Source organism: Anastrepha obliqua, chromosome 1 (genome assembly GCF_027943255.1).
Source record: "Anastrepha obliqua isolate idAnaObli1 chromosome 1, idAnaObli1_1.0, whole genome shotgun sequence".
NCBI classification, from domain to species: domain Eukaryota; kingdom Metazoa; phylum Arthropoda; class Insecta; order Diptera; family Tephritidae; genus Anastrepha; species Anastrepha obliqua.
Window position 1 is genome coordinate 4817115 of NC_072892.1, and position 122636 is coordinate 4939750.

Genomic DNA, 122636 nt, shown 5'->3' on the forward strand with positions numbered 1-122636 from the left:
TTTATGCTTTTTTCACTTTGCCACTTTTTGATGTTCAAAATTTTGTACAGAGGGATTCAATAAGGCTGCATGTTTTCTTTTATAATAAAGCACAACAAAAATAGTTCTTTAGCCTATGGCATTTACATGAAGGCCAATACCTGTGAAATGCCCACTATGCCTTTTCTGGCTACACAGGATGCGCATATCAAAATTTTCCAAGGCTTTTTGCAAAGCTCGGGATCTGCATTTTTATAACAGGACACTCCAAATGAAGCCAAATCTGATCTTTCCAACGAAAATGAGGCCTTTCTCTTCCTCTGCTAACGCTAGCTGGTACCGCATCGAGTACTTTCAGAGCCGAGCGTTTGTTTACATTCTGACGACGTCACCCAGCTAACGGAGCCGCTGGATCTTATATCGTCGTAAAGCTCATTCAGTTTCATCGGATGTTGTCATCGTCAAAGTTTCTGTGCCATACGTTAGGACAGACATGATAAGAGACTTGTATAGTGTTAGTTTCTATCGTCGAGAGAGGACTTTGTTACTAAATAGTGTTGGTCCAGAGTAGCATCTGTTGACAAGAGAGATTCTCCGTTGGATTTCAAGGCATTGTTATCGGTGTAAATGCTCGTTCCCAGATAAACGAAATCTTTTACAACCTCGAAGTCATAACTGTCAACGGTGACGTGGGTGCCGATACGACAGTGCGTTGATTGTTTGTTTGATGGCGCGAGGTACTTTATTTTGTTCTCGTTTACCACCAGACCCATTCGCTTTGCTTCTTTATCCAGTAGATTCCTCCATTTGTGGAAAAACATCAAGGCGCACACCACAAATAGGAGAAGGAACTCGGCCAAACGCCCGAAAAAGGGTGAGAGTCAATTACATGTATGTATTTAACATTTCGTTCTTCAGCTCTGGAATCATCTGGGGCTTACTTTTCACGTATATAGCTTCGGAAAAAGAAGTAAATTGGTGTCAAATTGCAAGATCTCGTCGGCCATTTGACCTCATTGTTTGGTGTCGAAGTTCATGTTGTCTAATTTAACCGTATGTCACAGTAACATTCTCCGTTCACTATAACAGCGGTACAATATTTTCGCAGGAGAACACCCGGAGTTATCGGCTAACTCAACCGATGCCAGCCAACACAAAATCCGCACCGCACAGTGACACGTTGTGGGTGTATACATAGTGTTCTCTTGAATGAAATATAAAATTTGAACCCATTGTCAGAGGAAAAAAAAGAGATTGTCTGTAAAGACGGTTTACTGACGATAGTTAAACGTGACAACGTTTTCAAAACAAAATTTTAATTTTATTTGTTTGATAGATATTTTGTAGGGATATAGAGAAGGAGGTAAATGGAATCGCAATGGAGTAAATCAAGTTACATTTACACAAACGTGAAAAATTCCGAAACGTTTATCAAATTCATCATCGATTTGCCTTTTTCAAGACACATTACACTCGAAACATCCCCTTTCATTTCTTATCATCTCCTATTCTCAACAGAGAAATGGTTCATTACCATGCACACAGGAAGAAGACATATGCAAATACAAATATGTGAATTTATATACATATGCGCATATAATATAAGCTCACTCAAGTAGAAGAGAGCCAGATGTCGAATGTTGCCGAACGGGGGGCGCCGATTGTACTCTTTGTCGTTCGTTCCGCGCTCTCGCTTGCAGTTCAAGCAAGGTAACGACGCATGAGCAAGATAACGACGATTGAGCAAGATAACGACGAATGAGCAAGATAACGACGATTGTGCAAGATAACGACACATTTTTTCGTGCGTGCAGCCGGCTAAATTGAATTATAAGATGTTATCACGTCAAAAAAATTATTTATGTTCAAATCGCTTTATTTAGGTAACTGACTTGCTGAGTTTGCAAAGAGAAAATGACATGTCAAATTTAAGACAATATGAATTTGTATACATATATGTTCACAAACAATTTGTATTCTCTTTTACTACAGAGTCGCATTGGAATCGGATTTATTTTCAACAATTTATTATTATACAAATGTTTTAAAATAAAAATAAAAACATTCACATTTTACAACTACCATAACCATAACCAGCGTGCATTTTAAGTTACATTTCAAATTTTTTGTTGAATAGCTCGGAATTTCTTTTTCATTTAAAGTTCAGTAGGGGCGAACAAGATCTACGAAAATATCAAAACTCCATATTATATGTTATCCGTATATATCATTAATAAGTATGATTAAGGCCGATCGTGGGAAGTTTAGGAAATATTTCAATTGCACGGCTGAAACTGAGTAGAAAGTAAAACTAAAAAAAAACCAATTTGATTTTGAAATAGAAGAGATAAAAGTCTTTATTGTCACAAGCTACCTGTGGAATCACCATAAAAATAATAACTCCATAAAGGGATAGACCGTATTTCGGTTTTAGGATATCAAGTTTACTCGATGTCACAATAGCAAATCAATTCTAAGGGGGCGTCCATAAATTACGTGAGATGTTTAAGGGGGGAGGGGGTCGAGTCAAATCTCATCTAATCTTACGTTGGAGAGAGGGGGGGGGGTCTCGGCAAATATCACGCAATTTTTTTCTGATTGAAACAAAAAGAAATTATACTATTTTGGTCCAAATTTTTATGCGTGCCTATTTTATTTTTTTTTTTAGTTTTTTAACGAGCGCGAATGTCAACAATTATTAAGAGTTGCAAAGGGAAATTGTTTTTAATTTTTTTTTAGGTTGTGAAATGCGATGACCAGAAGTGCTGCAGCCCACGCCGGAGTAATCTGCATATGATTCTTCACGACAGTTTTCTGCCACCTCCATACCCTATCACTCAGGTTGATGGACGTTTGACAATTCCGGACTTTAAAGAACATGACGCAAAGTCATTTGCTCCATTTCAAATACGCCTACCGATTCAACCGCTGAATGCCTTCATCAGCACGCCTTATGATCTCTATTGCCCAAGTATACGTGATGATTTAGAGAAAATATGCTGCAGTACATGCGGTATTTACTTCGCATCTATCACAAGAGCTGCGAGCACAGGCGAGCAGCTCACATTGCACCAGCTAAGCAAGCGCGCATGTTCCGCAAAGTGCGACCCTCACGGATTGTCACAAGACGAGCTAATGAGTTACTGTGCGCAACCGTCAACGGCTTAGAATGGCTAGATCAGAACGAAGTTGAAGGAGCAGATGATTTTACTGAAAATCATATGGACATGTTGGTCCCAATAGTCTCTCTGGAAACCGCGCATGATTCTCCATGGACTGAATTAGAGCAGATATTATTTTTTTAATCGCAGTAGTTACGATTTAAGTCTTCTATTGTTGACTTTTTATTACACTTATAACTCTCAGCAATATTGATTAGTAGTCTTAACTAGTCGTAAATAAAAGCAAGAAGCAAATTTTTGCTGAATGAAAACCTCACGACATCTCAACAGGGGGCAAGGGGGGTACAGAAAATTAAAAAAAACACCTCACGTAATTTATGGACGCCCCCTAACTTCGTAGGTTCCATTTATACACTTTCGTCAAAAATGGAAATCTATGTACTATATCGCATTATGTGCCTCCATTTTTTTAGGGTGCATGATAGCGTTGCTGGATAGCATTTTCCTTCTCAAAAACATTAGTTGCAACTCCGTACGAGTTCGAACTTTTGATTCATATTGAGTTATGCACAATCGTAGCGTTAAAATGATGAAGTCTGCCAATGCAATGCAGGTGGTACCTTCAGCGTTTGGTATGAAACGCCCTTGCGAGCATTATGGTACGAAAGCATGCCAGTTGAATCACCTTAACTGCAAATCTTCATTGGAGACTTGGAATAAGCTAAAAAAAGTTGATCAATCACAAAGACCTACGCGAAAAAATTTTGCTATTTAAGAAACTTCTTTATTTTCGTTAGTCGGAAGGTGTGTGCGAAAGAGATTAATTCACTGAAATGGGCGTATTAGTACCTGAAGAATACTTACCATCATTTTATTTTCAAGTTTGCCAAAGTCGTTCAATAATTAATCTTTTAAAGGGTCTTTCAAAAGTGCCGCCCAGATATCAGTAATGAATAATTCCTACATGGCACCTTTTTTTATGTCATCTTTGACATTTGTGGGGTGATATTGTACATACATAGATGCAGAATTTTACACGATAAAACAATGCGTGAAAATAACTGAAGCTCAATATGAAAATGGCCCATATTTAAGAACAATATATCGCAAAACTCGTTTTTTTTTTTTGTGCAAATAATTGTACGAATGAACCGCCAATTCAAAGTTTGGAGGAAAACAAACTCGTTCTGTCGGGGATAGAAAAAATGCTGGTAGACCAAAAACTGCACGTTTTGTTGAGCATATTGAACCTGAACCGACTGTTTGGCTGATTTTACCTGTAGATCTCCCCAATCTAAATACCTCCTCTCCAACGTCTCTCTATCGCTATGCCCTTATTCTTGTCCATGCCTTTATCAACAACGCCAGGGTGGCAATTTTGCTAAACGTTTTCAGAGCGCCTCATCAATCCTTTGTCTATTTTCTGGCCTCAGTATGCTCACATTAGCATATGTCTTCCTTACCCGCTCTCTTCTAGGCCAAACTCTCCACTTTGGAATAAGCTTTTGAACAAGTCTAGCATCTTAACACTGCCATATACATATATATCAACATTTTCCAAATATTTTATTTTAATAATGATTGATGATATGTGAAATGTTTTATGCTGTTACAATAACATTTATCTGTAGTGGCCGGCGATGTAGATAGTGTCAGAATGGAGGTAATATTGAGTATGTAAAGGGCCACGCCAAAAAATTTATGGCTTACGAATACATTTTATATTTGCGCATTGTTCGTTCCTGCCGTAATCCGCGTCGTTTCCGTAACGTAGAACATTCTACAAAATGGGCCTATCAATCAATACAACTTGCGAAGTAAATGCGTTTTAAGAAAGAATGGTAATTTTTATTCATAGTGTATTATTGAAATTGAAATACTAATTGCTATCTTGGCCGCTGCTTTAATTTATTTTCCTAATCCAACTTTATTAAATAGCTTGTCTTTAGCAATTTGCGCCATTAGGCCATGAATTAGTTCAATCGATGCGCGACTACAGTCACGAGTGGCTTTTGAAAGTTTATCTTCAGTCCGTTTCTCGCTACCTTCAGCACCTTTAATAGTAAAGTTAAAAGATATTATTAGAAGCAATTCGACACATTTTTTAATATTTCTACTTCACCTGAAACTACGAATGGTCCTCGCACCAAACTTGACTCACTCTGTTCAAGTTTCTCCGACAAATCAAAAATTTGTCCTGTTGTATAATCGGTATTGGTGAGTAATCCCGAACTACCTAAAGTATTCACCCAATATTTGTTCCATAAAGAGTCCAGTAGCTTTCGATCTAATGCAGACTTGAAATAGGTCACTTCAAGTGGGTAATATTGCTTACAATGTACACCGAAATCATCAATCTTATTCAAAGGTATAGTCTGATATTCAGAAGGTTCTTCATTTGGTGGTTTATAGCCCTTGGGGTACGTGCGGAATGCACCCAAGCATACTTTGCCAGCTGATACAGTACGTACTGGATCCACAACAATGGCAACAAATGGTTCCTGATAGTTCTGATTAAGCATTTGCGTTGACACATCAATGCCCGATAACCAACAACCGTAGCCGGGATGACTGTGATACCACCCAATAGCATTCTCCAAACGTCCCACTTCTTTGGCTGCTTCAATATAGGCAGACATATACTCATAGGCTTGAGATTGAGCATTTACACGCGTCTCAGTACCTTCCACGGGTAATGCAAATGCGTCCATGACAATCATGGTGTTGTCTTCAACTTTGCCAAGCAACAGACCCATAATCTCAAGAGTGCCTCCCGAACGTGCATGCATTACCATCTTTAGCAGTGATAATGCTGATATTTTGATATCTTTAAAATAATGTGGATCTTTTTCCCATGGCTTGGCGTCAAGAATTTGACGTTGCTGCTCACCATCATAGCGAAAAATTTCATCACAAGCCGGCAGTGTTTTCACATTATTCTCTAACTCCCAGGTTTTACGTGAAGTTTCAGCATCCATTTTAACTGTTTTAATTGCTATTGCTATTATAATTCACTATTTTCCTTGTAAAAATGCCAATTCCCAAACAAAACTTCTGGTAAATCAGCTGTAAATCAAACAATATTGCTGTGTAATTGGTTCGGCATACAATGTAATAACAATACATAACAGATATCGCCTAAAGACGGCGCTGCTGATTAAGGGTGTCTTTGCTGTTTTTGCGCGTTCAAAAATTGTTTTTTAAATTCGTTCTTTAAATTTTGGTGATTTCGTATCTCATATCCCACTCGTTTATTGCTCATAAACCTTAAATGGTAATACTGCTGTTTCCGTGGCGCCGCAATTTAATGGCGGATTCTTATAGAACTCCACAAAAGAAAACGAAATGAAGAAGTACAATTTTTTGATATCTCGCTTAGTTTTCAAGTACCTTAATGTTAAAGTTCTCTAATTTAGCGAAAAGTTGGTGTTGCTATACACCTGAAATAAAAACGAAGCTCGTATGCAGAGATGTTCAGTAGAAGGTTCATTGTAAAACTGCACTATTTTTTGCTGTAATTTTAATTTGAGAAATAATTTTGAAAATAAAAACATACAACTCATTCAAACTTAAAAACAATGATATTAAGCGTATCTCAAAAAATAATAAAGTTATTAAAGGGTAAGACTCCGTCAGAAAATATGAGATTTGCAAGTGGTCTTTCGATTTCTTTGAAACTTTGGGAAATATTAGTTCTAGGTAAGATACATTCGAGCCTAAAAGGATTTTGAAAAATTTTCAAAATTGAGTCATCTACGCCATGTTGAAAATCGGGGCCGTGTTTTTTTCAAAAATCAATATTTCTTGAACCGTTGGATGGATTTCAATGCAATTTACAGACAATATAGAAACAAATAAGTAGTTTAAATTAGTATTATGTTAAAAAAAAAATTTCGAAATTTTGACCAAAAAAAAGTCAAAAAATTTTTTTGAATCAATTTTTAGTTGATTTGGCCAGTTTTTTAGATTTTCTGTTGTACACGTAACGATTCCTTATGATTTAACCTTTATTTTGAAAAAAAAATTTTATGGTGTCTATAATAGTTCTCGAGATATTGCTATTTTAGTGGAAGCGCTTCAAAAAAATAACCCTCATCAGTCCAACTCCGGCTACGCAATCCACAGTATTTTTGGGTAGAACTTCTTTTCGCGTGGGCGGCCTTCGGCCGCGCTTCAAAAAATAACCCTCATCAATCCAACTCCGGCTACGCAATCCACCGTATTTTTGCGTAGAACTCCTTTCCGCGTGGGCGGCCTTCGGCCGCGCTTCAAAAAAATAATTCTCATCAGTCCAACTCCGGCTACGCAATCCACAGTATTTTTGCGTAGAACTTCTTTCCGTGTTAAAACCATTGAACCCAAAATTAAAACATCATATGCGTGTATGTAGTAAAGAGGCACAATAACCCCCATCCCCAACATTAACACTAAACTTAAATACTTAATTTTTGTTTCATTTGCAGGCATCCGGCAACACCATATTGTTGTCATTCTAATCTTCTTCTTATTCGCGTTTAAAATTGGAAAGTGTTTGTATGGACAAATGCATTTGCATATTATTTTAATAAAAGTAATTCGAATATAAGGATAAAAATATGTAAAAACACGCGTGTGAGTGTATATTTCGTGAATTTTAGTGAAGTGTTAAAAAATATATAGTGTAATGTGGCAAATTATAGTGAAGTTCCAAAGGGCATTTTGAAGGCCATTTTATTCAATATCTCGAAAACTAAGCGAGATATCAAAAAATTTTACTCGTTCATTTCGTTTTCTTTTGTCGAGTTCTATAAGAAACCGCCATAAGATTGCGGCGCCAACAGCCGGAAACAGCAGAATCCCCCAACTTACTTCTGTTTGTTGGATATAGCGGGAGAATTAATTATTCATCATAGGCTCCCATTGCTCGTTCTATGTATTCTTGAATTCGATGCTATTAGTTGTACCGTCTCCTTGACTTTTTTGTTTCAAGGGACGTAATTAAGCAGCCGCTATAGCCGAATGGGTTTGTGCTTGACTACCATTCAGGAGAGAGAGGGAGAATTTGGAGCAAAGATTGGTATAAGCAAAGAGCAATAAAGCAATCTGTAGAACAAAAATAGTGGGTACCTTCGTTATTGTGAAAGGTGTTTTTCATTTAAACAATCATTAAAATGTATGGAAAATAGTTTTCATATTACCAGCAGATTCTTTATGAGAAACTCTTTCGTTAATATTTGGCATTTCGTGCCCCGTGGTTAGTTACATTGCAGCTCTAATTTCTCTTGTTAACCCTGTGTATAGGTATTGCACAGTTACTGACAAATTACTACCTTGGACTTCAATTGAATATTTTGCTTATTAGTTTGTGAGTTCTACCCTTTTTGCTCTATATATTTGACAAAATACAAATCTGTCGTGGAAATGGACGTTCATGATGGTAGTATGAAGGCATGAACGAGTTATTAAAGATCACGACACTCTGCGACCACCATTTGAAAAATAAAAAGTATTCGTATCTTACATTTTTACTTTTGTTTGTGTTCTGTTGAAGGTTGAGCAAACATTAAAAATATGCTTTAAATTAATAAAATATTTATTTATTTATTTGCTTAAGTACATTAAATGTAATTCAATATTCTTTATTTCGATTCCGGCTTAAATCTAAGTGAATAAAAATGGTCTGCTTCCAAGGCACATTCAATATAAATTAAAAAATTATTTCAAATAGAACAAAGAACTTGTTACATACGCGTATTTCAGTGTTTTTTTTTATTTTTTATTTCAATTAATGCCATGTTACAGTTTTTTAGGTTTCCTATTTCGCTTATACACATTGGTTGCAGTTACAATTCGATGAAGACCCTCTTCATTGCTGATTATTTATTAAAATGTATTCTCGATATGGTCACCCCTGTTCTCCTTTTATTTGGGTTGACAAGTCTTTCGTAGCCCTATAGTGGGCATTCAGATAGGTTAAAGAAGATCCATCTTCAACATCGGCGTCAAAAAAAAAAATGTGTACATGTGCAGTCGCTGCAATGGATCCCATTCATCTATCACTTACATAGGTATATAGGAATATATGTAAGTACTGCCATGTAGTATGCATTACAAAGCACACGTTTTCTTATTCCTCGTCAAATCCTCGTGACTGCCCCATATCAATGATACGGCGTCATAACAAAACCAGTTTCCAATAGTCTTCGGAAAGTTCCATCAAAGATGCTAAAACTGGGTACTTAATCGTAGCATGTATTCATCACGTACCCATGACGACCCTTTTTCTCAGAGTCCGTAACACACTAGGATGTCGGCGTATTCCTCAATGGTATACGTTGCTATGTTTACAAGCAGAGATCAAAATCCTGTTCGCCAGCCAAATCACACAGTCCGAAGAAGAAACACGGCATAAGCAGACTAAGTGAAGACTTAAGTGAATATTTAAAACTTTATCAAGCTGCCATTTTTAATTGTCACGGCTCAATTTTGTTTTGATCTTTATTAATTAGCATACTCTTTAATTAATATAAGAAAAAACGTGGGCGATAGCAAAAAATATAGTTTTGAATCAATCTTTGAAATCGAATATCTCGAAAACGGTTAAATACCAGACATCTTGTCATATAACCAAATTAATCAGAAATGGCCTAAATAATAATGTTCTCAAGCATCTAGGACGACTTTTCGCGTACCCCTATATATGAAATTAAAGTTTAGCTGGTAGTTGACCAAGGCGAATTTATTATAGGTGACAACAACCACATATAAGTAAAACCCTACATGTATTTGTTGTTGCCTTTGGTACAAGCATAAAGTCAAAATACAATACAATACGAATGTAAACATACCAATTCATATAAACAAAGCATATCATTTTGACGTAAGCCATACCTACGGCGAAATATTCAGCTGGGTGAATGCTGTCACCTATAATAAATCCACCTTGTAGTTGACCCTCAATTCGTTTAATACTGTTAAAGTAATTGAACAGACCTAATTACAGAGTTGCATTGTAGCACCCAATAGCATCAGTTTAAAAAATTCAAATAAACGTCACATCAAAGCCGATAAGAAGAAGAGGAAGATAGGGCAAAGCAGATACAAAAAGGAAACCGAATAGTGAGCGACCGCGTCCCTTATAAAATCACAGCTATAGAAAAATTCCTATAGAGAAGCCGTGAGTGGTGAAATGAAATAAAATAAATCGTGAAAAAGCTGCAAACTCAATGTAAAACAGTGAGAAGTAAAGATTTTAAATATAAAAGAGTACAGTTGTAAGAAATCGTCTTAAAAATATAAGTGGGCAAGTTCAGCAGTCGCGTAAAAAGTGGTGAAAATTTGCTTTCTATTTTTCTGCTGTTGCTGTCTGCTTCGGCTTGCTTGTATCGTTTTTCGTGTCCTCTGCTAATTTTTGTTTTTTTTTTCTTTTCGTGGCACTGCCATTGGGCAGAGTTCATAACATATTTGATGTAAGAAATTAAAAGAAATAAATTTACAACGCACGGATTACAATGGCGTTGGACGGAGCAAAATTGATTTGCTTGTCGGATGAAGCAGCTGCGGCTGCGGGTGCGAGTGAAGCGACGCCGACCGCATCCACGGGGGATGTTACCGGCGACAGCGCTGATGCGGCTATTGTCGAGAATGCGGTGATCGAGGCGAAAGGACGCAAATTCACTGTGGGGTACTACATGAACTGTGATTATGTGCTCGATGATCCTCGTGCAATTGGAGTACATTGCGAAATACAATGCGATGCTTTCGGCCGGGTAAGTTCCAATGCTATGAAGACTGTTGTGGCTACTTGCAAGCACTTATGTACATGTATATATATATATATATGTATATATGAGTATGGTTCTAATTCTGTTGTATTGTAAAATTGGCGTTATTTTCAATTGCGCATACTTTATAACTTTACTTTCTGTTCGTTTTATTCTAATTGCTTTATTTGTTTGGTTTTACATATTTATTTGTTCCTAGGTGACCATTCACAATATGTCGGAGACGCATCCAATTAGTGTTAATGAACAGATTATTACTATAAAGCGACCTCTGTTGGATGGTAGTCGTATTAAGATTTTGGATAGAACATTTTTGTGGCAGTTTCCCAAATCTGTTGAGGCAACTGCAACCAGCGACAACAAAGAAGATGATGGATATACGGCCAGTGAGAGTAAAGTTTCAACACCACAAAAGTTAGTTGGTGTGGCAGAACAAGCGCCAAACTCTTGTCCCGATCTCAAGGTAAGTTTTTAAAATATATCTAATGTATACCATATTTTAAAATTATGTATTATTTTTTATTTGCAGCCTCATCGAAAAGTGGATAAACGATTTACAGTGCATAAGTAAGTATTTCTTGAACCAATTTTATAAACTTATTATTTAAAATTAGACAACTACATATACAAACGATTGTAGCTCTTTGCCGTTATGTGATATCAAAGCAATTTTTTGTTTGTTTTTGACTGGTATCGTCTTTCATAAGGGTGCGATGGGTTCTCCCTGCCTTAACAGTGTTGCGCCAAGATGTTTCTTCCAAAGTATAAATTTGATACCTAAGGTTAGATCTAGGTATTTGAACTCAGTAACAATTTCAATATTGCATATTCCAGATTCTCACCTCTGGTGAAAGGAATAATGACCGTTCATCATTTAATTTTTTTTTTTTTTTTCTTCAAATTATTCACAATTATATTCTCAAATTTCCTTCATTATAATCACTATTTAGCAGGCACATCCAGGCATTTAGTATGTGTAAAAGATCATCTTCGAGTTGATTCCAACCTTAATTCGTTACGAGTATACTGTTGTCTACAGCAATTTGAACTATTTTTATTTGAAACAAAAATGTTATCAATATATAAATAATGGGTTTTTCAAAAGATGTCAGTAGTTAATAATTTCTAGACGGTACCTTTTTTATGTCATCGTTGACATTCGCCAAGTAGAAAAAATATGTACAAAATTGTGGGTACATTCAAATCCGTTCAGCTCACGTAAATCTTAAAATTTTGTCGGTGGAAAAAACCCAACTTTTTTAGGTGATTCACACTAATTTGCATGTTTGTCTTCTATGGATGCCACAGATTAAATAGCTAATACTTAACAGGTGTGGAGGTCCATGGAAGCAAAATATTTTTTCCGTGTTACAAAAGACAATTTTGGACTTGACTGCTAACTCAAACTATGGTATAAAAACTATCCGAAATTAAAGAAGACACAAATGAAAATACAATAAGAAGAAATATTTCTAGAAGAAATTCCCGCTTGCGAATAATTCGGTCAAGCGCAACCAACCAACACATATAACGCAAAGACGCAAGGCAGAGTTTTTCAAAGAGGGTTAGTGTCTATGATAAGGGTCTAGAAATGTGAAGTGAACACTACAGCAAAGTAAAACATTAATAAAACGAATTAAATCAGTTAATTGAACATTTACGACAAAACCAAGATAGTCTATTAATTGAAACAAAACCACATCATGTGGAAATGAAATGGAACGTCTTAAATTTAAATGGAATGTAACTTAAAGCTGACGAAATGTCAAATTTAAGTTCAAAATTTGAAACTACTTGCTGCCAAAAAAAAGCTTAGGAGTTAATTAAATATTACGTATTGAAAAATGGGTTTTTAGTGCTTCCAATGGATTAATTCCTTTTAATGCATGTATATTTAGAGTACCTCAGCAAGGGCTTGGAAAGCCTGCATCTCTAAACTTCACTTGAATTTTTTATCCCAGCGGCGTATGACAATTGGCACTGTTTGAAATGGATTTTTTAGAATTCTTAATAAATAATTTGGCGGGGTCAGCTGTTAAATCAAATATTAATGAACAATATTGCCATGCTTAGGCTAACAACTCGAAGTATTCATTGCTAATAATAAAATAATGGCTTCTATATAATGTAAAAAGAGTAATGCCACATGTCATTAGAGCACTGACCTTAATTCCATAGATTATATCTGGGTATATATGTATGTAGAAAAAATATACGCGAGTTTAAAGTGAGGAACAAAAAATATTTAAAAAATGCTAAAATGCAAGATATGTGGGAGTATATATGTCAGGATATTATTAATACTAAGTTATAATACGTTCACATATAAGTAGAAGATCTACTTTTTCGCGCTTAACTCCAAATCCGTAATTAAAAAGCGCGATTTCCCATACAAAATTTCTCTCCCAAAATCTGAGATTATAAAATAATCCTAAATAATAACGATACTTTTCGACATAATATACAATCCTGTGTTTTCTGTGTTATCGATAAGTATTATTACGAATGTAAGGAGAAACATCAAAATAAAATGTAAATGAAATAGATGCCGGCAAAGAAAACAGGTCTGTAGACATAATTCTAATACAATTTTTGTTAAATATTATTAATTAGGGATTCTTTTTACAGAATAAAGCGTGTGCCCATAAGCGTTACTGTACTATAAAATGTAATATCGAATTTCGAATGCGTATTACACCGGATTTACACACGGAGACATCTGGAAGGGAGACACTGGAAATTCTCTTTTCATGTCTCATTCGCGGCCACACGGGCAAAATTGTTTTCGGCAACATTTTGACGTTTACTACTTTGCATCTTCTGGTTCGAATATACTTATTCTACAATCCGCTAACATGTAAAGCGGAAAACGTTCGTCAACAATTTCTTAAATATATGAATGAAAAATGCAACTGGTTAAGTAATAAATAATTTGTTGTTTTTTTATTTAAATATATTTATAAATTGTTGTACTTGAATAAAAAAATTAAATTTAAAATACTTCATATATAAATAATTGTTCGTTCGGATGTTTGTCATCGTTGTTATCTTCCGTTTGATTGAAAACCAACACATAACTCACAATCTTCTCCCACAAAATAAGAAAACAAATGAAGCAACTGTCAAAAATTGCTTTAAGATTGGAAATACGAATAAAAAGAGCAAAGCGTGTCGCCAGTACAGGAGACAAATTCCCTTCTCTCTTCCGCGGCCGTCCTTCACCCTCGAACAAAATGTTTCCCTTCCAAATGTTTCCGTGTGTAAATGGGCACTTACTGCCATAATTTTTTGCAACCCCAGTAAACGTCGCATACGGATTTCCTTATTAGCAGCTAATTGCGCAATTAAATTAGCTATTCCTTCTTGTATTTTCTTCATATCATTAATAATAATTAAAGAAACCAAACACACCGAAATGTCACTCCTGCAGCATTCCCCGTATTTAGGTAGGGGGAATGGTTATGCTGCTACAACAACAACAACAACAACCGAAATGTTCCACCAAAATAATTTCTATGAAGAAAAACCTCTGAAAGCAGTATTGACAGCTGATTGTAGATTTTGCAGATAATCTGGCATATGTGAACGGGTAGATTAATTTGGTGGATTTATAGGTGATTAATGTATATGTGAACCTATTATTAGATGGCATTTTTCTTTTTATCTGCATGAGAACTATCGATATCTAGGTTATCAGCTGAGAATGGCGCACTGTGTTGACATTTATGTCCAGTAAGGCTTGGCAAGTCGTCATGAATCGTTTAAGGCCAGAACAACGCTTCCAAATTGTTGGAATTTACTTAAAAAAAATCTTTTCGCGAAGTTCATAGTGCATTGACGGTATCATTGGTCCTTATTTCTTTCGAAATGAATTTTTGTTTTCATAAATTAATCAGCTAAGCAGCAACGACATTTGGGTCCAACAAGACAGCGCAACTTGCCACACAGTATGCTTAACAATCAATTTACTGCAATATTCAAGCCACCATTGACGCCATACGTCCAGATTTATTGCAAAAAGTAATAATAAATATAATATAATAATAAAAAAATTCATTCCAAGAATATATCTGTTTTGTATTTAAAAATAATGAAAACAACTGCTTCGTGCTTTAAACTCAGTTGCAGTTTCGTGTATGATTCAATGCTGATTAAATTTAAGAGGCAATTATTTTCAGCGATTCAATGAAATAAAGAAAATTTTGAAAGAGTTCCCTTATGTAACTGTCATCAACTGTTTAAATTTTATTTTCTGATGATATAAAACATGCGGGTATAATAACATGCGGGCCAACTTTGATTATTCCTGTGATTTTATCGTCATTTTCTTTAACATCAAAAATTCCTGGACAGAATCGGCAAAATCATAGACCATAAACAACATTCACAATTTCAGCGGCCTTTCGCCTTTATCAAAGAAAAACTATAAAATACAGGGTCCGGCACTCGAAGTGTAACCAACTTCAGACAGCTCGCGCAGTCTGTTAGTTAACTAAAGGGCAGTCCAGAGTATTGTTTACAAGCGCGCAGAAGCATTTTGCCGAGAGTAAACGCGAAAAAAGAAAATGTGTAAGGATTTCAAACGTAATAGTGTGATTGCATTATAACTATTTGGCTGGAAAATCACAACCAGCGATTGTTCGTGAGCTCGAGTACCTTAAAGTAAATAAAGTTTTTATTTATCGCACCATTACTCATTACAATGATACCGATAGCTTTGCGAAACGTCATGGACCGTCTCAAGTCCATAGTCAAGGCATAAGGTGGTCATATCGAGCAAGAGTAAATTGATTTTTAATTTTGTATTATTTTCACACATAGTTTACTTTGAATTGAATAAAAGTAATTTTCCAAACTAAATTAATGTCCTTTTTAATTGGTTACACTTCGAGTGCCGGACCCTGTACACATACCGAGTTCTCTCTTTGTTGATTTCCATTGATAACACCCTGTAACTCACGACTGAATGGAATAAACAAAACACCGCAGACAAATTTTTTTTTTTATGTAAAATGTCTTGACAACGAGCATAAACTTTAAATTGTTTGATCGATACTTTACGGGATATCGATCACTACAGCCATCTACCGAAAAAAGTAATGGATTTCTTTTTCCCCAAACTAATGTGGCGGCCGCCGTAGCGGAATGGGTTGGTGCGTGATTACCATTCGGAACTTACAGAGAGATCGTTGGTTCGAATCTCGATGAAAGCAAAATTAATAAAAACATTTTTCTAATAGTGGTCGCTCCTCGGCAGGCAATGGCAAACCTCCGAGTGTATTTCTGCCATGAAAAAGCTCCTCATAAAAATATCTGCCGTTCGGAGTCGGCTTGGAACTGTAGGTCCCTCCATTTGTGAAACAACATCAAGACGCACCCCACAAATAGGAGGAGGAGCTCGGCCAAACACCTAACAGAAGTATACGCGCCAATTATTTATTATTTTTTTTTTAATGTATAATTAAAATTTAGGGCCAGCCGAGGAAGATCTATGTTGTAGTAGCATAAACATTCCCCATACTTACATAACTCTGCTGGAGTGACAGTCCTTGGCCGGATATAAATCCGGGTCGTTTCGGAAGACCTATGTTAATTTGCTGTTGTAATGTCATTAAAATCGTATATGAGTTGTTGTAATGACATAAATCGGCTCGTTTCGGTAACATGAACCACCTGTCGTGGGAACGATCGCACAACAGTCAAATTACTTGATTTTAGATGTACATTTTTATTTTATATATTTTGGAATCGATAGACATCATACAAAATAGTCTAAAATGTGTCAGAATAAGAATCATCCTAATAGTTTTTGAAATATTTATTTTGTTTTAACAAATAGCTTTGCATACTGTATCAACTCTGACGACGAAGGCAACACTTCGTCTGAATTGCCAAGTACCACCGACTCGGAGAGTACTGAGGAAGGTACTAACAGCAGAGAATCTAATAAAGCTAAAGCAACTGCGAACACATCTGTGCAACTTACAAAAATTGAACCTAGTAAACACGGAATGTTGCCGACAAACAACACATCTCAAGACAGCGATAATGGAAAGACAACCGTTGAAACTTTGCATTCCGAACGTCGCAGCGTTACACCAGAACCAGATCCAAGTGCGCCTACCATTGCCAGTACTCCACTAATTAAATTAGAGGATACACCTAAAATGAATTTAATAAACTGTACACAAAATAAGGAGAACAAAAGTACCGAAAAGAAACGACGCCTGCTGTCGTTGTGCCAGCACTCTGATGTGGTGATTACATCGTTTTCACCACGCGAAACCGGAGTACGTATCGAAAAGTCTTTCGCTGCAGTTTTTAAACCAGTTGCTACTTGCACTGCCACTACTCCTAAGAGCGTTTATAGCACACCGAAAAGTATGCTTTCTGGTTATAACGACGAAGGTAGCCGTGATTTTATTGACTTTTCCACGCCAGCCACCTCAAAGAAAGCTTTGGGTGCACGTCTGCTGGCTAAAAATTCCTCCATGCATTTAATCGATTTGACTACACCGAACAAATTTGCACCAGCTCTTCATCGTTCTCGCATAGCATTGAAATGCAATAAAACTCTTCCCAGTGATGTAAAATTGTCAACCACTCCGCTCGCATTTACTAAGGTAAAAGAAAAGTCGGAGGCTGAGCAGGATGTGCGTGGACTCCCAGTTACTCCGCTAATGGCGGCGTCATCTAGCAAATCTTACACTGCAACGCCAAAAACTGCTGAGTCGGTCATAAGTGTGGATGGTTCTACTGACTCATCAACAGTAGTAATAGAGATTTCTACAGAAGACTCGGCAACACCTAGTACTTGTTCACCAACAGTTCAGAAGAGTATTTCTTCGAAGTCATCGCAGTTTACAGCTAACCCGAGACAATTACCCTCTACACCACTGCGTACACCTCAGTCCTTAATGAAACGTGCCATATTGACCAGCGCCAAGAAACGGGACAAAATCCCGTTGCGCACAGCGCCTAACATTGCCACGCCAACTCGGCATCTAACTTCTACACCTGCGCGTAATACCAATTTCGAAAAAAATGAGACTACCATGTCGAAGGTTTCAACTCCCAATAAACGCACAGTTATAGGCTCCCCAAGATACGTCGCCGCAGCACAGCGTCGCAACTTTAGCGTTTCATTAAACCGCAGTTTAGGAGTTGAAGGCAGCACCTCAGTCACTACTCGGGAAAGCCCGATGGAAACTTCGACACCGTTACATTCGCGTGGTACAGAAAGTAGGAATGCTACAACTTCTGCATCACGTCTGAGTGTAACAAAACGTACCTCACCGCTACACGGTGTGTGCAAATCATTCCGCCGAAAAATTCTACCATCGCATATTGCGAAGAGACGTCGTACGATGGTGTCGCCTCGCAGGTATTCGCTATCAACATCCATTGGCGCACAACTTGTGACAAAGGCACGAAAGACACTTTGCACCGCTCGTACCAGCAACAACCGAACAATTTCGCGTTCGTATAGCCTACTAACAGCCGCGGTAAGCGGCCAAAACGACACGACGAATTCAGCAGAGACTAGCAGTGCAGCTAAAAAGAAAGAAAATAAAGAAGCTGTTCCAGATACTGCAGGAAATGAACTAAAAAGCGAGATGTTGTCCGATAATAATAAGAATAAAGTGGATGATTTAAACCGTACCTTTACAGTAGATGACTCGTTGGAGGAGATAGAAGCTACAGAGGAGGTGAAAACTCAAAATGTCACCTTTCCGTCTTTCAGAAAGGATTATGTTGAACAAACGGAGGAATCTATGACGCGCAAGCAAGAACTAAGTAAAATATTTTCGCCAGAGAAAACAGTATCTGCCGGTGATAGTGAGGCTGGTCTTGATATACCTGTAGATGTTGCAGAAACCAATGTTATTGTACAACATGATAAAACGGAAAAAAGTTCGAATGAAAAAATGAAAAATATCACGACTGAGCGCATATCAGAGAGTTTCGCCGAAGTTGTAGAGTCGAATGATAAGTCCGAAGAGGCGAATAAGGAAGGACTTGAGGATCAACATGTTGCTGATGAATCTGCAGAAACGTCTTCTACTATTTCAAAAGCAACAGAACTAACTGATTTCGCTCAAAATCTCTGCAGCAATAAAAAATGTATTTCTAAAACTGACGAACAAGAGAGTACTAAAGTATCCAAAGACCAAGTTATTGAAACCTTGGATGCTGACGAGATAAGTAGTAGTGGTTTGGTGGCTCAGCCAGATAGCAATGCTCCATTATCTACTGAGATCCTTCATCTTGAAGTAACGTCCAAACCTGCTGGAGAATCACAAGGCACTGCAGAGTTGCTGGAGGAGATCGAATATGTACTGAATAAATCAGATGAATTGCAGCAACAGATGGGCAAAGATGTGCACAACACGAGCGCGCCGAATGAGGGCGTCGATGAATTGGAAGCAGCAATTGCTGAGAACTTAGGTGACAAAACCGTAGAGCTTCAAGTTGTAGAATCGATCAAAATTTCCGAAACCTCGGGAGGAGAAAATACTTCAAATATAACAAAATCAAGCGAACATGCAGCGCGATTGGAAGATTATGCAATTGGTGCTCAGTACAACGCAGCAGTTAGTTGTGTTTCTTCATCAGAATTTCCCACTTCAAAGAAAATGGTCTCCAGCGCTAAGACAAGCATGGAAGAAGACATGACTTCCATTGATTCTAATGCACTTCCATCAGTATCGGAGATTGCTTCCAGCGAACTTGATGCCAGTTCAATGGAAACTGAAGCCACATCGATTACATCAGTGACTACGAGAAGTGAGATTGATGTCCCCAGTATTGAAAGTAGTTCTGTAGAAAAACAAGTTCTATCAAGAGAGCAAGAAGCGACAGACAAGCATCCAGTAATCAGTGTTGAAACTAAAGAACCCGCAAATATTACCACTCACCCCAAGGTGGATAAAATCGCGGTAGATATAAAATCGACAACGATAGATGGAGTAACGTCCACAGACTTAGAACTGGTCAAAGCACTTAAAAATACATTAATTGAACCAGATTCTACAATAGGAGTTAAACAAGAGACGCGCATTATGACTATTGAAAACCGTCAGAACAAAAATGCTTCCAATGAAGTTATCTGTGAAACAAAAAACACTTCCAGGGGAGAAAGAGAAGAAGAGGATATTACTTTAAGAAAATTATCAGAATCTCATAAAGACTCGCAAAATACTCCAGTGGAAGAAAACGAGGTAGATGACACAACAACCGTTGATGAAGAAAAAAAGATTGATGAAGAAAGAAAGATTGGTGAAGAAAAACAAAAATTATTGGAAACCGACCAAGGATTACAAATTATAGCTGATGGGTGTGAGCATAAATCTTCAGTAAATGATGTGCGGTCTTCGACTGAATTGGAAGAAGCTTCACATTCTGAAAAAATTTCAGTCGAAATAGCTACTGATAAATCCTTTGTGACGAACCCCAAATCAGAACCATTAGAGTCCAAAGAAACTATTGAAAAAATAACTTTCGAACCTGAAGTGACTAGTACTGAGCTTGAACAGCCTAGAGAAAGCCTACCATCAAACGTGATCGACACCAATGAGGAACGGAAAGCAAATGCACAGCCAGAACAAGCTGCTACGACAACTGTTGAGTCAGAATCAACGTCAAGCGATGCCGAGAAAACCGAATCCAAAGTCGAAGAGCCAGTATCAAAAAGTCGTGACGAAGAAATAGAAACTGGAGATGGAAATCAAAAACTCGAAAATGCATCCAATGACGATGAAGAGAAAGAGAACAAAACCATTATTACCATTACCGGTGAGGATAAAATGCCTACCAGCATTGCTGCTGACATTAGAACCAGTGACCTAGAGCCTAAAACTCCCAATCTACGTGGAGTGCGGGAGATGTTACGCACACCAAAGCACTCTGAAAACTCTACTCCATGTTTTATTGGCTTGCGTAATCTAATACACACACCGCATGCCTCCACCAGCGCTGCAGCTGCGACTGCTGCAATTGAAGAAGACAATGATGAGCTGTCAGGGGTGCAAACACTGCTTAAAACACCACGTCATAACAAAAAAAAGATTGAAACACCACAACACCTTATTGAGAGCCGTTTTACGCCTCGACGCAGCACACGGCGCAGATTTTCAGCAAATGCGGAGCTTACACCCACGCGTTGTGTAACGCCAATGTCGGAGAACATGGATAATGTAGATACACCGCGTCGTACCACTCGTCGTCGGGCATCGGCATCAGCTGAGGTAAACTACACGCCACAGCGGATCACTAGACGACGTTCATCAATAATGTTAGACAATGAGGAAATAGCAGCGGTATTAACACCAAAAAAACGGGTTGGTTTACATGCCAAACGCACAGTCTTATTGGCAGAATGCCCTGTAGCGGAAGACATGGGCGCAATTATTGAAGAAGAACTCAAAGAAGATATGAAAGAATCGAGTGGTAAGGGTGCGGCATTGAATTTATTAAATAAATATGTTTATAACATTTTGGGTTTGCAGATGCTCAGAAACACAGTGCTGAAAGTAAAAAGGATTCCGGATCGGAGACAACTGGTACGTTTAATAAATCAAAAAATAGTATTTTATTGAAAATATATAGTTTGCCGACTAAACTAATTTCGTTTGAATAATCCCTCAGTGCGCAACATTACGGCAGTGATTGAGGAGAGCATTTGTGAGGAAGTAAGCACACAGAAGCAGCAGATCGGTGAACAGAAAGTATCGGAAGAAGAAGTAAATGCGGAAAGTAAAGCAAGTAGGTTAAACTCATGTCTATTCCATTTTATCCAATTACCTAAATTTATACCCAAAAAACTTGCTAATTGCAGTTAAACCTGTCGGACTACCTGAAGAACTGAATCAAAGTGTGAAAAATGCTGAAACGGCTATTGAATGTAATATTATATTTTTACATTTTTGTGAAATCGATTTTATATTAACAATCAATATACTTTAGCTACAACTGAACCCTCATTCACACAACTAAAAAAGAACGAAAAATATGCCGACGACAATTCAACAAATGTGAGAGATGATCTGAAAGGTATTGTTTGGTCTAATAACATCTGTCCGTGTGCGTTCTAATATTTAAGTTATTTTTTTTAGCAATGCCAACTACTGAAATAATTGAAGAGCTCGCACCTGAAACTGAAGGCGCAGCAGCGGAAAAATGTGACAAATCTGCCAAGATTCTTGATGAATCTGACTATGAATATGGCAAGGAAGTCAAAGAAGAAGTCGAGGGTTGGTATTATTGTCTTTTACTATAAACGAAAAGTGATTTTGATAGAAGTAGATCTGATTTTACTGTTGCATCATAATGACTAGATTAGATTAGTTTACTTCGAGGTTTGGTCCCTCGACCTCATGGCCTTTTGTGTCTTCTACTTATCACAGTACCTCATCCAGACCCAGTTCCCTTATTAAACTTAAGATAGAGCTAGGTTGGATTGAACGTATGTGCCTTTTCTCCGGCTGCAGTTAGACGAGGTGTCTCAACCTTCTCCGCGCTATAGCTTCACATTCAAGGAGAAGGTGCATTGGAGTCTGCTGGGATTGGTCGCAGAAACGTCAAGAATCAGTGGACCATATCCCGAGCATAAGACTACACAGTCTTCAATGGTCTGTGAGAATGACCATGAGCATTCAGAGTTTAACCTTGGGCATAGTTATTACTTTTAAACCTTTGTTGTTGTTTAGCAGCAAAGTTTTTTAAACCTCTTTTGGTTTGGTTTTGTGATGTTGTTGGATCCAAAGATTGTTGTACGCATATTAGGGTCTCGCTTGTAGCAGGCTTCTACTGGGATCATCCCTGCTGTATCATTCCCGCAGAAACTAGCTGCGGAGCAATGAGTCCTTAAATCGCCTTATCATGTAGGCGTTATAGCAAGTGTGCGTCGCATAGCACTAGAATACATCTAATCTTTGAACAGGTCTAGCTTCTTCCACTGCGTCCCCTAATAATCGGATACCAAATTAGAGTTGTTTTATTTAAAACTGAAAAATTGCTTTAACAACAGCAGGTTATACATACCGGGATAACTGCTTTTATGCTATTAAGAATAAGCTGTTGTAGCGGAGTGGACATATACAAGATAGCGCAAAATTAATCACCCTATCGGAACATTTATAATTTTTGTAAATGGCGTCGTACGTCAATCATACTTGACATGTGTGAATTAGACAGCTACAGTATACAAACAGACAAGCAATGGGACGCGTAGATCTGAAAATAAATATTTTCATCCCTCGGAATATTTAGTACAAAAGTTGTTCAAAAACAAAAAAGCTTAATTTTGAGCCACTTTGTTTATATCGGTATGTTTTGTCCTGTTTTAATAATTCGAGGTTGTTCATAATGGTTCATGGAAATAATTCAGGTGGTTTTCTGCACCAATAACAACAAATATAACCGAAGGCATATCGGCCGTAAATTAAAACTCGCGGGTTCGATTAAAACATAAAACTACAGTTAAAATCATTTAAACATCGTCAAAGTAGTTCAGTAAGAAATACGAAGAAAAGTGCTAGGCTAATTTTTTTCTTTGCTTGCTTTAACTTTCCAGCAACTGGCGACAACGACCTGTCACCTAAAACTCCACGTAAATCCGTGAGAAGTATTGACGCGTCAACAAAATCGCCCAATACGCCCATAATATGGGGTGAGCGTGAACTGCTAAAAACACCAGAAGCATCCGCTGACACTCCACGGAATTTGGCGCATACACCCAAAGTCAATATCACCTCAGACGCAATACACTTTGATGATGATGAAGAACAACTATTTGGGCTAGTTAATTTAGTTAAGACGCCCAAAGCTGCTTCAATCACTGAGGAAAAAGACGACGAGGAAGTTTGCTGTGCAGCAGAAGAGCCTTCGACTTCAACCGCGGCACGGAATGCATATATTGGAATGCGTGAGTTATTGAAATCACCCAAGCACACTAGCACGCCGCAATATCGTGGCATGCGGGAAATGCTACACACACCAAAAGCGTGTACCACTCTACAATTAGGTGGCATAGAGGAACTTATGCAAACTCCTAAGCGCTCGGAGCTTTTAGCCCAATATGATGATGAAAATGTAGAACTCGATCAGTTCTTTAGAACACCACGTGCTAAAGACGTCATGATACCAGCCGAACCGGCAAGTGCTATTCTGGAACCCAGTTACGACTCGATGGTCGATATTATGACTGCAACAACGGAATATGATCTACATAGCAGTAGCCAGCGACCGCTTGAAGATATCTACAAGACGCCCGTGAGTACGCGTTTGACTGATGTTGATACTATTTCAGATGATGATGAAGAAGGCGAGAAAAAGAAAAGTGAAGAGGTGGATAAAATGCCTTTTACAACAACAAAAAATGATGGTGAAATAATCGTACCAGAGACACCTGCGCCGAATATTGCTACTACCAAAATAAACCTTTCCGCTGAAGAAGCTTTCGAGGAATTAATTGGTGAGCGCACGACGCTCGATTATACAACACCGCAAAAAGTGTATGCACGCAAACGTCTATCAGTAGCAGTTACTGGCACTGTATCTTCGCCCTTCTCTGCAACAGACGTAATTTCCGATTTGCCTAAAACCGATATACAAGAATGGGTAGATCGTTTAGAACAAGGTGCTGAACCGGAGGAAGAAGACGAGCGGGAGTTGACTATTTCGGCTTCATTATTAGAAGCGTCGAAAGTAACACACGATCCGATTGCTGCATCGGTGTGTGGAACAAGTGGCTTTAGTGTGAAAGCAGATACAACGGAGGAGTTGCTCGCAGATATGAGTGCTGTATCCTCAACGGTTGATCCATTATTGCCAAGTGCAGCCAAAAGTACCAAGTCTGTGGTCACAGCAGACGTTGATGATAATGAGACTTTACGTCCAACTACACCCATAGAATCTGAAATTAGTGGTATCAACCTGCTTGATCAAACCAACGAATCTGTGTTTTCTGAGCCATTGGCGGTGAGCGATTCCGATTCGGTACAAGATAAACAAGAAAAAGAAAATTCATGTGTAAACCCAACTGAAACGTGCAGTGAAATAGCAGAAGTTGATGCCAATAAATCTATGGCTGAAGAAGAGTTCCCTACAATGTGTGTTGAGAGCAGTGATTCGGAGCCTGAAGAAGATAAAAATACAATCAAAGCTGCCATGAGTGCGATCAGCGCAAAACCAGGTGGAATCACAAATTCAGCAGGCAGCGCCATTGCAACCGTTGTCGTCGATGAAGGAACTGTTAAGAGTATTAATCATACTCCAGGTACAGAGATCATAGATCTAGACGGTTCTACTACATCCGAATCTATTGAATCCACGGCGATAACCAACCCAAATGCAGAGAAAACTTCTATAACGACAGATATTCTATCTGAGTTCAGCAACTTTCAGGCACATAAGACGATCTCCAGCCAACGAATGCGCGCCTCTACCCCTAATCGTAGCAGTAAGGTTGGGAAGCCCCAATATACACCAGGTAGGCGTCAAAGCATGGGTGCCGAACAGCAACTTGCTAGCGTCTCCATTGATTTGACACTTGAAAAATCTAGATTGACGAGGGAAAAAGAGAGTATTCCCGTGCGGTCAGATAATTGCATAATAGAGGTTGATGAGGAGTACACAGATGAATCTGCTAATGTGGCTGAAGAGACTGCCGAAATTGCTGAAAATGCACCTGAAAAGATAAACAAAATACAAAATAATAAAGCGTCCGCATTGTCAACAACTGAAGACAATCATAACGAATTCAGCAATTTCCAGGAACATAAAACGATTGCTTGTCGAGGAATACGTGCCGCAACACCAGATCAAGTGAACAAAATGCGCACACATAAAATATCTCAAGCTCGTCGTCTAACGTTAGGGGCTGAGCAGCATTTAACAGATGTTAGCATTGATTTCATGGAAGAAAAAACCAAACTAAAGCAATCCAAGCAACAACCAGCTGATGAATGTATACAAGAAATAGAAGACTTTGTTAATGCTTCCAACGTTACCGGCGCGGAAGAAGCGTTAGCAGAGGCACCACGGAATGACGTCGACACATCGGAGAGTACAGTTGTAGTAGCGAAATCGACTGGTGAGCCAAAAGAGGAAACACTGAAATCTTCAAAGGGTGGGGTTAATGTAGAAAATGAAAAGAAGGTTGAAGAAGAGATTATTGAATCCACTCAACTGTTGGAAAAAGCCGAAAATACAGTTGAGCTTGAAGAAGTCGAAGGTGAAAAAGCAATTGGCAAAACCTCAGATGAATCTGCAGAAGACGCAGTACACAATATCGAAGCGGAAATATATTCAACAGGTGTTGCAAATGACGCTAATTATATAAAAACAATTGAGAATGTTGCTGTTCATTCGACTACTGAATCGAATGATGATGCGCGAACAAAACTAGCTGAACAGAAACCAGATGAGCCTGACAGCATAAAAGTGGAAGAGATTGCCACCGAAAAACCAGCAATAGAAGAAGTTTTACTTCTTGAAAATGAAAACAAGTCCGAAATGTCTCCAATTTCCGAATCTTCAATCGGTAAAAGCACATCTGGGCCATGTGATAACATTCCTGTTGTGGCAGAGGAAGCTGGTCCCGAAAAAACTTTAGCGAATAAGTTCAATGAAAGCGATATATTTGATTTAACTGATGAGCCACCACCAGAGACAAGTAATACAACTCAAGGTGTTATATTTGATTTAACTTATGAGCCGCCACCAGAGTCAAGTAATACAACTCAAGGTGCCATATTTGATTTAACTGATGAACCGCCACCAGAGACAAGTAATACAACTCAAGATGTTATATGTGACTTAACCGAAGAAGAAGCATTTATGGAACACCATACAGAAGAAAGCAGCACACAGAACTCCAATTTCCCAGCTGAACAAACTGAAGCAATTAGCGCTGAAAGTGCAACACAAACGAATGTAGGTGAAGTGGCTGAAGTGACGAAGATGCCTCAGGAAAATAATGAAGTGTGTGCTGGTGAAAAAGAAAATATAGACGCCAATGAATCGAAAAGTAGTGAGGTGCCTTTCGAAACATTTGCTGAAAAAACCTCAGGTGCTGTTGTAAGTTCAGATGAAATAGGCGCTGAAAGCCAGCGTCAAGTAGCGAGTGCGTTCGAAAATGGCGCGGCAACACACATAATTGAACTGAATATTGCTGAAAAAGAAAGAGGTGAGCTCGGAAGCACTGCTGCAGAGCAGCAAATATCTGCGAACAAAGAAAACATATCGGTTGATCGAAATGATATAGAAGCCGACGAAAAAACTGAAGAGCAAGACGCAGCAGCAATAGTTGAAACAGAAAAAACTCCTGATGAAATCGTTACTGCTGTACAAACATCGGAGAATGAAACTCTCATTTTGGCCACAACAATCCAGTCTGAAGAAGTTGGCGAAATTCCCGAAAGCAATTCAGAAACGTCACAGGCTGTATTAGAAGTCCCAAAAGAATCATCTGTAGTAGACAGTCTAGAAATGGAGTTGCCAAGTGCATGCAACGTTACTGCCATCAAATTAGAAACAGCTGGTAATATTAGTGATGCTGATGAGATTATAGTTGAAGGTAGTGCAGATGCTAACAGGCCTGAGGGGGAAAGTGAAGTCCTAGATAATGAAGCTGAGTCGGTAATGCAATTAGAAGATTCAGTGATTGAATTGGACAGTGATGTTGAAGAAATTGTAATAGAACCCATAGCAAATACTTCAAGCCAAATTGCGAAGTTTAGTGAGCCTTGTTCTACTATAAATGAGCAAAAATCAACGGAAAGTATCTCTGAAAAGAAGGAAATTGTAATCGGACCAGAAATTTCTGCTACTATAACTGCTGAGAACGAAGAGGAAGCTTCCGAAAAGCCCATTCCGGTAAATATTGGGAGTGGACTTCTTAGAAAGATATCGACCGAACAAGCAACATCACCCCCGGTAGCACCAACATATGTGGCTGCAGCAGTTACCAAACTTGTAATAAGTGAGAAATTAAAAACAGATGAAGAGGAACACAAAGCTATGGAAGAAAGCGATCATTTGTCGACAGAAGATCGTCCCCCAACTGATGCACGAATATCACAAAAGTCACACCAAGGACACACAGAGATAGGGGAAGAAAAAGCAGAAGAGGGCATACAAGGAGAGTTGGATGAAGCAACATCATCTGATGTAAAAAATCACCCAGCTAAGCGTACCAGTCGGGAACCATCGCAATCAAAACAAGCAATCGAAGAAAAAAGTGAAAGAATGTCTGAACCTACTTTTGAGAGAAAAGTTTTAATTGAAGAACCAGCGCCTATTGTAGAGGAGCTACAATCAGATAAAACAATAAATATCGTGCCTGAAAAGGAGACAGAAGTAAAAATCACAGAAGAAGAACCCTGCGATCCTACTGCTTCCGCTACAAAGCGACAACCAAATACACATGATGCTCGCAAACCATCACTTAAGAAGAAAATGGTCAGCGAAGGAAAAAGTGAGAAAATAGAACAAACGACACAAAAAGGCGAATTGGAAATAGAAGAAGCTGATTACGGAGAATCGCCAGTTCTTATCGACCCAGAAGAGAAACCACAATCGGCAATTGAAACAATTCCAGAAGAAAAACAACCAGAAATACCCCCTGAGAGAATACCAGAAGTTTCTACATTGCCAGTATCAGTAGCTGAAGAAAATGTAGAAGTAGCAGACGAAGACCAGACCTCTTCTGGTGCGAAACAACAGACAGTGAAACGAAGAGGTCGAAAGCCATCGCGGTCTAAGCAAACGGCGGAAGAAGATGAAAAACTGATCAGGAAGGCAACTATTGAAAGCGAAACATTGGTTGAGGAACATTTATCAGCTGAAGAAAAACCACATCTAGATTCGGAATTACCCGCAACGGAGTTAAAACAGAAAGAAGTAGAACACGTTGAACAGGTACAAGATTTGAAGATGTCAGAAACACCAACCGAAAATATCTCAAAGATGTTGGCTCAGAAGGAATCAGTGCCGTTGGGAGAAAATGTGGAAGAGGTAGAGCAGCTATACGAAGCAACCTCTTCAGATGGAAAACAACAGCCAGCTAAGCGTAGAGGACGCAAGCCATCACGGTCCAAGCAAACAGCCGAAGAAAAGAAGGAACCGATTTCTAAGGCAATCATTGAGAATACATCACTAATTGAGGAACCTGAGCTAAGGGACAGTGAAGAACCCATATCAGAGTCAAACACTGAGAACAAAACATTGATTGAGAAGTCAGCGGCAATTGGTAAACTGACAACGAAGACAAAAACAGAATCACAATGTCTTATAAAAGCAAACTATGAGATATGTTTATCGACGGCCATTAAAGCGACGAATAGTGCGGCAAACAAGCCTGTAGAAACTGATTTACCAGGCACTAGCGCGAAATCAAAAATTGAAAATACACCAACCTTATTAACAATGGAGGAGACTGAAATTGCATCCGAAGCACACCACAGCACAACCACACAAGAAACAAAAGAGGCATCAGAAGAAAATATAACTTCAACCTTAGGATTTGCCTCAGAAGCAGAACCTATTGTTAGTGCTGATAATCATGAAGAGAAACACACCCAAAGGTCGACACGACGTCCTCGTAAAGGGTCACAATCCAGCCAATGCTCCGCTCAAGATGAAGATCAACTGCCAACAACAACAACGAGACGACGTGGTGGACGTCGACGTGCTGAAACACCGATTGAAGACTGTGTAGATGAAGCCATATCACCTGACGCTCCAACAGGTAAACGGCGACGCGGTCATGGCAAAACGACGGAGGGCGTACACTTGGAAGATATACAAGAATCCCAAATAAATGAATGCGAAACTAAAACCGAGAGTCAGGCACCCGGCACTGAAAGCGAAGAGAACACCATTTTTGCTGTCAATTTTGAAGAGGAGAAAGCACAAAGCAGGCAAGAAGTGGAAGCAAAGACAGACATTGATTCCATCGCCAGGAGATCAAGTGATAATAACGAAGTCGAAAGTCAACAGATGGGAGAAGTCTTGGCTCTAGCTACCACTAAGCTTCAAAGCGAGCTAAAGAGTGAGGAGATAAGTGGCAAGGCTCCCTCTACAGAATTATTGTCCATCGATACACAAATAAAAAGTAGCACAAGTAAACGGCGACGAGGAAGAAGAGCTGCTGAGAAAACGAAAGAGAGCGTGGAGAAGCTTGCAATTCCGAAAAACAACACTGAAAATACAGATGAACATCAAAGTGATGCGGAAGAGCTTGCGGAAGAAACAGCTACTGCAACAATCAGTGCAGTAGATTTAGTCGCCGAAAAAATAATCGATCATAAGCAACCAGAGTTAGCTGTTCCGAAACGTGGTAGACGTAAGAAAACCGTCTCGGAATCAAGTCAAACTTCGAGCACAGTTGAAAATAATGAGCCACATATAATGTCAAGGCGTCGTCGGGGGCGTAGGCCAACTACTGAGGAATCTATTGTTGATACCGTACTTGAAGTAGTCAAAAGTTCTGAGACTAATACTTTGTTAGCAAAGGAAGCTGAACTGAGCAAAGAAGAGGATGTAGCACTTGTAACAGTGCCCGAAGCTGTAAAAGATGATTACATAATCAAAGCAGAAATAGGGAATAAAGAACATCTCGCAGTAGAAGAGACTTCAACACGTGCACTGACACGAAATAAACAAGCATACAAGTCTACAGATATACATGAGGGCAGTGGAGAAACCTCCAAAGTAACAGACGAATTGAAGATAGAGTCGAAGGAGGACACGCCAGTTGTGAAACTGGAGGAGCCAATAATAAAGAAAGCAACCATTACGTGTCGCACGCGCGTTAATCGGCGAAAGAAGGTAGAAGCTGATGAAGAGCATCAAAACAAAACTGAGGAAACTGATGTCTCGCATAAAGTGAACGAAGTTGCTGAAGCGGAATCGGCTGTCGATTCAGTAGGTGGCCGGCGAGGACGTCGAGGAGCTGCAGCAGCCGCTACAGTTGCAATCAACGAAGTTTCATCAGCTCATAAACGTAGTGGACTGCGCGGTAAGAGCCAGCAGAGTAAGCCACAGACGGCACAGCCGCAAGAAAATACCAAAAAAAAACCCGTTGTGGAGCATCATGCTGAAACTGCTACTGAACATGATGAAGAACTATCAGCAGTTGAGGAGAAGAAGCCGTACAAAGTTGTACGTAAACGTCGTGCTTCTACAGCAGAAGCCCAATCAGATCAGATAGAGGAAGCTGTTGAAAAAACTAAAACAGAATCATCGACGAAGACGATGGTCAAACGCGCTCGTAAACGTCGCGAGTCACATCACGAGGAGACTACAACTAGCTCGGTAGCAGCCGAGTCTCCCTCTGCGCCACCAACAAAACAACGCACTAGACGTAAACGAAAGGACTCGTTGCACAACGTTGATGAGGCAGTTTTAAGCGCCGGTGGTGATGAACCGCCAAAGAAACTCCCACAAAGTCGTAAACGCCGCGATTCCTCGCTCGATAGTAGTATACATGAAGGTGCTGGTGTTGATGGGGACACCAATGCAGGGGGTAATACTTCGTCTTCATCAACGACACCGCACCGCTCACGCATTGTACCACGGCGTGCCGCTGCCGCCCAGGAGCGAAACTACGATGAAAGTTCAGACGCGGAAGCACAAGTTGATCTCAAGCGACGCATCGAGAAAGCATCTCTGCCAAAAACAAGTAGCAGCAGCATTGCAACAGTAGTAGCTTCTTCGAAGCACCGAAGTTCAACTGTAGGTGGAACGCCTACAGTGGAGGTACAGCCAGAAGCAGGGGCGGAAATCACTACTAAAACTTCGAGCACGCCTATTTTATCGACGATCATCACCACAAGTCGTGGTCGGCAACGCAAACCCACCGCACGAGTACAGCAGTACCTTGAAGAGGAGCGCGCCAAAGCTGAGACCCCGAAGAAGCGTTTGCTGCTTGGCGGCGAAACACCCACATCACAATCGCGCACCACACCTGCCACACGCACGCGTAAGACTTCCGCTACGGAAACGGAAGTAACTGAAATGGCGAATACGCCGGCGCGTGGGCGAGTGCGTACTGCAAAGGCGTTAGTTGTCACATCAGAGGAATCACGCTCTGAACTAGAACACACGCATTCCGAGTTAGATACCACACATAGTGTTAGTCATGTGAGAGGGCATGTGACAACAACTGCTAAAGTTATGAAACGGCCGACACGTCGTGGCAAACAGATCCCAGCCACTCCCATTCCGGCGGAAACTGAGCTGAGCGAAGCTGAGCAAGTGATTTCTTTTACACCGGTGCAAGTAGACCATACTGGAGGTAGCCGTGGAGGACGTGCTGCAAAAGCTGCGGCGTCAGCGGCATTAATAACAGATGAACCTACTAACTCACACAAAAAAGCGCGTGTTGCGCGTACGCGGCGAGGCGCACAAGTTGTCACAACCGAGGACGAACAACACACAGATGCTGAAACAAAAGAAGTTCGAGCGGAAGTAGGGGCGCCGTCAATTGATATCGAAAAAACAAGCAAGAAGGAAAGAGCAGCAGCGACTGGTGGGCGTGGAGGAGGAGGTCGGCGTCGCAATAAACAGCACGACGACGAGGAAGACACAAATCTACCCACCTCACAGCACGGTTTATTAGAAGATAGCGAAGCGAGCAATAGCGGCGGACCGCAGCAACAACAGCAAACCCTGGCTGTGGACGCCGATGATGAACATGAGGAAGACGAAGAAGCGCTGAGGGTTGAGAAAGAGGAAGAAGAAGAGAATAAGCCACTTGCAATTGTTTTGGGAGAGAAAACAGCAGGTAGGAAGCGTGCCACATCTACACGTAAAGCAGCCACTGCCGCTATCGCTACCGATTCGCCTGCGCCGAAGCGCGGACGTCGTCGTGCAGGCGGCAACAGTGCTGAGAAAAGTGATGCCTCTCATTTAGATACAGCAGCAGGACGTGCGGTTAGCATTCGAAACCGTAAAGTAGTGCGTTTCGATGCCGCCACACCTTCAACCGCCGCCAGTGCAGTGATGCCAGTACAAGTTATTACCGAAAATATCCCAGTAACGACAGAAGCGACGGCCAAACGTGCCACACGTTCACGGCGAAAGTGAGCGATAGGTCGGCAACGGGAATGATAGAATGAATAATGGGAGTAGTCGCGCTTAATAATTTTTGTAAGCATTTACAGATTTTTTTCTCTCATTATTTATATACATCAACAACATAATGATTTTTGTTTAACTGTCACTTAATGTACTTGCAATGTGGATAGCACTGCTTGCAATGAGAATCATACATCAATTTACAACTCACACACAAACGTCTATATATATATGCATAGCTATGGATTATCTTTAAAAAACATATTAGTTCAATGTTGGCCTGACATTTTTTGTTTACTCTTCATTTTTTCTTACTGACTCTTAATTTTTGTTTGTCTTTCTGTTTGATTTTAATATATCTTACATTGCAAACATTTGTTCTTCTTATTACCTTAAAAATTGATTTTATAAACACACACGCATAGGTATACTATATATTTCTTTTTGTATTCGAATTAAAAATAAACATAAAAGACAAAAATTATGTAATAGTGAAATGCGTTTTTGTATTACCTTCGGCGTTTAGCGTAGCAGAGCTATACATATACATACATACATACATATTCTCCCACAAATAAAAACATACAAGTTACGAATAATACCAACAAGCTATATTGTACTTTTATGTCTAACAAAAAAATAAAATAAAATAAAAATAACATTGAATAAAAATCATCGTTTGCGATTTTATATGGGTATCTTATTTTATGTGGATAATGGAAGAAAATGGATAGTTATGGGAAAAATATTGTTCAGCTTGAAACTAAAAAAAAAGCATGTTTTTAAAGTTTTTCGTTTGTTTTTAAGTATTTTTTTCTGTTCTTTTAAATATTTTTTTTTTCTTTTTCAGGTCTTTTTTGTTTTTTAAGTCTTTTTATTGTTGATATGTACTTGTGGTTTGACTGAACTTCTTGTTGGTACTATGTGGAAGCGGATCGGATATTTTTAAAAGAAAAATACACCACACAAGTGGTTTGTCAAACAATGAATAAGTATTTTTTCTTATGAATAAATATTTCTTCTTATTAATTATTGGCAAGAAAATATTTTGTGGCTCTTTAAAAACTTTCAAATTTACAAAATGTAATTTTTGACTCTTCCGACTCAAAAGGTTGCCGACCACTGAGCTAGTGTGACATCGCATGTTCTTTGCTTCTTCTTGGTGCAGAATTTTTGGTTTTGAAAAGTTATTGATGACTGATGATAGCGCTGAGGGAGGATCAGCCTACAGGAGTGGATGAACCATGCCGTTGCCCCTAGGCAATGCAATTCTTTGCTTTCTATAGTACCTTTACCTTTTTCTATAGTAATTTGCAATACATATGACATTATAACAAACAAAAGCTCATAAATAGTCTTAGAGAATACCAATTTTCAAATAAAATTTTTACTCGTTGAAGGTAGCTCAAAAATTGTCAAAATTATTTTCGCATTGAGTGGCACCCTTAATCGAGGTTCTAAGCAGTTGTGTACACGCATGATGGAAATAATAATAAGATGCGGCCCATCGTGGTACCGTTACTTTGCTCTCAGCGAATTTGACAATATCGTCATATTAGCACCAGTATGGCCAGATTACCATTTTCGTAAATTTATTTAGAATTTCTTTGTTATTTAGACTCGGAGTTTTAGTTCTTTCTTCATGACATTTTTCTAGTTCAATAAATGACTCAGTTTTATTTAGATTTACTTTTTTTTACCATCTGGTCGCATTGCCCGCGATTCCAGTGATTGTTGGTGTTCTTCTCCTTTCAGCAGTCAAATCTCCCTTTCGCTACCGCAGTGTTGCCTAGCTTCAGATATAAAAACGCACTAAAATGCCCATTTAAAGAAAATAAAAAAAATGAATTATGCGTGACAAATTGTCTTGGTGATGTACAATTTAATTTATGAGTTTTTTGTTAAGAGAAACTGTTAAGATTTTTTTTGCTATATTTGAGGTTATATAACAAGATAAGGTACTATTTTTGTAAAAATGTCGTTATGGTTCCTTAAGTATTGTATTTTCTGGTAGTTTTTTGCTTAGTTTTACGATGAGTACACCCACGAAGGATTAAGAACCGGGGGAAAAAACGATTACACCTCGCATTCAGTAAATTCAAACTCACACAAAAAATGTGTGAAAAGGCTTTCAATGTTAGGAAAAGTTGAGAGAAGAATATTTAATATTCTTGCATAACCTTAAAAGGAGCAGAAAAGTTTAATAATACAGTTTTTTCACTTACATTGCAAATTTATTTATTCTTACCAGAAGTCTAGTTCATAACGGCAATATTACACAATGAGGATTAATTTTTTGACACTGGTCAATAAAAGTTTTTCTTTTATTATTTAATAGCATCTTGACGTATACATACATACATAGTTAATTAATTACTATCATACGTAAGTACGTATAGACTTATCTACATACAAAGTTTTGGTATAACTAGTCAGACACAAATGAAAAAAATATATGCAACACTTTTTATTGTGACACTTTCGTTATTGTTTTTTTTATAGTTGTGCAACAACATCACTGAAAAAGATTTGGTGGCAAAAAAAGCGCAAAAGACGCAATACTATAATAAAAAATTTAAATAAATATTAAATTTAAAAATTATTAAATAAAAATACTTAGCTAATTTAAATGATTCAACAAAAAAATATACAAATAAACATTTGGTAAAAGATAATACAAAATATATACTTATACAAATGTACATATGTAATAGATTAAAACCTTTAACAGAAACGTATAAGAAGCATTTGATAAATAGTAGAATAGCTGTAAATTTTTAAGAGGGCAACTGCTAATTGATATACTGTTAATAAAACTTTTTTTTTAAACAAAATTGCCATAAATTCTTGTATATACATAAATACATACAAATGGCTGCAACTCATTAACAACGGCAGGCGCCTATGAATTATACCAACCCTGTAAAATACTTAAGGAAAATTTTAAGCTGTTGAAGCGACCTGTTGGTTTTTCAACTTATCATCGTTATTTTTTAGTTGTATAACACGCAATTTTTTTATTTCCGTTACGATATCTACTTTCACATATGAGCGTTGCAAATCGCATATATTAAAGGTGGTAGGTACTAAAAGTACTTTACTAAAAAACGGTTTTGCCAATACTTTGCTTCGACAATCATCTCTAATGAATGCGCCTTGAGTCGTTGTTACATAAGCAATGCCATGTCAAAATACCGATTGGTATCAATGCGCATTAAACAGGTAGCAGCTGCAAAACAGCTGAATTGATTTTTTTCTATTTATTTAGTCTCTAAATTGTCAAATTTTGTTTAAAATACTCTTGGTTTATAGATTTTGGCATTTCTGAGACCAAAAGCAAAAGCAAAAAAGCATTCACTTGGTGTTTTTGTTCTACTGCTAATGCGCCTTGATTGGTATGGAAATTTTCAAAATAAAATACAATAAAAGTAGAATAGCCATTTTACAATTTCTCAAATTGTCAATTTCTAACTTTTTAGAGCTTTCAAATGATTGGCGAAATTAAACACGTAAATTAAAACATGAGGGGTAAATAAAGCGCAGCAATTGATTACATGCGACCCTTCGGCCTGTTGTTGTTTGAACTCTTTTCATTTAAATGTGTATTTTATATGTTATGGTTAAATTACTTTTTGATTTATACATATATATATGTATTACTTTGGAACAGCTTCTTAAATTATGATTTCATGTACGAATACAGAAAAAGAGCAAAGTTAAAAGATCGAGACTTACAACCAACACAAAAATCGCCATCGATTTTGTAAACCTCATTAAAAAAATTAAAACTCGATTTAAATTATTTTATACGAAAGCACCTGCATGTGCCTAAATGCTAAGTGTTAATTTGAGTTTATGCAGAATTTGTGCCACCAGCAAAGTAATTTATAAAAAAAGCATGTTGGTATTTGCGCATTTTTTAAATGCAGTGTACTATGCCTGCAGGAAAAAATATATTTAATGAAAAATATAGGTATCCGTGCAATGTACGTGTAAAAACTATTTTTTTGAACTAAGCCTTCATTAGCAGGTGTGGTTCGGAGCGTAACGAATCGGTTAAATATTGAGTTTTCATTGTTTTTTGAAAATATCGTTTTTCATTGGGCGAATTTACATTATATACCAATGGACGGACGCCCACATTGCGCCAAAGTTCAGCGATGTGACTGTAAAAAATAAAGGAATTAAAATGGAGATTCGTTCGGTCCTAAGTGTTAATAAACTTACAGGTTGAATTCTTCTTTGCTGACAAAGACAACGCTAATTCCAATCACTGGTGCAATAATATTGCGAAAGAATGCGCCGTAAATCGATGTGATCAGTGTTGAGGCCTTCAGAATTGCCAATGAAAGCGATTTTTCTGTCCAAAGGCCGCAAATCAATTCTGGATGTAATTTGCGTAACTAACGAGGAGAAGTTTTAGAATATTTACATGTTTGTTTCTTCTTAATATACATATTTAAGAAAAATCTCATACATCGCGAATCAACTTACAATAATAGCACGCTAGTTTTATAAAAATCTCGCGCCCAACCAAGAAGCTATTGCTTAAAACGCCTTACCTGATAGATGGCATATGGCGAGCGGCTGATGAGTATTGTGCGTGAGGAAAATTGTGAATTAGCTTTTATTATAGCCTTTAACTGTTCCAGCATTCGTACGCTATTGTCCAAAATGTGCAAGAAGACAGTTATTCGTTGTTGTTCCTCCAAGAGTTGTATTAACTCTGTAAGTGTGAGTATGCGCTCAGCCTCAAATTGTGAGCTGAAAAGAATGAAAATACAGCACAAGCAATTGCAATTAAAACCTACGATACTATCGGAGCAACTCGTATTTATATCCGAACAAGAACTGTCCCAGCAAGAGCATGCCCCAAACCAATATGGGGAATGTTTATGCTGTTACAGCAACCTAATAATTTTTAAAGAATAAAGATAAAAGTATATGAATACAAAATCCCTGTTGCATGCATGGCGATAATACTTCATAGCTTTGCTTGCATACAATAGACAACATATATGTGACAGAGGCTCATTGAATCTGAAAATGTCCGTCGCGGCAGAGAGTTTAATATAACTTACTTATATGTACACGTTTTTACTTGTTTTTCTTACCCTAATGGATGCAGCTCGGTTATATTCAATTTGCGCAATTCCTCCAGGGTGTAGCGGGCAATGCCACCCATTAAACCGGCACGTTCCAGCGTTGCCCGATTTACAATAACTACCTCACCACACGCCGTTAATCCGGCTTCCAGTAGCACATTGCGATAGCCGCGTGCCGCGCACTGAAATACAAGCACATGGATGTTTAGCCTATACATATATATATATACATATATATGACAAAGGATACTCGTATAAGCCGGCAAATATTGATTTTTCCGCCACCACTAAAAGATGATTCACAGTTTTACATTTTTGTTATTGCAATTACCTTTTTTATTGCAGCTCTGGAGTTTTCAGGCGCATCATAGCCAGCACCACGATTTGCAATTGGCCAATATGTTAGCTCCTCCGGCGCGCAACCACCCAGCAAACTAAGCAAACGCTTCTCATCCGGACTGCGTAGCTTGGCGAATTTGGAAGCCACACAAGCCACGAGTAGCACCAATGTCAACCATGGTATACACGCCGATGCAAGATTGCAGGCGAACCAGAAAACATTAAAAAGCACTGAGAGTAAGCGCGCCGAACACCATAGCAGTTGGTAGAGCATTTTAAGGAGGGTCCACAGCACGCCCAGAATTCTCATTCAGCTGCGTTCAAAAGCGTTTTAGTTCATTTATAATAATTGTATTTTTTTCTAATTCACCTTCTATATAGAAATTTTCTTCGGACTGCCAAAATCGTCTTAAATGTAGCAGAGTTTACTCGCCACTCCCTTTCACACCACCCGGTCGGTTGATCGTTTGTGCTGCCAACTTCCTATCATTCACCTCCTCTCTCTTTTCTTAATATGCCTTTTCTTTGGTTACGTTGGACAACGCAATTGCATTCTTAATTTCATGAAAATTGTGCAATTTTGAAAGTATAAAAGCTACTGTTATCTTTTCCTTCGCTAGGACACTCTGCCCTTGGCCGGTTTATGTACATTACAAACTCTCATACACAACCCGGTTCTCAAAAGAGTTTAAAGAAATTGTTTGATAGTAACTTTTTTGTTGCTGTTCGAAAGGTGAACTAATAAGAACTGAGTATTTGCCGTAGACAAACCGAAATGGTATAATAAGAATGTATGACGATGCCAAAGCAAATGTGTCGATAAAGCAAAAGAAAGTTTAATATAGAGGAGATCTAAGAATGATACACGGTGCACAGATTACAGAAGGTGGCGCCCTCTGAAAACTGCTACTTTATTTTTTGCGATTTCAACAACCGATGGCGGTAGTGTCTCGCCTTTGTTAACTTTGTTTAAAGATTTTGACATTCTAGGGACCAAAAGTAAAATTCATTGCTTATTTTCTTTTTGGCCTACTACTACTACCTGCTTAATGTGCCTTGGTTTGGCCGGATAAATTTCATCAGCTGTGAGAGCAGTTTATAAATCCCTGCCAGGCACGGTACTAGTCACATCGGTTTCGATTTCATCTAACGGTAGGCCCACGAAGCATGTTGCTTCGACGGGGCGTGCCCAAAGAGAGAGCGATGTTTGGTTAGTGAGTCGACGGGGTCATGTGAATAGGTTGTCAGTGTCGTGCGGGGTACCTTTACATAACGGACATATGTTGAGTATGTCGGAGTCAATTATTGGCAAGAGTTTAACTTACTACAATATGCTGAACGCAAATGGTGAACTCTATCTTGTGGTTGTTGTAGCAGCAATACTGAACTCGGTCAGTGTAGTGTAAATCACCAGTCGTCTTCGTCTAACTCAACTAAAGGTAGGCTCAGGAAACCTACTGTTTTCACAGGTTGGGTCCTGAAGGAGAGGGGCGCTAGATGAGTGATGTAACAAGTGCAACGGGTGGAGCCACCTTGAGATCTGTTCAGGCCTTAAGTCACATAGGGAAAGGTCCACATGGTATGTGGTCACGACGTCTTATGCCTCAACGGCTACCACATTCCCTGTGGGCCTGAACTACCAACCGCCGCCACAAACCATACCTTAACGGTAATAATAAGTTCACATGATCCACTTTTTCGTGCATAACTCAACCCGTAATTAAAAAGCGAAATTTCCCATACAATATCTCTCCCAAAATCTGAGATTATAAAATATTCCTAGATAATAACGATACTTTTCGACATACAAGCCTGTGTTTTCTGTGTAATAGATCATTATTTTTATGAGCGTAAAGAAAAACGTCAGAGTAAAAACTAAATAAAATGGATGCCGGCAAAGAAAACAGGTTTGTATACATAATTTTAATAAAATTTTCGTTAGGTATCATTAACAATGCATTCATATAACAGAAAAAAGCGTGTGTCCATAAATAGATGTCGTCTTATTACTTATAATAAAATATAATATCGAATTTCGAACGCGTATTGCTGCCATAATTTTTTGAAACCTCAGTAAAAGTCGTTTACGGATTTCCTTCAACTGTGTATTATTAGCAGCCAATTGCGCCTGAACGGGTAGATTATTTTTGTGAATTTATTGGTAATAAATGCGTAAGTGAATGTACTTTAAGGAGATTATAAAAAAAGAAAGTCTATCTCTTTTTGTTCGGTGCAACAGCAATGACACGATGCTCGCAATACAAAATTTCAGCATAACCACGTCCTATGTTAAACCTTCTTTAAATAACTTTAATCTGATCACTTTTGCCAAAAATTTAAAAAATAATAACTTGTTTTGATAAAATAAAATAGAAGTATTAGTTAAAGGCGGCCGCCGTAGCCGAATGGGTTGGTGCGTGATTACCATTCGGAATTCACAGAGAGAACGCTGGTTCGAATCTCGGTGAAAGCAAAATTAATAATAAAAAAAAAACATTTTTCTAATAGCGGTCGCCCCTCGGCAGGCAATGGCAAACCACCGAGTGTATTTCTGCCATGAAAAAGCTTCTCATAAAAATATCTGCCGTTCTTCGGAGTCGGCTTGAAACTGTAGGTCCCTCCATTTGTGGAACAAAATCAAGACGCACACTACAAATAGGAGGAGGAGCTCGGCCAAACACCCAAAAAGGGTGTACGCGCCAATTATATATATAGTATATATATATATTAGTTAAAGTTCAAAATTCGCCAGGAATCCATATTTCATCCACTAAATTACTTTCTAAAAATTCCTTTGAAAGCATTATATCTTGGAAAGTTTGTATCTCTAATTTATTTATTTAATATATATAATATCTGAAAACTTTCGCTCCGCACCTATTCATTTGCGGCTGTTAATTTTCGCAGTTTAATTGACATCGACATCTGTCAACCATTAGAAACATATGAAACACTGAATATATAACCAGCTTTGGTTAAAAGTAAAAAACGGCAACACTGATTACAGGTAGTAATACAGTAAGGACCGGAAAGTTTTAGTGTAAAGTACAGTATGCTCGAAAATTTCTATGATACATGCGTGAGTGAGAGCTAAGAGCTTCTCAGCTGTGAAGTTTCTATCGAAGAATTAATAAATGAAAGGCGCCACTATACGTCAACATTCATTTAAATAATTTCAAATTAGTCAAAAAAGTAAAAACAGCTGAAGGGAAGACAAAAAAAAAAAAGAAAAACTAGAAAAGTGGAAGTGCTCACGCAAGGAATAGTGATAAAGCAGAGTTCAAAGTAAATTATCCACAATCGCAGTTGTAAATTTTTTTTGGAGAATTTAACGCGTGAAGCTTTTAATTTATAGGAACGCAATTTATTAAAAAAAAATCTGAATTGAAGCAAATAACAAAACTAAAGGAGTGGTATTTTTAAAGTTTAGAAAAAGAAAAGAGCATATTCAGTAAAATGCCACTAAAGGAACGGAATATCGCCATGATGGGCTACAGCTCAGTTGGTAGGACGTTAGGGTCACTATACTACCATATTTTGTCGGGAGCTTTCATACATAAATAATTCAATAAAATCCAATACGACGCGCATAAAATACATAATTTTATGACGTTCCCAAAAAATGAACTATTATAATTGGAAAAAAAGCGCATGAAGACAATTTGCGAATCTATACATATACATGTGTACATGCATATATACTGCTGAATTAATATGAACTCTGCATATTTTCTTTTTATTGCATTTGTTTCATTGCCTCCTTGGTGCTAATGATCGATGGCTGGCGCTTTTGTTTTTGGCTGCAACTGCACTGGCACAGGGAAATCATCGCTATGCATACAATTTGTTGAGGGTCAATTTGTGGACTCCTACGATCCAACAATTGAGAATAGTAAGTACACACATGTTGAGAATAGTGAACCTGAGACAACAATAAGATAAAGGTTAGAGTTGAAACAAAAAAAAAAAAAAAATTAATTGATGGGTAAAGTGAATGGCGAACACTAATTTGATGCCTATTGCTGATTATATACTGTTGCGCAAATTTTTTGTTAAAGGGAAATGTGATTAATCGTTAGTGTTATCGCTCTGACTGCTGACCTCAGCTAAAAAAAAAAATAATATTCCTTCCAATAAAATTTTTTTTTATTAGTTACAAAGAATTGCTGAAAAGGTAGGGTATGGCCTATATAATCGCTATAGTTCCCATTGTACAAATATATGTGTATATATTTCGTAAATTACATATCGACCATAATGACTTCATCAGTTCATGTAGGTGCTTCCTATCGAAGAATGCTAATATATGAGAGTCTAATAGCAAAGTTGTTTGATGAGTGCCCGCTTCACTCTCTGCGAGAATTCGCCAAAGCCAATTAGCATTTTACCCAGTTTTATGTTATGAAAGATCGCAAATAACTAACTTAACTTTTTATTTATCAATACAATTGACACATCGACCCTCTTTGGATATTCTGTATTATAACGAAACTCAGAATATTAAAGGAAACCACAAATAACTTTTTATATTCGTAACCAAACTTAATTTTCATAGAGCGATAAACTTTCAAATTTTATTTCCCCAACTCTTTCATTTTTACACATTCATGTTTCTTTTTTCAATGTTATATGTAATTTTTTTATAATTCTTTATTTATACACATATGCGATATTCGCCTGATGGCAGTTTTTTGTTTTTATTACGTGTTCTTTATAAGCTTCAAGAACAAAGCTGCGGTATTCTTATTAATAAATATCAGTGTTAATTCGGAGATTTTACCATTTAGAATTTGGAAGATTTTGATTGATATTCGTCTGCAATTCTATAGAGCAACGCATTAAATTTATTAAGAGAACGTACTGCCCTGGCTTTAAGGGCTCACTAGCCCGACCCTTTTTCAAGAATTAATTTTGGTTTTTGTGTGGCGAACAAAGCAACGAGCCCGGCCATGTACTTTGACAGGTTTAGATGTTATTGTTGATGGTAAGTTTGGGTAAACTAACAGGTCCGATGTGAGGTGCACATTCTCTGCCAGTTGATTCCTATTTGAACAGTTTCTGATAGACATTTTTTGAGCCATTTTCTATAATATTAAATTAGTTTGTTCAGAATTTCATAATGACGCTGATAAAACTGGGCGTATGGTATAATGACATATGGCACCTATTGCCGCAAAGAACACCTCTTTCCCAAGTTGCCAGAGGTGGCTTCAGGACAGCCAAGGGATACTTCCTGATGTCTCCGCTGCAACACTTATGCAATGAGACATCCATGCTTCCGGTTGATGCTACCGCAAGAATCACCCCTGCAGGCATTTGCCAGAGACTGAGCCACCTTCTAGGCGAATCAGGAGACATCTCTTCGGCTACAATGACGAGATCCAGGATCAACCACCTCCCATCGCAGACGAAGAGCTTCAACTACCTCGTGAGACCCCGTACCCCGCACGATACTAACCACCTATTCACATGGCCTCTTAAACACACTCATTTAACATCCCTCTCCTCTGCACCCAAACCAACGAAATATCATGTTTTCTGGGCCTATCGTTCGATGAGGTAGACGATGGCGATTGCGACTACACCGCACTGCTTCAACAACCATAATCACCTCTTTTCAAAACCCAGAGTACGGGAGAAGCTTTAACTCGCCCTGGTTTTGTCAAGAACACATGCACATTCGCTATTAGCACGCACCTATTTAGATGTTCCTGGGAAAGTTCAGTTCGAGGTGTACTCCGCGAGTAAACCTCCGTTTTGCGTCGAAAATTAATAAGAAATATAATTGAAATTTATATGCCATCATTGAGTAAAACTATTCGACTAAGTAACGTTTTGTATAAGATATGTTAATTAAATCACAAGGAAGTCATTTTGTCATACTTCTATTAGGGAATATATAAATTTTATTAAAGATTAATTTTAATATTTTGGACATATGTTTTGTATAGCTTTTACGAAAGTAGCGCGTGTCAATTCGCAGGATTACGAAGTGAAAGTAGTTGATACAGCTGGTCAGGATGAATACAGTATATTCCCTGTGCAATATAGCATGGACTTTCACGGCTATGTGCTTGTCTACTCGATAACCAGCCAAAAATCATTTGAAGTCATTAAATTTATCTACGAAAAGTTATTGGAAGTAATGGGGAAAAAATAGTAAGTTAATGATAACAAATATACCTCGTGTAATAAATAAAAATGTTTTTCTTAATAGTGTACCTGTTGTATTAGTTGGCAACAAAACTGATTTACATCAGGAGCGCACAGTGACCACGGAAGAGGGACGAAAATTAGCAGAATCTTGGCGAGCAACATTTTTGGAAACATCAGCTAAGCAAAATGAGGTAGGAAAATTATTCTACTCGAAATCATTTATATTTTTTAATATTAAATAATAGTCTGTTGCCGACATCTTTCATCGACTACTGATATCCATTGAGAGCGAGAATGGCAATCCACAGGAGAAGAGTAATTGCATTATCTCGTGAAAGCACAATGTAGACATAAGTTACCGGCCACGTCAACGAAAACAACACCCTGTACCGATTGCCACTGCAACATCAATACATATTGAAGCAGTAGCAGAAGCTACTGTTGCACCTGAAACAACAACGAATCAGGTCATATTGCAGCTGTTTTATGAGTGCGAATTGGGGAACAGCTGCAGTGCTTAGTAGGCGTGGTCGTGGTGAAAGTAGAACGCGCGCGTATGTGTGAACCAAATGAATGTGTAGATGAGAGTGCTTGTGCGAATTTTTCTTATATCCCCACAGCGTAGTTGCCAAATATTACTTTGGGCTCTACCAAAACTAAACATCATACATACCTATGTATGTAGGTAAATGCGTTAGTCTTACAGCATTGATAAGCTTCGTTGAATTAAATAAAAAAATATACTTTATTTCTTAAAAAAAATGTCAAGTTGGGTAAGGTTAACCATTATAATTCACTTCGTTTAAATTTTGCAGGAGACTTGCATTTTGCTTTTTTTTTAACTTTAATGAGTGCACTTAATTTTAAAAATGTACTGTTCATAATAATCTACCTGAAAATTGCAGTGTTTTTGTTTGTTATTTAAATACGTACACATGCAGGGTTTTGGGTCTCCTGTAAAATTTATTGTGGTTTTCGATGTCCACCAGTGACCGTTACTCAAATGTTTTCTGAGAGTATTTTGATTTTAGTAACAAAGAAAATTTAAATGAAGCGTAGAAATGAATAAGCATTAAAAATGAAATTTAAATGGCAGAAGTAAAACAAATGCGATAGTAAAAATTAATTCTTTGTTTCAACTGCAATATTGTAGCATTAATTGATTAAAATAAAATGAATAAGTTCTTTAGAAATAGATTGTATATACATATGTATGTAAGTTTCGAAACAGTTTCATAAAATACCGTCAGGGTTCGGAAAAGTTTGTTTTCAATGATAGAGAGTTATTTTTTGCATTTTTATAAAACAATGTCCGACCAACATTGGCATAAAATTCAGAATTCTAATTTAGTTTAATTTTTTTTTGCAAGAATACATTTAATGTTTTTTAAACGCATGAGCACAATTTTCTTTCTTGCTAGCTTTTATTCTTAATTTCTTATTCGCTTAAGTTTTAAGGAAATTAGTTTGAATTGCTCATGCTAAAAACACAGAGCTATTTAGAGCGATTGCGATTGCGATTGAAAATTATAAAAATAAAAAGCAACAATGCTGAAAACAATATTTTATTTCGGATCCTTGACACCGTATTCAAACTTTTTTCCAACTGTTTTTCCTTTTAATTTAATATATTAAAATAATTTCGTATATTTACAAAAAATATTTTAATATGTTCAATACCGCCAATAATTTTAAAAAGTTTACTTCTAACAAGAGAAACTGTAAATAAAACAAATAAAAAACGGAATGATATTACTTTGTGTTTATTAAAATAAATTTAAGTTTTTGAATTCTTTAGATTAAAGTTAGTGGACCAAAGTGTTGCTTTAGCGAAAGTAATGCTTTCATAATTATTGTAATCACCACGGTAATAAAAGCGGTCGCCGTGGCTAACTCTCAAAGCGTAATTTCCCATACAAAATTTCTCTCCCAAAATCTGAGATTATAAAATAATCCTAGATAACAACCATACTTCCTGATATACAACCCTGTGCTATCGATAATTAATGTTATGAATGTAAGGACAAACATCAAAATAAAAACTAAAGAAATGGGCGCCGACAAAAAACAGGTTTGTGTACATAATTCTAATAAAATTTTTTGTTAAATATTATTAATTATGGATTCATTTTACAGAAAAAAGCGTGTGTCATTACTTATATATACGTATAATGTAATATCGAATTTCGAATGCGTATTGCTGCCATAATTTTTTGCAACCTCAGTAAACGTCGTTTACGGATTTCCTCCACCTCTTTATTATTAGCAGCCATTTGTGCAATTAAATTAGCTATTCCTTCGTTAATAATAATCACACAAATCAAAAACATCGAATTAATTTCAAGAAACACCTTTCACAACAGTATTGAAAGCTGATTGTCAATTTTGCAGGTAATTTGCCAAATGTGAATGGGTAGATTAATTTTGTGGATTTATTAGTAATTAATGCATACGTGAACGTATTTTAAGGCACGAAGCCACTATTCGCAGATTTAGTTTGCAATGCCATCAATTCATTGAAAAAAAATCTGCTACCTAATTTCGTCTAACTAAATTTGTTAATTGAAGTCTGCTCAAGTGCAACACTGCAGAGCAATTAAAGATGAGAGTGAGAGATCTTTCATTTTTGTTCTTGTTTTACCTGTAACTTGTCTATCAAGTATTTCGCCATGAAGTTTCCTATATGACTATGTGACCAAGAAACCAAGTGAGATGGAGTCTACTTAATAGTTCGATAATTATCCAGCACATGTTAAGAATGAAATATGTTTAAACAATTTGAACTACAAAATGCGAATAACCACCTGAATTTATTTATTAGATATTAAATTCTAGGTCGTTTATTTTCTTCTTTCATTGGCTTGGTAACTCTAATACATGACTCACTCAAATAATTTTTGTTCGTATTGTCTTTTCAACTGTCATTTCGTACAATGAGAATCACTCTATATATTTAACTCTTTTATCCGCATATACTTAAACTTCAGATGAAATATATTTGCACCGCTTACACCACAAACAACTCAAAGAAAAAATAGCGGATAGAAAAACGTCTGAAAAATTTGCAACTTTTAAACGAGATATGAACAATAGTGCTAAAGTGTTAAAGTGCTGGCGAAGCGGAAGTATAAAAATGTTATAGGAACGAATAAAAACATCTATTAAACCTGTAAAATTGGAAATCTCATAAAAATATATATTCGGGTTACTAAGTAGTTAAGCAAAATATAGTTGAAATTGTGAATCGCAATTTACTGTGAAGTTTAGATGTACAATTTGCTCTGCCCTTGTTTTTTATGCAATCCGCATATTTGTGAATCGGAAAGTGTAGTTTTCTATATGCGTTTGGAATTTTCTTAAAAATATACGCGTGATAAAATTTATATGTAGTGCAAGCAGAAGGCGAGAAGTAATTATCATAAAAGTGTAGGAAAAAGAAGAGTTACTCTACATTTGTTGATTTGCATTATTTCCATTACTAAATAAAAACATTCGCGAAAGCTAATTGCAGCGTTTGTACGGAAGCGCCCTTTCAATAAACGTTTTTTGTTTTGCCTGCTGCTGGCGCTATATCTGCTGCAGCTGTTCGCTAAGTGGGTTTAGATAAGAGCGAGCGGGCAAAGGGACGTCAAACAATTGTGTATTTCATGTTCAGTCAGGCTTGACTGTAACAAAGCAGTTAGCAGAACCAAAGCAGGAAAAAAACTTTCAAACAAATATATCTTGACGGACAGATTGCCATTTAGCACATTTTTCCGGGAACGTTTTAAAAGGAATTTTTCGCTCCTGAAGCAACGCATCCATTGCCATTAGCAGCAAAAATATAACAGGTATGTACATATGTATTATGTTGTCCCTAGTTGATCTACAAGTTTTTGTCATAAGTCATTACAAAAACAGTTCTATTGTGTCACGGTGTACATTTTACCATTCTTGCTAATGTGTATTGGTTGGTGTTATTGTTCTTGTAACAACATAAACATTTCCCATAAATGTTTGGGGTGCTGCTGCGACAGACATTGTCCGGACGTAAATTCGAGTAGTTTCGGTAAAGTATGTAGAACCGACTGTCGTGTGAAACGAATGTGTATGTGCTTTTGTAAAGATTTTACACGGAAAATAAATGATTTTTTACCACATTGTGTGGATTCACTGTAGCTACACTCCTAATATCCAAGAATGGTAGAATACATATGTATTCTTTATATTGTTCCTATTATCTAGGCTTGGCGTTTGCTGTAAGAGTGTTAATTGCCATCAAGCCAAATCAAAAGCGTAAGCGAAAACTCTCACCCGAAGAGAAGAAAAAACAAAAGAGTTAACGATCATGCTTGTAGAGAACACAGAAGGTTGCGCCTTCTGAAAACTGCTACTCAATTTTTTGCGATTTTATCAATTGAGTGACCTCAGTACAGAAGCTAAACAAACCTTAGTGTTCAAATATATTGATGCACGATTTATTCTATGTTTTTGTTCTAACCACTTTTGCTTATACATCTTCTTTTTGTTTATTTCTTTTCTGTATTGACGTCATAGCACATGGAAAGGTATCATTCTTAGTTAACGACCGGAAAATTTACCATCACTTGCAAAAACCGATAGAAGAAGACATATCTGCTTAGCTTGTTTGCTTCTTGTGTTTATTTTTAACATAATAATTTCTATAAATACTTTTTATATACTCACGTTCTTTTTATTTTAAATAGCTATAAACAACATTGAGAACCGGCGCAAACCAAATAGCACTAAAAGTGCACAAAAGACCAGATTCCACGAAAAATAAATTTGTTTGTTTACAATAAATAGTTCAATCATATGTTTTCGTGATGGATAATTTTTGCTGGCTAAAATTCTCCAGCACTATATAAATGAAAGTCTCTCTGTAAAGCGTTTTTCAGTAAGAGCGCTTCAACTTTTTTTTTGAATAAAACACAAACGGTTTGACTTTTTTAACTAATTTTTTTTTTATTATCGAGTTTGAACATATATATACATTTAAGTATGAAATTCGATTTCTTTTGCATGACCACCGCGTGCACGTTTTACGAAGTTCAATCGTTGAACCCAATTTTCGACCACTCTTTTGCATAAATCGGCCGAAATTCCAGCAATTTCGCGTTCAATATTGGCTCTGAGCTCACAAATCGTCGCCGGCTTGTTACTGTAGACCAATAACTTCACATGACCCCAAAGAAAATAGTCTAGAGGCGTCAAATCACACGAGCGCGGCGGCCATTCGACCGGTCCATTTCTGGAAATAATGCGCTCATCGAACTTACTCTTCAACAAATCAATTGTAGCGTGTGCTGTGTGGCTTATGGCCCCGTCCTGTTGAAACCACATGTCGTCTAAGTCCATACCAATCAATTGCGGCCAAAAATAATCGTTCATCATGTCGCGGTATCGATTTCCATTCACAGTAACGTGGCGATCGTTCTCGTCAACGAAAAAATATGGGCCAATTACGCCGCCGGCATGTAAACCGCACCAAACAGTGATTTTTACGGGATTCAACGGTGCCTCATGAATGGATTGCTTTCTGCCCAGTAACGCATATTTTGCTTGTTGACAAAGCCATTGAGCCAAAAGTGAGCTTCATCACTGAAGATGATTTTTTGGAAAAAAGTAGTCTTAAAGTAGCAGCAACAGAACGATTATTTTCATAAAAAATTTGCACGATTTGCAATCGTTGCTCAAGTGTGTAGCGTCCCATGATGAAATGTATACTAATGAAGTTTACAAATGACAAGCGGAAAATAAAAAATATTGCGTCGTTCGCCCTCCCTATCGGAAAAAAGTTGAAGCGCACCTATTGAAAAACGCTATATTAGGAATAACTATTATAAATTTGTATCGAAATTGTTATCGAACGCAACTACTACGCATCTTAAAAGATACACTTTTTGGTAGTCTTTTCAGAGCGGTTAAATTTCTGAACGTTTAAAAAGCGTACATAGTAGCCATGCATTTTGACAAGTTTCTTTGCATTCCCATGGCAGCCGGTTCTACGTTACCGGAATGACTCGGGTTTTTATTCCCGACCAAGGGCTGCCGCTCCAGTATACTGCCCTGTCTAGAGTACCGTATTATACCCCAAATTTTACGTCACAGGAGCAAGTCATTGCAGCCAGTTTGCTCCAAATACTTCTCTTCCGGGCTGGCGTCGAACCCAACCCCGGACCTCAGTGCCGGCACATCACACTGCCGCCACTAACAACACCTCAACGGTCAGGAGCCCCCAAGAGCAACACAACTCCCTCTCCAACCCACAACCCTCCTGCTCCTACCCCAGTGCGGGGACAAACCAGCAGCTCTTGGTCCCCCGCACAGTCTGCTGCGTGTGTTAGACCGTAGTTCCTCGGAACTTGACAACTGTTCAATGCAATTCTTACAGTGGCTGGTGTCATTTTCGGAGGTGCTCCGGCCTGCACACCACTCGTGAGTGGACACGCGACTACGTTGCCCCCTGCTGCAGAGCTCTGCACCCGCAACCGTCCCCCGTGGCGCGGCCATCTGACAACATCAGGCCATTCCCCATTTTGCGGAACGCACAGCAGGACCAACGCAGACAACATCACGCAACCCTCACCCCCCGAATTACGACGACACTCCCGCGAAGCTTCAAGCTTCTGCAACTGAACTGCAACGGACTCACGAGCAAGGTTGACGAGATAGTCGACTTCATGAGTCGGTTCAGAATAAAGATAGCTGCGGTCCAGGGACAAAACTGCACACTAGCTCCCCCCTGATTACCAGGGACGGCTACAATGTGCACCGAAAGGACCGCGAGCGAGACAACGGTGGTGGCCTAGCGTTCATAGTACACCATTCAGTGCAGTATCGTCTTATTGATGAAGGCATCGACCGCAGGGACAGCAACTTAGAACGTCAAGGTATAGCTGTCCGGTCAGGCGATGTCGAGCTCGAAATTTATAATATTTACATACCCCCTGTCACCTGCTGCCCGGCAGGATATCTCCCCGATATTGGTGCGCTCATCAGGGGAGAAAACCGCTTGGTAGTAGGTGACTTTAACGCGCATCACGATCTTTGGCATTCAAGCCTGCCAAATGATCGTAGGGGACAGCTATTGGCAGAGCAGATAGACGATTCGACGTTCAGCATTGTAAACGACGACGCCCCCACTAGGGTAGTGGGCAATTGTAGCAGCTCGCCTGATAGAACAATTGCTAGCGCTGGCCTGATAAATAGCATAACCTGGCGACCTATGCTATCGCTTGCATCAGACCACTTGCCCATTATCATCTCAATCGAGAGACTTGCCGACTTTGTTTCCGCGAATCACCGGTCATACATCAACTTCAACAAAGCTGATTGGACCAGATTCGCGGAATTTACTGTGAACATCTTCGCAGCCCTACCCACTCCCACCGATGTGCGCGCAGACGAACGCGCATTCCGCAAGGCGATTACAGCCGCCGCGGCTCGCTTCATACCTTCTGGACGGATCCGGGAATTACGTCCCAATTTCCCAGCCGAAGCAGCCGTTATGGCAAACGAGCGTGACCGCCTACGCCAGGCCGATCCCGGGGATCCTCGTATAAAGGATCTCAATTCGGAGATCCGGCAACTGGTCACCCAACAAAAGCGAACCAAATGGGTAGAGCATCTGAAGTCCTGTAACTTCACCTCTGGTGTGAGCAAGCTCTGGTCCACCGTAAGGTCCCTGTCGAACCCGACGAAGCACAACGACAAAGTGGATATCACCTTAATCACGGTCGTACTTCGTCGGACCCGAAGAGATGCGCGAGCTATTTTAGCCGGCAATTTATATTGCATCCTCCGGTCGACAGATCTAAACGTTGTGCCACCAGACGGCTGCACAAACTGCCATACAACAGTGCACCGCTTGCTTTCTCTAGCGACGAGGTTCAGGGGGCCATCAAACATATGAAACCATCTAAAGCCATTGGCCCTGACGGACTAAACATGCTGATGCTGAAAAAGCTGGGCCCACTGGGAGTAGAATTCCTCACCAAGGTCTTCAACCTGTCCATGGCCACTCTCATCATCCCTGATAAGTGAAAATTAGGGAGAGTGGTCCCACTACTGAAGCCTGGGAAACCCGCCAACCAAGGGGAGTCTTATCGTCCGATAACTCTCCTTTCCCCAGTAATGAAGATGCTTGAATCCCTTCTATTCCCACTCCTCACACAACACCTGACTCCAGCCCCACACCAGCATGGTTTCCGTAGAGTGCACAGTACCACCACTGCACTCACCGTCATAAACACCCAGGTAAACCGCGGACTAAACCAAAACCGCCCCTGCGAGAGAACTGTCCTAGTAGCGTTGGACCTACAAAAGGCTTTCGATACAGTCAGCCACGCCACGCTACTAGATGACATTTTACAGTCGACACTCCCGCCAGGGCTGAAGAGGTGGACCGCGAACTACCTGAGTGGTCGGCACTCGTCGGTAATATTTCGAGACCAAACCTCAAAACAGAGAAAAATAAAGCAAGGGGTACCGCAGGGTGGTGTCCTTTTACCCTTGCTGTTCAATTTCTACATCTCGAAGCTCCCCCAACCACCAGCGGGAGTCTCACTGGTCTCATATGCCGACGACTGCATGATAATGGCGTCGGGCAATGACATTGATGGCCTGTGCTCAAAAGTAAACGACTACCTCGCCCGCCTTTCTCGCTTCTTCACTGCGAGAAACTTAAAACTTTCTCCCACTAAATCCACGGCGACCCTTTTTACCACCTGGACAAAGAAGGTCAAGCTGCCACTTCAGGTGCACGTCGATGATACCCCAATACCGACGGTAAACCACCCCAGAATTTTGGGAGTCACCTTTGACAGCTTGCTCTCCTTCTCAGTGCACACAACCGCTATTGCAACGAGAGTACAGAATCGCAAGAAGGTCCTCAAGTCGCTCGCCGGCAGCACTTGGGGCAAAGACAAAGAAATGTTGCTGTCGACTTTCAAAGCAATAGGCCGACCGGTTCTGAACAATGCCGCGCCTGTCTGGTCGCCTGGAACCAGTGATACACAGTGGACGAAGCTTAAGACCTGCCAGAATACTGCCATCAGGACCGCGACAGGATGTCTCCTGATGTCCCCTATCCAACATTTGCATGACGAGGCGCACATGCTCCCGGTTAAGGAGCACAACAAAATGCTCGGCAAGCAGTTTCTGCTTGGGTGTCACCGTAGGCCTCACCCATTCAGACACCTGCTCGAGCCTGAGCCACCTCCCAGGCACATCAGGAGACACTTCCTCAACTACGTGGACGAGATCCAGGACAAAACGGACAGACCACTCCAGGATCAGACAGTGTACAGACAGGCAATTAACGACATTCATCGGGAGACCCTTACCACCTTCTTATGCTCCCGACCCCCGAATGCCGTTATCGGAGTCCAACCACCACCTATCGCAGACGAAAAGCTCCAGCTTCCCCGAGAGTCCCGCGTAATCTTGGCACAATTACGTTCTGGATACTGTAGCAGGTTAAACTCCTACCTATCCAGAATTGACCCCGACATACTAAACATATGTCTAGCATGTGAAGGTACCCCGCACGACACTAACCACCTCTTCACATGCCCCATCAAACCCACTCATCTAACACCTCTCTCCCTCTGGATCCAACCCGTCGAAACTGCCAGTTTCCTGGGCCTACCGTTAGATGAGCTAGACGAAGACGACCGGTAATTACACTACACTGACAGGGCGAAGATACTGCTACAACAACAACAACAACAACAACAGGTTTCTTTGTTCAGTGCACTGACAGTGTATAGCATATTTGCGTGGCTGGAATTCGTGGTGTTTTATCGCTGCTTCCGTGTTTTTGTTTTATTTGAGTTAAAATGTTGCTTCCAATACATAATGGTTTTCCTATTCTATTTTGAATATAAAATCGTTTTCTTTATCAATAAAATGTGATTACACTAAATAAGAACCGAAAATTGCCCTGGGCAATTTGGTCGCGGTCTGAGAGATTCAACTATATATAAATCTTATTACATTCAATACATAAGCGGCCGCGTAGTTGAATTGGTTGGTGGACTACTATTCGGAATTCTGAGAGAACGTAGGTTTGAATCTCGGTGGAAGATCAATATAAAAAACCAGTTTTTTCTAATAGCGGGCGCCCCTCGGCAGGCAATGGCAAACCTCCGAGTGTATTTCTGTCATGAAAAAGCTCCTCATAAAAAATATCTGCCGTTCGGAGTCGGCTTGAAACTGTAGGTTCCTCCATTTGTGGAACAACATCAAGACGCACACCACAAAAGGAGGAGGAGCTCGGCCGGCCAAACACCCAAAATGGGTGTTATATATATATATACACATAAGGCGTCTACTATTCGCCACTTCTCTGCTCGCTATCTCTCTGCTCGACTAATTTAACGAAAAATCTGCGGAAAAACATCAACACGCACTTAACTATTTTTGTATTCTATATTTTTTCGAGAACAGAATTAGTTAATTTAATTGGAAAGCATAGTTAAACTTGCACTAAAAATCTGGCTCTGGGTCGGCATCGCAACTTTTTAATTGATAAATTTATTTACTTTACTTTCTTTATTTATAATGAAGAAAGGAATATAAAACTATATTCTTACTTACACACTTACATATATAGGTAATCATAATTTTTTATCTTTTGTCAACGCTTGCATCGATTCATCTTACTCACTCATTACTACTCCTCTATTCGTTACTATTTCTTCAAGAATATTTCATATTTTTCTTAGCAAATACATTACAAACTACTATATTTAGTTCTTATTTATTTTGCAGTGTGAATTGCATATAATTGATACTTACATAACTTGGTTTTTAAAAACTTCAGTTAACTATTTTCGGTTTAAAAAATACAGAAGCTAGTATTATTTTATAGTGCCTTCTTTACTTTCTATAAAGACTTTCTTATGATGCGGTGTTAGAATTTTAAAAGAATTAGTATTGTTTTTGTATCGATGTTACTTCCTCGAGTATCTGATTTAACAAGCTTTGTGTCTCGTATAAAACTGGAGCTTTGTGTCTCTTATTTATTAATAATGGCTTTATATTCTATTGGCATAAGTGAATAAAAATAACAAAAAAATTACAAATAAAAGTATATAAAATTAAATTAAATTAAAAGATAGTAGCAACACAACATTTATTCATATACATATGTATATTCAATATACATATATATTTATTTATATAACAATACTTTTTAATAAAAGCATGATAAATAGGAGCAGACAGCACAAGTAAGTCCTCTTTGCGGCCTGCGAATAATTATCAGAAAGTCGTTGAAAAGTTGATGTTTCTTGAGTTTTTAGAACAACCGTGAAGAAAACAACACTTAATGGGAAGTAAACATCTGCAGATATGAACATAAGTACATATATACATATGCGTTTAAATGTACAGATATGTATTGTATACCGACTTGATTTGAAAGACAAAAAAAAAATAAATACATATACACACATATGAATACTTCTGTAGATAAAAACACTTGTTTGCTGAGTGTTAGAAGCAAAGCAGTCACACGAATTGAAAAACAAAATAAATAACTCAAGAAAATGAAAAAATTGGCAAGTTTTGATGAAAAAGCACTACAGAAATAATCGATTGCTTTTTTATAACTGTTTGTACCATTTTTATATATGTAGTTTTGTGTTAATGTTTTTTATTTTAAGGGGGTCCTCTAGTTTCTCGTCTGTTTTTTTCGGGTTTTTCAATAATTTTTAACGGGCAAACGATCAAAATAATAAATCTCATTGTGTTCACATAATCTTTAGTAACATTTAAATGAGCTTTACAAATTTTTTGAAGACAAAATATATAATAGAATAAAAGTTATAGTGGCCGACAAGAAGACATAAAGTAAAAGAGGTGCTTGACGGTGACCAAGATTGCGGCTGTTTGGCTTATCTGAAATCGAAAAACCAAACGACATTTTAATCTTCATATTTAAGACTAGCGATTGAACTAGAATGAATACTTAATTACAAAAATTAATTTTTGTATACACTTTTGAAAATTAAATTCTATTTTTTACTTATTTTTTCTTAATTTTTTCGCTCATAGGAAAAAAACTATCGAAGCAATCATGATAATCCTAGTTCAATCGCTGGCTTATAATATATTAAAGATGAGGTATATATTTGAACAAGATCGGTTCAGTAGTTTTTGAAATATCGTGGTCACTATTTTGAAAAATAGTGTTTCGAGAAAAACGCGTTTCAAAGTTCGCGCAGCGTTGAGCGCGCTAAGTATACCTGCTCCGTTCAAGGCCGTAACTTGTGAGCCACTTCGAATATCGAAAAATCCTTCAGCACATACTTTTAACACATGTTGTAAATGTGATTTATGAAAAAAAAAATTCGATATTTTCGACCCAAGAAACTAGAGGACCCCCTTAATCATTAATTGTCTAAATTTTTGCCAATACTTTTCTCTCACTGCACATACGTTTTTGTTTTAGATTGGTTCGGTTTGGGGAAAAAGAATTCCATTATTTTCTCGGTAGATGGCTGTAGTGATCGATATCTCGTAAAGTATATCAAACAATTTAAAGTTTTTGCTCGTTGTCATGGTAACATTTTACATTCTGCACAATTCTGCTGTTTTTTCTTATTCCATTCAGTCGTCAGTTACAGGGTGTTAACAATGGAAATCAACAAAGAGAAAATTTGGTACATTTTACAGATTTTTTTGATAAAGGCGAAAATGCAAGCGAGGTCGCTGAAATTGTGAATGGTGCTTATGGTGCCGATATTGTAACAGCTAAAGACAGCTTGGTTTCGTCGATTCCATTCCGGCATTTTTCAGGCGTTATGTTAAAGAAAATGTCGATAAAATCACAGAAATATTCGAAGTTGACCGGCATGTTAGTAGTCGTAGCATCGCCCAGGAGCAAAAGATCGACCATAAAGCAGTTTTAAACCATTTGCCCAAAAATTTTATGCACAAACAATGGATTTCTTTTTCCCTAAACTAATATTAAAATCGGACAAAAACGTCGCCCTACTTTTGTATGTGAAGTCTAAATTTTCGACTGCCCGTCTGATGTTATAAGCTAAGACATTCATAATCTAGATTTCTTTTGTGATTCCAGAAATTAACAGCCAGAAAAAATCACTTTATATAAATTTCGCTTCGACTCGGGCCGAATTTGTATTATTATCCTTATTAGTTACTTTTTTACATTTCTACAAAGGCCCAGTGCTATAATTGAGTGAAAGGAAAAAATGAAGCGAATATTATTAAGCTTAAATGAAACATGAAAAAACAAAGATGCGAAACTGAGAATAACAAAACAATCATTTAAAAGAAGAGTGTAACAAACAGGTTTGTAAATGTGCTATACTCCTTCATGTATTTTATTTTGTGTCTAATGTTCGTTTCGCTACTTAAAGTACACATACACATAAAAACTGAATTTAATATCGTGTGAATATTTTCTTTTGTTTTCATAAATGCTTTTAAGATAACTCTAAATTAAGTATTTTACAAAAGGAAATATTTACGTGTTTCAATTCAAGGGAAAGGAAATAGTTGGAAAAAACAGACAAATTATTAATATTCTTATGTTGTTGTAGCAGCACAAACATTCCTCGTGCATATACGAGGAATGCTGCTGAAGTGACAATCCTTGGCCGGATATAAACCCGGGTCGTTCTGGTTACGTAGAACCGACTGTCGTTAATATTCTTATCCTTAGTTGTACTGTTTGAATTTTGTATGCAATATAATCGTGTTTTGCATCGATTGATCGGAGTACTTGCATACCCATCAGTTGTTTTGTTTTTAGGTTTCTGCTCGTGCCTCAGCCCCATAAATCAGTATAGGCCATATTTATTCCTCCATATCACATCTCTGAAGCATCCGCCCTGAAGCATGGCCGCATTCACCTGCTTGAAAATCTCGCCTCCGTTTTATTTTATTTTCTCACAAGCGAGAGTCTACCTATTACTAATGATGGCGTAACTAATCCTAGTTACTGAAATAATCCGAAATTTTTAACCTGTTCACCGGGGAATTAGCTATTGCTCAACTCGTTCAGAATGGGGACTTTTTCTTCGCAGCGATAAGTAATATCACACCTCAAATAATAAAGGAATATCGTTTTTAACTTATGGTTTTTATTTATTTTGATAAAATATTTTATAATTCAAATGTATTCATTGAACAAATTATAATAATTATTTCGCAGTATGATATTGATTGATCTTTTCAACAATGTTTTCTTTCTCAAAATAAGTTTTAGCCATATTTTGTAGAAAATAAAAAAATACTTAAGTCATAAAGTTATTACTACGAGTAATAAAAATATGTAAAACACTGAAATTCACAATAAGAATTTTCAAATCAGAAAGTTATTACTAACATGTAAGATACTAAAATGCAGACTAAAATGAATCCAAATTGTGGCAGCTCGAAGTATAGATCATGCAGCGCCCGTTTTCCCGTTAATAGCGCTCAAGTGACAGATTACAAGAACATGAAAATTAAAGACGCATCGACAATATGATGGCATTTATGTATATAACCCACTTTAAGATCTAATAGATAAGAACAACGTAGAACGTAATGCGTTCAATATATTACGATTAATTTGCATGACGAAAAATTTCGTCACGCCCATTGCAGAGGGCTTTTATGTATGACGAAATATTTCGTTATACCCAGTTAACAGGTTAAACAATTATTTAGCATAAAGTCCAGCACTTTTACTTGTTCCTAAAGCTATACCCCTAATGTTCCCGCGACTGCATGCTCGTGCGCTGCTTGTCTTCTCGCCCTTTTGTTTAACGTTGTTGCGAGCAAAGGTGAAGTTAATTAGTCCAATCGCATTTTCTTGTTTGTTTCGATAGTTTACATTTTTGCTCTTTTCATGTGTTTAATGCTTTCATTTTCTCACCCACACCCCTCATTTCAACTTTTATGCATCGTTGCAATTCACTTGCTGGTCGCACATGCAACAACAATTTCTTCGAGTATCAACTCGTTCATATCTAAATACTTGAACGGCTACGCTAATTGCTCGTTGCATTTCCCACGCGCGTGTTTTTGTTGATTCTTTCTCCTTTGCCCACTTTTAAGTTACGCAGAAGCTTTGTATTTCTAAACTGTTTATAGGGAATAAATGATGTAGGGAATATTATTCGTCACCAAATTCACATAAGGTTTTGCTGATGTACATATATTCGTAGGTTATACATATTGCTTGGCCTTGCAGGCAATAAAGCAAATGCCAAGTACGTATTCTCGCTACTGAACTCGACGATTAATCTTATTGAACCAACCTTAACCTTTTCTCGGCCGCATTTTTTCTAATACATTGATATTGACAACATTAATTGTTATATTTCTCAACTTTTTTACAAACTGAATCTCTGCATGTAAGGCCCCTAGCGCAACAACAATATTACATGTATTTTGTTTTTGCGATTTATATATATGGTGTATATATGTATGGCTTCCTTCTCTTTTCTTGAATGGTGACTCTCGGGTAAGAGTGAACATTTCTAGTGTATTTTTGGAATAAAGTATGTTTTTTTACTTGTATAATTTGTCAAAATTGGCTGTCTTTGAAATCGAGTTTTCAGCTAGCTTTGTAACTTCGAAAATATGAATGGATTGGGAAAAATCGTTAATATATTGAATATTTCTGACTTGCACTTGCATGTTTGGCTATGGGTTAGCAAGAGTGGAAAGGTGCAAAGAGTGGGACGGTGGAAAGAATACAGAGGTGGCGACATATGCGAACAGCTATCCTGCTCCAGTGAATTTGACTGAATCAGAAGATTTCTGACGTTATAATAGGCCTCTTCTATTCACAATTTCCCCGTTCCATTAATTTAATGGAAAAATTTGCATGCGAAAGTAACAACAAGATTCGCCGCTAGCGAGTATGGTTGTACCTCATTAGATTGGTATAACTCACTCCCTTCCAAACACATGTAATTTAAGACAGGTCTATTCCCCCGTTGCCAATATATATTTACTTATACCAGTTGCTTCACCTATTCGTCACTTGCTAAAGCTTGGCGAAAAAAGAGTCCTATATAATATTTATATTCACTTTATGGTTCAAATTTATTGCTTTTCACGAGCGATTCCCTCCTACAATGCCGTTCTCTTTCTTAGTATTTACATATGTATTTATTGCTACGCCACAGCCAAAATTACTCGCATGGTTGTAGCAATGTTGTAATCTACGAGTATCATTCTTGATTCACTTATTGTATTACTATTCATAACATTCAATTTTCTAAAAATTTTTTCCTTAAAAGAGTGAATACATTTATATTCTTCTTATGTAATATACATTTCTCTAAAATTCGTATTCCCACTTAAATCATTCGTTGAGTGAAATTTCTAAATGGTTATGTATGTAAATTAGTATGTCTGCACTTGTTTTACTGACATTGTCTTTAACGATCGCGCATCGAACTTTGAAGTGATTCATCAGTATGAGGCCCTGAAAGTGTACGGAAACTTCGGCAACAATTATAATGAATAAAATACAAACGATTGCATATGTATGTATGTATCAAAAACATGTAAAAACTAACGATTACATATGTTACACCGAAAATAGAGTTCTTGAAATGTTTCGAGAGCTGGATCAAATGATCGCTGACATAAAAGCGTTGCAGTTGATGGGGAGTACTTTCAGGGCGATAATATCACTTATCATAATTCGGTCGCACCTGAACAACCCTTTTATCAATATCAATACACAAAAAGTTGGTAATATTGGCCGAAATACCGTTTTCAAAGTAAAAACAAACAACAAAAGAGGAACTGATGCCACCACCTAAAAATCTATACCAAAGTATGGTATTTATGCAAATACTTAAAATTCCCTGTGTCAAGATGATTTTCGGCTAATTTCTACATCCTATTATGAAAGCCATTTGCTTTTAATTCCTCAATAAACTTGATCTAAAATATTCAAAGACCTTTCTTTGAATTGGGTGGCTTAAGTCATCAATCACAGCTGCGAAAATTAGAAAAAAAGAGCATAAGTTTTAATTCAAATAGAAACTCATTTGGATAACCCTGTAGATGACCATTTCACATATTGACAGTTGACTCTGTGAGAATTACTGATCAATTACTTGTATTATTGCTTTCCTTGTATGTATGTGCGTGACTGAATTATAAATGCCCTTACGTATGATTTCGTGTATTGGTGTTATATGTACCGAATGCGTTTACATATGCACAAATGTGTATCGCTTACATCAAATGAATACCATTCAAGCGGCAGCAGCAATTTCTTTGCTGCAAAGGATATATGCACGTAGATATGTGTATAAAGTTAAAAACGCTCTACTTACGCCTAATTTTTTTCATTATCGCCCTTAGTGGCATTTGTAAAAAAAATTTTTAACAGTTGTTGTTGTTGTTTTAACAGCATAGGTAGCCCTGTCAGTGTAGGCATATCATCGGTCATCTTCGTCAAGCTCATCTAGGGGTAGGCCCAGGAAACATGCTGTTTCGACAGGTTGAGTCCAGAGGGAGAGGGGGCATGTGAAGAGGTGGTCAGTGTCGTGCGGGGTACCTTCACATGCCGGACATGTGTTTGGTATATCGGGGTTGATTCTGGATATGTAGGAGTTTAACCTGCTACAGTATCCAGAACGTAGTTGTACCAGTGTTACACGAGTCTCACGGGGAAGCTGGAGCTCTTCGTCTGCAATAGGTGGTGGTTAGACTCCGATTACGGCATTCACAGGACGGGAGTTCATGAAGGTGGTAACGGTCTCCCGGTGAATGTCGTTTATTGACTGTCTAAATACTGTCCGGTCCAGTAGGTTGCGGTCAGTTTTGTCCTGGATTTCATCAGCGTAGTCTAAGAGGTGTCTCCTGACGTGCCTGGGAGGCGGCTCAGGCTCAAGCAGGTGTCTGCAGGGGTGAAACCTGCGGTAACAACCAAGCAGGAACTGCTTGCTGAGAAGTTTGTTGTGCTCCACTATTGGGAGCTTTGTCCACTGCGAATCACTAGTTCCAGGCGACCAGACAGGCGCAGCATAGTTTAGAACCGGCCGACCAATTGCCTTAAATGTCGAAAGCAACAGTTCTTTGTCTTTGCCCCAAGTGCTGCCGGCTAGCGATTTGAGGACGTTGTTGCGATTTTGGACTTTAGTGGCAATTGCGGTTGTGTACGCAGAGAAGGAGAGCAAGCTGTCAAAGGTTACACCCAAAATTTTGGGGTTATTTACCGTCGGAATTGGTGTATCATCGACTTTTACCTTAAGGGACAGCTTGACCTCCTTTGTCTAGGTGGTAAAGAGGGTCGCCGTGGACTTGGTGGGGGAAAGTTGGAGATTCCTCGCAGTGAAAAAGCGAGAAAGGTCGGTGAGGTAGTTGTTCACTTTGGAACACAAGCCATCGATGTCATTGTCCGACGCCATTATCGTGCAGTCGTCAGCGTATGAGATCAGGGAAACTCCCGCTGGTGGTTGGGGGAGCTTCGAGATGTAGAAATTGAACAGCAAGGGAGAAAGGACACCACCCTGCGGTACACCACCTAAATATCATCTAATAGCGTGGAATGGCTGACTGTATCGAAAGCCTTCTTCAGGTCCAACACTACTAGGACAGTCCTCTCGCAGGGGCGGTTTTGGTTAAGCCCGCGATTTATCTGGGCGTTTATGGTGCTGAGTGCCGTGGTGGTGCTGTGCACTCGTCGGAATCCGTGCTGATGTGTGGCTGGGGCCAGGTGTTTCGTAAAGAGTGGGAGTAGGCTTCAAGTGTCAAGGAGAGTTATCGGCCGATAAGACTCCCCTTAGTTGGCGGGTTTCCCAGGTTTCAGTAGTGGGACCACTCTCCCTGCTTTCCACTTGGCAGGGATGATGAGAGTGGCCAGGGACAGATTGAAAACCCTTGTGAGGAATCCTACTCCCAGGGGTCCCAGATGCTTCAGCATCAGCGCGTTTAAACCATCAGGGCCGATGGCTTTCGATGACTTCGATTTGTTGATGGCCCCCTGAACCTCATCACCGGAGAAAGTAAGTGGCGCACTGTCGTTCGTCAGTTTGTGCAGCCTTCTGGTAGCACGACGTTTGGTTCTGTCGCCCGGAGGATGCAGTATGAAAAGCCGGCTAAAATAGCTGGCGCATCTCTTCGGGTTCGACGAAGTGCAACCGTTGAAGGTGATATCCACCTTGTCGTTGTGCTTCGTCGGGTTTGACAGGGACCTAACGGTGGACCAGAGCTTAGTCACCCCAGAGGTGAGGTTGCAGGTCTTCAGGTGCTCAACCCATTTAGTCCGCTTATGCTGATTTACCAGTTGCCGGATCTCCAAATTGAGATCCCTTATGCGGATCCCCGGGATCGGCCTGGTGCAGGTGGTCACGCTAGTTTGCTAAACTGGCTGCTTCGGCTGGGAAATGAGGACGAATGTCCTTATAGATTCCAGCTGGAATGAAGCGAGCCGCAGCAACTGTGAGCACCTTAGCCCTGTCTAGTGAAACACATTTTTAACAGTCTTTCCGTGCGTTATTATCTGCATCGGTGGCTAACTTTGCGTTTTCTATTTACAATTGTTTTTGTTTACCTTACTTATTTATTTATTTATGGCTTGTATTTCACATTTGCACGACCTTCAGGTGCTCCAACCATTCAGCCAACTGCCCCACTGTCTCAAAACTGTAATATGTTGTATGCATGTATGTACTTGTATGTACATATATAAGGGTATCATTCATCTTATAGTCACACACAAAAGTCCCTTAATGGTTTGATTACTTGTTTTACCTAATAAAAATGTTTATTTTATCTGTATATTGAACTTGTGGTTGGTTGTAAACCCAATTTAGGCTCATATTTATAAATACGTATTGTTGTAAAGAGTCTATCAAAAGTGACGCATAGTTTTGACATAAAATCTTTTCATTCATATTTTACCTTCCACTAATTACCTCGCCTCAATTTACTTAACTGCTTTCAGTTGCACAAAATGTCGAAATACAGAATTTTCGGTATCAGTTTTGCACGGTTGCCGATTCTAACAAACTATGTGATGCATATTTTTTTTTAACTTAGGGAACTTTTGATAGTTGTAAAACCAGCCCTTAAGTAAACTTCAGCTGGTGAATTAGGTGAAGAAGTACAATGCAAAACTTCATTTTGATTGGTCCAGTAGATTTTAAGTCATGTCATTTACGGACCAGGTTTCAGAAAAAAAAACGCTTTGAAGGCGAGCAGGTATAGAATCTCGGCCTGGAGCAACGGACGGGCAAGTACTCATAACTTCTGCAATTTTGTTACGATCGACTTGTAACTGTGCCACAATATTCGTAGGATATCATGCATTGTATATGTATATAATTGGCGCTTACGCCCTTTATTAGGTGTTTAGTCGAGCTTCTCCTCCTATTTGTGCGTCGAGCTTCTCCTCCTACAGTTTCAAGCCGACTACGAATGCTAGATAGTTTTTTATGAGGACCTTTTCATGGCAGCATTGCACTCCGAGGTTTACCATTACCTGCCAAGGGGCGACCGCTGTTATAAAAAACTTTTTCTATCAATTGGTGTGTCATGTCATGAACTCTTCCGAATAGTAGGCGAGCACCAATTCATTCGGCTACGGCGGCCGTCGTAGTTTCTTTAATAATAAGTTATGAGTATTAATTTTCATGTTTTATTTGACCATTGAGGATTAACAAAACGTCTACCACACATTAATTTCAAAAAGTATTGCTTATGTTGTTGTTGTTCTAGCAGCATGAACATTGCCCACACATACTTTATACGGAGAATGCTGCTGAAGTGGCAGTCTTTGGGCGGATATAAATCCGGGTCGTTCCGGTTACGTAGAACCGACTGTGGTGGGAACGCTAGAACCGACTGTTGCTAGAAAGTGTTGGCTATCGCAGTTTGCCTAGGCAAAAAGTATGGGACTGCGCTTGCAATTTCTTTGTGCAAGTTTTTGCTTCGACATATCGCACTTGTTACGTTAAAGCATAACAACTCAAAAAGAAAAGGAAAAGAGTAACCACTCAAAAATTTGTTATTTTAGCGCAACTACTAAACAAATAAGAATGAAACAACCGTTATATTGTTTTTAATGATATTTTCGTGCAATTACATATTTTTTCCCTTGTAATACCTATATTATTAATATTTACGGTTAGGTTAGGTCAGGTTAAATGGCTGCCCTAGCTAAAGGGCTCACTTGGACAAATGTTAAGAAATTCGTCCGTTGTGGTGCCATACATGGGAGAGGAGAGGGGAAGGAAGAAGGAGCCTTGGGATTTGATACGATGATGACCATCCCTTTTTTTGCGACGGCCCCGACGGGGGCTGATATACGTTCGTAGTTAGCCGTATCAAGCTACTAGTGAACTTCACCAAATTTATGATACTTACGCCGGCTATGTCCGCAGGCGTAGCGAAAAAGTGGGAGCCCAGATTTCTAAGTCTTTGCCAGACGAGAGCAGGGCAGCTGAGAAGAAGGTGTTTAGATGATTCCACCTCGTCCTCCAGACAGTTTCTGCAGAACGGACTTGAGGTAATCCCAAGTCTTACAGCGTGAACACCTAACGGACAATGAACGGTAAGGATGCCCACCAAATTTGAGAGCTGGGGCTTTCCAGGAGCAGACCACAGGTTCTCAGGGGAACCTCAATTCTCTCATTTCGCGACGAAACCGTCTCCAAAGTTCCCTGTCTAGCCAGCTCATCAGCCCAGCAGTTTCCCTCTATGCCGCTGTGACCGGGAACCCAAATGAGCCTGATGATGAAGTATTCGGATGCAGTAGAGAGAGAAGCCAGACATTCCCCGACTAATCTCGAACGCACAAACAGCGAGCCCAAGGCCCTAATTGCCGATTGGCTATCGGAGTAAATATTTACTTCCTTAACGGTAATTACCGAATTAAGCAACTAGTCCACCGCTTCCTTAATTGCAGATACCTCCGCTTGGAAAACACTACAGTGGTCCGGGAGCCTAAATTTAAGTTTGATGGGAGGCTCCTTACAGAATACTCCCCCACCAACCCTTCCGTCCAACTTCGAGCCATCCGTGAACATGTTTGCCATGCCTTGCTGCCGAATGTTGCACCCAGCCCACTCATCCCTTGAGGGAATGTGAGTAGAAAAAGGTCCGCTCGGACCTAGCGTGGGTGTACAGTGGTCCAGCACCGTAGGGATGAACTCAAAGTTTTTAAGAATGCTAGAGTGTCCGTAACTTAAGTCTAGCCTATGGCCCGAACACCTTAATCTGATTGCGGCGCGTGCAGCGGTAGTTTTTCCTACAATGTCCACGGGCGCCACATTCATAGCACATTCATAGCGTTAAGTGCTCGAGTAGGAGTGGTACGGAGAGCCCCACTGATTCCAATGAGGGCAGACCTTTGTACCCTCTCCAGCTTCTTAACTGATACCATCCTTTCTAGCGAGTTCCACCAGACAAGGACTCCGTATAGCAAGATTGGTTTTATAATCGTATTATAAAGCCAAAAAGTGACTTTAGGCGAGAGGCCCCATCTTTTGCCGATAGCGCCCCTGCAACCATACAAGGCGACTGTTGCCTTTCTGATTCTTTCCTCAATGTTTGGCTTCCATGTAAGACCTCTGTCAAGGATGAGTCCCAGGTACTTCACCTTGTCAGAGAGCTCCAACGGAGCGCCCAATATTGAGGGGAGAAACACTCTTGGTATTTTGTATTTCCTCGTAAATAAGACGAGCTCCGTCTTCAGAGGATTTATCGATAGGCCACAATTTGCGGTCCAATTTATAACTAGATTCAGATAACCCTGCATCAGTTCCATCAGAGTATCTAGAAACTTGCCTCTGACAATAAGTGCCACGTCATCCGCGTATGCAATCACCTTACAGCCCCTCCCCTCCAGCTCCTCCAGCAGACCGTTAAGTACGGCAACCCAGAGTAGTGGCGAGAGAACCCCGCCTTGCGGAGTGGCTCTGTTCACTTGCCGGCGGAGAGAGGTGTCACCCCATTCTGCCACGATCGTTCTATCGGTAAGCATCGTGTGGATAAGCCTAATGAGTTCGGTTCCGACTCCTAGTTTACCTAGCGACCTGGTGATTGCCTCCGGGAGGACATTATTAAAAGCCCCCTCAATGTCGAGGAAGGCACCCACAGTGAACTCCTTCTGGTGGAGGGACACCTCGATATCCTTAACGATTGTATGCAAAGCAGACTCTACCGATCTGCCTTTACAGTAAGCATGTTGAGCGTACGATAAACGCCCCCGAGGAATTTCACTCCTTATGTGCAGATCAATCAGCCTCTCCAGGGTTTTTATCAGGAACGAGGAGAGACTGATTGGTCTGAAATCCTTAGGGGATACATGTGAAATCTTTCCTGCCTTGGGTATGAAAGTTACTCTCACAGCCCTCCAAGATCTGGGTATGTAGCCCCTATCTATGCAGCTCGCGTAGATCGGAAGAAGCCAATGACAAGATACCTCAGCAGACTTCTGCAGTTGAGCCGGTATAATGCCATCAGGCCCAGGTGACTTGAAGGGCCTAAAAGAGTCAATCGCCCAAGCCAGGCGTCGCTTATTCAGCCATCGGTGGTGGGTGCGTGGAGTGCTATGCGCCCTATCCCAGCCGATATTAAGCGAGTCCGGATTTGTCGGAAAATGGGCGTCAAGGAGTAACCGGAGTGACTCCTCGCTGCTCATGGTCCAGCACCCCGAGCTGTCTTTCAGGTACCCCATAGGCGTGGAATTCCTCGAGAGAATACGTCTGAATCTCGCGGACTCATGACAGCCTTCCACGCTTTCGCAGAATCTCCGCCATGAGTCTCGCTTCGCTTTCCTGATTTCGGACTTGTAAATTCCCAGTCCTACTTTGTACAGTTCCCATCCCGAGAGAGACTTAAGTCTTCTGGCTCTATTAAAGAGCCGCCTACAAGAAGCCCTGATTTCCGTGAGCTCGGTTGTCCACCAAGGCGGCTTTTCCTTTTTGGGGGGCGATCTTAGTGGGCAAGCGCTCTCGAGAGCTCTGTTGCACGCAGCGGTGAATGTCTCCACCAATACATCTATAGATTCTTCCGAGAGATCCGCGTTTTCTTGCGGTGCTTCCGGAAGGAAAGCCTGCAGGTTTCTGCAGTATAGGTCCCAGTCCGTGCTCCTAAGGTTCCTGTAGGAGGATCTGTTCGGTTTGGTTTCATTCAAAGAAAACTGGATGTATCTGTGATCCGAAAAGGAATGAGCGCAGAGCACCCTCCAATCAGATATTCGATACCTGAGTGTAGAAGAGGCTAAGGTGAGGTCAAGCACCTCTTCCCTAACCGCCGTAATGAAGGTTGGGTCCTTACCTCTATTGCAAATAACTAAGTCTTCGCTTAAAATAAAATCAAAGAGTGACTCACCTCTTGAGTTGATATCCGAACTTCCCCAGCAAGTGTGATGGGAATTTGCGTCGGTTCCGATAATGACGTCGATTTTTCTCCGCCTCGCCTCAGCTAGGGCCTCCCTTAGCAGTAACGGAGGTGGCTCCACCTCGTCATCGTATGCCATATAGGCTGAGATCAGCCAGAGTCTCCCGGTGGTGCTCTCCAGGCTTATAGAGACAATGTCCTCATTGCTGAAATTAGGCAAAATGAATGCTTTTAGTTCTTTTCTGATGAGTATGCAGGATCTTGGTTTACCTGCACCACTGCGAACCATCAGTAAATAGTTTTTCGTCCTAATTCCAGAGATACCGCTACTGCTCAGCCACGGCTCCTGGATCAGGACTACGTCAACTCCACCTTGCTCAAGGTGGATTAGTAAGTTAGCGGAAGCTGCCTTAGAGTGCTGGAGATTTATTTGAAGAATCTTCATCTTCAATAATTTTCTCCAACATCCTGAGGTCAGCCTCCTCACTATCCGAGGTCAGAAGCCCCTCCTCCTCCGCCCTGTCGAACAGTTGCCCGATACTGAAGACTGACCCCGCTAGAGGGCGGACGTCGTCAGCACTGCCCCCATCCGACATGACAGATTCCACGTCCATCTCCACGGGAGCTTCCTCTACCGTGGGCCTATCCCCTCCCAGCATTACCGGAGTTGCAGAGACATCACCTCTGGCATCGGTCTGGTAAACCTTCATGACTACCTTCTCGAAGCCATAGGTGATGATCCCTTTAGTTTCAGCGAGAGGCCCGAGGGACTCTGCATTTAGCAGAATCAGCGCTTGCCGAAAATGTCCTTCGGACTTCTCCACCTTGACTACCTTCCAGTTATGCGTGGGAAGTTTGGGGTTACAGTAACGGAGGATTTCCTCCATATCCTCTGGAGCAGAGGGTTCTGAGGGAAGCCAGACCCGGGCGCGCGGACGAAGAGGTAGGTCCTTTTTGTCCACAGCTTCCAGCTTGGCTCCCTTCCAGACCTCCCCCACCAGAGCTACTGCCGCCCTATACATTGTGGCCGACCGCTCATCGGCACACACAATTCGCTTAAAGGTGCCGTGGTGCCACCCGGCACTCTCACAGCACGGTGGAGGTCCAGGGTTTTCCCTTACCACCTTCATAAACACAGCAGAGATGGCCGATGCCACTACTTTCCACTCGTCCCTGGAAATGGCGCCATCTTCCCTGCTGTTGTCGACCACCCCCAGAGTGATGGATCCCGCCTGCTTAGCGACTTCGCTAAAAGATTTCGGCGGACCGCCCCCAGTCCTCGGTTTCTTCGGCCGGAGAATTTCCTCCTCTTGAGAGCGTTGCCGCTTCACTGCCGATTCTACTGGCGGTGCTACCGCACCCACCCTTTCCACTCGGCCTTTCTCTGCCCCGCTAAGTACCATCCTGGCCCACTCAAGCGTCCTTAAATACTTCTCAGGTACCTGCGAAGCATTTTGGCCGCCGTAGCGTTCCAGGATTTTAGCGGCTATGCGTTGGTCAGAGAAGGCTTTCCTGCTCTGTCCTGGCTGCCGTTTAGGCCTAGCAAGGGACCCCTGAGAAGAAGTCCCAGAAACCCCCGGAAAGCTTGGGGAAAACCCCTTACTAGTACTGGCCATCCCCTCCAGTCCTACCTCACTACGGGTCGCAGGCGGTTCCGCAAGCGACCGTCTACCTACGTGAAGCGGGTTCCCGCTCACCCCCCCTGGGATGGTGCTCGAAGTCGATTCCGACTTCCTCCCAGAGCTCCACCCAGATAACTCTTTGAGCGTCGACTCCGACGCCCTTCCGCCCCTACTTGTTTTGTCCCCCTGGGCTACCTCTCGGTTGGGGCTGGTTAGAGAAGGCGGTTCCGCCTCTCTTTCCTTAAGTGAGGAGACCTTGGGGTTCGGCTTCGGCCACTGCCGCCTAAATTCTTAGGGTTTTTGTAATTGTTTTTGTTGTTGTTGTTGTTCATTTTTATTTAATTGGGTCCCCACTCGGAGCCGCTATCCATAACTCGAAAGTGTAGTCGTCCTTAAGTGATCCCACGGTTATCTGTGCCGAGGCAGGGAGGCCGTGTTAGGGTTGACGCATACCCTTATGAGGCATGCGTTCAGAGCCAGATCGGACGCAAAGCGGGAGTCCTCTCAACCGCACCTACACCACCAACCCAATGGTGACGAGTTTGGAACGTACTCCGAGGCCTGCCAGGGTTTTAACGGGACGGGGGCAGTCACGACATTTGCCCACCAGCCGTTTCGGTTGAGTTTCACCCCAGCGTACTCAGGTGGCAGAATGCCGCAACCACCAGCTCAGGAAACGAAGTTCAAGACCATAGAGTAGAGAGAATGCCAAAAGAATGCAGGGTCGTCACCGTTCAGGTTTAAGGCCGTTAAGGCCGCAGATCATTTGGCGTTACCCAGGGTGCACCACGAGGAGGCGATCTGCCCTACACCCCTATATTTACGGAAACAGTTTTTCGTCTCTACTGAAAATGTTCAGATTTTGAGTTGTTACGCTTTAACGTAACAAGTGCGATATCTCCATAAAATATTTTCTTTCCCACGCCTAACTTTCCTTAAACTGTAAACTTTTCCTTAAACTCAAAGGCTTAATTTTGTTTTTAATATTACCTCATTTGATATTCTTAAAAACCACAAAACCATAATATTTAAACCAGTTTATTAAATTTTCTTTTTACTTTTTATCTTCGAATGAATTTGCGTCATTTCTTTACCACTTGCAGAACGCCCAACCATTTTAGCCCAGACTACTCCCACACAAGTGTACTTATTTGTATACAGTCCAACTGCCTGAATTCACTAGTCACTTCCATAAATGCATTACTCTTTGTATTTATTTGAATATTGTTAAAAATTATGTATTTATTATATTCTAGAACAGGAATGCGAATAGCAAAATGTTGCTGCTGGTATTAACAATAAAATATATTGAAAAAATAAACACACAAAATATGTACAAAAGTAGCAAAACAGTAGCGATTTGCACAAAAATTTCGCTTATATAATTAAATAAACAAACATAGATTTGTAAGAACATACATAATTACATATACGAGTGCATACATATTAAAGGCGGTGGAATGAATGTCAAAGCCATTGTCCGCTCCTCCAGTTTCCGCCCCATTCATTTATTTTTCATTTGAATTCGTCAGTGATATATATATACATTTTTTTAATAATGCAATTAACCCGCGATGCTCCGTGCCCGGTACGTTGGAACACGAGTCAGTCAGCGGGCTGACCAGTCGACAAATAGTCAATCTGCTACAGCAAGCTATCTAGTGGCCGTTGACGATAATGCAGTGGCCTCAAAAACCGGAACGCCTTATCATAAAGCTGGGTAGCAAACAAAAAAAAAAAAAGAAAATGAAAAATAAAAAGAGGCAGAAAATTGCGTAAAAATTCGCGCTGCATACTTTTCGTATTGAAAGTAAGCCAACAAAAAGCACGAACCGTTTCAGTTAGTCAATATGTAGTTCATTTTTTACTTTTTTTCTGTTTCATTTATTATTTAATTCAATTTCATTTATTCGAACACGCACTGCCCACTAACCGATGATGAAAATGTGAACGGGAAGAAGATTGTATTTTGTACCTATGGTTTAAATTTGATAGAGTTATTCAAAATTTTTGAATATAGGCTGTCTCACTTAGATTGACTATTTGCAAATTTAAAAAGATCGCATATTTTTAAGTTTTTGAATAATAAAAACTTTGTTGTAATAATATTACATGTAGATGCAAATACGTACCAACCTATTCGGCTATGGTGGCCTCCGGTTTGTCATTGCCTGCCGTGGAGGCAGAAAGCACCTTTTCTATGATTTGGTGTTTCATGCCCGGGGTTTCGAAACTTGGCAGTACCGAATGTTAGTCAACCCATTCGGCAGGCAATGTCAAACATTCGAGTGTATTTCTGGCACGAAAATGTTCCTCATAAAAGAACCATCTGCCTTCCGGAGGTGGCATAAAACTGTAGATTCCTTTATTTACGGAAAAACATTAGAATATACACCACAAACGGGAGGAAGAGCTCGGCCAATTAGCAATAAAGGGTGTACACACCAATTATGCTAGCCTCCATATATACGAGGGTCGTTTGAAAAGTTTGTGCAAAGCCAGAGAGATATCACTACTGGTGCATATCGAAGTCATGTTTAGCGCAAAATTAATAGGTTCCATCTTGTTTCACATCCCATATTCTCCAGACTTGGCTCTCGCGGGTCCCTCGGACTACCAATTGCTCCCCAAGTTGAAGAAATGGTTGACGGGAGAACGTTTTTATTCAAAAGAGGAGATGATTGCAGAAACGAACGGCTATTTTTCAGATTTGGACAAATCTTATTATTCGGAAGGGATCAACAGCGTTGGACAAAATGTTTAAGTCTAAGGGGAGACTACCGATCTCGACCCCGTACTGCTAATTCGGCCGAAGATGTTCCTTAATGCTGAAAATGTTCCTTTACAAATCGTCAATCGTTTACCAATTGCTGCCTGCTGACAAGGCATTGCTATACCACCCTGTACCAAGTATGATGTCAAAAAATACATTTTATGCCAGGCAACACTGTTTGATGCGCCCCTGTCAAACTTATGATGCATGATGAACTCGTTCCTAAAGTACATGCGGTCACTAAAGACATATAAAACCCTTTGTCAGGTGTATTGTTTGTCTACAGTAATCGGGGGAAAACAATTCGTGGATTCTGAATGCCGACAAAACATCTTCACATAAATTAGTCGGTGCATTTACCAGACCTGACTTCGTGTGAGTTTTCCTTCTCCTTAAATCGATACTATTGTCCCGAGGTACCTGTCGTAAGTCTATTGAAGCCGAAAAAACGTGGTCAATATTTATTATTATTATTATTTATGTCATTTAAATAATTTTTGAATTTATAATATCTAAATCATTTAAATTTATTGAGCAATTTGATTTTGGCTTCGCTCACCATATTATTGGTTCTTGCCGGTTGTTGTTGTTGTTTTATCAGCATAGGTAGCCCTGTCAGTGTAGGCATATCACCGGTCATCTTCGTCTAGCTCATCTAGGGGTAGGCCCAGGAAACATGCTGTTTCGACAGGTTGGGTCCAGAGGGAGAGGGGGCTTAGATGAGTCGGTATGAGGGGGCATGTGAAGAGGTGGTTAGTGTCGTGCGGGGTACCTTCACATGCCGGACTTGTGTTTGGTATGTCGGGGTTGATTCTGGATATGTAGGAGTTTAACCTGCTACAGTATCCAGAACGTAGTTCTACCAGTGTTACACGAGTCTCACGGGGAAGCTGGAGCTCTTCGTCTGCAATAGGTGGTGGTTGGACTCCGATTGCGGCATTCACAGGACGGGAGTTCATGAAGGTGGTAACGGTCTCCCGGTGAATGTCGTTTATTGACTGTCTAAATACTGTCCGGTCCAGTAGGTTGCGGTCAGTTTTGTCCTGGATTTCGTCAGCGTAGTCTAAGAGGTGTCTCCTGACGTGCCTGGGAAGCGGCTCAGGCTCAAGCAGGTGTCTGCAGGGGTGAAACCTGCGGTAACATCCCAGCAGGAACTGCTTGCTGAGCAGTTTCTTGTGCTCCACTACTGGGAGCATTTGTGCCACGTTATGTAGGTGTTGAATGGGAGGCATCAGGAGGCACCCGGTCGCTGTTCGAATGGCGGTATTTTGGCATGTCTGTAGCTTTGTCCACTGCGTATCACTAGTTCAAGGCGACCAGACAGGCGCAGCATAGTTTAGAACCGGCCGACCAGTTGCCTTAAATGTCGAAAGCAACAGTTCTTTGTCTGCCCCAAGTGCTGCCGGTCAGCGATTTGAGGACCTTGTTGCGATTTTGGACTTTAGTGGCAATTGCGGTTGTGTGCGCAGAGAAGGAGAGCAAGCTGTCAAAGGTTACACCCAAAATTTTGGGGTTATTTACCGTCGGAATCGGTGTGTCATCGACTTTTACCTTAAGGGACAGCTTGACCTCCTTTGTCCAGGTGGTAAAGAGGGTCGCCGTGGACTTGGTGGGGGAAAGTTGTAGATTCCTCGCAGTGAAAAAGCGAGAAAGGTCGGTGAGGTAGTTGTTCACTTTGGAACACAGGCCATCAATGTCATTGCCCGACGCCATTATCGTGCAGTCGTCAGCGTATGAGATCAGGGAAACTCCCGCTGCACAGTGGTCCCGCCGCGTAGGAAGAGCGGTCATAAGAACTTTTGGCGTGATAAATGACTTTTTAGTACGTTTTTAAGTTGAGAAATGTTTTTATTCTACTAATTCATACTCAGTGCAACTTGATTGAGATATATTTACCAATACTGGTTTTTGCTGGTCCAACAAACATTGTAAATTAATTTCGGCAGATGATTCTGTAACGCCAATTCCTGTTTCGTAACACCGTTTTTTGCGTCAAGAACTTTTTTATAAGATGGTAAAGCGTTAGGCAATTTTGAATGAATAAAGTCTCTTAATAACAAATACTGGTGTTTGGTGAGTTTTGCCTCATTAAATAGAGGCAAAACTTCGTCCGTATTGAATTCTAAAGAATATGAATTTGATTGCTTTGAATTACTTAGTATTGCATGAATAGCGGAACTATCAACATTAGCTAGATCGGATAACCTGCGACGCTTTGTCCTCTTGCTGCAATCCTCAAAATCTTTTCTGTGCCTCTGCCTGTGTTCGCTCGGAGAAGGATTCGTAGAGTTTGTCACCTCGCCCGACTCCCGCTTTTTCAACACACATAATTCGGTTTCAGTTAACCAATTACTGTACTTGGCAATCAGCCTTGTTTTTGATCTTTGCACTTTTTTCCAGTATCGAGAAATCCGTGAACAGATCCAAGAAACACGATTTTCAACGTCTTCTAAGGTTAAATTCTCAGAGTTTGGTAAAGCTTGAATTATGTTCTTCAGTACGTGGCGACATCTATCAACATCATTTTTAATGCTATTGTAACATAACCACGTGTCCAGAATATGCATGCGCGTAAATGAACAGTTCAAATTTACACCTAAAACAAAAAAAAATCTTTATTAGCAATCTTGGTAGAATCACATTTTTCAAAATCCTACGCATAGGTACAGATTAGACCCTATATCAAGCGCAATCGCAGGTCATCGCAGCTGGAAATTATTTTTCCTTAAAGAGGACATACGTAAGAATATTTTAATGTATGTTTCATTTGTGCAGATTCGTGCGAACTTAGTTAAAACTTTACAAACTTATTACGGTCTGAAAACCTATTAAATAATAATTAAAAAAGATAACAAAACGTTCAACATGTCGTACATACCTTCAACTTGAATTTCCATTGTACAACAGGTCATAAACACAGTAATGCTTAGATAACACTTCCCGGAACTGCGTAAATACGGAGCAGAGACCACGCTAACTATCACTTTTCAAATTCTCTTACTTTGGAGGCACAATTATAAGTGAATTGTTCGTGCAGTTGAAATTTCTTTTGTACTCTAAGTTACTACGACTAATGAACTAACATTTAGCTAAATATTGTTGCATAACTTTAACATGACTATTTTCATCCAATGTCCTATGGCGGAACCACTGTGCGCTGGTGGTTGGGGGAGCTTCGAGATGTAGAAGTTGAACAGCAAGGGAGAAAGGACACCACCCTGCGGTACACCTTGCTTAATCTTCCTCTGCTTTGATGTTTGATCTCGAAAAATCACTGACGAGTGCCGACCGCTCAGGTAGTTTGCGGACCATCTGTTGTTGTTGTTGTAGCAGTATCTTCGCCCTGTCAGTGTAGTGTAAATTACCGGTCGTCTTCGTCTAGCTCATCTAACGGTAGGCCCAGGAAACTGGCAGTTTCGACGGGTTGGGTCCAGAGGGAGAGAGGTGTTAGATGAGTGGGTTTGATGGGGCATGTGAAGAGGTGGTTAGTGTCGTGCGGGGTACCTTCACATGCAGGACATATGTTTAGTATGTCGGGGTCGATTCTGGATAGGTAGGAGTTTAACCTGCTACAATATCCAGAACGTAGTTGTGCCAAGATTACGCGGGACTCTCGAGGAAGCTGGAGCTCTACACTAGCCCTGTCTAGTGCACCGTATTTTTGCGGACCACCTCTTCAGCCCTGGCGGGAGTGTCGACTGATAAATATCATCTAGTAGCGTGGAATGGCTGACTGTATCGAAAGCCTTCTTCAGGTCCAACGCTACTAGGACAGTCCCCTCGCAGGGGCGGTTTTGGTTAAGCCCGCGGTTTATCTGGGCGTTTATGGCGGTGAGTGCAGTGGTGGTGCTATGCACTCGTCGGAATCCGTGCTGATGTGGGGCTGGGGCCAGGTGTTTCGTGAAGAGTGGGAGTAGGAGAGCTTCAAGTGTCTTCACTACTGGGGAAAGGAGAGTTATCCGCCGATAAGACTCCCCTTGGTTGGCGAGTTTCCCAGGTATCAGTAGTGGGACCACTCTCCCTGCTTTCCATTTGTCAGGGATGCCGGTCGTATTGTTTGTTTACAATTAAGACAGCCTTGTAATCTCAAATGCAAAGAATGCAGAAATTCTATAGGATACGATATATGTTCGTATATATGGTAGTAGTATGTATCAACCACTTGGTGAGCAAATAACTTCCTTTGTTAACTGCCATTTCCTTTTTTATTCATCACGCAGAGGAATTAGTTAAAAATCATCATAAATTGAAAGATTTAAATATTTTTCGCTCAATTAGTTTAACCTTCAAGACTGACGTAAACAGTGGTGTGCTTTGATATAGAGCCTCACTTGGAAAAAGTTTTTAAACAACAAATTTACAAAACTTTTTATTGCATGTATTATATTACGTTAAAAGTTCAGAGCATTTTTTTAAATAAGTGTAGAGCAGTCATCAATGGTATTAGGAAGCTCTATCTTACTTCTAAAACTGTCACAGATGGCATTTCCGCTATCTTGGTGAAAAATTGTTTATGTCTTGCAGTAATTTTTAACAAATTATTGGCCTCTGATATCTTTGTGAATAATTCAAAATTTACATCCGTTACCCCTGTCACGAAATGTATGGATTCTGTGAGTCGCCGTATAGCAAAGAGCGCAATGGTTCTGGTGGCTGTGTGACGCATGTAAACAGTTTCTTTGAGCGGAGGCGAAATCAAAAAATCAAAAAAAGGACTTCTTACATCGGATTATCTGTTCCCAAATTATGCGCCGTCTTACCTATACCTTTGTTTTTTTCATATAGATAGAGAAGAGATTTTTCCCTACAGTGGCCTATTCTTGGTATGTGAGCCGAATTTGGTAAAAAAATAAAAAATAAAAACTTTTAATGCACTAGATAAGTTTTTATTTTTTTACCAAATTCGGCCACGTATCGGGTCTTCGCGTAATTTATAGTTTTTTTATTAATGGGTAATAGGCTCTACATATCAGCCAAATCCGACCATAAATACCAATTTTACAAATATCTGCCTCATCTATCAGTTCAAACTCGTTCCCACGACAGTCGGTTCTACGTTACCGGAACGACCCGGATTTATATCTGGCCAAGGACTGTCCCTCCATCAGCATTCTCCGCACATATATGGGGAATGTTTATACTGCTGCAACAACATCAGTTCAAACTAAAGCCCGGGACCCATTCGGGGTGTGGCCATAATAATCGGCTCAAATTTCGATGCAATCGATGGAAATAAAATTTCTCATACATATGTATGTACTTACATACCTATATAGAGTAAAAGGATTGTAAAGGGTGTTTTTTTTAGAGGTTAGGTTTTCAAGATGAAATAAAACGTATATAATTTAATGTTATGGCCAAGAATTTGGCTTTATTATAAAGATAAGGGTTTACCATTATGTTTTAAAAATGATTTCGGGCAAGTGGCCGCCGCGGCTGGCTCGAATAAATTCCAGCCGAGAGGCCCAATTTTCGACCAGTTTTTGCAGCAATTGGGGCCGTATGTCAGCAATAACGCGCCGAATATTCTCTTCCAAGACGTCAATCGTCTCGGGCTTATCTGCGTAGACAAGCGACTTCACATAGCCCCACAAGAAATAGTCCAGCGGTGTTATATCGCACGATCTTGGAGGCCACGCCATAGGTCCACGGCGCGAGATAATGCGCTCACCAAAAGTTTCCTTCAATAAATCGATTGTTACGTTGGCTGTATGGCATGTAGCGCCGTCTTGTTGGAACCAAAGGTCGTCCACATCAACATCGTCCAATTCAGGCACGAAAAAGTCATTAATCATGGCTCTATAGCGCTCTCCATTGACTGTAACATTATGGCCGGCTTCATTTTTAAAGAAATATGGACCAATGATTCCCTCTGCCCATAGAGCACACCAAACAGTGACTTTTTGAGGATGTAACGGCGTCTCAGCAATGGCTTGTGGATTATGTTCACTCCAAATGCGACAATTTTGCGTATTGACATACCCATTCAACCAAAAGTGAGCTTCATCGCTGAACAAAATTTTCTTCGATGCGTCGCGCAAACCGAACCATTATTTTCGTAATAAATTTGCACGATTTGCAAACGTTGTTCAGGTGTAAGTCTATTCATTGTGAAATGGCAAACCAAACTGAGCATAAATCAAGTGACAGCTGTCAAAAAGACCATCTACGAAAAAAGTAGTGCCAACTTGAAAACCTAACCTCTAAAAAAACACCCTTTATAAAGAATTAAATTAGGGTAAAAATACAAAAACATCATCGAATGTGGCTCTATTTAATAAAATACCTTCCATATACATACAGATTTAAATTGGCAAAATAACTCATATTATATCGGATTTGGGTCATTCCCATCAAATTTGTCTATATTTACATACACGCGAACATGCCTGATACGTAAATATAATATGAAATATTTTTTATTTCTTTATGCCACTCGTCGCCAGGGATCACTGACTTGTTACTTGTAACGGTCTAACCTCCTCCTCACCTCTATGAACATTTATTTGGCACTTATTCGTAGTGGGTGTCACTTCCGGTCGGTCGGAATTAATGCCGTTGTCTGGTTACGCCATTTTGACGGGGTGGTTTTACTGATAAGGGTTTCCATAGCCAAACACGTTTGCGTTTCTCTGATTCTCTATAATTGTTTTTTGTAGACGTAATAATAATTGCGTTGCAAAATCACACACGCGATGATGCGCATTACCTTAAATAATACTAGGTTGTTCAATAAATTTTGCGGTTGGATAAGGGAGGGCGTTGCTATTAGGCAACATTTTTTTTTTGTTATGTTGGTACACTCCTCATATGAACGTATATGAAGTTTCATTTCGTATTGACGTGTCACCGTGTTTTCTACAATGGAAAAATCAGGCATCGTGCAGTGATTGAATTTTTATTTTTGGAAGATTTAAAAGCAAAGAAAATTTATGAACGAATGTTATGCACTTAGGACTTTTCGCCTTTAATCGCCTTTAGTTAGTACAGCAGAAAGATGGGTTGCTGAATTTAATCGTGGTCGTACCAGCCTCGAAGGCGATTAATATCAAGGACGCCCAAAAACAACAACAAGATCAAAAATCTTAGAATTGGAAAATCGTCGAGTGACTGAGAAATATTTAGTCGAATACGACTTTCTCAGCAACATTTAGAGCGTTTTCGAAAGGATAAAATGGATTTTGTGTGCCGATTCATTACTCTGGATGAGACTTAGGTCTATCACCTGGTTCCAAAAATCAGCCAAAAAGGTGTTAGCATCAGTTTTTTTGAGATTGGAAAGGAATTTTGTTTGTGGACTACTTGCAAACTGGTAAAACAATGAATTCTGAATTCCAGACTAGCTGAAGAAAAAAATTATTTTTCATCAGGACAATGCAGCGTGTCACAAGAGCATTTTGATAATGGCTAAAATCCACGAATTAAAGTTCGAATTCACCAGATTTGGGCCCTAGCGACTTCCATCTGTTTCTAGAGCTGGAAAAAATCATGCGTGGAAAACATTTTACATCAAATGATGAGGTTATAACAGCTGTGGAAGCATATTTTGCAGCCCTCACTTCAAGGATGAAATTCATAAATTGTAATCTCGTTGGAATAAGTGTATTGATGCTCAGGGAGACTATACTGAATAATAAAGAGTATTTCAAACCATAAAATTGTGTTTTTCTTATTGAACCGCAAACCTTATTAAACAACCTAGTGAGTACATGTTTCCTATGCATACGATGAACTTGTATTTGAGTAAGTAGGAAATCCTAATCGCGTACATATGTGATATTGTGTACATATAAGTAGTTCGTTTTCCTATTGAAATGCCGTCACAAGTGTACCCACATACATACATCAGTTAATTTATATGGATTTATCAGTTATTGTGCATGCGAAGTGGCAGATTTCTTTGAATTCGTGCTTTTGTGACAAGTTAAGAAATTCGTTAGAGTGTTATTGTTGACTTTATTAGCAGAATTATAAATATTTTTGCATATTAACGCTTATAAACGCTTCAGTTTTAGGTTTGTACAGCTGTTTCAGAAAACAGTTTGTATTTCAAAGATATTTTTATATTCTTGCGCACTAGATTATTTACATAACGGTTGTTCGTAACAGCACAAGGAGATGGAGGGAAAATGTTTTGTGCTGAAAGCAATTGACCACTAGTAAAATGAGGGATATCTCTTGGTACCCATGGTGCTCTCGATCTTGCGGAGCACCCCAAAATTTTGCTGATGTTGCTGCTGGTGTTGTTGTGACCTGCCTATTTATCCCGGGCATTTCAAATGCATCAAATATCCGACAACAGTGAAACGAGATAAAAGATAATGTACGAAAAATGCGATCTATGTACATACATAGAAGGTCAACGTCTGCCCGGCGCCACTAATTATTTTTGTACAATTACATATGACGTAGTAGATTTATTTACATTTCCATATATGAATTAATTTGTATAATTTTTTTTTTCAATATCGAAATAAAGGGTGGAGACCGCGAGTTTGCTATTCTTGCAAAACACCGTCGCACAAAGACTTTAATGTGTGAGTGTGAGAATTTGTTCAGCGTCATTGTCGCCCTTCTTATCAGCTGAACGTTAAATGGGCGCATTTTTGCGTTGCCACGAACAGTTCAACGCCAACAATTTCAAAATAAACACAAATTTTCTGGAGCACTGCGAAAACTAAAATAAACTAAGTAATTTACTTATTAATATAGGCAAAAATTATTTTTTTGTGTCTGCGTCACCCAAATAGGTTTTTGTTGATATTTGTGCTGTTAATTATTGTGCCTTAATTGTACTGGTATAAAAAGAAAATTTAATTAAATTCCCCGAAATGTATGTGTGGCGTTCTCATTGATATTCAGACATTATTGTGATTGTATTTGTGGGCCTTTGCTTTGAACAATATATAACTATTTTTTCTCTTTGAAGCAACACTTCCACCGTCGCTTTGTACCTTGCTGTGGTAGCATGACCATCCCGTCGAGGCCAGCGCCTGCGCCACCGGTAGCGCGCGGTCAAAGTGCTGCCGCCGGTGCCAACGCCAGCATCGAACAGTTGCGCTTACAACTACAACAACAGCATCTGCAGCAACAACAAAATGGTGGTGTTCAGAAATTGACTATTAGTCTGCCGCCACCTCCGAAGGGTCCTTCCTCAGTCATATCCATGGACAATCGTAATAACAGCATTAGCAGCAACAACAACTATAACAGCACTCAGTCGGCGATAACACGAAAATTTCCACAAGCACGCTACACGCCCACCACCAATTGGGATGATGATCCATTTGGTGCCAACGCAGCATCCACCGTAAATTCTTCGAATGGCAATCACAGGAAAGTACCACCGCCACGTCCGCCCCCACCCAAAGTGCAAGTGAATGGTCGCAAAGCGCCGCAACCGCCCTCCGCACACTCAACAAAGTTACTAAGTAATATTTTTAGGAGCAAGAAAAGCGTTAGTAGTAGCTTCAATAATAATAACAAAGCAAGTAAAGTGTACGGTGTCAGCAGTGGTGTTTATGCCGCTAACAGTACTACAGTTGCAACAACAAGTAACAACAGCAACAGCAGCACAAATACCTGGAGTGCCATGCCCTCTACAACAAATGGTAGCAACAGCGCTAACAGTTGGCACGCAAACTGGAATAACAGTTACTCTTCCACATCACTCACGTCATTGGCTACTGGAAATAGCAGTGCTACTGCCGGTGCCTCAGGAGTGTCGGAAGCCCAGCTTATTAGTTTCGACTCGCCGCCAAGTTCTCCAACATTCACACAGAAATCGAATAGTGACTGTTTGAGCGTCGATAGTTTCAGCTCCGATTCAAATTTCAGTTCACCACACAATGGCAGCGTCTCTCAACCGGAAAGCGGTTTCGAGGATGATTTCAATGCACGTAGCCGTCCAGCTACCACTAGTCCACTCGATCCATGGGAAGCCTTCGATAGCGGTTTCAACACTGCTGCCGATACTATTTATGGAAGTTCAGCTGCAACGAGTAGCATCGGTACGGCGCCAGTACGCAATCTCAGCACTATCAACTCACGCATCCAGTTAAGTAACGACAATCCACTTTGCAATGGCAAAAGTCTTTTACCTCCCACGCCCGCACTTAGTGCGCCAACGATTATCAAACCGAAAGTGTCGCAAAAGACACGTGCACCTAAGCCGCCAATGCTGCCGAAACCACAGCTCGCAAGTGGCGGTCAAAATTCACCACCAACGCCACCATCGCCGCCAATGCCACTGTGTGCACCACCACCGCCACCGAATGGTGTTACATTGTTAGACGTAATATCGGGCAAAGCGGATGCACTGCAGTTGGGAGGGGGTGTTTGCGGAGGGTTGGGATTTGGCAATGGTGGGGAGGAAACTAAGCCATATGGCGTGGCGTTATACGACTTTGATGGCGTCGAAGAGGGTGATCTTAGTTTTAGGGTGAGTATCGAAACTTTTTTTAGTTGTTCTGCCCAAGCATTAATTCATATGGCAATTGTTTATAGGAAAACGAGAAAGTCTATATATTGGAACAAATGAGTGCCGAGTGGTATCGTGGGCGTACGCGTTCTGGCTGTGAAGGCATTTTCCCAATAAATTATATCGATGTGAAAGTGCCATTGGAGGAAACAGCGCCAACGTTGACCGCTAATGGTATGCAGCAAACCGCTAAAAGCAAGCCGCTGCGTGTTCGTTGTCTCTACAATTTTCCAGCCGAATACGAGGGTGATTTGGCATTGAAGGTAGGCAAAAGAAAGTTTGTTATATACAATATACATATAGATGTTCTTTATTAGAGTTTGAAAACCTAATATAAACGCATAGTTAAACTACATTCACCGACAACAGTTAACACCTTTACAATCTCTCTTATCTTGAATGTTTTCAACGTAAAGCTATGTACCCGTATTACCACCGCCTATTACAGATGGAGAGCTTGAGTTGGTTCGTGAGATCCGCGATATTGAGTAGGTTAAACTACAACTTCTCCAGAATAAGTTCGATATTCCAAACCAACCTATATCCCATTATATATATATACATTTACTATATATATATATATATTTACAGATCAGCTAGCACTACCTAACCTAACCTATATCCCAGGCACATTGAACAGGTAGTAACAGTTCAGCAGCTGATTTGATTTTACCCATTTATTTGGTCTCTTAATTATCAATTAAGCCCCTCGGCAGGCAATGGCAACCCTCCGAGTGTATTTCTGCCATGAAAAAGCTTCTCATAAAAATATCTGCCTTTCGGAATCGGCTAGAAACTGTAGGTCCCTCCATTTGTGGAACAACATCAAGTCGCACACCACAAATAGGAGGAGGAGCTTCGGCCAAACACACAAAAAGGGTGTACGCGCCAATTATGTATATATATATATAATTATCAAATATTGTTTTTATTACTCTAAACGGTCAATCTTTGTTTACAAAAACAAAATACATACTTGTTGTTTTTGCTTTACTGCTACTACCTGTTCAATATGCCTTGCCTATATCCTATATGGGGTGAAAACCCTTCTTCATATACCCGTCTACACCTCTCCAACAGTACTCTCAAAAATGCCAGTTTGGTTTTGGAAAGCGTTAATTCGATTTTAGAAAGTATTAAATGGCCTTCAGAATAATTAAATATTCTTTTGAAAGCGTCAAATGTAGTTTGGACAGAACTTTTTCGATTTTGGAAAACGTTAAATGCGTTTTAAATTAGACAAACGTACTTTAGAAAGTGGCAAATATACTTTTAAAAACATCAGTTGTACTTTACAAAAAAATATTTCTACTGGACAATAACAAATTTTCATCAGAATTCTAGTTGAAATTTTCCCCTAAATTTTTTATCTCGCAACGAAAACGACGTACTCTCTGTATTGCTGTGGTGCCATCTCCACCGTTAACAGTAAGGACGGTGTCTTAAAATACTACAACCTGTGTTCAACAACACCCGATTCCGTCACGTCGGGCACATTTAATACATTTGATGTTATCTACATTAGACGGCTTTAAAGAATATGATATATATGATACTTTTTAAAATTGAATTTACGCTTTTCTTTATCGAATTAAAGCTTTCCAAAATCAAATTGATATTTTCGAAAGTTCTGTTGGAGCTCAGCGATGTAGTAATGTCTCTGCAACAGCGAGAGGTAGATCAGCGCATTTCAAGAATTTAACCATTTTTCTCTAAATTAATTTGACATTGTCTATACGAATGGCCAGTCATTCCATATTTTTATCACAACGTTTTTAGAAAACTGTTGGGTATGGAGTGTTATAGGTCATTCAATTTGAGAATAATAAAATGTAAATTTTATTAAAAAAGTTTTTGTTTGCACACTATGCTAAGAATTTTATTCCATCTTGTAAGAGATGTCGCCTTAAATTTTTTACACGGTATAAAAGAGGGCCTTTGATAGTTATTTTCGCATACTTATCCCAAAAATGATCCTTTTTTATCATATTATGACACTTAACATACATATGTATGTGTATGCCCCTTTTTAACTAAAAATGTGTTAAAAATTCTTTTTCTTTCCCAGGAGAATGAAATGGTGTCCATACTTTATAAAATCAATGAAGACTGGCTTTACGGTGCCATTGACGCCCGAGAAGGACAATTCCCAGCGAATTTCCTCGAGTATTTACCCGCCAATATACCCATGGCATAAGCAGTGGACTCAAAGCAAATCCTTTACATTTTGCACGTCCTACTTGAAAATTGAAATGTACTTTCGTATTTGTGTCCATCCCGCACACCATATTATTACATTTACCTATTTGTCCAAAGTATATACTATGCACTCACAATATGTATATTTAGATTACCTATAATAACAAATTTTCCACTAATAAAGTACCTAGATTTTGTATTTTTTGTTTTGTAATAAATGTGTTTGCTAATCAGTGAGCGGTGAGCTGTAATGTGTCTCGAAAAACTTGAATGTTTGAAAGTGTGGCAGTGGATTGCAACATGGAATTGAATTTGATTTAGAATTTGTGTCTATGTGATTATAAAAACCGTTTGATATACATACATACATACATAAAGACATACATTTTTGATAGAAAGTAATTTATAGCGATCACAGTGATGTGCACTTGTAAATCACTAATATGAAAATGCGATAACTGTAAAATTCACATATATGCATGCATATACCTTTGATGTACATGAGCTTTTAAGTGATTTAGTATTTAATTAAATGCACTATAATGGTACATGTTTGTAAACGTAATTATATATATTTGGGGGGAAAAATCCAACAATGTAATTGTCATATCAGCTGAAAAATTGAACTTTTTAACGCTCGGTTGCAAGAAGTACTAACTAAATTACTTGTAAAAGATTTTAGCCTTTAAGAGCGCAGTGATTGCAATTACGTAACGTCCACATCACACGCTTAATTAGGCCTAAGTAATGAAACTATTGAATTTGTTCCACACACACACAAACTTATTGTAATTTATGTTTGCTTAGATAAAAAAATACAATAAATATAAATAATGTACACAATAAAAAATATTGTGCAATTTTTCGAATGAAAACTCATATGTTTCAATAATATATTCAATTAACGATATTAAAATAGAATATGTTTAAATTTTTTGCTAAACTATATCTTCAGTTTGTCGCAAATATAAAAATGTAAAAATAAAAAATAATTAGTTTCAACTTAAAGTTAATAGGCGCTTGTTATTTTGTTAGTTCCTTATACAAATAGCTTGCGAATTATTTGTTAACGATTATTTAAAACTCATAGCTATTATAATATGCGTGCAGGTATAAAATATATATTATATTTAATAAATTAAATATTTAAATAATTAACTCGATTTATATACTATATTAACGTGCTGCGATGCGTATGTACTATTTATAGCGCTAAAGCTAGAACTCCACACCAGTCCTTGCAGGCATTGTGGCTTTCAAAGCTGTACAGGTTTTGACAGGCGTTGTAGGCAATAAAAGAAGGCAACTCAAATAACCAAAATGTGCATGTGTATGTATCGGCAGTTTTTTAAGCTGCATGAGAACTATCGATATCCATAAATATGGGAACCGATCAAGCGTTCCCGCGACGTAACCGGAACGAACCGGATTTATATCCGGTCAAGGCCTGTAATTTCAGCAGCATTCCCCGTATTTGTATGGGGATTAGACAGCTCAGAATGGAAAACTGTGTTGATATTTCTGTCCAGTAAGGTTTGGCAAATCATTATGAATCGTTTAACGAAAGAGAAATAGGAAATGTGGAAATTTACTTTGAAAAAAATTAATTTGTTCGTGAAGTTCATAGAGAGAGCGAAGTGTTGAAGAAGACGCTGAAATGTGGAATCGTCATCGTTCTCAACTTGATAAACTTTGTCCTTCGACTGTGTGGAAAATTTTACGTAAGGATCTTGGCTTATGTGCCTACAAAATACAGCTCGTGCAAGAATTGAAGCCAAATGACCATCGTTTGCCTCGCATTTTTAATGGTTTGGCTCATTTAGATTTTTTATTCAGATTTATTGAACTTTTTTCAAAAATTTAACTGATCAAATGGACCATGTAACTCGTGGCCGTGGCGGACATTCAAAAAATAAATGCCATGAATCTATTTACCAGATTTAAATAAATTAAATTCATCCCAACAATATTTCTGTTTTGTATTATAATTTTAATTTCTCAAGCTCCAGAAAAAACACCCTTAATAAGACCAAAATACCAATGTATTGTAGAGAAGAATTTTCAGACAATTAATTTATTAATTAATGGGTTGGTGCGTAACTACCATTCGCAGTACGGAGGTTCGAATCTCCGAGCATGATACACTAAAATGATGAAACAGTTTTTTTCTAATAGCGGTCGCCCCTCAGCAGGCAATTGCAAATCTCTGAGAGTATATCTGCCATGTAAAAGCTCCTCATAAAAAACCATTTGCGGTTCGGAGTCGGCTTAAAGCTGTACGTACCTCCATTTGTGGAACAACATTAAGATGCACACCACAAATAGGGGGAGGAGCTCAGCCAAACACCAAACGCGCCAATCATTTATTTATTTTTTAATGAGAATAAAACTTCTTATTTCAACCAATTTCAAATAGTTAATTGCATTGTAGATCGTCCTCAAGTACATATTAGTTTACTAACATATGTTTCTATTCGTTTGATTGTCGAAATTTTATGCAAAACTTGTATAAAGTATAGGAAGAGTTATCGCCTACAACTAATGTTCGAAACATCTGTCTACCACCAACTCCTGAAATGCCTGTAAAAGGCAAAAAATTAGGCTAATTTTGGGCGTTTCGAACTCAGCTTTTGGAGGATTGTTAATACACATAGTTACCCCAATTTATCTTTTACGGCATAAGCGGATTTATATTTTTTTAGTCTTTTCTACGTTTTTGTATTAGTTTGGGGAAAAATAAATCCATTCTGTTCTTGGTAGCTGGCTGGTGTGATCGATATCTCGTAAAGTATCAATCAAACACATGATTCAATAATAAAAGGTTTGCTTAGTAAGCAGCTTTCTCATTCTCTCTTGACAAATCGGTTCCCTTAGCAAGACACTAGGTTGTTAAATCTAGAAATTTTTAGCAAAAGTGGAAGAAATGTAAAATTTGTAGGAAAAACATTTCGTTTTCAAAAGCGTGTATAAGCACTTGCTCGGCATGTGAATAACCAAGACGATATGGAAAACATACTGACATACAGCTTAAATCAGGATATCACAAAGCATCTTTTTGGGGCAATGAACGTGAAAGATGGACGTTTTGACAATTTGAGTTCAATGCTTTTCAAATACAGGTGGGGGAAGTACTTACTACGTCACTTTAAAGATACATAAGTTACCAACAAGAGCTCATTTAGCAATATGTAACTAATCATAGCCTCCTGATGGCAGATGGTTTTTTATGAGGAGTTTTTTCATGGCAGAAATACACTCGGAGGTGTGCCATTGCCTTTCGAGGAGCCTCTGCTATTACAAACAACATTTTCTATCATTTGGTGTTTCATGCCCGTGGTAGTTTGTCAAGTAGTTAGGAATGAATAATCGCGACTTGGGGGTCAAAACTCCAAACTTACGTGGGCATAGCATAGTAAAGCAAGGCGCAAGGAATTCATTAGGGCCATACTGCTTAGGTAATATAATAGCTTCATATTGGTAAAACTTCCCAACTTCGTGATCAGTTTTCAATTTAAAAATTAATTCACTAAATATCAATCTGGGTTTAACTTAATAACATTTTTTTAATATCATTCCTGGCAATTTCTGTTTGTACCAGTTACCGTTTTTTGCTACCATTTTTACCAAGAAGGTATTTAATTTTTTCACTTTCTACGCCCTTCTTAAATGCGACCTTTTGTAAGAGAGTGTCAAAATTCTAATGTCACAAGTGAGCAAAGCTTTAATAATTGAATCATGAATCAAACAATTTAAAGGTTATGCTCGTTGCCAAGGTGACATTTCACACTAAAAAAATTATCTTGCTGTTTTTTGTTTGTTCCATTCAGTTGTGAGTTACAGGGTGTTAACAATGGAAGTCAGCAAAGAGAAAATTCTGGTTGCTGTTGTTGCAGCAGCATAAACATTCCCCACATATATAAAGGGAATTCTGCTGAAGTGTCCGTCCTTGGTCGGATATAAATCCGGGTTGTTCCGGTCACGTAGAACCGACTGTCATGGGAACGACTTAATCTTCGGTATTTTATTTAATATTTAAACGTTAAAAATGGAAAAGAGATTAATATCATTTTGAAATATAACTAAAAAGTAGCAAATGCGCAGTAAACATTGGGAGTAAATGTCACGTCTGAAAATTATCGTATGAAGTTGCCAACTCTTACAGGCTGTAACGTCAGTAAAGGCCCGAACATTTTCGAACATCACAGTGTCGAAAAGGACTGGTATGGAATTCTAGCTTAAGTATGCAACAAACCATGTATGCTTAGTTAGTTTTACGTGCGAGTATGCATACCTTAAATAACTAAATAAAATACGAGTCACATACTACAAAAAAATCGATCGAAATGTGCATTCAAATTAAATTTATGTATCTTCTTTGAAATAAAATATAAAAGTTTGTTTTTACTTCCTGCAGAAAAATCTACATTCCCATGACAACCGGTTCTACGTTGCCGAAATTACTCGGGTTTTTCCCGACCAAGGGCTGCCGCCCCAGTAAACTAGCCCTGTCTAGTGAACCGTATCTCACTGGTTGCGAAATAGTACGTTTCTAGCAGATTTTTATATCCGCGTACCTGTGCCCAAGTGTATCATAAGGCCTTTATTTCGCCAAACGCTAGCAAGTGGCGAATAGATGAACAACTGGTGTAAATAAACATATCTTGGCAGCGTTGGAAAATTGCTGCTAAATAATAGTGAGTTATACCATTTTTATGAGGCAAAACCATATTCCCTAGTGACGAATCTCGCTCCATAACTTTGTTGTTGTTTTCATATGAGCCTAGCAGAGAAGTGGCGAATTGAAGAGGCCTAGCATAATGCTAGGTATGTTCCCACGGCAGATAATTCGTGAATTACCCTGTTTCCACAGCGCATTTGTAGCTCATTTCGGCGCCCTCCTTGTCCTTTTTCTTTGCTTTTTATTATTCTTATTTGCTGTGAATATCGGTGATGGAGGAAAAAGTGAGTGAAAACTAAGATTTTACTTTCTTTTATAATTCGCACAATTTATAAAAAAGTTCCTCAGCGCGTTAGCAGTTTGACTCTCAGAAGGATTATGTTCGATCCAAAAATATTTTTAATGACATATCATATTTTATAAAAATATTCACAAGTTCATATAAGATCCTCATAAGAAATATCTGCCGTTCGGAGTAGACTTAAAACAACTACAAATAGGTGGAGAAGCTTGGTCAAATACCTAAAAAGAGCGTAACCACCATTTATATATGTATAAAGGGTGATCAGATTGGAGTTACTTTCTCCAGTAGGGTTTTTGGACAGATCACGCGTGACTACTGTCAAACTAAATACATGATTTTCTTCTGTATTCATTGATTTTCTTCAGTATTCATTACCCCTCAACAACGTTTACAAATCGTACAATTACGGATATTACGAATATCGACGCTCTGTGGAAAGTGTTATTCGCGCTCGCAGCCAACATATGGTGGTGCTCAGCGATGAGGCCTATTCTTGGCTTAAGAACTGGAGAAAGCATCGGCCCATATTTCTTCAACGACTAGCCTAGCGCCAATGTAACAGTGAATAGCGAACGCTGTCGCGCCATGATAAGCGACTTCAAGCCCGTGATTTCTACAAGATTTGGTTCCAACAAGGCGGCGCTACTTGCCGTACAGTAAAGCAATGGATTTACTGTGCGCGGGTATATAAAATTCCACTCGGTCCGAATTTAGCCTTCTGTTCTCAAATAGTAAAGCGACTTTTCAAATTTCGCAACGCATGTTTAAGTTTCGATTTTTTTGTTTTGTTGTGTTGGTACACATGCCCTGAACTTACGTATGTTTAAAGATTCAAATATATGGCATATTTAGTTTGGTTCTGACAGATACAAAGGTTAGACGAGTTATGATGTGATCGGCGATTTTCTGCTATCGAAAAAAAAAATTGATCAAAAAATCGAACCTTAATTTTTGCGAAAATTACACCGTAATCGTGCTTCAATCACCGTACTCACCGTATTTAGCCACTCGTTACTTTTTCTTATTCCCAAACGGAAATTTTCTAGGTAAAGTTGGCATCGTCGACATAATTAACCTCTCCGAAGAAGAATTGGAGAAGGATTGAAGGACTAAAAAATGATCGATGTCAAAAAAATCATGCAAAAAGATGGTGACAAACTAATTTCTACTGGTGTAACATTTGTGACGTTCACCTTAATCCGTCCAGGAACACAATTTATCACTGGATTCAGAGTGTAAACACTGGATTGAAATAACTAATATAATATTTTAAGAGTGGAAAGCTAAATGTCCGCCTTAACCGAATGGGTTGGTACGTGACTACTCGGCAGTAACACCAAGTGAAGGCAATGTCGGCAGGCAATGTCAAGCCTCCTCATAAAAAACCAGTTGCCGTTCGGAGTAGGCTTAAAATTGTAAATCCCTCCATTTGTGAAAAAAACATTAAGACGCACCCGATTTCCCTTTTAAATATTAAAATTCATATATCTAGTAATAATGGCCTACTTCATAGCAAAGACCTAAAAAGTTTAGAAAATATTTTTGCTATGCAAATTGCACACAGCCTCCTACCACAGCCAATTTGGCAAGAATTTTTCGCCAGTCGAATATTTTTAATATTCGTTAACTCGCTTTTTACATTCAACTTCCGTTGTGAATACCTTGGCTGCCATACTTTCGATTATTGTGAATGTCCAAAATAAAAGAAGAACTTTGCCGCCTGCGCACTGAATGCTGTTGCATACTCTTAGGCGTATCTAATCAACATTCATCTAAAGTTTTACAGCATCGCACAATATATTTTTAATCAATTTGTTTTCATAAAACTAAAACTAAACAAAGTACTTTTCGAAATTAAATTAAGCTCAAGAATTTGTACATCGTTTTAATTTTTGTAACTTAAAAACCTAAAATAATATGTCGCAGTACCAAAGTGTACCTGACACTGGAGGTGGAGTAAATTTATTTATATACAGATGGAATATTTTCTTTTAAATTTTTATTTCAACCAGACGATCTGGATAATGAGTCCGTAGAAGTGTTGCGTGCACGCTTGAACGACATGAAACGGCTAATGAGTGAACGCACTGCCCAAATACAACAGAATCCGGCCAGCACGGAACAGATATGGAGCTCTAAGCGCCAAACCACAACTGGTATTATCGATGGCAATTTCCTGAGCGTAGCTTTTGGAGGTGCGCTTATGGTAATAGTTTCGGTTTCTGTGTACGCCTTTTACAATTTATATCATGCTATATTGAAAAAATTTCCCTCACATCACGAAGAATTGTAAAATGGGAAGTTTCAGCTGGTGAAAACAAAAGCACTATGCGGACTATACCAAGGCGAGCCCATACAAGGTTACTTCCCTATAGCAGCTTATTATTTTTTTTTTTTTTTCTTGCGATTTGATAACTTGAATGTCAAAATTACCTGCTTTTTTGTTGTTGCCTTATTTGTTTAATTATATTCTCATTGAAATTTTGACAATCAACCTATCAAAGTGCAAAAATAAAATGCATGTAAATGTTATTGTACTCTAGCGAAGTCACCTTCTATGAATTCTCTTTGGACTATACGAGCTATATTTCATACAAGAGCGCGTTGTCAACAAAAGAAATCATTTCAAACACAGTGTGTTCACGTTCATAAAGTTTACGGGTTACGTGTACACGTAAACTAAGGCAGAATTTATGGTTCCGATAAATTTATTGTAATAAAATATTTTATGGAAATCATTTATAGTTGAATTGAACTTAATTGAAATAAAAAGGAAGTTATTAAAATATTTTATTTGTTTAATCGTCGTAATGTTTTTTTAATATTTTTTAAGAACATAAATTCCTTTTCCATTTTGTGAGTTACTACATTTTGGGGAATTAAAGTAACTGTAGGCAAATGAGGCCCGATGTTTTAGCGCAAGTCAAAATGTGGAAAATTTTTAAATTCGCGTTTGAGCCTGAAAAATTGGTCATCTTCTTAGAATAAATAAATAAAATATTGGTAAAACAAAATTTAAATTTTCTTATATTATATATTTATTAATTTTATTTTTTAAAAGCTAATGAGCGCTACAAACGAATATTTGCAGCTGGTTTATTTTTTATTAATTATTTTTTAGTTAAACATTTTCCTTTTAATAATGAATGAATGAAAAAATTAAAATACTGTAGATTGCGTAGCCGGAGTTGGACTGATGAGGGTTATTTTTTTGAAGCGCGGCCGAAGGCCGCCCACTCGAAAAGAAGTTCTACCCAAAAATACTGTGGATTGCGTAGCCGGAGTTGGACTGATGAGGGTTATTTTTTTGAAGCGCGGCCGAAGACCGCCCACGCGAAAAGGAGTTCTACGCAAAAATACTATGTTAATTAATTTAATTTTAATTACTTTATTATTTTTTGAGATACGCTTAATATCATTGTTTTTAAGTTTGAATGAGTTGTATGTTTTTATTTTCAAAATTATTTTTCAACTTAAAATTAGAGCAAAAAATACTGCAGTTTTACAATGAACCTTCTACTGAACATCTCTGCATACGAACTTCGTTTTTATTTCAGGTGCATGGCAACACCAACTTTTCGCTAAATTAGAGAAATTTAACATTAAATTACTTGAAAACTAAGCGAGATATCAAAAAATTGTACTTCTTCATTTCGTTTTCTTTTGTGGAGTTCTATAAGAATCCGCCATTAAATTGCGGCGCCACGGAAACAGCAGTATTGCCGATTTTTATATGTTAAGCTTACAGATGTCATTTTTTAAAATGTCCTTCAGGTTGGGTTCGTTGCGCCCTTAAATTTCTCGAAAATATCTCTATTTAATAAATCGGTTCTTTTTTTCGTTTCTCTATCCGCAATTTTCGTAGTCGGCAAAGAACAAAAACAAAATCAACACACGTGCAACTGATTTATCCAACTTGCTGTTTTCTGTGCTGGCTTTTAGTTTACCTTATGAGAACTGTTCCAAGTCGCCCGTTGCTTCAAAATAAAATATTTTAGTGTAAATATAATAATAAATATCCTATGGGTCTAACGAAGCAGTATTTGGCCTATAGGCCCATCGACAGTTTCAACATCATCAATAGCGGTAGAGCCAATGTGAATTTCGTTACCTGCAATAAAATAGAAGGCCGATATGCCTTGACTGCAGCAGCTGAGAATGTCATTGTTTGGGATTTGAGGTAAGGAATGAAGTAAAAGATGTTTACTAGCTTTGTTGCTACAACATTTATTTTGATAGACTGGGTAATCGAGCTTTAACGCTGCGCCGTGACAAACAGGAAGTAACAGCTCTTCGAGCCTCTCCCGACCGCATACATGTCGCTGTCGGTTTCATTGATGGTGTTGTAGAGCTATTTGATTTGCGTGCTCCAGAGCAGTCGGTATGCACACTGGCTTTGCATAAGAGTGCAGTTTCCATTCTGCGCTTCGATGAAATGGGCATACGTTTGATAAGCGGCAGCCTTGATACTGAATTGGTTGTTGTAGATATTGTAGAACAAGCTGGTCGTCAGCGACTTATAGGCCATAATGCCCCCATTACAGATGGACATTTCCTACAACATTTTGGCGAGCAAAATATTGTGGTCAGTTGCTCGAAGGACACGCAGATTAAATTCTGGAATTTGGAAACGCAATTTTGTTTCAAAACGATTGTTGACAATCGCACTGAAGTGTGGGCGTTGGCTTTGGTAGGCGATCTTATGATTGCTGGTTGTAGTGAGAGCACAATGAACGTCTATCGTCTACAACGACGGGATGATCCAAGGCAGAGTATAGAAAATGCCGTTGAGGGGCTGAGTATAGACGATGAAGATACAATTAGCCCTATAACAGTAACCAATTGCGGTGTTATTCAGCGCGCAGGTAAAGGACGTTGTGTAAATTTGGTCGCAGATCCAGCCGAGCGTGTGATAAGTTGTCATGGCACAAATGGCTTAATAGAAAGTTTTTACTTCTGTACGGAGAAGGAAGCTAAGGAGCGACTGGCAAAGAGATTAAAAAAAGCGCGTAAAGCTATTGAGTCAATGGATAAAGATAATGTAGAGAATGTACCATCAAAAAATTTGAGTCTAAGTGACGAGATTAAGCGATTAGAAAGCATTAAAATAAAGCAGAAAATTAAATCAATCGACATTATACTGGGCGCCCAAAACGAACTGCGCTTGCTCGTTAGTTTGGCAAACAATAGCCTGGAGCTATACAGTTTAAATGCTTCGCTTAAACATAAAAACTCTGAGGAAAACGTGAAGCAGTTACGTGCATTGACTCGTCTTGGTCATCAATCAGAAGTGCGTTCTGTATGCTTCAGCACAGATTCACTTGCTATTGGTTCAGGTGCGGGCGATTCATTCAAATTTTGGAACCGCGATTCTATGCAGTGTCTGCGCACCATACCTACCGATTACGTATTGAGCACCACCTTCGTACCAGGCGATCGCTATGCGCTTTTGGGCATGAAGAGCGGAAAATTGGTAATAGTTGATGTAGGTGCAGCGGATATTATAGAGGAGATACCAGCACACGAGAGTGAATTATGGTCGATTGCACTACTGCCAGATATGAAAGGTTGTGTGACGGGCAGTAGTGATACGAGCGTTAAAATTTGGACTTTTGATTTGGTAGACAATGTCGCCGCTGATGGTAGTGGTGTAGTGGACTCAATGCGGCCAAAAGTGCTCTCATTACTTCACAGAAATACGCTCAAATTGGAAGAGACTGTTTTATGCGTACGAGTTTCACCGGACATGAAATACCTTGCTGTAGGATTGCTCGATGCCACGGTCAAGATTTTCTTTCTTGACACTTTTAAATTTTATTTGACCCTGTATGGGCATAAATTGCCAGTACTATGTTTAGATATCAGTTACGATTCCACTTTGATAGCCACAGGCTCTGCTGATCGTAATATAAAGATTTGGGGCTTGGATTTCGGTGACTGTCACAGGTCCCTCTTTGCGCACGACGACTCAGTGATGGCTCTGCAATTCATACCCAAAACTCATATGTTATTCAGTTGCGGCAAAGATGGTAAAGTGAAGCAGTGGGACGCAGATTCATTCGAAAAGATACTGTCACTTCCAGGTAAGTGTACATAAATTAATAACTTGCTCTTTTTCGTTTTGTAACGACGTCAAATACTTCCTCATATGTAAATTCAAGACAATCTGAACTTCCTGCTATGGCAAAGCTATTAACTTGTAGATATATTTAAAGCTGTCATTAAATATTTCATCTTAGACGAATCCCATTCTCATTGCAGGTCATATTGGTGAAGCCTACAATTTGGCAGTTAGTCCGAATGGCAAATATCTTGTCACTTGCGGCTCAGACCGCACCCTTCGTCTGTTCGAGCGCACCGATGAACCAATTGTGTTAAAAGATGTACAAGAGGAAGAGCGCGAGGAGATAGAAAATCAACAACTTGCTACCGGCGAAGAGAGCGCTGTGCCCCAGCTACCTGGTTTAAAGTTACCCTCGCGAAAAACTGTAGGCTCAGAGAAAGCGGCAGAATCAATACTGGAGTGCTTGGAGATTTGTAAGCAGTATGAAGTAGAAGCGGAAGAGAAACCCGAGCTGCACCCACTGATGCGCGCGTTACAAGTAGATAATGCCGATGATTTTCTCTTCACTACACTAGCGCGCATACGTGCTTCCGATTTGGAAGAAGCGCTCTTACTGCTACCATTTTCGAATGTCTGTGAATTACTCGAACGCCTTCCACGACTCATAGAGTGCCACAGCGATCAAATTGAGTTGCTGTGTAAAGTGACGATTTTCCTATTCAAAGTGCATATGAAACCGATTAGCGCAGCGAAAAATTTGAAGCTTCTCCTTAGTGGTTTGGTGGGTGCGCTTCGCCGTGACGTAAGTGAAATGCGTGATACAATTGGTATGAATGTGCATGCCTTGGCGCTGCTGCAGTTCAAGATTGAAGAACGCGAGGGCATCGAGCTGTTTCACGAGGCTACACAGGAGCGTAAAAAGCGCGACAAGAAACGACGGGAAGCGACCAAGCGTCGGTTAGCCATACAAGTTACATGAACATCGCATTTCGTTTTTGTTCGAGAGCAAATTTAATTAAGGCTTATTTGTTTTGTAGAATATACTTATTATTTGATAAATATAAAATTATGAAACATTTATTATTATGGCAACTATTTTTATCATAGTTTATGTATTCTGTCTATTTCTGCGGGCATTTTAAAAAGCGTATGTCGCCTATGCTTATAACTTTTTTAATTTTTCGCTTTGTCCAAGTAATATTTCCTTTTTTGGAGTTGCTAATTACAATATTTCCTGTGTCTTCTGTTGTGTATGGTATTTGTTCGTGGTATTTGATATTTGGGTTCAATTGTGGGCATTGTCCTGATTGTGTATGAGTCGGGGTCCGCCGACTGTTTATTGTTATAGTTTGCGGAAATAGTAAACTATTTAACAATCATACATTTGAAATGTTGAAGTAAGAATACACAAAAAAATTAGACTATTTGAGAAAATAAGTGTAAATGAACGCATTTTTTAACAAAATAAAAATTATTGCGGTCAGTTACATATTCCTGCTTTGGGGGCTGATGGTCCGCAGTTCGTATTGCAACAACCTGAAATAGAGGGATGGTGTAATAATTAATTTTTATAAAGTAATTAATAGGTCTGTTCATGAAGCAAATAATTTGTAACAATTATAAATTATGAAGTTGTGGTGTTCATGCATTCAAAAAACTTGCAAAGTAGGGGAAAGCGAGAGAGCAAGTTTCAAATTTTTACTGAATAAATTTTTGTTTGTAAGAATATGCAAGTAAGGAAAATAGCTGCTCGCAAAGTAGACATAAGCAAGAATTAAAATTTGCGTATTGAGTCAAAGTTCTAAATTTAAATAAAAATGGAGAATGTAAGTAAATATATTTTAGATAAAAGTTATAAAATTTATTTGAAGTCAGCCATTGATATAGAGGCATGCACTTCTGAACCACAACCTCCAGTGACCGCTGCTGCAGTTTAGGAAATACAAATCGAAGGCGTTGAAGGTATTGAAAATGTGAAAAAATTATGATTGCCACAACAATACAATTGCTAATGGAATGTTCTTCATCTGACAGCGATGATGAAATGGAACAAATTATTGTGGACAAAATAAAATTATGTGATGCTAAGCTGGCTATTTTGCATTTATTTGTTTTTTTATGATCTCATAACCCATATACCCAGGCATGCAGCAGGGGTTTTCTTATTGTTCAACTTTCTATTACCGCATCAGCAAACGAATGATTTTGTTTGTTTTTTTATATTGCGGGTTGTTGTTGTTGCAGTTCATAAGCCCTGCCAGTGCGGATATAGTCACTGATCGTCATCGTCTAACTCATGTCATGGTAATCTCAGGAAACATGCTGTTTCGACGGGTTGGGTGCAGAGGGATAGTGGTCTTAGGTGAGTGGGTTTAAGAGAGCATGTGAATAGGTGGTTAGTATCGTGCTGGGTACCTTCACAGGAAGAACATAAATTGAGTATGAAGGGGTCAATTCTGGATAAGTAGGATTTTAACCTGCTACAATATCCAAATCGAAATTAAGCCAAAATGACGTGGGTCATATGCGGCAACTGAAGCTTTTCGTCTGCAATGACTGCTGGTTGGACTCCGATAAAGGAATTCGGCGGTCGGGAGTTTAGGAAGATGGTAAGAGACACCTGATGAATGTTGTTTAATGCCTGTCTGTACACTATCGATCTAGTAGTTTCAGTCCTGGTTAGTCCTAGATCTCGTCAGTGTAGTCGAAGAGGCGCCTTCTGCGGTAACACCCCAGCAGGAGATGCATTTTACTGTATTTCTTGACCGGGTGCATGGAAGACTAGTTGTGAAGGTGTTGGAGCCATCTCGTGACTGTCCTGATAGCAGTATTCTGAAGGTTTAAAGTTTTGTCTAGTACGAATCACTAGTACCAGGCGACATTCCCATGGCAGCCGGCCATGACTCGGATTTTCCCCGACCAAGTGCTGCCGCCCCAGTAATCTAGCCCTGTCTAGCTCGCTGAACCTCATCCCTCGTTTAAGCATTACGGATCACTACCACGTGTCAAAGTTTAAGAAAATATTAATTTGCCTTTCTACAAATTATCGTATGCGCAACACTTGAATAATTGGCGCTTACATCCTTTTTGAGTGGTTGGCCGGTCTCCTCCTCCCATTGTGTAGTGCGACTTGATGTTTTTCCACAAATGAAAGGTCCTACAGTCTTATACCGCCTCCGAATGGTAAATGGGTGCTTATGCGTACTTTTTTCATGGCAGAAATACATTCGGAGGTTTGCCGTTGCCTGCCGAGGAGCAACAGTTATTAGAAAAACCTTTCTCCTATCCCTTCCACCCACCCACCAAAGTAGTAAACCACGCGCTACGATAATCTGCGAATATTGGGATTTCAAAGGTCGAAGTTGAAGAGTATAGAAATTCTTCAACAGCGGACTAAAAGTTGTTTTAACCCAAGACACTTCACCCACTTACCGGTGCATAAAAAAGTTCGCCGGGTATTAGCATGTGCAGGATTCGAAATGGTGTTTTAACCTCTTCGTTATGGAATCGAACAATTACGAGCGGGATTCTGAAATCCGTGTTGATTTAGACTCCTTACCTTATTGTCAGCTTTTAGACTGCGGGGAAACTACTACTACCGGATCATAAGATTAATATAACTACTCAAGGAGTATTTCTGAAGCACTAAGTTTTTACATTGCCTAAGTTTATATTGTAAGTTTTAACAGCTTTGAAAGTTAGAACACAAAATATAATATATAGAGACTAAGCTTCACTTACCGCCGCAACGTGAAAATGTGCCAGGTGGTCCGTAACTGAGTTTCTGTATGGTACACTTTTCGATCGGTGCTGTCGGTTTACAATAGGATGACTGATTCGCCCATGGCAATGGCTGTCGGGGTTGTGGACAATTTGGCAAGTAGCTAAGCTTGTAAACAGTACACTTTTCAACGGGTCCGTCGGCACGACACACTCCTGGTCGAGGCCTAATAGGCTCTGGACGCCTGAATTCACATACATTGACTGGCATGTAAGAAAGTTTGTTGATAGTGCAGGCATCCATGTTTCCGGTGGCGCGGCATATAAGCGATTGTGGGCGTATCGGTGCACGTCGGCAAACCGGTTTCGGTACAAAATCATGTTTTTGTGTGGTCATATTATAGAGCGGACCGCACGCCTTAAGACCGTTCTCCTTGGGACGAATAGGTTGTGTGCGAGCTACACAACAATTAGGTTGGTATGACAGCTGTTATGAAGAAAGCGATTAATGAGATAAAGTGTGGGTTTCACATTTCAATTACCTTCTGGATGGTGCATTTTTCCAAGGGGCCTGTAGGCATGCATATACCTGGACTGGGACGTATCGGATCTGGTCTACAACAACGTGCATCCGCTGGCATGTAGCTAAGCTTGTACACCGTACAACCATCGTTACGATCTGATCCCAAGGTTTTAATGCTATGCATGGGCACAACAGGAGCCGTACGTGCCGTACAACAATTGGGTAAATAACTGAGATTATAGGTAGTGCAGAGATTTTCATAACGTGGTGGGGCAAGGCGCACCTTTTCCGCCCATGGCATCGGCTCCTTAGGCAACGGACAAACGGGTAGATAACTTAGCTTTTGTACGGTGCATTTTTCGGTCGGTCCAGTAGATCGTTGTATGTTGTATGTCGGTACTATCGGTTTGGGTGGTGGATTCCGACACACATCTACTGGCATGTATGACAAACGGTTGATGGTACAACGCTCCAATGGGTCACATGGCTTACATATGCCACTTATGGGAAGTATGGGATTACGTTTACTATAACCTTTTGGAACATAGTCATGCTTCTGTGAGGTCATTGCATATAGTGGACCACAAAAGCGCAGCCCATTGTCTGGCGGTTTTATGGGTGCCGCGCGAGTCCCTGCACAAGGTGGCAAGTATGATAACTTTTGTACGGTGCACGATTCCATGCGACCGGGGTTCGGCACTATGTTTGAACATGGCCGTATTGGCTTCGCGCGATAACAGTCGCCGCAATTGGCAAAGTAGGAGCGCTTATATATCGTATCTGTCTCCAGTGGCGCTGTCGAACGCATAATGCACGACATCGGGCGGATGGGTTGGGCTCGAGGGGGCTGTTGATAGCAACAGCCCGCATAGTCACCACAGTCACAGCGACAGCTACAATCGACGCCTGGCGGACACGGCGTAAAATCGACCGGTGCCTGACAAGGGTCACACTTGGGCGGGCAGTACTGATCGCAAGCCATGATCGCATCACCAGCACAACCGCCAGTTGTCGGGCATGGATTACCAGCCTGGCTACAAGTGAAGCATGAAATGAAAAACATAAAAAATACAAATGAGAAAGAGGAAAAATCGAAAGCAAAGTGATCACGCAAATCATCGTTTGATTATTGTTACTTACTCACACATCGTAATGGCGCTTAAATTGCTATTAGAACTGCAGATCTACTGATATGGGTGGGTCCAGGGTTTGGGGTATTTTTTGATTACACGAAAACACGGATGCGATTTAATTTTGATTGTTTAATGACTCAAAAAAGGGAATTTTTGATAATATTTAAAACAAAAAACACAGCGGACAAATTTGAAATTTTGTGAACGACAAAAACAGAAATGTGCTCGGTCTCAAGTCGAAAACTGAATTAAAATTCAAGTGATTGCTAAGCAAAGTATGCACGAGCACGGGGTGGCGGGTGGTTAAACATTCTTGAAAATATATTTGATACAAAATCAATTCCGATTATGATCAGTGTTGTGGTCATGTCTTATGAAGTGGCTAGCAGAGAGTCTCCTTCTCTGAACGGTCCCCACAGCAATAGGGGTTAAATGGTAAACCTAGATAATCCGCGTGTGAGCCGATCGTCTAATGACCGGTAAACACAGTTATAAGTTTGGAAAGTTAATGGCATGGAGTCCCCGGGCCTTTTTGAGTCCTCCGTATATCATACTGCCGCAGTAGCCGAATGGGTTGGTGCGTGACTACCATTCGAAATTCACAGAGAGAACGTAGGTTCGAATCTCGGTGAAACACCAAAATTATTAAGAAAAATATTTTTCTAATAGCGGTCGCCCCTCGGCAGGCAATAGCAAACCTCCGAATGTAATTCTGCCATGAAAAAGCTCCTCATAAAAAATATCTGCCGTTCGGAGTCGGCATAAAACTGTAGGTCCCTCCATTTGTGGAACAACATCAAGGCGCACACCCAAAAAGGGTGTACGCGCCAATTATACAGGGTGAACCATATGAAGTGTTACCTATTCAAAAAACCATAAATTTTTTGTGTGAAATTAGTTTTTATTGATTTCAAAGACAAAATTGTTCAAAAATGATTACAATTTTAACATATGTATATTCACTTCAGCTCGATATGACTACCTTTTGCCTTAACTATAGCCTTCAAACGGTAAAAAAATGAGTTGCATGCTGCACGAATGTGATTTTGACGTATTTTGGCCCATTCTCGTATAATCGCTTTTTTCAGCGAAATTTAAATTTATTTATAAAGTATAGAATAAATAAATAAATATTTGATACAAAATCAATGCTGATTATGATCAGTGTTGTGGTCATGTTTTATGAAATGGCTAGCAGAGAGTCTCCTTCTCTGAACGGTCCCCACAGCAATAGGGGTTAAATGGTAAACCTAGATAATCCGCGTGTGAGCCGATCGTCTAATGACCGGTAAACACAGTTATAAGTTTGGAAAGTTAATGGCATGGAGTCCCCGGGCCTTTTTGAGTCCTCCGTATATCATACTGCCGCAGTAGCCGAATGGGTTGGTGCGTGACTACCATTCGAAATTCACAGAGAGAACGTAGGTTCGAATCTCGGTGAAACACCAAAATTATTAAGAAAAATATTTTTCTAATAGCGGTCGCCCCTCGGCAGGCAATAGCAAACCTCCGAGTGTAATTCTGCCATGAAAAAGCTCCTCATAAAAAATATCTGCCGTTCGGAGTCGGCATAAAACTGAAGGTCCCTCCATTTGTGGAACAACATCAAGGCGCACACCCAAAAAGGGTGTACGCGCCAATTATACAGGGTGAACGATATGAATGCTTGATATAGTAAATATTACAATCATTCTATTGGCAACTTTCTATGTACAGAGGGTTATGAAAGTGAAGCAAAATGCATCCCACGCTTTTAACTCTAATTTGAATTACTCTATTTGTATCTTAATTTTTGTTATAATTCTGTTCTGAGGTAGTTGACTATGACTGATCCTTCGATTTGCTATTACTTCATTATAGGTCCCTTTGTCATTAAGATTTATTTTCTACTTTTTAGTTCGATTAGCAATAAAAGCGTGTTTTTTAGTTTTTTTAAGCTATATTTTATTTTCTACTTTTTAGTTCGATTAGCAATAAAAGCGTGTTTTTTAGTTTTTTTAAGCTATATTTTATTTTTTAACTATTTTTTATTTTTAGTATATGTAGGTGTTTACGAGTAATATACTATTACACAACCGCACACTAAATACTAACCTCAATGGTGGTGTGGAAACTAAAAATTCCCAATTTTCGTTTAAAAAAATACCCAATTCATGTTTCTACCGGTATGGCAATATTGGCAAATGTTATAAAAAATGCACATTTTTCAGCGCTCTCACGAGAAAAAGAGTTTCCCATCTAGTCATCTATGTTGTGTGTTCCGAGTCGATCAGATTTTTAGAAGCCAGTGAAAATTAAGTTCAAAGATTCCGTTACAGTCATTCATACATACAACCCGAGCTAATAAAAGTGTGTTAAAAAAATAAAATATTAATCCTGGCAATCCTAATAAGGATAATGGAAAATTTATCTCACATGTCTCACACTGCACTCGTTCTTCGTGACTATTTCGCCAAAAATTCCACGCATATCGTTCCGTAACCACCGTATTCGCCTGATTTGGCTCCGTGTAACTTCTGGCTATTCCCAAAACTCAAGAGACCACTCCCGGAAATGGACTATTTGGCATGTTTCGGGGATTGGAAAACTCGTTGGCATAAGTGTATTTCATCGAGAGGGCATTATTTTGAAGGGGATGAAATTGATTTACAAGAATAAATGACGATTTTTCATTTTACAACCAAATTCACCTTACTTTTTGCCCACAGGTAAAAAAAGAAAATATTAATCCTGGCAATCCCAATAAGGATAATGGAAAATTTTTATCAAATGATTGCATTGTCATCGGTCCTTGATAGGTGTGCAAAATTTCAAGTCGATCAGATGTTTAGAAGCCAGTGAAAATTAAGCTCAAAGATTCCGTTACATACATACATACATACATACATACATATACAGGGTTGGCCATATTAAACTGACCCATGTGATTATTAAAAAAATATGGAAAAAGAAACATTTTTTTGTGTTTCATTGTGAAAAACATTTAATTTAGTTCAAGGAGATTCGTTTACATCACTTGAATATGATATCGCGCAAGTGGTCGCCCTTAGCTCGTATAGCGTAATGTGCCCGTTTTTCGGCGTTTTCCATAGTTTTGGCCAGCGTCTCGGCCGATATGGCGGCTATTTCCCGTCGGATATTATCCTTAAGTGCGCCTAGTGTCTTTGGCTTGTTGACGTAAACCTTAGATTTCAAATTACAGTAAAAAGTTATAGGGTTACTCAATGGGTCAGTTTAATATGGCCAACCCTGTAACTTTTTACTGTAATTTCAGATCAGCTAATGACATACCGCGTTGGAAGCGTCAGTCGAAGGAGATTTATACCATGAAACAGTACACCCCAATAGTACATACAACCCGACCTAATAAAAGTGTGTTAAAAATGAGTTGCATGCTGCACGAATGTGATTTTGACGTATTTTGGCCCATTCTCGTATAATCGCTTTTTTCAGCGCATCCATACTCGCATATTTTTTAGTCCTCACCTTGCACTCCAAAATGGACCGATGGAATAGTTCATCGGATTTGCGTCTGGTGAATTCGAAAGCCATTGTGTGGATGAAATGAAGTGTGGAACATGATTTTTTAACCATTCTTGGTTCACACGAGCTTTATGAGACGGTGCCGAGTCCTGTTGAAACGTCCATGGTCTACGACCGAAATGTTTGCGTGTCTACGGCTCTAAAGCAGCTTCTAAAACATTTTCCCGATAACACTAGCTTACAATTTTTCACTTTCAAAAATGGTCCTCGACCAAAAGGCGTTTTTTAAACTAATTTGAGGTCGCTGAAACCAAAAATGAATTTTATTTTTTTTTCAAAGAACGGTTTCCGAGATATTCCCAAAAAACCTGTTTTTTGGGCAATAGTGCAGATATTACTTGCAATCTCGAAAACAGTGCGCGCCATTTCTTTAAAGTGCATCAATTTCGAAAGGCACATACATAACCTACATGGCAATACATAATTCGTGTCAATGGAAGTCGTAGTTTTCGCAAAAAAGCTGTTGAAAGTTAAAAAAAAAGGCATTTTTGACGTTTTTTACTAAATTATCAAAGTTTATTAACTTTTTTCTGGAACAAAAAATTTTTTTATATCGACATAAGATAAGTTTTCTGAAAGACAATTTTCTCACCTACATTTGAAGTCTAAGTTTGTCTGAATCGACGAAAAATTGTAGAAGTTATAACATATTATTTGAATGAAGACAATTTCATCGTCTGTCATATATCCTTTTGATGTATACAATACGGTTTCGAACAAAAGTAAATCATGCCAGCCTGCGTATTGAGTCACGCAAAATAACTGTTCTTAGGCTCACTATAATTAAAAACAATATTTGTTTCATACAAATAGATATATATATTTATATATATATATATATAAGTTAACACCCACAGTTAACTCGCTCACCTGCAGCAGAAGCACACCTGTGTATTGAAATATGCTGACAGTGCGTCTGCTTAATGCAACGTGATCCACACGCGCATCCGGCAGACAGCAACTTCACCCGAAATACACAACATCGTGGGAACCGCTGTGTCAGCAGAGTTAGGGTAGGAATAAGGCTAGTTTAGTATAAAAGGTTCTGAGTGTGCCGCCGCGCGGGCAGTCTTGAACCAGTGGGCATTAACCGGTAATCTTCAACCAGCTAGTATACAATAAAGTAACTGTAAAACACTAAGAACAGACAATTAATTCCAGGATCCCGAAAGTAAGTATAACTTAACGGGCCAAGTGGTTGGCCCGCAACTTTAATTTTTTCAACGATGTCCTGCGGGACACGTTAACTGGCGCCCGAGCAGGGACCCCTCTTTTTTCAAAAAGATGGGGTACCTAACAAGGATCTCCACAAAGGAGTCCTTGTAAGTGTAAAGGATCCGCAAGGAGACCTTGTAAGTGTAAAGGATCCGCAAGGAGTCCTTGTAAGTGCAAAGGATCTCCCCAAAGGAATCCTTGTAGTGTAAAGGATCCGCAAAGGAATCCTTATGGTGTAGTGGAAAGGAAAAAAAAGTGAAAATAAAAAAGTGAGTGCGCCGTGTCATAAAAAAAAAAAATGTAAAATAAAATTTAACTTGATGAAATAAAATAAATCAAATTGTAACTAAAATTAAAATAAAATTAGACAAGAAACCAAAATTGAAATCATAGCAAAATTTTTTAATATAAATTAACACAAAATAAATTAAGTTCAAATGAAATTAAATTTAATAAATATATTAAAAATCGGAGTTAACGAAATAAACTAAAATTAAAAGTGAATTTGAAATAAATTCAAACTAAATCAAATTAAGTGTTTGAAAAGATTCACGGCGCAAAACGAAAAATCACTTGAAAATTCCCTTCCACAATGTGAAGCCGCACTTGTGCAAAGTAACAGCCGCAATGCGAGCTTCACAAAGGATTCCCTTGTTCAGTAAGGGAATACCCGGCAAAATGGAGCGGAGTGCGACGATAGTTTTGTAAGGTGCAGTGAAAAGTGAATGCTTAAATAAAAAATTAATTGTAAAACGAATATGAATCTCGAAGTAAATTGCTCAGCGATTCACCACCTACGGGGGAACCTCCTGGCAATTTACTTACGATGATGAAAGGTTTGTGAGGTGCAGTGAAGTGTGAATGCCCAAATAAAAAATTTATTAATTATAAAATAAATATGAATCTCGAAGTAAATTGCTCAGCGATTCACCACCTACGGGGGGACCCTCCTGGCAATTTACTCACGAGGATAAAAGGATATTTCTAAAATTTGTGAACTAAATAAACTGCACTACTGCAATAAATAAATATGAAACTCGGAGTATATTGCTCAGCGATTCACCACCTACGGGGGGACCCTCCTGGCAATTTACTCACGAGGATGAAAAAATTTTTCTAAAAATTTGTAAATTAAATAAAACATTATTTATAACTGCACTACTGCGATAAATAAATATAAAACTCGGAGGATATTGCTCAGCGATTCACTACCTACGGGGGGACCCTCCTGGCAATTCACTCACGAGGATAAAAGCAGATGGCTAAAATTTGTCAAAGAAATAAAACAAAATGTTACTTGTTACTGCACCACAGCAATTTTTCGTCCGCGCTCGGTGACATTAGAATTGCCACAGGAGGCCGTATGCCTACGCCTACGAGGACGGTCTCCTACGACTATAATGTCGGTCGGTTACAGTCTTGTGTGCCCGCAATAGTAGTCATGCTACACCTTCCACATTGGAGATTGCATGGGACCAAGTACTTGTTAATTAACTAAATGCCTTATTTAATAAAAAAGGCTGCAAAAATAAAAAAAAAAAAAATTTTTAAAGATAATAACGCAGAAAATTATATTAAAATCCCTGACAAATTGGTGGGCACTGTGAAACATTCATAGTGCAAGGTTCGACTCCTCGTCAGAAGGAAAGAATATAAAAAGAATAAAAAAGAATACAAAAAAGATGCTTGAGAAAAATTACATATTTTAAATCTGTGGCGAATTGGTGGGTGCCATTGGCACAAGGTTCGACTCCTTGCCCGGATTCGTAAATATCGAAAAAAAAAAGAAGAAAAATGTTAATTGGCTAGTGTAATTACAGCCATGTTAGAATATAAAAAGAATAAAAAAGAATACAAAAAGATTCTTGAGAAAAATTACATATTTTAAATCTGTGGCGAATTGGTGGGTGCCATTGGCACAAGGTTCGACTCCTTGCCCGGATTCGCAAATATCAAAAGAAAAACAAAAAAAAGAGGAAAAATGTTAATTGGCTAGTGTAATTACAGCCATGTTTATAAGTAAATTGGGTAACGTCAACGATCTCGGCATGATTAAGCAGCTGCAGCCAGTGGACTAGATACGCCCTATCTGGGTGCACGTTGTCGTTCACATGGGAACACGCCAACTATTTCTGGCCTCTGGCAGCTAAATTAAAAGTTGTTTAGACTTTCGAGAATCGTGTGAAGGAAGCGTCCTAAGTAGGTTGCCTACAATCTGATTGTAGGACGACTAAAAAGGGTTCCCGCGTCCCTTCCGTGACCTTAACCAATAAAATAAAATAAAAAATTAAAAAATATTTTACAAAATACTAATACTTTCGCATTTCTAGCTCAACATTTTGGATATCTCGATGCAATCAATCAGCCTGTGAGTTGAATAAAGCAAAACAACAAGTGCGATAAAAATAAGCAGAAGAGAATAAATTGACAGAAGCAGCGAAGGAAGAGGAAAAGGTTTGAAAAGGAGTAAAAATAAAAGTCGGTGAGTCAATTTACTTAATTATGGATTCCTTAACCCAATCTGTTACTGAATTAAATGGCTCTGTGGGCGCGCTCATGGCTGAGCTGAAAAAAGCCGAATATCGCATTCGCCAGCTTGAGGCAGCGTCCGTGGGGGGACCCGTGGCAGCACCAATTGAAATTCCTCTACAGGGGCCGGTGAATGAGGACGACTTAAGGGAGATTGGTAGATTACCGGATTCAGTTAGGGATCTTCAGGTGTTTGAGGGAAACCCTTCCCAATACGTGTCCTGGGTGACATCAGTAGAGGGAATCCTTGATGATTATAAAATCATCAAGGCAAGACCTCTATATAGGGCCATCCTTAAAAGTATTAGGGGGAAAGTTAGGGGAAATGCTGACTCTGCTCTAATTTCGCACAATATTTCCGAGGTCGACTGGCCAGGGATTAAAAACTGCCTGTCGCTACATTATGCAGATAAAAGGGACATACGCACCTTGGAGCACCAGTTGGGCCAGTTGACGCAAGGTGGTCTCAGGTTAGACGAATTTTATGCACGCGTAAACCATCAGTTTTCTCTAATAATTAACAAATTAAAAACCGAGAATTACTCTGCCGAAACTGTGGGTGCTTTAATGGAAACGTACCGGAATCGAGCGCTGGATGTCTTCATAAGAGGGTTAAATGGCGACCTTTCTCGTATGATAATAGTCCAAAAACCGCGATCGCTGCCTGAAGCGTACACGGCTTGTTTGGACATACAAAATTTGAATTTCAGGAATCAACCTGTGCATGGAGCGGTAATTAGAAATACGGTGACTGTTCCCATGAATACCATGAGTGGGAATTCTAAGCCTCACCCATCTGTTTCGAAGTTTAGCGGTAACTTTCGACCCACAGGAAATAGTAATAAGTTCGGATTTAGGCCGCAAAGTGGTTCCTTCCAGAACCGCACATTTACCCGAAAACCGGAAATATATCGACCAGTGGAAAAAATGGAAGTGGATCCTTCTGCACAAACTCGTCGGAGTTTCCCGAATAAACCTCAGCAAGGATTCTCGTTAAAAAGGAAATTCGGCTCAGATAATTACCCCCAGAAACAGCAGAGGATGTTCCATATGGAGGCAATTGATGAAGAGTATGCTCAAGTAGCAGAGGATAATGTGGAAGACCAGGTGAATTTTATGACAGGAGCCTATCCAGCTTACCTTACATAGAGTATGTGAGTAACGACGGTACTCCCTTGAAATTTCTTGTAGACACTGGCGCAAATAAAAATTTCATTAATTCAACCCTTTCCCTAAATAGTAAGACACTTAGGAAGCCTTTTTTCGTATGTTCAGCCGGAGGGCGCATAAAAATCACTGAGGAAGTTACTGGCAGATTTTTCCAACGCGCGGGAAACGATACCTTTATAACATTTTACGTACTGCCGGGTCTCGTTTCCTTTGATGGTATTATTGGCGATGATACCCTAAAGGAACTGGAGGCTATAATAGACCGCAAGGAAAATGTGCTAATTTTGAAACCTAATATTAGAATTCCACTTTTAGAAAAACCTTCCGGGCAAATTAACCAAATTTCCGATAGCAACATTTCAACTAGGGCGCAGGAAAAACTGCAACAGATCATTAAAAATCACGAAAAACTTTTTGATCCAATAAGTGACAGGGAAATTGTGGATACTACAGTGAGGGCGGAGATTAGAACGACAACGGCAGAGGCAATTTACACCAAGAGTTACCCATATCCTGCCTGCATGAGAGAGGAGGTTGAAAGGCAGGTCGAGGAATTGCTTGAGGAAGGCATTATTCGTCCTTCGAAAAGTCCATACAATTCCCCAATCTGGATTGTCCCCAAAAAGCCAAAACCTTCGGGAGAAAGGCAATACAGAATGGTGGTTGACTTCAAGCGCCTAAACGCCGTAACAATTGCCGACACATACCCCATACCGGATATAAATGCAACTCTTGCCAGCTTAGGTGCTGCAAAATACTTTACAACGATTGATTTAACTTCCGGGTTCCACCAGGTTCCGATGAAAGAGTGTGACGTACCAAAAACTGCGTTCTCAACGATGAATGGAAAATTTGAATTTCTTAGGCTTCCATTCGGACTAAAGAACGCCCCTGCCATTTTTCAACGCATGATAGACGATGTTCTCAAAGAATATATTGGGAAGATCTGCTACGTGTATATTGACGACATCATAGTTTTTGGAAAAAGTGAAGAGGAGCACCTAGAAAATGTTAGCACGATCTTTGCAAGGCTGCTGAGTGCAAACCTAAAAGTTAATCTGGAAAAAACCCATTTCATGAAGACTAGCGTAGAATTCCTTGGTTATGTCATCACTCCTGACGGGATTAAGCCCGATGCAAAAAAAGTAAGAGCCATTCAGGAATTGGATCCTCCCGAAACGCTTAAGGATCTGAAGCGTTTTCTAGGAATGACGTCGTACTACCGAAAATTCATTCGGGACTATGCAAAGGTGGCTAAGCCATTGACAAGTCTAACCCGAGGAGAAAACGCCCAAATAAAGGCTAACCAGTCGAGAAAGGTAAAAATCAAGCTCGAATCCGCTGCGTTGAAGGCGTTTGCTGATCTAAAGGAGCTACTCGTTTCGGCTGATATTTTGGTTTTCCCGGACTTTCAGAAACCTTTTAATTTGACTACGGATGCTTCTAACTTTGCAATAGGCGCTGTCTTGTCCCAAGGTGAGGTTGGAAAGGACAGGCCAATCGCGTACATCTCTCGCTCGCTAAGCAAGACAGAAGAAAACTATGCTACAAATGAGAAGGAAATGCTGGCCATTGTATGGGCATTGGACAACCTGCGTTCCTACTTATATGGCGCAAAGAACATTAAAATTTATACCGATCATCAGCCGCTGACCTTCGCCCTAGGAAACCGAAACCATAACGCGAAGTTAAAAAGATGGAAGGCCCGGATAGAGGAATACAACCACGAGTTAATTTACACACCCGGTAAATCAAACTATGTGGCAGATGCCCTATCCAGGATCAAAGGTCGGAAACAGGACACAACAGGACTTCACGTGTTGGCTAGTGGCTCCGATACAGAAACGGCTAGTGAAGGAGCAACCGATACATCCAGAACAATGACCGCCGCTAGGGGCTCTACCACCGCGACCGCAAGTGAAATAGAAACTGTCCACAGCGCTGAACAAGACGCCTCCGATCTAATAATTCACGTCGAGGCACCCTTGAATGTTTTTAAGAATCAGCTCGTGATAAGAGAGGGACGGGAACTCCTTAGTGTTGAGAACCCACACGAGGGTTACACTCGCCATTATGTGACTCTAGCCGATATTAATCGGGACACTTTAGTAAGGATATTGAAAGAAAGGCTACGTCCAAATATAATCAACGGTGTCAAAATTCCCGAGAACCGGCTACAGCTTCTCCAAGAGGTGTATCTCGAACACTTCCTTTATTACAAAATTAGGGTAACGCAAAGATTGGTAGAAGATGTGGCGAATGAGGAAAGAATTTGTAGAATAATAGAGGAAGAGCACAGGCGGGCTCATAGAAACCCGGTGGAGAATAAAGGACAAATTCTGGAAAGGTACTACTTCCCCAAAATGGCGAGCCTGATAAGGAACTTCACTAAAGCTTGCGAAATATGCCGGGTAAATAAATATGACAGACATCCTTTCGTCCCAAAATTAAAAGATACACCAATACCCAAACATCCGTGCGATATCCTGCACATTGATATTTTCGAAATTAGCGGGGAGAAATTTTTAAGTTGTCTAGATAAATTCTCCAAATTTGCGAAGTTTTTCCACATTAAGGACAGGTCGGCCGTACTTTTGCGAAAAAAATTTGCAAAAGTAATTCACTATTTTACGGTCCCGCGGATGATAGTTACAGACAACGAACGAGGATTCGTCACCCCTCTAGTATCCAATTATGTAAGAAGTTTGGGAATCAGGCTTTACCAGACCCCCATTCAAAAAAGTGAAGTAAATGGGCAGGTCGAGAGGCTTCATTCCACTATCATTGAAATATACCGCTGTTTGCAAAAGGAACTACCCAACACCAGCCCCAAGGAGTTACTATACATAGCCGCTGATCGGTACAACAATTCAATTCATTCCATTACAAAGCATAAACCGAGCGACATATTTTTTAACAGGGTGCAAAGAATAAACTACCAGGGGATAAGAAATTTTCAGGAAAAGGTTTTCAATGAGGTAAGGGGTCAAATAAGGAAAAATCAGGAATCAAGAAATTCGCGAATTAATAGAAAAAGGGACCACCCTAGGGAATATTCGCAGGGCGACGTGGTGTACGTACGGAATAAGCAAATAAAAGCAAAACAACGGCCACTGTACAAAAAGGAAGTCGTAGGAAAAGATAATAGGGTCACGGTAACAACGAACAATGGGAAAAGGATCCATAAGACTCAGGTGAAAGATATATGAAACCGATCTTTCCTTTCCTTTTTTGACGTATTTTTTCCTTCGCTGGCTCGTACAAAAATGGGGTGATAATTAAAACCCTCTAGGAAAAAAAAAAAGAAAAACAAATATTTTTATATGAAACAATTTTTTATATTTAAGAAAAAAAAGAGAGAAAGAAACTGTTAATAAAAAAAGACAGAAAAGAGAAAAAAACGCCAAATATATTCAAATAATGTAAGGCGTTGTAAATTGTACAAAAAAAATATTTTTTTGCCAATATTCAAATAATTGTTGTAAATTGTAATAAAAAAAAAAAAAAAAAAAAAAAAAAAAAAAAAAAAAAATTTTTTGCCAATTTTCAAATAATTTAAGGCGTTGTAAATTGTAAAAAAAAAAAAATATTTTTTGCCATATATGTAACGCTCCTCTTTTCCCGAAAGCCACTTGTTTTAATATAAACGATGAAATGCTTTTTCTCCCTTTTCCTTTCAAAGGATATTCTGATTAGGAACAGGTTGCTTTCAAGAAAAGAACACGCGCAACTGGCAATATTAGCTTAAGGCTGAAACAAGAAGTTACCGATTTTTGTTATGTTATTTTATTGCCACACTAAGAAAAATTTGTAAATTTTTATTGAAAATTTTATCAAGCTAGATTACTCGTAATCCCCTGCGTTTGCGGATTCAACATCTTCGGCTACGATGCCCCATTGGTAGCGATAAATCAAGGTCAAGGCTGGATAGTAAATGGCCATTTTAAATTGATACATAAGATTGATTTGAATCTCTTCAGTGAAGCATTGGAGAAATTCGAAACGGCTGCAAAGGGCATGAGGAATGATGTCGCAAAATCCTTTGCGGCATACAACTTGAACCACATTAGCCAACGCCTCGCCGAACTTCGGGCCACTAAACCCCGTAAAATCCGGTCAATCAATTGGCTTGGATCGGCCTGGAAATGGGTTGCCGGATCGCCTGACGCAACAGACTGGGACACAATCCTCAGAAGTCAGAATGATGTAATCGCAAACAGCAACCACCAATTTAAAATAAATGAGGAACTCTTCAATGCCACTCGGGAATCTATGAACCAGATCAATCAGATGACACGTTACGTGAACACCATTGGGAAAGAGGTTGGCACTACGGCTGCTGAAACCGTACTGCTTAACCGCATACAGATCCTCAAGGAAGAAATAAGTGAGGTAGTACGCGCATGTCAAATGGCAAAGTCGGGCATAGTCAACACCAACCTCTTAAACCCGGTTGAGTTACATCAGCTAATTTCTGAAGAAGAGGCTTTACCCTATCAAAATGCCATTGAGGCAATTGAATATGCGAAGCCCTCCTTATTTTCAAACGGCTCTCTGCTGCTTTATGTACTCGCAATCCCTAAGGTCAGAACAGATGAATTCCGCTTTCTGATGACAAGAGCTGCGGTTCATGCAGGTATGAGGGTAGTGGCAAACTACACGAAAATGTTGGTCAGCAAGGAAGAAACGTACGGCATAATAAGTGAATGTCCTTCGATCAAAAATTCAACGATCTGCGAGATGAGCCATCTGCAAAGATTACCCGAAGATGGATGCCTGGCACGTCTAATTAAGGGAGGTGATGCTGAATGCCACTTCGAACCTGAAAATGGAGAAACTATCGAATTAATTAGTGAAGGTACATTATTTCTAACCAACTTTCAGGGGACTGTTCGTAATGATAATCGCAAGAGCGTCCTTAACGGCACATTCCTCATCCAGTTTAGCAATGAGACAATTTGGGTAAAGAACGAAACCTTTTCTAACAGAGCATCGCAGAGCTCGCAGGTATTGCCAGCAGCGGTTACCAACGTGAAAAGCCAAGGATTTAAACCAAGTCTAGAATACGTTCACGAGTTGAGCATGACGAATATCAACCATCTGGGCAAACTGGGCCAGAGATTCCATGTCTCTTTGGCTGTTGACGCTTTTTTTATTTGCATATTGGCCGTGGTCTCCTACTGGATTTGGAGAAAGATAACAGCAAGCCTTGACCTCCCTCCGATACGCCAACCTACCATTCCGATGCCTGTTGCTACCTACGCAAAGGAGACACCCGACGATTCCCGGAATACGCATGTCAATCTGCGGGACGCAGATATTTAGAGGGGGGGCAGTTAACACCACAGTTAACTCGCTCACCTGCAGCAGAAGCACACCTGTGTATTGAAATATGCTGACAGTGCGTCTGCTTAATGCAACGTGATCCACACGCGCATCCGGCAGACAGCAACTTCACCCGAAATACACAACATCGTGGGAACCGCTGTGTCAGCAGAGTTAGGGTAGGAATAAGGCTAGTTTAGTATAAAAGGTTCTGAGTGTGCCGCCGCGCGGGCAGTCTTGAACCAGTGGGCATTAACCGGTAATCTTCAACCAGCTAGTATACAATAAAGTAACTGTAAAACACTAAGAACAGACAATTAATTCCAGGATCCCGAAAGTAAGTATAACTTAACGGGCCAAGTGGTTGGCCCGCAACTTTAATTTTTTCAACGATGTCCTGCGGGACACGTTAACTTATATATGTGTCGCAGAATAGGCTTATTTGCTCATTGTACCAATTCCAGCTAATTGCCCATTGTACCAATTCTAGCTAAATAAAAGGTATGACCTTGTAGGTATGACCATTGCACGTCTGTATACAATTTTCGGTGGCGCCATATTTCTGCAAGTATAAATTTGTGCACGACGACAGAGGAAAAGAGACGGACTCTGTTGTCAAGTAAGGCCTGGTCGTAAGGCGCGGAATACATAAGTGAAAGAAAGAGAGCAATAGAATAATGAGATGATGAAATTATACAGGCTTCCTTTCGTAAGTCCGTCAGGCGATCGGGCAGTTGAGATTGCGCCTTGCACTAGAGCAGAACTTACTTCGTTTTTCTTTGTTTAGATCTGTGTTATAAGAAAATACACTGAAATGTGCAAGCACGCACCAGATAAATTATGTTTTATTTGTGGTTTATATATCTTCAAAGAAAGTGCTCGAAAAAAGCTGACCACGCATTTATTAGCAGCTTACGAGCAATATTTTGGTTTACGAGCAAAAGATATGGACAAAACGTGGACTCCAAACTCTGTCTGCGCTACATGTTCTGCACGTTCGAACGAATTTACCAAAGGCTCACGGTCATACTTATCTTTTGGTAAGCCATTTGAGTGGAGGAATCCTATTGATCATGTGAGTGATTGCTATTTTGCCTGACTAAACTTCGAGGAGGAAAATATAGTAAAGCTACGTATCCCGAAGTGTCATCAGTGACAAAAACCGCACCACATTCTACCCAATATCCAAAACGTGAACCACCAACACCAAAAGCAGAGTCCCTCAGTTCTCAAGGAATAACAGCTTCGATTTCGAGTGTCGGCAGCTCCCCAAGCACATCGAGTCAGAAGGCAGAGCCAATTAATCAGAGAGCATTAAACGATTTATGTCGTGATCTCAACTTATGGAAAGAAAAATCAGAACTCCTAGCTTCACGTCTACAGGAACGCGGTTATTTGAAATCAGGTACTAACGTAACGTATATACTAACGAAACCGCAATAAAAATTTCGAACAGTATTTCTCAAAAACAGAAAATTTTTGCTACAGCAATAATGTTAATAAGTTGTTTGCGGCACTTGGAGAAACTCATGATCCAAATGAGTGGCGTCTATTCAATGATGGTAGCAAGTATAGTGTTAAGGCTGTCTTACTGCACAAAGGCAACAAGAAACCATCGATCCCCGTTGCTCATTCTACGAATGTCAAAGAAACTTATGAGACAATGAAAGAGCTACTTCAATTAATTGACTACAGTTCGTATAACTGGAAAATATGCTGTGACTTGAAAGTTGTCGCTCTACTGACTGGTCTGCAGGGTGGCTATACCAAATACAGTTGTTTTTTGTGTCTTTGGGATAGCAGAGCGGATGACAAACATTTCACTCAACAAGTTTGGCCGAAGCGTATGGAGCATGTCGTGGGAAAAAACAACGTTACCAAAAAAGCACTTGTTGAGAAAAAAAGTTATTTTCCCCCCTTTGCATATAAAACTTGGGCTAATGAAAAATTTTGTGAAAGCTTTGACAAAAAAACCGGAAAACACAGCCCTTAAATACTTGAAAACCAAGTTCCCAAGATTATCAACAGAGAAAATCAAAGCGGGTATATTCGTCGGTCCACAGATAAAGAAATTGTTTACGGACACAGAATTTCAACAATGCCTTGACAGTTCCGAAGCTAAAGCTTCGAAATCTTTCCAAAAAGTTGTTCATGGATTCTTGGGAAACAACAGGAGCAACAACGACCGTCAGTTGATTCATACAATGATGAAACACTTTAAAAGTATTGGTTAGTATTGTTAAACGTACATACTCCAAAATATATTTATCATATAAATTGATTGGAAAATTATTGGAAAATTTACAATTAACTTTATTTTGTTAACAGGTGCTCGCATGTCGTTAAAAATGCACCTACTTCACAGTCATTTGGATTTTTTTCCTCCGAATTTGGGGGCTGAAAGTGATGAACAAGGCGAGCGATTTCATCAAGATATTGCTACGATTGAAAAGCGTTATGAGGGCTTTTGGGATCAAGGAATGATGAGCGACTACTGCTGAATGCAACTTCGTGAAGATTCCGTGCAACATAAAAGAAGAAGTTCGAGAGTAAAAACGTATTTTCGACCTCAAACATAGCCAAGTCAAAAGCTGCAAAATCACACGTGTTGACTTTATGGGTCATAACTTCTACCATTTTTCGTCGATTCAGACAAACTTAGACTTCAAATGTAGGTGAGAAAATTGTCTTTCAGAAAACCTATTTTATGTCGATATAAAAAAATTTTTTGTTCCAGAAAAAAGTTAATAAACTTTGATAATTTAGTAAAAAACGTCAAAAATGCCTTTTTTTTAACTTCCAACAGCTGTTTTGCGAAAACTACGACTTCCATTGACACGAATTATGTATTGCCATGTAGGTTATGTATGTGCCTTTCGAAATTGATGCACTTTAAAGAAATGGCGCGCACTGTTTTCGAGATTGCAAGTAATAACTGCACTATTACCCAAAAAACAGGTTTTTTGGGAATATCTCGGAAACCGTTCTTTGAAAAAAAAAAAAATTAAATTCATTTTTGGTTTCAGCGACCTCAAATTAGTATAAAAAACACCTTTTGGTCGAGGACCATTTTTGGTGTAAACTAGTGTAATAAGTCGCATTAACTTTGACACCAGGCTCAATAAAAACGATTGGAGAACGTCCATCAGCGGTCACTGGGGCCCAAACCATTACTTGCGATGGGAAATTATTTCGAGTGGCCATACGTAGGCTCAAATTCTCGTATGAGCGTTCGGTAAGATAAACACGATCGTTTTGAGTATTTATGAACTGCTCAATTGGGAAATTTTTTTCATCAGAAAACACAATGTTAGGAAATTCGGCACGTTCGTGAAAGCGCAACAACTCCTTTGCTCTTTCGCACCGAACTTTGTTTTGCTGGTGTGAAAGATCGTGTGCTTTTTGGAACTTGTAAGCCTTGACCTTGAGCTCATTTTTCAATATGCGTCGAATGCTGTCTTGCGATATTTTGAGTTCTTTGGCCATTTTTCTTCCACTTCGACGTGGATTTCTTTCAAGTCGAGCCTTCACTTTCCGAACCATTTCTGGCGTTCTTGCGGTATATTTGGTCCACCTCCAGAGGGTTTTGCAATGCTACCAGTATCATTGTAACGTTTTATAGTGCGATACATAAACATTTTATTCCCTTTGAGGTGACTGAGCTCACGAACAATGGCTGGTTGTGATTTTCACAATCACTCTATTACGTTTGAACTCCATCACAGAAAAAAAATTCAACAAAACTGAGACGCAAATGCTTTTGATGGCTTATAAACAATATATTGAACTGTCATTAGAACAATTTTGACGTTGATGTCATGAGCTGTTTTACAGATACAAGAAGTGTGAAGTTGGTAACACTTCATATCACCCTGTATATATATAATATATATTATACTGGCGCCACAGGGTTTTCGAAATAGCACATGAAGGAATGGAGTTCCATCTTTTCTGCGCTTTCCTGAGAAATAAGAATAATCGGGGATTATTTCCACCAAAGAAATTACAAATTTTGCGATATGTTGTTCTTAAAGATCGAACATTTTCATAAGTTTCAATAAATTTAACGCGTTGTTCTAATATAAAATTGCACATCTGTCTACTCGACAAAAGTCAAAGATGACATAAAAAAGGTACCGTCTAGGAATTATTCACTACTAACATTTAGGTGCCACTATTGTAAAGCCATTTACTTTTTTACCGACTTAAGCGTTATTCTTAAATAAAACATTATTTTTTGGTACTATTTTTTCATTTTTTTTTTGTTATATATTTGCAGTAAGTCTAACGTGATGTAACTAAGCCTTCACAGTAATAATAAAGCAAGAATTCGATTAAATTCGGATCAATGAAATTATAAAATGGGTTTTTATATCACAAATAAAGGACATTTTCATGATTGATGGCATTACGGCCTGTCACTTGCAGTCACTTTTACAATTATGTTGCATCAGCTATTCACAGGGAATATCTGCTAGTAAAAAACTGTGCTTACTTTATATTGCTATGTATGTATTTTAAATAAAAACATATGTACAGCTATGGTCAGACATTTAGCGCACTTTACATTATACTGATAAATAATGCAGTTACTTCTAAGAGAGTGCAAATTTTCCTAATTTTGTTTTCAGCATGATAAGAGTTATTTATGGGTCTCTTCAAATGCCCAAAAAATAACCGTTATAATTCTTTCGTATTTGTTATTGCTTATTTTTTCTTGAGTTCTGTCTCAATTACGTTGGAAAACTATTTAGCGCACTTACTCATGTTTTTCTCTTACATGCGATCGGTTCGGCAAATAACTATTTTTTGTGGTGAAAATTTAATTAATAACGTCTATTATTTAAATTTTTACTAAAATGGCTAGAGGAAAGTGTTGTTCAGTTGAACAAAGATGATAAATAATATGGAACCTTTACCAAATGGGGACCAATCAAGTGAAGATTTCCAGAATAGTGCATTGTTCAAGAAAAATGGTATACAATGCCATCAGAGATGTCAAGTCGGATGCTAATTTATTAAAACAAAAAAAATTCGTAAAGCTCCGCCACGTAAAAGTTCCCCCGTGAGGATCAAATAATTGTAAGGAAAAGTCGATCAGATCCTTTTATGTCTTCACGAACGATAGCGGCTGAAGTAAGGGCAGAATTAGGCTTAGTTGTGTCCAGTAAGTTCGTGCGAAGGCGTCTAAATGAAAATAAAATATTTGGTCGCATAAGCAGAAAAAAACCGCTCCTATCAAAAAAGAATATTAAAGCGCGTTTATCATTCGCGCGTAGGCACCTCTTCGAAAAGACAGAGTTTTGGAAACGAGTACTTTTTACGGATGAAACTAAAATAAACCGCATCGGTCCTGATGGAAAAACGTATGTACATCGTGAAAAAAATCAGGAAACCAATCCACGGTACACAAAAAGCACGGTGAAGCATGGCGGTGGGAATTTAAAAGTTTGGGGGTCTTTATAGTGGCGCGGGGTTGGGCCGCTGGTCAAGATAGAAGGAAATATGGATAAGCATATGTATCTGAATATACTTAGAAATAATATGGAGCCATATTCTTTCGAGTTTATGCCAGTAAATTGGATATTTATGCACGACAACGATCCCAAACATACTGCGAGAGTGGTCAAAAACTGGCTTTCGCAGGAAAATATTACCCAGCTCGATTGGCCAGCAGAAAGTCCGGATTTAAATCCAAGGAAGCATGGAACTCTATTCCTTCGGACAGGTGCCAAAAATTAATAGAGAGTTTACCACGCAGGTGTGAATCAGTTATAAAGAATAACGGCTATTCTACCAAATATTGATGAGGTAAATAATAATAGTCAACAATCTTTTCTCAATTCTTACAAATATTTCATATTTTTTACAGAAATCAAAACAGCGCTAAGTCTTTGTCCAAATCCCACTATGACCAAATAAGAATTACTTATATTTTATCATATTTTTACTAGGGAAAACTGTCTACTTTAAGTTATTTCGTCTTATAATAAAGTGTAAAATATATTTAGTTAAAAAAACTGGATTCAATTTGGTTTCATATCATTTAATCGAGCATTATATTGAACTCTTTTTAAGTGCGCTAAACGTTTGACCATAGCTGTATGTATGTGGTAAACTTAGAAACGATGAAAAATAAAAGGGGAGCAGCTAATCAAATATTAACTGTTCATTCACTATTCAAAAGGGTTTGAATATAATAAATTAATTGGAGTTGTGTGTGTGTGTAAGAAGCGACTGAATTTAGTTGTTTCTTTTGTTTTTAAATATTTTTCTTTTCCTATACGTGTAACACATATGAATTCTGCCAACTGGGCATAACATTGCTTTTGCTTAATAAAATAATGAAAATATATGGTTTTAAATAATAAATTAGTTCCAACTATATGGAAGCACCTATTGTTTCACTAAACCAAAGTATTACCGTAAATGTTCATCAAATATATTTTTTACCATATTTCTAAAAATG

The 122636-nt window shown here is 39.2% G+C and overlaps 9 protein-coding genes across 17 annotated transcripts; 5 read left to right on the forward strand and 4 right to left on the reverse strand.

Annotated features, from left to right (window-relative positions):
- Positions 1-4923: 4923 nt before the first annotated feature.
- LOC129235584 (COP9 signalosome complex subunit 5) lies at positions 4924-6205 on the reverse strand. The gene is made up of 2 exons (XM_054869494.1): positions 5224-6205; positions 4924-5155 (listed from the first exon to the last, which is right to left on the reverse strand). Exons 1-2 carry the CDS (start codon positions 6077-6079, stop codon positions 5010-5012), a joined length of 1002 nt encoding a protein of 333 aa, XP_054725469.1. The 5' UTR covers positions 6080-6205; the 3' UTR covers positions 4924-5009.
- A 3994-nt stretch (positions 6206-10199) lies between these two features.
- On the forward strand, positions 10200-33622 carry LOC129253445 (titin). Of its 3 annotated transcripts, none has more exons than XM_054891817.1 (11): positions 10200-10410; positions 10531-10849; positions 11064-11327; positions 11394-11431; positions 16704-21313; positions 21373-21426; positions 21512-21628; positions 21702-21767; positions 21830-21916; positions 21979-22116; positions 23439-33622. In XM_054891817.1, exons 2-11 carry the CDS (start codon positions 10592-10594, stop codon positions 32954-32956), a joined length of 15150 nt encoding a protein of 5049 aa, XP_054747792.1. In that variant the 5' UTR covers positions 10200-10410; positions 10531-10591; the 3' UTR covers positions 32957-33622. The 3 variants fall into 3 exon arrangements, with proteins under 3 accessions (XP_054747792.1, XP_054747793.1, XP_054747791.1); XM_054891818.1 differs by having other exon boundaries at positions 10200-10354; XM_054891816.1 differs by having other exon boundaries at positions 10200-10849.
- A 1613-nt stretch (positions 33623-35235) lies between these two features.
- Positions 35236-39143, reverse strand: LOC129252936 (glycerophosphodiester phosphodiesterase 1). The gene is made up of 6 exons (XM_054891125.1): positions 38762-39143; positions 38384-38705; positions 38062-38234; positions 37510-37711; positions 37175-37350; positions 35236-37113 (listed from the first exon to the last, which is right to left on the reverse strand). The coding sequence occupies exons 2-6, from the start codon at positions 38699-38701 to the stop codon at positions 36960-36962; spliced, it is 1023 nt and encodes a 340-aa protein (XP_054747100.1). The 5' UTR covers positions 38702-38705; positions 38762-39143; the 3' UTR covers positions 35236-36959.
- A 2539-nt stretch (positions 39144-41682) lies between these two features.
- LOC129253460 (GTP-binding protein Rheb homolog) lies at positions 41683-46108 on the forward strand. Its single transcript, XM_054891841.1, has 5 exons — positions 41683-41896; positions 42212-42283; positions 44343-44550; positions 44609-44738; positions 44793-46108. Exons 1-5 carry the CDS (start codon positions 41848-41850, stop codon positions 44880-44882), a joined length of 549 nt encoding a protein of 182 aa, XP_054747816.1. The 5' UTR covers positions 41683-41847; the 3' UTR covers positions 44883-46108.
- Positions 42217-87722, forward strand: LOC129253459 (abl interactor 2). 5 transcript variants are annotated; one of them, XM_054891837.1, is made up of 4 exons: positions 42217-42283; positions 82214-83725; positions 83791-84027; positions 85833-87722. In XM_054891837.1, the coding sequence occupies exons 2-4, from the start codon at positions 82253-82255 to the stop codon at positions 85959-85961; spliced, it is 1839 nt and encodes a 612-aa protein (XP_054747812.1). In that variant the 5' UTR covers positions 42217-42283; positions 82214-82252; the 3' UTR covers positions 85962-87722. The 5 variants fall into 5 exon arrangements, with proteins under 5 accessions (XP_054747812.1, XP_054747811.1, XP_054747815.1 ...); XM_054891836.1 differs by lacking the exon at positions 42217-42283 and adding an exon at positions 47546-48377; XM_054891840.1 differs by lacking the exon at positions 42217-42283 and adding an exon at positions 57757-57873.
- On the reverse strand, positions 69300-70292 carry LOC129235831 (uncharacterized). Its single transcript, XM_054869875.1, has one exon. The coding sequence runs from the start codon at positions 70290-70292 to the stop codon at positions 69300-69302; it is 993 nt and encodes a 330-aa protein (XP_054725850.1).
- Positions 87723-92696: 4974 nt separating the features above from the next.
- LOC129253035 (uncharacterized) lies at positions 92697-93733 on the forward strand. Of its 2 annotated transcripts, XR_008583692.1 has the most exons (3): positions 92697-92896; positions 92958-93305; positions 93489-93733. XR_008583692.1 is itself a non-coding variant. In XM_054891262.1 (2 exons), exons 1-2 carry the CDS (start codon positions 92863-92865, stop codon positions 93236-93238), a joined length of 315 nt encoding a protein of 104 aa, XP_054747237.1. In that variant the 5' UTR covers positions 92697-92862; the 3' UTR covers positions 93239-93733. The 2 variants fall into 2 exon arrangements, 1 of the variants encoding a protein (XP_054747237.1); XM_054891262.1 differs by having other exon boundaries at positions 92958-93733.
- A 1074-nt stretch (positions 93734-94807) lies between these two features.
- On the forward strand, positions 94808-98089 carry LOC129246892 (WD repeat-containing protein 3). The gene is made up of 3 exons (XM_054885610.1): positions 94808-95125; positions 95185-97028; positions 97207-98089. The coding sequence occupies exons 1-3, from the start codon at positions 94968-94970 to the stop codon at positions 97986-97988; spliced, it is 2784 nt and encodes a 927-aa protein (XP_054741585.1). The 5' UTR covers positions 94808-94967; the 3' UTR covers positions 97989-98089.
- LOC129246902 (stabilizer of axonemal microtubules 1) lies at positions 97997-102615 on the reverse strand. 2 transcript variants are annotated; one of them, XM_054885632.1, is made up of 4 exons: positions 102397-102615; positions 101272-102286; positions 100751-101216; positions 97997-98545 (listed from the first exon to the last, which is right to left on the reverse strand). In XM_054885632.1, exons 2-4 carry the CDS (start codon positions 102232-102234, stop codon positions 98490-98492), a joined length of 1485 nt encoding a protein of 494 aa, XP_054741607.1. In that variant the 5' UTR covers positions 102235-102286; positions 102397-102615; the 3' UTR covers positions 97997-98489. The 2 variants fall into 2 exon arrangements, with proteins under 2 accessions (XP_054741607.1, XP_054741598.1); XM_054885623.1 differs by having other exon boundaries at positions 102393-102615.
- Between the last annotated feature and the right edge of the window lie 20021 nt (positions 102616-122636).

Coding starts and splice junctions, on each gene's coding strand:
- LOC129235584 (XM_054869494.1), bottom strand. CDS start 6,079: ATGGATGCTGAAACTTCACGTAAAACCTGGGAGTTAGAGAATAATGTG. Junction 5,156..5,223: donor AGGACCATTCGTAGTTTCAG/GTGAAGTAGAAA, acceptor TTACTATTAAAG/GTGCTGAAGGTAGCGAGAAA.
- LOC129253445 (XM_054891816.1), top strand. CDS start 10,592: ATGGCGTTGGACGGAGCAAAATTGATTTGCTTGTCGGATGAAGCAGCT. Junction 21,314..21,372: donor AGATATGAAAGAATCGAGTG/GTAAGGGTGCGG, acceptor TTGGGTTTGCAG/ATGCTCAGAAACACAGTGCT. Junction 22,117..23,438: donor AGTCAAAGAAGAAGTCGAGG/GTTGGTATTATT, acceptor TTAACTTTCCAG/CAACTGGCGACAACGACCTG.
- LOC129252936 (XM_054891125.1), bottom strand. CDS start 38,701: ATGAGAATTCTGGGCGTGCTGTGGACCCTCCTTAAAATGCTCTACCAA. Junction 37,712..38,061: donor ACCGAGCTGCATCCATTAGG/GTAAGAAAAACA, acceptor CATTCTTTTCAG/CTCACAATTTGAGGCTGAGC. Junction 37,351..37,509: donor CGCCATATGCCATCTATCAG/GTAAGGCGTTTT, acceptor TCTCCTCGTTAG/TTACGCAAATTACATCCAGA.
- LOC129253460 (XM_054891841.1), top strand. CDS start 41,848: ATGCCACTAAAGGAACGGAATATCGCCATGATGGGCTACAGCTCAGTT. Junction 41,897..42,211: donor GATGGGCTACAGCTCAGTTG/GTAGGACGTTAG, acceptor GCACTGGCACAG/GGAAATCATCGCTATGCATA. Junction 44,551..44,608: donor GAAGTAATGGGGAAAAAATA/GTAAGTTAATGA, acceptor TTTTCTTAATAG/TGTACCTGTTGTATTAGTTG.
- LOC129235831 (XM_054869875.1), bottom strand. CDS start 70,292: ATGGTACTTAGCGGGGCAGAGAAAGGCCGAGTGGAAAGGGTGGGTGCG.
- LOC129253459 (XM_054891837.1), top strand. CDS start 82,253: ATGACCATCCCGTCGAGGCCAGCGCCTGCGCCACCGGTAGCGCGCGGT. Junction 83,726..83,790: donor AGGGTGATCTTAGTTTTAGG/GTGAGTATCGAA, acceptor AATTGTTTATAG/GAAAACGAGAAAGTCTATAT. Junction 84,028..85,832: donor AGGGTGATTTGGCATTGAAG/GTAGGCAAAAGA, acceptor TTTCTTTCCCAG/GAGAATGAAATGGTGTCCAT.
- LOC129253035 (XM_054891262.1), top strand. CDS start 92,863: ATGTCGCAGTACCAAAGTGTACCTGACACTGGAG. Junction 92,897..92,957: donor AAGTGTACCTGACACTGGAG/GTGGAGTAAATT, acceptor TATTTCAACCAG/ACGATCTGGATAATGAGTCC.
- LOC129246892 (XM_054885610.1), top strand. CDS start 94,968: ATGGGTCTAACGAAGCAGTATTTGGCCTATAGGCCCATCGACAGTTTC. Junction 95,126..95,184: donor GTCATTGTTTGGGATTTGAG/GTAAGGAATGAA, acceptor TTATTTTGATAG/ACTGGGTAATCGAGCTTTAA. Junction 97,029..97,206: donor AAAGATACTGTCACTTCCAG/GTAAGTGTACAT, acceptor TTCTCATTGCAG/GTCATATTGGTGAAGCCTAC.
- LOC129246902 (XM_054885623.1), bottom strand. Junction 101,217..101,271: donor AAAAATGCACCATCCAGAAG/GTAATTGAAATG, acceptor TCTTCATAACAG/CTGTCATACCAACCTAATTG. Junction 98,546..100,750: donor CACATTTTCACGTTGCGGCG/GTAAGTGAAGCT, acceptor CCTCTATTTCAG/GTTGTTGCAATACGAACTGC.